Here is a 144179-nt window from a genome sequence, read left to right on the forward strand (position 1 = left end):
ACTTTCAGGCCCTACTCCTGTCTGGACAAACCTATATATTCGATCTAGGTGATCTATCATTCCAGGTAGTGTTAATAGGAAGTTCGTGACGCGCCGTAAACGTACTGATGCGAGTAACATTCTCTCGTCATTCTTTTTTCCGGGTACTGGATCATATCTACAGTCTGCAAGGCGATCTCCATAAATTGCAATATCTACTCTAGGTGTTCGCTGTTGTGCTTGTTCTCTAAAGGTCATGCGATGAGTAGGTGGCGGGGTCTGGAAACCTGTCGCTCCTCCGGACGCGCCACCTGAGGCGCCGGCTCCGAAGGGGTTTGTTGGGTTCGTATCAAGGGGAACAGGTCCAGTAAGAGGTGGAAGGAGGGCTGGAAGACCAGGAGGAATCCGAGGAGGAGTAGCTTGTCGGGGAGGTAGGGAATGATCATCCTGGCCGTTAGGCGCAGGCACTCGTGGCAGTGCGGTATTAACATATGCGGGAGCTACATCGTCTAGATAGGAAGAAAGGAAAATGTCCTTTGCTGTTTTCTGGTGCTTTTTAGTCGGGAGCAATGGGGGTGGTAGGTCGTTCGGTACTTCCGGAGAGGCCTTAGGCAAGCCCTCAGTCAAGAGGGGGTACATGCCATTCATGAGTGTGTTTCGCTGTCTGTCTACTTGTTCTAATTTTACTCGGACACCTTCCTCAACTAATACGTTTTCTAGGGTCTTTTCGGACTCCTCCTTACTCTTCTCTTCTAGTCTGTGTGCTTTTTCTGTGCGCCTATGCGATTCTTTACGCCATAACTCAATGGCATCTTTCTGTGACTGTCTGGCTTTCTTTTTCCATAATGCTTCTTCTACTCTCATGATGCAATCTGCATCCCATGTCCCAGCAGCGGGCCATCTCTGATTCTCTGATAGTTCTTTAGTGTAGTCCACCCATAAGTCGAGAAATAAAACGGCATCTAGGCCATGTTTATGGTACATAAAGTACCCTGGAGTGTCCCTAGGTGGAATGGGAACAGCTTCTTCTAGAACCCCTTTTCGGGTTTTTATTTGTCTTAATTTGGAGAACAACGGCATTCTGAAATCTGGCTACGTGGTTCTTACTCAGATATGAACACACTGAACATGAACACGATTGAACACAATAAAGAAAATCGAACATAAATCGAAAATAAATAAAGAAAATCGAAAATCGAACATTCACTCATACCACGACATTTGAATGACACATTAAAACATTTCAAAAACGAACCACATTGATTATAATGAAAACCTACTAACCACGTGAAAACAGGATGTACTGCTAAACAGTACAGATACACCGTATACAGATGCAAACTAGATATACTGCTAAACAGTACAGATACACTGCTAAACAGTGCAGACCAGGCATGTGTACCCAAACCCGTCTTGACCTGCACAAACTAATGCGCACGTCTGGATGCGTCCCTAGCAACGGTACTCACCAGGAAGCACGGAAACAGAAGGCCTCGGAAACCCTGGACTGGACTGGACTCAGACTGGATTCGGACTCGACTCGTGACGCAGATACTTCGGAACTTCGGAACCTGGTGGGCCTCCGTATACCTCGGATCTTGCTCTCTCAGCTAGGCTCTGGTCGGGATCCTCCGCACTCCTCACCGCCTCGTCTGGGTGTCGATCGCAGCCTCAGTCACCTCCGTTGGCCTGAGGGAGATACAGGAAATCCTGCGGGTACGCCTAATTGTCCGTCCGGCTGTGGCAGGGGGCCAGGCCTGCAACGCACCGCCGGCGCGTGAGATGGGGGAGGGGTCCCTATTCGGGCGCCAGTTCTGTGGTAAAATTAATTACCTATGCTTAATTTATACGGTAAAATCAATAAGAATAACTCAGATAAATAAGAGGCAAAATCCGGGATATTGAGGTTTACTCAAAAGGGTTTTATTCCTTAAAAAGGAATTGGGTAATTGGCTCGAGCCAAGGTGGCATACCATTCCGTCACCACATAGGTTCGGGAAGGGACTGACAGACAACATTTTATTGACAGTTATTCATATATATAGTCAATACATTACAGTAAAGGAATATGCAGTAGGCGTAACAGCTGAAAAGAGAGATAAAATATTCACACGTAGCAGGAAAAGGCGTTGCAATAGGCGTGCAGAAAGGCGTGTACTAGAAACGTCATTTATCATGAGGTCACAAATAGGTGGATCCATAAGAGAATCCTGCAATGTCAGCAGAAATACATGGCAGAGATGCGTGCGCAGCAGCTTGACGTGTGTCTGACGTGTAACTGGAGGGTGAAGGGGACTTGACATTTAGCCCTACAAGTGTAGACATAAGTCTGGGATGTCAGATCAACCTAATCCCAAATCGTATCTGATATCTTATGTTTAAGGAACTGTAGTATCTGGAAGGGAAAAGGTCTCTCGGACGGAGGCTACTCTATACTGGTTGTAAGTGCGTGTATATGTGTCTACGTGTCTACGTGTCTGCATGCGAGGTGAGGGGGCATGGGCCTACCATGGCAACGGAGTCTATGAATTACTTGCACGGAGACAGAAAGGCCGGGCCCATTGCTCCTGCAGCTGGGAGGATGTTTACTTGAGCTACGAGACAGGAATGTATTTTCGAGGAGTGGAGCAGATAATTCGAAGGTTGAATACAGTCTTGGCAGGCAGAAGGCTGGGCTATGCGCCGTGAGCCGCGCAAGGAGTAAGGCAGGGGTCACTGATACAGAGGCAGCCTGGGCTGAGGCCCTCAGAGTCAGAAGGCAGGAAAAAGAGGCTCGATGGCAGAATCAGGGCCTGCTTCGCCAGAGCTGAAAAACGTGTAAAGTATACCACAAAAAGACGGTGGCATGGCATATATAGGAACTGAATATTCAATCCGTTCATGGCGGATCTGAAAGAGAACATGTTAAAGATGGACGCAAATGTATTTGCGTCTTCATAGCTGGCACAGGAGGGAAATTACATGCACTTCAAGCTAGTACATGGAGACGGTGGGGTACGCGTTGGGGAACACTACTTGATCAAAAATTATATTTCCTCACAGGGAGGGAAATAGACTCTGTCAAGCACCAGAAGAAAAATAAGAGAGTGCACGAGGAAGGTCAAGTGTCCTCAACTACTAAGAGTTGCAGAAACAAAAGTACACCCAGGTACGTCAAAAGGCTAAGACTCCGAATAAAAACAGTCGAAGAGAAACTGAAAGACCGTGAAAGGGCTGAAAGTGAACGAAAACCAGCCCGAGGCAAGTTTCTGAGAAAAAGTGACAGATTGAAGAAACAGAACAAACTGTATCGGAGCCCCGAATGGACATACCTGGTGCTGGAAGAAATTGATGAGCCCCATCACAGTGGGAAAAGTGACGAGGAGTCCGTCACTGATCAGAGTTCGGACGAAGACCCTCCTTGAGACAAAACAGAGCGAAGCCTAGCATAAAGAGAAGAAGAGGGGTTGCAAAAGCCACCTGTAAGCTAAAATGTCTGATTCAAGCGTAGCTGGGAGATCCAGATGTGGGTGTTTTAAAACTTGCTGTAAGATATGCTTGTGTAGTATAGCAATGCTAATAGTAATGTGGATAGGATTAACCGTTTTTTTACCTTTTATGATAAGTAAAAATCCTAACCTGTCCCCTACTGAACCTGAAATACTAGACACAGACGTTGCACGGACTGCAGAAACTCCACGGAGCTTAGGACGACATGACACTCTAGATAGGCAAAGACAAGCACGACAGAATTTAGAAACATCAGATGAGGGTGAACTGCACTTTCACAAGATGAGAAACAGGACGCATTTAAATGTTTTTGCTAACTTGTTAGTGCATTATGTAGAAGCTATGGAAATAGAAGACTGTTATGTCTGCATGAAGCTACCTACCTCTGTAGCTGAAGGTGTGACATATCACCACTTACCCCTAACCTATGGAATTTCTTGTAGTATATTAGCTAGCTTGTTTTATAGAAGCACTTTACAGTACTACTATTCAAATGCTGACATAGTCTTTTCTGAGCTTCCTATTAGAGGACACCTGAACCTTGTACATATTAAAAGTGACGTAACTCGTTATATGGGAGAATACTTCCTGACTATAGGTAACATAGATTTAGACGAAGCAAGACAAGCTAATCTGACCTGTTCTCTGCAAGAACAGGAAAAGATGTTCATAAAAATGGCAGATAGAAGAAGAGAAAAGTTTCAGAAGAAAGCAAGCGATGAAAAGGATAGAGTCCCTAGGTGGGCTGAGCACATGGATAACACCTCACAAGGCGAAGCTAATCCTGCTTTGTTGCTGGATTTTGAACGGAAAGGAAAACTTTGTCTGCATAGGGAAAAGACAGAATATTATAACAATGTATTCATTGGTTCCAGCGAGTGTGAACATAATTATAAGGTAATTGGAGGTTGGGGTTTTAAAAACGGGTCAGAACCTGTGTTTCCCGGAATATATTATATATGTGGGAACAAGGCTTATTTCAAATTGCCGGATCACTGGTATGGAAGCTGCTACTTTGGCATTGTTTTCCCGAAGATATACCATGTGAATAATGCTGCTGGAAGCAATGATGAAGAAACTAATGGCTTAGTGCGTAGTAAACGTGAAAGTGTAGGTGAAATTATAGGTGATATCTTTAGTGCACTGATACCTGGAATGGGGGTAGTTCTGAACACTCATAGAATCTGCAAATTGTCTACAGTGGTGGATCGGTTATCTACTGACACTGCTGCTGGATTCCTGCTGGTCAATACTGAGATGGTTGCGATCAGATCAATGGTTTTGCAAAATCGCCTTGCTCTTGACACCTTATTGGCAAAAGAGGGCGGAGTCTGTAGAATGCTGAAGGCGCAACATTGTTGCACCTACATTCCGGACAAAAGTATCGAATTAAAACAATATGTGAAGAACATTACTAATTTGGAAAAAGAGCTCAAACCATTAGAGGTTGACAGTGCCTGGACGAGACTGACTGGAGGTCTCTCCTCCATAGGTAGTTGGTTTTCTAACCTAGGTAGAAACATCCTGTGGAAAATACTGATGCCAATATTTGGAATAGGTGTGATTGTGTTGATAATTTTCATCTGCTGTAAATGTCAAAAGTGCAAAAGAAAAACTGTAAATAAGAGAGGAGTGAAGAGAAACATTGATGAATTAGAATTAGAAGAATTAAGGAATGAAATTTACAAAAAGGTGAAGAATCACCACTCTCATAGAGAAGCTGAAAGAAAAATAAATAATAAGTTCGTCGAAATTGAAATGAATTATATGGAAGAATGAGAGTTGGCATCTGTTTCCTTTGTAGTGATGATAGTAAATATCATCAAAGAGGGGATTGATGGAGCAAGGATTCGCACGTAAAGCGACTTGCTCACACTCATGAACCTCGTTTAATGTATAATCATATTAATCCAACTGTTCGTCATTTATTTTTGCATTTCTCCCAACACGTGGGTGTCCCCAAGAGGCTTGCCTGTGTGTCTTTTCATACTAACAAAGCTTGCACTAGAAGAAATGGCTGCTTCGCTGAAATTCAGTCTGCGCATGCGTCGGTCATACCCATTTGATGTGACGCCCTCGCATTCTGGAGGGAATCTGTGCTCATGCGCACTGTTGCAAACATGGCCGCTTGTCTCTCATCACGCTCTACGCTTGCCACTGCTGCTTTAGCCTATCTGTCTTTTCGCACTAAACTTTAATACTATAGAAGTTATAAAGTAAGGGGTGTGTTTAATTTTAGCATGGTATACAGTGTGATCATTTTATATGTGATTCTAATTTGTTCTCGCTTACTTTTCATGTATCGCGTCTCTGGGGGTTGGAAAATACATAACCGGCGCCATGATGAGGCACCTCTGAGTATTGCCATGTGACCTGGGAGAAACTCTACTGCGCAGAAGCTGAAATAAGCCAGCTGGCTCCTGAAGCCCAATGCGCCTGAGAACCCAGCACAAGACGATGAAAATCACCTTGAAACGCAGAGACATTGTTGCTATACCTTGTACTCCCGCAATTTCTACTGTATTCCTATGGATGGGAACGTGAACCCAAGGGGCGGATAAGCAAAATTAAATATGTATGATGTGAACTCTGAATTCTAGGAGGCGACAATGTCCAAGTCACCTCTTCTGACCAATCATAACGTGTGAAATTGTCACTTGCAACATTGGTGGGTGGTCTAAGGGTCCCCAAACAGTATAACTGCCCTAGTTTAGCTTAGGAAAATTGTCCGACTTGTCCGAGTAGCAGACCTGTCACTGACCCTACGAACTCTATAGGTGATCCAATCTTGAGTGCTGCGGAGCACTCTGTCCATACTTTCCACAAACTCCTAGGGGTGGAAATAGTCTTTAGTGCTGGCGGAGCACTTTGCTGGGAAATTCGAAAACCCAATCGGGGTTACTGGTAGATTACTTGCAGAAAGGAGTAACGCAGGCGTTGCTTCCGAAGCTGTGGGTGTTGGTCGTGCCTTGGTGAGCCCAGTCCTGAACCTAATCCTGAGGGGTATCCTGTCCTGACTGTCCGTGAGCTGTACCTGCTCGCATTCTGGCATTCCTTTTCTGAGGGTCCTTGTCCCCGTCCTTCCCAACTGACCCGTGGCCAGGGTTAGTCTTCACTCTAAATTAGGTAATTATCAACCTGTGGGTTTGCGTCTTCCAATCTTTCTCTCACTTTCTTAAATAAAGCACTTTTACCTATGATATTGCCCTATCTCCTTGAAATACAAATTATATGCAATTGTTTATTAGAATTGTTCCACTTGTCTCCCCACCTTTAGGAAAGTAACAAACTGTCGTATTTTATTAGTGTGTCCCCGATTTTTCCCCCCTTTAGCATGTTTGCAGTGGATGTAGAAAGAATAGTATAAGTAGTTTAGTTCAAGTATACACTTCAGGTCCCTTGTTCTGTTCAGGCACATGTTGAATTGCACGTTTCCTAAATGCTCATATCTTTCAATGTCCCCTTAGTCTCAATGGTCCTTGCTTTAATTCATAGTTATATTTTGGTTGTGATCCTAATGCTTGATGTACTATTTTGTATCTTGCTTATCCTGACATATATTTTTTGAATCATTAGATAAACTTTCTTAACCCCATCAGGTGTCTGTGGTCATTTGCGGATTATAATGTGGACAATGTACTTTGGGTTATAAAGTGTATTTTTCTTTCAGGACCCCTGTCGCCTATTCCCTGCTAGGATATGATTAATTCTGTGCCTGGATCACCCGGGGAACTTGACACTCTTACACCGGCAACCTGGATTAAGGGTCGCACACAGGATTCTAACCCCTGGTATATTGACACCTTGACTTCCCTGAAGACATGCAAAAGGTATGAGCGCAAGTGGAGGAAAGACTATGCTCCCGAAAAAAAAGCTTACTTTCTAGCCGAACCTAAAACATATCATAGAGCTGTATGCAGGGCTCGAGCGGAGAACTAGGCTTCTGAGATTAAATTGAGCTCCAACCCCGCTAAAGTCATCTTCAAAATTCTCAAAGATCTCAGTGCCAAAAAATCTCCAGCGCCTATTCCCACGTCAGAATCCCAATGTGAAGAATTGGCCTCCTTCTTCGTGGAGAAAATACGGGCTATTTATCAATCTTTTTCTTCCATGACTATGCCCGGTCCATCTCCTTTCATTAAACCAGACTTAGCCTCTAATCTGACGGCTATTCCTGAGATTTCCTGGGAAGAATTTAGCACATTGACTGTGAAAATTAAGTCCGGCTCTCCGGCTGATCCACTCAAAGCTGCCTAGTTCAGAGAATCCTCTCTGTCCTGTATGGCCCGCTACACCAGCTGATTAATGCCTCTTTCTCATCCGCCATTGTTCCGGTGAAATGGAAACAGGCGTGGGTCTCTCCCATCCTTAAAAAAACTAATTTAGACCCTATGAAGCCTGAAAATTTCAGGCCTATCTCTCTTCTTCCCTGGATAGCGAAGGTGGCAGAATCACATGTTAATACTATACTTACCAACGTTCTGAGCTCCAATAACATTCATAGATGAAACACAACATGGTTTCCGCGCTGGTCATAGTACCAAGATCGCTCTCTTGGCCAGGATGGAACCCCTGTGATCTATCCTTGACCATGGTCAAACGGCGGCACTGATCCTGTTAGATCTTAGTGCCGCCTTTGACACTGTTTCCAAGATTCTGCTCCACCGGCTTGAGGAGGCAGGGATCACTAATATGGCCCTTGCCTGGTTCAGATCTTTTCTGACCGAGAGGTCATTTCATGTTTCCACCCCTCCTTTCCTATCTCAGGCACATCCTATTGAGCAGTGGGTGTCCCCCAAGGCTCGGCATTGAGCCCCATATTATTTAATCTTTATGTTCAGCCGCTAGCTGCTGTCGCCAAACAATGGGACCTTGCCATCGTCTTATACGCTGATGACACGCAGCTAGTGGTTGCCCTAACGGAAGGCTCAGCCCCAAATGTCTCCAGGTTTAAAAGCGGCCTGACTGCCGTGGCAGACTGGATGACATCTAACTGCCTGCAACTAAATGCAAATAAGACAGAGGATTCTACTGGTTGGAAAAAACTTAGACCTATGGGGTGATCACTGGTGGCCCAATGCTCTGGGTAAAGCCCCAGTACACAAAACAGAAGTCAAAAACTTGGGGGTCTGGCTGGATTCCTTCCTTAATGTTTGCTTGCAGACCAAAAAAGAGTCGCTGCTACATGCTTTGGCATTCTACGAGGTCTAAGACCCATTTTAAAGGTCTTTGACTCATCTACAAGGCAGCTGATAGTCCAGTCCACGGTTCTTTCCCGATTGGACTACGCCTATTCCCTGCTGCTGGGAGCCAATTGAGCAGAGATCTCTCGGATGCAGCGCACCCAAAATGTGGCTGCTAGAGCCTTAGTAGGCCTTCCCCGATTCTGCTCCATCTCTGATACCATCTGGAGGCTTCAATGGCTCCCTATGGCTCAGCGAATTCAGTTTAAGACTCTATGCCTGTCTTTCAAAATCTTAAAACTTGCTACTCCTAAAATGCTCTGCAACCTTTTGACCCCGTATGTTCCAACTCGCGTATTACGCTCTGCAGGTCAACATCTGGTCAGGGTACCCCGGATTAAGCGCTGCCGAGCAGGAGGACGCTCCTTCCGCTACTTAGCAACAAAATTGTGGAACTCATTACCAGCCCACATACGAGAACTGGAAGGCCTGTTGGACTTCTGAAAGGCAATCAAAACCCATCTCTTCCCCCTAAACTAAGCTTTTCTGGAATTATGCCCTGCTGAATCTCATCGGAGTCAGTTATCTATCTGCTACAAAGCACCGGGACGCCCCTTTACTGGGGCAGCTGAGCGCTATATAAGCTATTTTAACATAACATACCAAAACCCTCAGTCTGGAAACGGGTAAAACATGGCACCAACGCAAGCACACGAACTGCAATTCTACCAACCTAGAGTACTTGATTGAGTGCCCATGCCTGCTCCGATACGTGGGGATGACCACGAGAAAAGTACGCACCAGAATCACTGAAAACAGAAGTACGGTTCGGTGCAAGAAGACTATCAGCAAACTCACAGAGCACTTCTTAAGGCATGGACATACCACCAATGACCTTAGATGGACAGTCATCGAGCAGACCCCTGTCCACCCTACAGACAACGAGAAGCACCTACTGTCCAAAGAACAACGCGAGATCTACAGATTGTCAACCCACATGGAGGGTTTGAATGATAATATTCCGTGGAACAGCTTCAGTAGATAAGGCCTCCCCCTGTCAATACCTGACAAATCACACTCTCCCAGTGCCATCTCACTAACAGCGCCCTTGCTGGGCCTGGAATGTCCCTGCCCTGCCACATGTTCCAATGCCAAACGTCCACAGTGAGAAGTACTGGATCTAACACCTAGGTTGTGACCAACTCACTCACAGTTCCTTCTTAGAATGCGCTAACCCAACACTCTGTGAGATGACACTAGATCTCGCCCACTGATGCCCCTCGAACCTTACTCCACCGACAAGGCACTGAGCCTCCACGGCCGGACTTACTACACCGTGCCAGGGTATACACCCACACGGGACCATCACGACCCCGCAATGTCCCTTCCAAGGAGAGCGCGTGAAATACCACAGGTGTAATCCCCCCGCACATCCCCATGAGCCCCCACACAGTGGGTTCATCACCTCCCTTCATGGGAGAACCAATATGCATCAATATCACTGCATACTAGCGCCAGTTACCATCTTTGTCCCGCCTAGCTGCTGCAATATGCATAAATAGAGAGGGCGTCCCTCCATTACAGTGCACAGATGGAGCGCGACTGCCCCAATATGGATTAGCACTCTCCTACATGACCGCACACTTGCACGCGCATATAAACGATCTAGGCTTTTGTAACCCTGCCTAGTAGCGCCAATGAGAAAAATTAGAAAAAGCGCTACATACACCAGCATGCACGCCTTTCTTCTATTTTTCTTCTATTTCCTCTATTGCGGGTCTCTCTTCTGGAGAAGTGGAGAAGTGAAGCTCACTGGTTAGAAGCGGCATACCCTGAAGCAGAGGTCGGCCCGGGGCCAGGGTTCAATTCCCGACGCGGCAGGGTCTTGGGTCAATGTCCGCGGACTCGATAATTCTCGCCTAGGTGCCTACGCTAACCATGGGTCCCACTCTGCAACTCCTAGCAATAGCTTGCTTATTCTCAACAACGGCCCTAGCAGCGCCGGCGATGCCTGGCTACACCTTGTGGGTGCCCTCTCACAGGGAAAGCTAGGACGGGTTCCCCAGCGGCATACAGCGCCAGGACGCCCAGAGGGATGGGGTAACAGTGCGGTTTACAAGTATACATACATACATACATTTCCCCTACAACAGGCACCTCCTCAAGACAACAGGAAGCTGAACACGCCCCGTTACAAGTGCCCAGGCCAGAACACCTGACACTGCTAACAAGCAACACCTGGCACTTTCTCCTGGTATTTAAGCGCTCTCCACACTGAAGCTCATTTCTCACGGAGCCTCTCCCCGGACATCAGGTTCACTGCGGGCCCAGCGACATCGCGCAGTAAGTACCTGAGCTCGACTTTGTTAACGGTACAGCCACCATTCATGCTGCCCCCGGCCGTGTTTGTGTGCGCATCCTTTTACCGTTACCTTGTTGGGTCCAGAGTACCCCCCTCCCCCAACAGCCTTTTTCCTTTTCTTCCCCCAATTTAGAGTGCACATGGCCTGGCCCCCGGCTGAGCTCCATGCTGAGTTGTTCGCTAAAATCTGCTGTAAACAACTCCCCTTTTAATGTTTTATTCCTTCACCACTGTTTACTTCGGTTACGGTACTTAGGATTAATTTCACATATGTTAACGCATATTGTGAGATCGGCCACACTTTCACTACCCGCCACTGACGCCAACACAACCGCCTTGTCCGTGATCACCTCTAGGCCCCCAGCGAGGCCTCACTGAATGCTTTTAGCCTGCTACAAAGAGCCTTTACTTAAACGTTATGTCTGTTTTCTTTACCGCCACAGGTACAACTCAAGAGGAAACACCTCTTGCACATATAAGCACCGTAGCGTGTGCTTTACACACAGGGCACTGACAAACTCATACAAACCCCTGTAACACCCAATATATATAAGGTCCAGAAGAAAGCCAGTAGAAGAAAATGCCTGGCTGAAACTAGTTGACAGCACAGGACGTCAGAGGCCAGAAGCCCACCATGCACGTCCAAAAGCCTTTGTTTTTATTGACTGCCTGGGGCCCACCATTAAAACAGTCATTGGGACCCCTAGGACAGTATTTTAAACCTCACTCTTGAGCACACTCACAGCACCCTCAAAGAGCTGCAGTTCACCTCGTTGTCCCAAGATGTCGCTGATGAGGCAAATGCAATAGCATTTAAAATATTATACATCAAGCTGCAGTTCACCTCGTTGTCCCTAGATGTCCCTGATGAGGCAAATGCAATAGCATTTAAAATATTATGCATCAAGCTGCAGTTCACCTCGTCGTCCCAAGATGTCCCTGAAAACTAAAATTCAAAAACATTGAAACCCTTTCATGAATGCTAATAGTGATGCTAATCTTATCCCATAATGCTTTGCAGGGGCTTTTCATTGTATCTTTGCCCATAACTGTGCTTGGGGTGGTTTTAAAAGAATGGGACCACCACAGAATTGTTCAGAATGATATGCTCTTTGTGCTCAAGGCATCTGCTTGGCCCTCCCCCTAGGTTAGAGGGGACCCCAAAATCATCACGTCTCTCATTGTCTGAAGTTATTAGTCCATCATTGTGAATTAAATGTATGTTTATAAGCATGTAAAGTTGGATTATTCAAGCATTTGTGGGTGCAGGTTAATAACTGTTTCTGCTTCATGGAATGAAATTACTGCTCATGCCTACAGAAGACTTGATAGATGATTTGATGGAATATTGGCCTGCAACCTGTGACATCATATATACTAATTGATGCAATAAACAAACTCTACAAGAAATGCTACTTTAAAAAACAAATATAATAAAGAAATACTTGTAATATCTAAGAAAAGTAACATGTTTATTTACTTTAAATCAAATCTGCCTTAGAAAAAAAAATGTACCATTCATTTACCTGTATAATAAAACGTACATATATATATTGATGTCTACGTGCAAAAAAGAGGTGTTGCCATGGTGGCCTGCTTTTCTCCCAGCTACGCGTGTTTACATGTGGGCTGGTGGGAAAAGCGGGTCCTCATGGGGAAACACCACACAGTGTTCGCAAAACATGTGGAAATGTGCGTTTGTTTTATTGACAATGTGTTTTTAATTTGGAGGGGTGTTGAAAAAAGTGTGAAAGAATTCATTATGACGCTAAATAGCAATGAGGAAAATCTCATGTTCACATATCACATGAGTAAAACAGCAGTGGACTTCTTAGACGTCAAGGTTTTTCACAAAGCAGGTAAACTGGCCACCACCCTTCAAAGAAAAGACACATCGGGGAACACAACCCTGCATGCCACAAGTGCCCATCCCTGTCATGTCATAGACAATATCCCCTATGCGGAGTTACTCCGCCTGAAAAGAATATGCAGTAGCGATGAGAAATTGGCGGTCTGCACTACTGAAGCACTAGACAGATTCAGAGAGCGAGGATAAAAGGAAAATATATTGAAAAGAGCGGTCCTTAAAATGAAACTGAGACCCAGAGAAACACTGTTCAAACCAGTGATCCCAAATATGGGGACCATGGAAGATTCGGCTGAATCTACCATCAGGTTCATCACTGCATATAGTTGCCAGGACAGGAAGATCCGGTCCATCTTAATCAAAAGTTGGCCTATATTAAAAACAGATGCAGTGTTATCATATCATCTGCCAGATTCACCTAATATTACGTTTCGGAGGAGACCCTCCCTATGTACTCATATTTCCAATCCTTTCCCAGAACTGTCTAAAAAGAAGTCTTGGTTCCCACCCCGGCTGGGGTTTTATAAATGTACCAGTTGCAGGGCATGCAAATTTGGGGTTAACACCCAATATTATACCACTCCATTTAGCCCTACACCATTGCCAATTAAAGGAAACTATGGTTGCAAAACAGAGTATGCTGTTTATGTTCTGGCATGCACCTGTGGCCTGAGGTACGTGGGAAGCACCAGGCTTCTGGTGCATGCCAGGATATTGCAGCACATTCGGGCAATCGTTAATAACAACAGCTCCAACCCGTGGCTAGACACATTAATAGTGTACATGGGAATGATCTACAGTGTCTTAGCTACTTTGTCCTTTCCTCAGTTCCAAGACCTAGAAGGGGAGGGGACAGGGATAGGATGCTCGGCAATTGGAATCGAAAATGATTTTAGAATTAGATTCCAAGGTACCAAATGGGCTGAACACTACGGAAGACCTGTACCACTTCCTGTAAAGAAAGAATCCTACTTGGTATAGGTACTCGGTTATATTACAGCCCAGTCACCCCATTATATTGGCAGAATTTTGGAAAGTGCTCCTGTTTAAGCCCTCCTGTGACACAATCTATCCATGTTCAGTTTCTGCCCAACACCCAATACTTACTCAATTCATTTCCTTTTCTTAACTTTTTGCAGTGATGGATCCATGATTCTCCTGCACCACACAGGTTGCACTTTAAACCCATGGGGGAGTGGAATTGTTTTCCTCCCACAAGTAGGATACACAAAGTCATTGCACAAGGGGTTGCCATCAGAGTTCGAAGGCCCCAATGTTGGCTAATTTGTAAATATATTAGATGTGAATTGTGTTTTTATTGACATAGACTGAGTTCCTAGCAGCACTTTAATCTTGTGCGTAGAGTTGCACATTGGTCAGTGAAGTTTACGTTGCTATTGTATTGCAAATCCCAATGGGACCATTATAATGATGACATTTATAAAAATCTTTTTTTAGGATGGTTTTAAGGATGTACATTATTACTTTTTAAACCATGAAATGATTCATATTTTATATACATATATATTTTTTTTATATTGATATGTATATTTATAGTGTCATATTTACAACTGCGATGTATATATATATTTTGCACACGTGTAACTGCACGACTGAAACGCACTGTAAAGACTTTGCTTATATAGAACCGTATAACAAGCATCGATGCAGGTATTGAAATTCTATGATATGTTCAAAATGACCATTATATTTACTAATGTGTAATGGCTGCAAACCCCCGATGTTCACATTCTGACTTTGCCTACTAGTATTTTGTTTATTTTTATTTGTCACATGGTGTGTACACGTTCAGTTAAAAAGAGGGCATTGTGGGAAAATTTCTGATGTGATCAAGGCAACTGTCTGAAACGCGTCGTCTGCCACGCTGCTGTACTCTCAGGAATAAAAATATCCTTTGCATCATCTGGGATTCGTTGGTCTTTTGTGTTTGATTACCGAGGTACTGGTGATCCCAAGCCGACCTTTTGGAGCTGATATATATATCATCGACAGCTAGATGATGGGACCAAGTATAAAAAATGTACATCCAATCCAATCAAAAATATGCAAAAGGAATTGAAAAACATGCTGGATGAATGGCAGGAACAAAATCTTTTGGGCACTGAGGAATTAAAATACCTTTGGAAAGAAAATCCCACTATGCCAACAATATATTTTCTGCCAAAGGTGCACAAGACTCTGATTGATCCGCCAGGTAGGCCAATCGTGTCCTCATGTGATTCCATATACGAAAACATCTCCTATTATGTGGACCAATATTTAGCTCCTATGGTAAAAAATCTAACCTCATATGTTCAAGATACTGGGGATTTCTTACGCATACTATCTGGAATTTCCTGGAATCCTGCCTTCCTACTGGTTACAATCGAGGTTGTATCTCTATATACATCAATCGACACACAACAGGATTGGATGCTTGCGCTTACTTTTTGAAACAAAGGAACATGTCACAACTGGAACACTCAGCCATGTTGTTAACCCTAATCAAAACCTGCTTGAACAGTAACATTTTCCTCTTCAATCACAATATTTACCAACAATTGTGCGGATGCGCAATGGGAGTTTCCTTCTCCCCCAATTATGCAAACCTCACAATGGGTTGGTGGGAGAAGGAGATGGTATGGGGACCTGGCAATAAAGATGAATTGGAAAAAATAATGCTTTGGTCGAGATATATCGAAGATCTATTCCTCATATGGAACGGAACGAAAACAGAATTCATGCAATATTTTTCCAAATTGAACAACAATGATGTAGGATTATCATTTACATGTAACACAAGCAAAAGCAGGATTGATTATTTGGACATAACAGTCTACATTGAGTATGATGAAATCAATACAACACTTTACAGAAAAAGTATTGCCATCAACAGCATCCTACACGCTAAGAGTTTTCATCCGAGGTCTGTAATAAATAACATTCCATTTGGAGAATTTGTGAGGATGAAAAGAAACTGCTCCAAAGAAGAAGAAGCAAATGAACAGATTGCCAAATGTGCCTCCAGACTAGAAGGAAGAGGATACAGAAAGAGAGAGCTAAACAAAAATGTAGACAAGATCAAGTTTAAAAAAAGATCAGAGATCTTAATACAAAAACCACAATCTAAGAAAAATACAGATGATACACCAAGACTGATCTTAAACTACAGCAAAGAGGCGCAGAAAATACGAGGATGTGTACAAAAATATTGGCCAATACTACAACAAGATGCTGATTTAAAGAAAATCTTAGGGAATGAGCCAAAATTATCGTTCAGGAAAGTACCATGAAAGCGCGAATATCTCCATAAGTTGGTAATAGGAGATAGCGATGTTAGCGACTGTTTCCAGTCGCTAACATCTTGGCACGCCCACTTTGCATGCCATTAGTGATAAATATCACTGACATGCAAAGTGGGGCCCAAGATGGTCGTTATCTCCTACTAGCTGTCGCTAACTGGTGTTAGCGACAGCTAGGTATTAGGGAGATAATTTTATCTCCGCTTTCTTGGCTTTTAAAGCCAAAAAAGCGGAGAAAAACCCCCTTGATAATATGCCCCCGGGTTCTTTAGATATATATTGGCGACCCAGTTAGCTTGTGTCGTAGGTGACTGCCTAGTACGCTCAAACGGCTGCACCACTCCCGTGTAAACCTTCATATGGGTGATTGCACCATAAAGGCAGAAACAAGCACGGTCCTTCATAACATCAAACATAGACGGGCATATTACCAAGCAACCACGATTGCATGAACCTGTGACACGAATGTCTCGTCCTGCACCTCTGGCGAGCACCGGCAGCAGACTGAGCCTCAACTTCAAGAGTATCTGTTTGGACCAGCCACGCCTAGAAGTGTCTCCCTCGCCTTATATTGTACTAGTCTCACTATTCACCATCTGGTGAAGTGAGACCACGAGAGCTGTCTCGTCTGCTACAATAATAACCTTTATGAAGTGCTGCGCCGGTGTCTAGGCGCTGTTCGTCGGGTGAGGTGCATGCTAGGGGGAGGCCACGATCATGAAAGGCTTCTGCTGTGTCTTAAGAGGTTGGCGAGATGCTGCTTGCTTGTGCTGCCGCAGTTCACAGGTGACCGGCCACTTCGACATGTACAGTGGGGTTGTAGGCCGTGTGTGCTGTGCGGTGCATCCTGCTTTTTCCTTCCACACCGGCTGCTTTTGAGTGGAGTGGGAGTTGTAGTCAGTGTGCGCTGTGCGGTGCATCCTGCTTTTTCCTTCCACACTAGCTGCTTTTGAGTGGAGTGGGAGTTGTAGTCCGTGTGTGCTGTGCGGTGCATCCTGCTTTTTCCTTCCACACCGGCTGCTTTTGAGTGGAGTGGGAGTTGTAGTCCGTGTGTGCTGTGCGGTGCATCCTGCTTTTTCCTTCCACACCGGCTGTTTTTGAGTGGAGTGGCTACCTGCTGGTGTCCCTTCTAACCACCTGGCCCACCCCCTCCCATGCATACTGTTTGCACTACGCGCCTGCACCACTGAAATCCTTGCACTGCCCCTACCTGCCCTCCACTGCCAGGGCGTCGAGCTCTAGTGTCCGTTGCAGGGCAGAAAGGCAAATTCCCCTTCTTGCCACTACATCTTCACTGGATGGGGCTTGGAATAAACCAGATCCTTCTCTGCACCCCTCTTCTCAGTCAGTCATCTATTAAAGTTAGTGTATGACATGGGTTACTGGAGTTGTTTTTTTTCTTTACTCCTGGGTGGAGTAAACCGGAGCAATGAAATTCTGACATTTCCATTTCACTTATAATTGATGATCATAACTAACTCAGTCTCAATAACTCACTCACTAACTCTCTCACTCTCACTAACTAAATCTCACTCACTCTCACTAACTTAATAACTCTCTCTCACTAACTTACTCACTCGCTAACTCTCTCACTCTCACTAACTCACTCTCTCACTAATTTTATCACTCTTAGTAACTCTGTTAATTTCTCACTATCTCTCACTTAGTCACTCACTAAATCTATCACTCTCACTAACTAACTAACCTTCACTCTCCTGTTATTTATACCACTCCTTTCACAATAAACACCATAAAAAGCAACGATTGGAACAGGCAGATACAAGTTGCCAGCATTCAAACATAAAAAAACCTCAAATCATTACTTCTAATTAATAGTTTTTTATCATCGTCATTTTGTATCATAACTAAACTAACAAAAATGCTTCTCACACTTCTTTATTATAACATTTCAGCAAACTGCAGACTTCTGCACAACACAGCTTAAAAGCAAACACAAACTCAATATCTCTACCTTAACACTTATTAGTTCCCAAAGGCAAGACCTATTGGTTATGCCAATGCTTGTTTTGTTTATTTCAGCAGCATTACTTCTGGTGGGACTTCTAGTGTCACTTTTTGTCACTATTAAATTAGCTTCACACATTCCCTTTATTGCTGGATTTTGAGACTCTTCACAGCCTGGATCCAGAGCTCAAGAAACCATGGGGCTGCTGCAGGAGCCTTGCTGTCACTGGAGGGGGCGTGGCCAGGCACAAACATTTGCATACCCAGAAGCCTCTGCGGCAAACTCCCGATTCATTACTACAGGCGACACAGGCGTCTGTTTAATAGGAGAAGGAGCGCGGGTAGCTGTGCACACAGAGGCATTCATGAAAGTGACCAACACGTCACGGCTGTAAAGTCGCCCTACTAGTAGAAGGTGATATTTTAATTGTGATTGCGCGAACGATTAGAGCGTTACTCTCATTTATTTAAGCTTCCGCTGATCACGCGCACTCCGAGGGGCCGTGAGACGCGGAAACAATCTCAATTTTTGAAGGGTTTCTTTTCAAGAAGCTCCGTGATTGGTTGAAATGAGAGCTTCATGGGTGACGTGCCTCCTCGGCCGCTGAGGAGAGAAGGCTCTCGTAGGCGCCACCAGAAGGTGCCACAGGGTCACGTGACGCTTTACGAGGCGCCTGCGCGAAGGAGCGGGAGGTGCAACGCTCCCTCCTGTCGCTAGAGGTCGGGAGGCTCCAGAGGAAGAAGTAGCGCGTCACCATCACTCTGCATACCCACAATCCTGTGCGCGCCTCATAAAGCTGCTTTACTTTCATATAAATGCAGGGCTCTTTGTGGCATTTGAAACGATAAAGAGCGGACATTTAAGAACGAAGAGGCCAGAGTATCAGCCCGCTAGAAGGAAGGCAGGAACCGTAGTTAGGCACACTACTTTTCTAAGGGAAGTTAATGGGTAATTTGCTTCTTGTGTGAGATTATCGTCGTGTTATGACAGTGATGTGCTAGAAGGTAATAGTCATGAAGCATTGGCAAATCCAATAGAACCCACTTTAGAGATGTCGGTGCAACTGATGTAGAAATGACCCCTGACAAGGAAGGACAGTGTAATTGCTTTGTATTGTGAACATACTGTATTGTTACGAACTTTGTAGATATTAAACTATAATTATCATTTGGTTCCATGTCTATGTGTGCACTCCACCATCCTTTTGAATGTGCATGGGAGTTGAGAGATGTGATAACAATGAAAGGGGCAGAGAGAGAGGTGGGCACAGAGAGGGAGAGGTGGGCACAGAGAGGGAGGTGGGCACAGAGAGGGAGGTGGGCACAGAGAGGGAGGTGGGCACAGAGGGAGGTGGGCACAGAGAGGGAGGTGGCACAAAGAGAGGTGGGCACAAGAGAGAGAGGTTGACACAGAGAGGGAGGTGGGCACAGAGAGGGAGGTGGCACAAAGAGAGGTGGGCACAGAGAGAGAGGTGGGAGGGAGGTGGGCACAGAGAGGGAGGTGGGCACAGAGAGAGAGGTGGGCACAGAGAGGGAGGCGGGCACAAGAAAGAGAGGTGGGCACAGAGAGAGAGGTGGGCACAGAGAGGGAGGCGGGCACAAGAAAGAGAGGTGGGCACAAGAGAGAGAGGTGGGCACAGAGAGGGAGGAGGGCACAAAGAAGGAGGTGGCACAGAGAGAGAGGTGGGCACAGAGAGGGAGGTGGGCACAAAAAAGAGAGGTGGGCACAAGAGAGAGAGGTGGACACAGAGAGGGAGGTGGGCACAGAGAGGGAGGTGGCACAGAGAGAGAGGTGGGCACAGAGAGGGAGGTGGGCACAGAGAGAGAGGTGGGAGGGAGGTGGGCACAGAGAGAGGTGGGCACAGAGAGTGAGGTGGGCACAGAGAGGGAGGTGGGCACAGAGAGGGAGATGGGAGGGAGGTGGGCACGGAGAGGGAGGTGGGAGGGAGGTGACAGAGTGGGAGGTGGGAGGGAGGTGGGCACAGATAGAGAGAGGTGGGCACAGAGAGGGAGGCAGGCACAAGAAAGAGAGGTGGGCACAAAAGAGAGAGGTGGGCATAGAGAGGGAGGTGGGCACATAGAGGGAGGTGGCACAAAGAGAGGTGGGCACAGAGAGAGAGGTGGGCACAGAGAGGGAGGTGGGCACAGAGAGGGAGGTGGGCACAGTGAGGGAGGTGGCACAAAGAGGTGGGCACAAGAGAGAGAGGTTGACACAGAGAGGGAGGTGGGCACAGAGAGGGAGGTGGCACAAAGAGAGGTGGGCACAGAGAGAGAGGTGGGAGGGAGGTGGGCACAGAGAGGGAGGTGGGCACAGAGAGAGAGGTGGGCACAGAGAGGGAGGTGGGCACAGAGAGGGAGGTGGGCACAGAGAGGGAGATGGGAGGGAGGTGGGCACGGAGAGGGAGGTGGGAGGGAGGTGAAAGAGAGGGAGGTGGGAGGGAGGTGGGCACAGAGAGAGAGGTGGGCACAGAGAGGGAGGTGGGCACAGTGAGGGAGGTGGGCACAGTGAGGGAGGTGGGCACATAGAGAGAGTCAGCAGGGGACAGGGTGGAGTGAAAGCGGGCAGAGGCAGCTGTTTCTATGCACAGGGTGGAGTGAAAGCGGGCAGAGGCAGCTGTTTCTATGTACAGGGTGGAGTGAAAGCGGGCAGAGGCAGCCGTTTCTATGCACAGGGTGGAGTGAAAGCGGGCAGAGGCAGCTGTTTCTATGCACAGGGTGGAGTGAAAGCGGGCAGAGGCAGCTGTTTCTATGCACAGGGTGGAGTGAAAGCGGGCAGAGGCAGCTGTTTCTATGCACAGGGTGGAGTGAAAGCGGGCAGAGGCAGCTGTTGAGGCAGCTGTTTCTATTCACAGGGTGGAGTGAAAGCGGGCAGAGGCAGCTGTTTCTATGTACAGGGTGGAGTGAAAGCGGGCAGAGGCAGCCGTTTCTATGCACAGGGTGGAGTGAAAGCGGGCAGAGGCAGCTGTTTCTATGCACAGGGTGGAGTGAAAGCGGGCAGAGGCAGCTGTTTCTATGCACAGGGTGGAGTGAAAGCGGGCAGAGGCAGCTGTTTCTATGCACAGGGTGGAGTGAAAGCGGGCAGAGGCAGCTGTTTCTATGCACAGGGTGGAGTGAAAGCGGGCAGAGGCAGCTGTTGAGGCAGCTGTTTCTATTCACAGGGTGGAGTGAAAGCGGGCAGAGGCAGCTGTTTCTATGTACAGGGTGGAGTGAAAGCGGGCAGAGGCAGCTGTTTCTATGCACAGGGTGGAGTGAAAGCGGGCAGAGGCAGCTGGAGTGAAAGCGGGCAGAGGCAGCTGTTTCTATGCACAGGGTGGAGTGAAAGCGGGCAGAGGCAGCTGTTTCTATGCACAGGGTGGAGTGAAAGCGGGCAGAGGCAGCTGTTTCTATGCACAGGGTGGAGTGAAAGCGGGCAGAGGCAGCTGTTTCTATGCACAGGGTGGAGTGAAAGCGGGCAGAGGCAGCTGTTTCTATGCACAGGGTGGAGTGAAAGCGGGCAGAGGCAGCTGTTTCTATGCACAGGGTGGAGTGAAAGCGGGCAGAGGCAGCTGTTTCTATGCACAGGGTGGAGTGAAAGCGGGCAGAGGCAGCTGTTTCTATGCACAGGGTGGAGTGAAAGCGGGCAGAGGCAGCCGTTTCTATGCACAGGGTGGAGTGAAAGCGGGCAGAGGCAGCTGTTTCTATGCACAGGGTGGAGTGAAAGCGGGCAGAGGCAGCTGTTTCTATGCACAGGGTGGAGTGAAAGCGGGCAGAGGCAGCTGTTTCTATGCACAAGGTGGAGTGAAAGCGGGCAGAGGCAGCTGTTTCTATGCACAGGGTGGAGTGAAAGCGGGCAGAGGCAGCTGTTTCTATGCACAGGGTGGAGTGAAAGCGGGCAGAGGCAGCTGTTTCTATGCACAGGGCATCTGGCTGTTCCTCTTCAGATACAGCAACGGAGTGAGTCAGCCGGTCCCACCACACCCGGAGTAGTTTATAATATAATACGGATAAGCTTCGCCTCACAAAATTAAGCCCCGGGGCTCTCTCTGTAGAATGGGCTGGCTTCATACTGTAGCCAGATGTTTGTTATAACTTGCTGTAATAGGGGAAAATACAAAATGTTAGTATTTAATGAATATTTAATTAACTAATCAAGAGGCGGGCGGCCAGAGGCTCTTTGAACATGCAGGCTGCAGGGAGAGATGGGGGCCGTGTTCTGCAGCTAACACTGCACCAAAGTTCACTTTTTCCCAGTGCATCGCGTGCAAAGCACAATGGCAGTGAGAGCCGGGACGGTCTCAGCTTGTGCAATTGCATGGGGGGCAAAAAAGAATTAAAAACAAACAGAGAGGGCAGGGAGGCCTGGCAGGGCAATGGAACTGAAGAATGTGTGAGGGAGAGAAACCGGCGTGAGGCCTCCCCTTTCATCTCCACTTCATCAATTAACCCAGCTGTGCATTCATGGTAGGTAGATCAAATAAACATATTTAATAACTGCAGCAATCGACTACGCGCCCAGAGACCCACCCCGTTGTTATTATTTAGGGGATCGCATCAAAAAGATGAAGTCACATAAATTAATGTGTTTCTTCGAATAACAATTGTTTTATCCAGATTTAAGTTTATGGGACGCGGATGTCCTTTGATTGGAGATGAAAGGGGAAGCAGCTCGCTGATAATGCACCATCTGAATCTCGTATTCGAACTCAGCCTTTGAACCGCCACCGGACTGATGAATTTAGAAACACTTAAATGAAGAATCCTACTAAAGCTTCACATACAGTTTTTATTCACGCTAATGCTATAAAGAGAGTCGGCTTCGTAAATGAACGAACAAGTGAATTGGGATTATTAGATCTTTGAGATCATCAACGCCCCTTTACCTATACTTTATATGTTGTGTTAACCCACTCACACACTTGTTGCTCGTATCAATATCTCTGCCTCAGAACCCCCTTCTCAGAGAAGGTCTGTCTGTGGCTGCCGGCTGCAATACTGTGACCCCCTCACACCTGTGACGGAGGCTGCATTACTGTGACCACCCTCACACCTCTGATGGAGGCTGAATTTCTGTGACCCCCCTCACACCTGTGACGGAGGCTGCATTACTGTGACCCCCTCACACCTGTGATGGAGGCTGCATTACTGTGACCCCCCTCACACCTGTGACGGAGGCTGCATTACTGTGACCCCCCTCACACCTGTGACGGAGGCTGCATTACTGTGACCCCCCTCACACCTGTGACGGAGGCTGCATTACTGTGACCCCCCTCACACCAGTGACGGAGGCTGCATTACTGTGCCCCCCCTCACACCTGTGACGGAGGCTGCATTACTGTGACCCCCCTCACACCTGTGACAGAGGCTGCATTACTGTGACCCCCTCACACCTGTGACTGAGGCTGCATTACTGTGACCCCCCTCACACCTGTGATGGAGGCTGAATTACTGTGACCCCCCTCACACCTGTGACGGAGGCTGCATTACTGTGACCCCCTCACACCTGTGATGGAGGCTATATTACTGTGACCCCCTCACACCTGTGATGGAGGCTGCATTACTGTGACCCCCCTCACACCTGTGATGGAGGCTGCATTACTGTGACCCCCTCACACCTGTGACGGAGGCTGCATTACTGTGCCCCCTCACACCTGTGAGGAAGGCTGCATTACTGTGACCCCCTCACACCTGTGACGGAGGCTGCATTACTGTGACCCCCTCACACCGGTGACGGAGGCTGCATTACTGTGACCCCCTCACACCTGTGACGGAGGCTGTATTACTGTGACCCCCCCTCAAACCAGTGACGGAGGCTGCATTACTGTGACCCCCTCACACCTGTGACGGAGGCTGCATTACTGTGACCCCTCACACCTGTGACGGAGGCTGCATTACTATGACACCCCCTCACACCTGTGATGGAGGCTGCATTACTGTGACCCCCTCACACCTGTGACGGAGGCTGCATTACTGTGACCCCCTCACACCTGTGACGGAGGCTGAATTACTGTGACCCCCCTCACACCTGTGATGGAGGCGGCATTACTGTGACCCCCTCACACCTGTGACGGAGGCTGCATTACTGTGACCCCTTCACACCTGTGACAAAGGCTGCATTACTATGACACCCCCTCACACCTGTGATGGAGGCTGCATTACTGTGACCCCCTCAAACCTGTGACGGAGGCTGCATTACTGTGACCCCCTCACACCTGTGACGGAGGCTGCATTACTGTGACCCCCCTCACACCTGTGACGGAGGCTGTATTACTGTGACCCCCTCACACCTGTGACGGAGGCTGCATTACTGTGACCCCCCTCACACCTGTGATGGAGGCTGCATTACTGTGACCCCCTCACACCTGTGACGGAGGCTGCATTACTGTGACCCCCTCACACCTGTGATGGAGGCTGAATTACTGTGACCCCCTCACACCTGTGACGGAGGCTGCATTACGGTGACCCCCTCACACCTGTGACGGAGGCTGCATTACTGTGACCCCACCTCACACCTGTGATGGAGGCTGCATTACTGTGACCCCCCTCACACCTGTGACGGAGGCTGCATTACTGTGACCCCCTCACACCTGTGACGGAGGCTGCATTACTGTGACCCCCTCACACCTGTGACGGAGGCTGCATTACTGTGACCCCCTCACACCTGTGATGGAGGCTGCATTACTGTGACCCCCTCACACCTGTGACGGAGGCTGCATTACTGTGACCCCCCTCACACCTTTGATGAAGGCTGCATTACTGTGACCCCCCTCACACCTGTGACGAGGCTGCATTACTGTGACCCCACTCACACCTGTGATGGAGGCTGCATTACTGTGACCCCTCACACGTGTGACGGAGGCTGCATTACTGTGACCCCCCTCACACCTGTGATGGAGGCTGCAGTACTGTGACCCCCCTCACACCTGTGATTGAGGCTGCATTACTGTGACCCCCTCACACCTGTGACGGAGGCTGCATTACTGTGATCCCCCTCACACCTGTGACAGAGGCTGCATTACTATGACACCCCCTCACACCTGTGATGGAGGCTGCATTACTGTGACCCCCTCACACCTGTGATGGAGGCTGCATTACTGTGACCCCCTCACACCTGTGACGGAGGCTGCATTACTATGACACCCCCTCACACCTGTGATGGAGGCTGCATTACTGTGACCCCCTCACACCTGTGATGGAGGCTGCATTACTGTGACCCCCTCACACCTGTGACGGAGGCTGCATTACTGTGACCCCCTCACACCTGTGACGGAGGCTGAATTACTGTGACCCCCCTCACACCTGCAGTAATGCAGCCTCCGTCACAGGTGTGACGGAGGCGGCATTACTGTGACCCCCTCACACCTGTGACGGAGGCTGCATTACTGTGACCCCTTCACACCTGTGACAGAGGCTGCATTACTATGACACCCCCTCACACCTGTGATGGAGGCTGCATTACTGTGACTCCCTCACACCTGTGACGGAGGCTGCATTACTGTGACCCCCTCACACCAGTGACGGAGGCTGCATTACTGTGACCCCCTCACACCTGTGACGGAGGCTGCATTACTGTGACCACCTCACACCTGTGACGGAGGCTGCATTACTGTGACCCCCTCACACCTGTGACGGAGGCTGTATTACTGTGACCCCCCCTCAAACCAGTGACGGAGGCTGCATTACTGTGACCCCCTCATACCTGTGACGGAGGCTGCATTACTGTGACCCCCTCACACCTGTGACGGAGGCTGTATTACTATGACACCCCCTCACACCTGTGATGGAGGCTGCATTACTGTGACCCCCTCACACCTGTGACGGAGGCTGCATTACTGTGACCCCCTCACACCTGTGACGGAGGCTGAATTACTGTGACCCCCCTCACACCTGTGATGGAGGCGGCATTACTGTGACCCCCTCACACCTGTGACGGAGGCTGCATTACTGTGACCCCTTCACACCTGTGACAGAGGCTGCATTACTATGACACCCCCTCACACCTGTGATGGAGGCTGCATTACTGTGACCCCCTCACACCTGTGACGGAGGCTGCATTACTGTGACCTCCTCACACCTGTGACGGAGGCTGCATTACTGTGACCCCCTCACACCTGTGATGGAGGCTGCATTACTGTGACCCCCTCACACCTGTGACGGAGGCTGCATTACTGTGACCCCCTCACACCTGTGACGGAGGCTGCATTACTGTGACCCCCCTCACACCTCTGACAGAGGCTGCATTACTGTGACCCCCTCACACCTGACAGAGGCTGCATTACTGTGACCCCCCTCACACCTGTGATGGAGGCTGCATTACTGTGACCCCCTCACACCTGTGACTAAGGCTGCATTACTGTGACCCCCCTCACACCTGTGATGGAGGCTGCATTACTGTGACCCCCCTCACACCTGTGATGGAGGCTGCATTACTGTGAACCCCTCACACCTGTGACGGAGGCTGCATTACTGTGACGCCCCTCACACCTGTGATGGAGGCTGCAGTACTGTGACCCACCTCACACCTGTGATGGAGGCTGCATTACTGTGACCCCCCTCACACCTGTGACGGAGGCTGCATTACTGTGACCTCCTCACCCCTGAGATGGAGGCTGCATTACTGTGACCCCCTCACACCTGTGATGGAGGCTGCATTACTGTGACCCCCTCACACCTGTGACGGAGGCTGCATTACTGTAACCCCCCCTCACACCTGTGATGGAGGCTGCATTACTGTGACCCCCCTCACACCTGTGACGGAGGCTGCATTACTGTGACCCCCTCACACCTGTGATGGAGGCTGCATTTTTATGACACCCCCTCATACCTGTGACGGAGGCTGCATTACTGTGACCCCCTCACACCTGTGACGGAGGCTGCATTACTGTGACCCCCTCACACCTGTGATGGAGGCTGCATTACTGTGACCCCCTCACACCTGTGACGGAGGCTGCATTACTGTGACCCCCTCACACCTGTGACAGAGGCTGAATTACTGTGACCCCCCTCACACCTGTGATGGAGGCTGCATTACTGTGACCCCCTCACACCTGTGACGGAGGCTGAATTACTGTGACCCCCCTCACACCTGTGATGGAGGCTGCATTACTGTGACCCCCCTCACACCTGTGACGGAGGCTGTATTACTGTGACCCCCTCACACCTGTGACGGAGGCTGCATTACTGTGACCCCCCTCACACCTGTGATGGAGGCTGCATTACTGTGACCCCCTCACACCTGTGATGGAGGCTGCATTACTGTGACCCCCTCACACCTGTGATGGGGGCTGAATTACTGTGACCCCCCTCACACCTGTGACGGAGGCTACATTTTTGTGACCCCCTCACACCTGTGACGGAGGCTGCATTACTGTGACCCCCCTCACACCTGTGACGGAGGCTGCATTACTGTGACCCCCCTCACACCTGTGACGGAGGCTGAAATACTGTGACCCCCCTCACACCTGTGACGGAGGCTGAATTACTGTGACCCCCTCACACCTGTGACGGAGGCTGCATTACTGTGACCCCCTCACACCTGTGACGGAGGCTGCATTACTGTGACCCCCTCACACCTGTGATGGAGGCTGCATTACTGTGACCCCCTCACACCTGTGATGGAGGCTGCATTACTGTGATACCCCCTCACACCTGTGATGGAGGCTGCATTACTGTGACACCGCCTCACCACTGAGATGGAGGCTGCATTACTGTGACCCCCTCACACCTGTGACGGAGGCTGCATTACTGTGACACCCCCTCACACCTGTGACGGAGGCTGCATTACTGTGACCCCCTCACCCCTGAGATGGAGGCTGGGAGTCCCAGAGAGCCGTAGTGCCACAGGGTGTGGATGCTATAGAGGTCTGCCATGTCAGCTGCCTCCAGCCCAACCGAACATCTCTCTGGGGTCCAGTGTCGCCAGTACAGCTAATTAGCAGAGAGCAGATACATGCGAAAGAGAGAAAGGACTACAGCTGTTCTTGTTCACTAAAGGACACAAACATACGCTCAGACTCCGCTTTCTCTGTCGCACTAAGGGGCATATTATCAACAACTAGCGATATTTATCGCTAACTGAGCTTAGTGGTTGTTTTTTTATCGCGTTGCATCGTTGGATTTTATCGCAGAGATAACGTGCTATTAGCAACGTTTATCTCAAATGCGATAAAATATCCGGCGATAGCTGCTTAATGCGTGAATATCGCTGGAAATCCAGCGATATTCAGGCATTAACGGCAATAGGGACTTAACCTGAAAATCCAACTCCCATTGAATAAACAGGTTAAGAAGTGGTCTGAGCAGGTGTTAGTTTTCAACGATATTCGCGCTTAGCGCACATTTTTTCATCGCTACGCCTGCGTTGATAATAGGCGATAGTGATGTTAGCGACTGGTTTCAGTCTCTAACAGGTTGGGTACGCCCACTTTGCATGTCATTAGCGATAAATATCGCTGACATGCAAAGCGAGCCCCAAACCACTAGCTATCGCCTCAAAACTGTCGCTAACTGATGCTAGCGACAGCTTGCTAATAGGGTGATGAAATTATCGCTGCTTTGCGGCTGAATTGGCTGCAAAAGCGGCAATAATTTCATATCGCCCACCTTGATAATATGCCCCTAACTTTTAGTCATGCTGAACAGTAAGCACACTGGTGTATAACATGGCTAAAATATATTGGCAAAGCCAAAAGCTCTTGCGTCAGTAAGACATATTGCCTTTGCTAGTGCTTGTTTAATTTTAAATAGAATGTATTATATTTTACGTGGTTTGTATTTTGCATAGCAAATAATTTCAGGGCTTGGCTCGTTCACAGGTTCTACGGTCCTTAATTTGTTGGCTCGTCCACCTCTGCTCATATTATCGACTCCAGAAACATTAACGCTTTAGTACGTTTGTAGTGTTGGGAGGAAAACACTGTAACAATACAAAGATGCACGCTTTCGTCTTGCTAGTTATATTAAGATGATTGCAGCAAGCCTATTAAAAATGAACCATTTAGGAGGATGGTAACTTTTGGCTTCTGGGTTTCACAAAGATCTCTGCAAAAGACAATAAGATTCTCTGGACTATCTTATATTTTTTTTCAGAGTTTAATATAGCGCGAACTTGACCCGAACCGGGTATCCAGTGGCGGTTTCTCGTCTAGGGCGTTGGGGCTCCGCCCCCTTTACTTTCGCCCCCATCACTATCTCCAAATTAATTTGAAACCAAACTCATTGTTAATTTATTTTTGGGCTTTCCACGCTGCATTCATTTACAAAAAGCATTCATTTTTTTTCTTTCTGGGGCCAGGAGCCGGGACTGCTGCACACTTCTAATTTTCAATTCACCGTTAATCACGCTGAATGACACTTCGTGCCTGGGCGGTCGCAATTTCCACTAGTTGCCGGGCGGATGGTTTCGCAGCCCTGAGGCCTGTGAGGTCATCAGCTCGGTAAACACATAGCATTGAGGGCCGGGCTCCACCCCCCGAGGACGTCCAAGTCAAATTTCCCCCGGGCGTTTTAGATTGAAGCCCCGCAGTGCTAGGGCTTCATGTCACTCAGGGAAGTGAGAGCACAGTCACCGCCACCCTTTCCCAACTCGTCACAGGGTCGGTCCCACCCTGTGACGAGTTGGGAGAGGGCAGGGAAAAGGCAGCAGTCTGCAGAAATGAATGCTGGCTGGAGCAATCTTCATTTTAATTCACAGTTGTATAAAGTCCCAAATTGAAAGAGCTGTGAATATCCAAAGTATACCTTTAAAAATTGTATTACAAACGATAATAAAGAATATGCGCAAAGAGATTTAGGGCCCGATGTAGGTAAATCCCATTTACCGATTTAGAAATACCGAATCTTACCGATTCGGTATTTCAAAATCGGTAAATGGGATGTAGGTCCCAACATCTGGATTCGTTACCGAATCCTTAACAATTCTTTAATTACCGATTCGGTAAATACCGAATCGGTAATGCCCATTCATTCCTATGGGCTTTGAAGCCCATAGGAATGATTAGGCATTACCGATTCGGTATTTACCGAATCGGTAATTAAAGAATTCACAAGGGTGCAGGGGGTGTCACTTTGACACCCTCTAGCACCCCCAAAACGGGCATGTGTGCAATGTGGCACACAGACATGCCCTAAGGGCACGTCTGTCTGTCACATGGCACATGTGTACATGCACAGATGTGCATGTACACAGGAATCGGTATTTTACCATGGATTTGTATTCCATGGTAAAATACCGATTCTGTAAGCCATGTGCCAAAGGTAAATTTTCTACCTACATTGCTTTTTCGGTAATTTTAACGAATCGGTAAATATTACCGATTCGGTAATTATTTTACCGATTCGGTACATATTACCGAATCGGTAAATATACCGATTCGGTAATGATACCGATTCGGTAAAATTACCGAAAATGTGCCCCTACATCTCGGTAGCCCTTTACCGATCGGAAACGGCCGAAAATCGGTATTTTCGGCCGATTCGGATCGGTAAAGGGCTACCTACATCGGGCCCTTAGTGTCAAATAAAACAAGTATTTCCAAATTTTGTGTTTTGTGATATAAAATCAGACCTAGTGCAAACCTTTTTTAAAATATAAGTTTCTATCAGAAGGACGGCACTTTTACATTTACATTTCTTTCAGGGCGCAGACACCCTGGCTTGTTTCTCCCTGCCTCCCACATCATGGCGTCGAAATACTGGCGGCACCTTATCGGCACCTCAAGGTCGGCACTAACTGTTCAGGAGTCGTGCTGGTTGTTTTATTAAAGCAAAAAGTGGGGGGAACTGTTTATGTAAAATTAGAAAAAGGCTCTTCAAGTCGTTCCCCAAATAGATTCACCTCTCCAACCACTGCCACTTTCAGCTTTTAGCTCGGCGTCTTGCAAGGCTTACCAAAGCCACCAAGTTCCAAAAGCCGTCCCTGGTTTCTCTTTCTAACCTCTCACAGCCTTCCTCTAAACCGCACCATGAATATTGGAAGAACAAACACCACACGTTTTCAAAATAACTAACAGGATCAAGGCATTGATTATCATGTTTTGAAGAAGTGCGTCGAAGTACTTCACGAGTCGGCAGAGTGATGACAAACGGAGGAAGGACAAGAGAAACGGAAGTGAGGGGCAGGCCGGGAGGAAGTCAGGCAAAATAGTGTGCTAATTGAGTCAGCCAATCCCAGGAAAAATAAGCATTTATAAATGCAATAGGACTCATATTTACACAAGCCCTATTTCATTTTTTAAAAAAAGTTTGGGAGTCGAAAAAGGCACAAACAGGAGGGGCGAGGGGAGGGGTACAGGAGGTTGAAAAGTGACGGACTGCAGGAGAGGGGGGAAAACAAGGAAAAATTGCATTACGGTAAAGGGACTGATAGCCTCGGAAGGCTACAAATGGCAACATGACCGTTAAGAGGAGGGACTAAGAATGGGAAAAAAAAGAGAACACTGCATTTATGATGTAACCCAATCAAAACATGGGTGTAGAGTGGGTGGAGCTTAAACTAAGCTTACCCAATATAGTGTATACAGCATGCCTCACAGAGCGATGGCAGTGCGTTGCACAGTAGCGCTATACGCGAGACCTAAAAAGCATTGGTATAATCTATAGGTGTCATTGTTGGGGCATTGATGATCCAAAAGCTTCGTTCCATATATGTTGGATAATTAATAAGCGTTATTAAAGAAAAATGCGACATTTCGTTGTTGGCAAGAACACAAGGAGAAGTTTGTAGCAATCAAGAATAAGGTTGTAAATGCGCCATGTTTGAAGTTGTTTGTAATAGGGGTGGATTTAGGTAGGTTCACCTAGTCTGGGGTCTAGCTGGGAGGACTGACTCCGATCCCCAACACTTGAAGATGCTGGGACTGCACTCCTTGGCTTGTCTGAGACCAGGCTGCGCACCGACGAGTGGAGGGAGGAGGGGTCCAGGGAGAACTCGGGGAAGGCCAACTAAGGGGCTGGGACTCGTATCTGGTGAGGCTGCGCTACCGGGGAAAGCCAAACTTGAGGGGCACCTGCATCATCCGGACGACTGGTCACTGCACATAGCTGTAGCGACGAAAGGACCGAGGGCGGCTCCAATTTTACCGCAATCAGGAGCCCGACGGCCGGCTGGGCTCCCCCACCTCTGAGGGAATCTCGCACCTGAGCCTGGAACCCGTGTGACGCACGTCCACCCGCCCGCCACCCCTGCCTGCTGCGACGACTCCACCTCGGGCCCCTACTGCCCTACACCCGCAGGACTAGACTGCCCAGTGTCGGAAGAATAGCGCTCCATCGCCGGATTCCCCCCCCCACTGTAAAATCGAGTGCCCGTCCGTTGCCTCCCACCCGAGCTCCACACGACCAGGAGCTCAACAGTGAGTGTCGGGACAACAGACCGAGTGCTACCGAATTGAACGGGGGTTTCTTATTTCACCATTCCTAGCCGGGCACCTTCTCTCTCTCCCTCACTCTTAACAATGATGGCTGTGCAGTGGCTGGCCAAACAAGCACATACACAGGAAACTATTTCTCCCTGGGAGATGGCACCAGCATGGAGCGTGTTAGACCTGTCAGCGCTAAGGTGGTGTTACCCAGTTTTATTTTGTCCCTTTTGCTTTATTTTTGCCACAGTCTTTTGTTGGACCTAGGTCTCTGGGCACCTTACCACTGCCAAACAGTGTTGAGGTACAGGTGCTCTCTCCCAACAACATGGCTGCCACAGGCCCCTGCTACTGCGGAGTGGCCTCTGTAGACACGCACTAGTAGTTAGGAGCAGGCTGGGACATCATGTTACAGTATCACTGCCATCCTGCCTTTTTGTTCCATAGCTTAATATGTGGAAGCTCCTGGACCTTCCAGCCATGGGAGGGGTTACGCTTTGAGGCCTTTAGAGGGTCACCTGACCTAGGGGTATAAGAGTAAAGGAGGTAAACCTAACTGTCCGTTGGGGCACCACTGGACCTGGGGGAACCTCTGCAGGAGTACAGGCGGTTGGGCCTAGAGGTGGAACCTACAAAACTGGGACTTGACTGGGCCTAGGCTGTATTCCCAGCGCTATTTTGTCTAGAACTGTTGCTGGCTGACAATGCCTGGAAGAACTGTCCGGCCCCCCTGTAGTGTAGTTCCTATATTTTCAATAGGCTCTGCGCATTGGAATAATATAAACAGCAGTGTAGACGTAGGACTGAGGTCGACTAGGTCTCTACTGACTATATTAGACTTAATTAGTTTTGCCAGCTAGCTCGGAGGTCACTAGCCACTTTCTCGAATGTTCAGGAAAAAGTTAACTCTCTTGATTTAGACAAGAAGGGATTAGTTTCTGACAACCGCATAAACATGACAACTTTGCCCCCTCAGAATAAAGAATGTATCTCTAGAGTCGTGTGAAAACAATAGACGCTTATTTCACTCAGTCAATCATGCGTACTTAGTTTCACCAGAGTGCAGAGAAATAGAGAGACGGGCGTTTTCAATAAAAGTTGTTATTTATTTAGCAGTCTTCTTTCTCATGCAAGAGAAATGAATTGCCACAATTGCAATACTCATCATGAAGTAAAGTGCGTACAGTAAAAGGAGTATTATAAAATAATACTGTAAAAGCATTGATATGGTTTCTTAGCCATATGATACTTTAAAACAGATAAAATATATATATACATAAAAACACTGACTAACGTACTCAACTGGTGCTTCTAAGATACGCCTACCCGGTGTACCTGACCTAAGCCTAATACGTGGGAAGGAGTAAGTAAGTTGTAGTTTAAGTTAAGTTGTTTTTTTGCCAAGGAATCTGAATCAAGAATTCTCTTAAGGGTTTAGTCAGCTCCGTACCTTGGTAATAGAATGTAGGAGGTCTTGTATCTCTCTCTCAGGACTCGATTTCCCAGCAACCCGCAAGGGTGACTGGAAACACCGGAGCTGGATTTTCTCTGCTGGAGAAAAAGACAGCGTCTTTCTCAGTGCGTCAAAAGCGAGGGGCGGCTTCCTTCGGCTCTCGCATTAGCTGGGCTTCGGGCAAGTAGATAAATGCTCTGCTCCAAACCACTGTGTGTTTGCTTAAGGCAACATTGGTATATTTATACCTGAAAGGTGCCGGGTTTGACGTAAGGTTGGACATAAGACGTCACTAAGAAGTAACAGTTCTTTCTGGACTCCAGGAGTTCTTGTGCAAATCAAAACAAGAGCAGGGGGATTTCCCGGGCTGCTGGAGGCTTGGTTTGTTTAAAGAACGCGTTGTACTTTCTAGGAGTCTAAGGGAGTAGCCTTGCCGTATTTGGACTGCATGGGCTATTACTAAATATGGATATGATTCTTATGCCTTTATAAGGATATTATTTATTATAACCATACAAGGGCATAAATCGGGAATATCGAATTAGGGTCCTAGATAGAAACACAACACCCACTCCACGTATTAATGTCCATCATTACTAAAAACTAAGCAATATTAAACATATAACGATGCATGTGTGTTTTCCAACCAACCCCAAAATACATAATTTGCATTTGAAATGGTATATGGTAAATGCACGAAAATGAGTATTGGTACTGTACGTCTTTCAAGCAGTGGTATCATTCAGTTAAATGCATATATATATCAGCTGAATGAATTGCGAAAATTACACATGAAACGGCTCTGTATACAGAAAAGAAGGTCGAGACCATTTCATCACATATATATACAATACTGTACATGTGCTAGAGGCTGAGGTAAAGTATTGTCTCTAGTATCTCTAAAAATAGAAGCTCTGTTCTCTAAGAATAGTTCTACTTTAAGCAGAGTACCATGTTCCAGAAAAAGGGTAAATATTTTGGAAGTGAAAAAAAATAATTTCGCTTTCAGGGGAAAAAATAGTTCAAATTTTTTTCAGGGGCTGTGTTTATCAAAAACTGAAGGCCGAATTCAGAGTTCAGGGAACGCTGTGTGCTTGTTGTTTTAAAAAGGTATTCTCGTTGTTCAGGGGGGGAAATCATATCAGACAGGCTTGCAAAAAATTGGTCTACAACATCAGGTGAAAGATCGACCAAGTTTGAAAATGCTGAAACAGTGCATATGAGAGTGTGATTGCTATAATCGATGTTTGGATCAGCAATGCTCACAGAAGGTTGTACCCGTTTGGTGCTGCTTTCCTCTCGTACTTCACCGCCACCTACTCGTAGTGGTGAAGTCTCAACGAATGTCGTCATCAGAATAGGTAGCCGCTGGGGACAACACGTTGCATGAGTCGGTACCGGACCTAGCAAAGTATCGATATCCATTGGTACTGCTGATGGTAGTGTAAGACAGACGTCCAACACGCATTCTTCTCCGCATAGCAGACATCGAAGCACAGGTAAGATGCAATCTGGCCAGATTGCTCTGCATGAAAGAAACCAAGTTGTACTTAGATTTCTTAGCCGGGCTAATCCGAGGACTTTAGTGATGCGGTCTCGATAGCGTATAGGTAGGATCGTTTCTCCCATCGTTGCTGGAGTCTTGTCTGTGGCTTGGCTTGCCATATCGGAGCAGAGTAAAACACTATGAAGAGGGAGAAAAATGCACCTCCTTTTTGCTTAGGAGAAAAACACAAGTTCACAAAGAAATTCAGGAGCTGATAGACGAGGAAGCGGAAAGTCAGGAAGGGACAGAAAAATGTAGACAAGTGGCAAGAATGTTTTATGAAAAACTGTACCAAAACGGAAATGAAAGCCAGGATTTAATTTCACAACATGTTGACCTCATTGAAAACTGTTTGTCATCTAATGAACGTGATTTTATGAAGAAAGAGCTCACAGGGGAAGAGTTCTTGCAAGCTCTACAGAAATGTAACTAGCTATCTAGCCCCTGGGTGGATGGGCTTCCATGGGATTTCTACAAAGTTTGCTGGCCTACCATAGCCACCGATGTAATAGAAATGTTTAATAAATGTGTATGGAACAACTCCACCCCAGACAGTTTTTGTCATGGAATAATATCTCTGATACACAAAAAAGGACCAGAAAGAAACATTGGTAACTGGAGACCAATCTCCCTTTTAAAGGTGGACTACAAGCTTTTCACAAAGGTTCTAGCCAACAGGATGAAGAAAGTATTACAAACCGTAATACACGAAGATCAAACCTGCGCAGTCCCAGGCAGACAAATCTGGGACAACCTTATAACACTGAGGGACACAATCTGGTCAGCCAAAGACAGGAAAGAAGCAGTCGGCATCCTTGCAATAGACTTCAATAAAGCCTTTGACAGAGCAGCACACACTTTCCCCCTACGTCTTCATACACTCAATTGAAATGCTATATACAAATGCAACTAGCTGTGTAAATATAAATGGATCACTGTGTAACCACTTTTGCATCCAGACAGGAGTACGTCAAGACTGCCCCTATCCCCAGCCCTCTTTATATGTGCCATGGAACCTTTACTGATACAAATCAGAAAAGACAAACTCATCAGAGGGACACTATTACCAGGAGCCAAAGGGCTGGAGGCCAAATGCATTGCTTACATGGACAACCTCACAGTAATCTGCAAAACACCACAAGCAGTGAGGAGAACTATTTTGCATGTACAAATCTTCGGCCAAGCATCCGGACTAACCCTAAATGAGGAGAAAACAACAGTTCTCACCAAGGGCCAATGGGACAACCTAACCAAGCTACCAGTCAAGACCACCACAGAGCCCACGAAAATCTTAGGTATCCACTTCTCCCAAGACACAAAGGGGGACAAAAACTGGCAACAAGCAACAAAAAAAGTCACAACAAAACTAGACCTCTGGCGCACAAGAAAGCTAACCCTGGAAGAGAAGATCTTGGTCACAAAAGCAGTTATACTACCAATCCCTTTATACATAGCTGTGGTTTCCCTCCAACCAAAGCCATGCCACAAAAACTGAACAGGCTACTTTTCACCTTTCTTTGGAACTCTACCGCAGAAAAACTGAAAAGAGAACTCATCGGCAAATCCCACGACAAAGGAGGGAGGAAAATGCCAGGTGTCGCAGACTTTTTGCTCACTAAATATTTCATGCTATGCTACCGAAGCCTGCACAGCAAGAACCCAAAAAATGTGTTGCGTGCTTATCTAGGTTCCTGATCGATACTGTGACCTTATGCCCCTATTCGGCTATAAATCCATTTATTCCCTATATTGGCATAACAAACCCTCGAAAAATGGTTTAAACTGGTCAATACAGAGCCCGCCCCTTCCGTAGAAGGTCACCCTGTACCCGTATTCCCTAGCCACGTGAATCATGTCACCTGCTCTGAATACGTCCGCGGCACGCCTCACGTATGAGTGGCCCACGACCCACACCTCCTTTTCACAGCCGGTGATGTCTGACCGCTGGCCCCCGGGTGTTGGGTCGACTGCACAGTCCGCCCCGCCTCGTAGGCTCGCGCAACTGAAAACACAAACAAAAACAGGAAGCGTGAGTACATCATTACAGCTTCACAACATGTGCAACCGCACATACCTTTTATAACAATTCGAGGACCAACGCCCCAATTGCTTCACTTTTTCCACACTCAGACCCCTGGCTGTAGCCTCTGTAGCAGCCCCTATCCTAAAGGAATGGGTCCCAAACTCGCCGGGGTTCAAGCCCGCGGCCGCAATCGACATCGCAAGCACCCGCTGAAACTGAAACCTCGTCAGTGGGGTGGCGTCAGCGTGTCTCAACAATGTCCCTCCCCATGATGCCACCCTTTGCGCTAAATATTCCTCTACGCAAACCACAGGACACATGGAAGACCCGGTGACCCTTTGTATGATTATGCAGTCCCCAATGGCCCCCTGATCGGTTTTGGACCTGACAAACGAGACAGTCATTGTCTCCCCTTTGACCTGTATGTGCTCTCGGCACAGCCCCCCCATCGTATCCTGCTTGTTCTTTGCCACCAGCTCGCTCACCCGCATAGCCCCATGAAATGCTAGCACAAAAGCGGCTCGGAATAGCACTGATTCATACTGTGATGAACACGTCGCAGGGAGTACGGATACTAACAGGGCTAACCTATCCAGACCTATCGGGTGCCTCAAATCTGTTCTGCGACCCTCAAGGCGTTGCCACCCACGCAGCGCTCTCTGAACTATGAAAGACGCTGTTGGGTCCTGGATCCCATGGGCCCTCGCCATAAAGGAAATGGCGGCCCGATGCCTCTGGGCCGTGGCCACTGACTTGCCTGCCTGATGTAAAGACAGCAAAAATTTTACGACAAGCTCCTCCTGACCCCAAAGCTCCCCCCTAGCAGAACCCAAAAAGGACCAATAGGAACGGAACGCCCCTTCGTATGCCTTCCTCGTCCTGGGCGCTAAACTCTCTCCCACAAGGTTTTGTAGTTCGGGGCACCGAGAGACCAGAGAGCTTCGGGAAAGGGTGCCGCCACCGTGTCCGCTGTGGGCAGAAAACCCCAAAAGGCCTGCATACGGAAACGAGAAAGCGCATCAGCCGCTTGATTCTGTACCCGCGGGACATGTCTTGCCCTAAAGAGCACATTCAACTGCATGCATAGTAACACAATTTCTTTAAGCAGTCTCAGCATCCATTTGCAGCGTGCTGCCTGGCTATTGATACACTCAACCACGGTCATGTTGTCAGACCAAAAAACCACAGAGTGATCCCGGAACCCCTCAGGCCAAGCTTTCAGGGCCACCAAAATAGGAAAAAGTTCAAGAAATGCAATGTTCTTTGTCAAGCCGCCCTCGTGCCACCATGACGGCCATTTTTGAGCCGACCATTGTGTGCCGAATATGGCCCCAAAACCTATACTCCCCGCCGAATCCGTCCACAGCCCCAGCTCCTCTGAGGACACCGCTGGTTTATTCCAGACTATTCGACCATTGAAATCTGCCAGAAATGCCAACCAAATGCGCATGTCCTGACGAACCTCTGCCGAGAGCCTCGTGTGGTGATGACCCTCCTTTAGGCCGACCATGGCTTGTGCAATCGAGCGGGAAAAGGGGCGGGCCATCGGCATTACTCTTAGGGCGAAATTCAACTGGCCCACCACCTGCTGTAATTGACGCAGTTTTACTAATACAGGTTTCAAGGGATGCCCTGAATTTCAAAATCTTTTCTCTTGGTAATCGAAAACAACCCTCTACCGAGTCGAGTTCGATTCCCAGAAATTCGAGGGAAGTCGAGGCACCCACGGTCTTACCCGGTGCCAATGGCACACCAAATTGGTTCATCAAGACACAAAATTCCTTTAAAGCCTGTCCACATTCTGGATCCCCGGCTGCCCCCAGGAACAGAAAGTCATTGAGATAATGCATCACATGTTGAAAACCAGTCTTCCTTGTGAAGACCCATTGCAAAAACAACTAAACATTTCAAAATAGGCACATGATATAGAACATCCCATTGGCATACATCTGTCCATGTAATAGCTACCCTGAAACCTGAAACCAAGGAGACGCTGATCTTCTGGGTGTACCGGGAGCAACCGGAACGCTGACTCGATGTCTGACTTTGCCATCAGCGCCCCGGGCCCCAGGCGATTCAACATGGTGACGGCCTCATCGAAAGATGCGTACCGTACCGAACACACTTCCGGGTCAATCGCATCATTTACGGAAAGACCACGTGGGGCTGACAAATTATGTATTAGCCTAAACTCACCCGGGTCCTTCTTGGGGACCACCCCTAATGGGGAACAAACAAAGTTAGCAACCAGTGGAACATTGAATGGGCCGGCAACCCGCCCTCGAGTCACCTCCTTCCTAATTTATCGTGTACCACAGCCGTATGCTGTAAGACCGATAGTTGGTTCTTACAGATTGCTACACCCTGAAAATCCCCCACTGGGATGCGGAAACCATACGAAAACCCGTTTCGCAACACCCCAGCGGAAGCATGATCCGGGTATTCACTGAGCCAAGGGATCATCACCATGGTATCAATCGGAGTAGGTAAAGGCGCCCCTCGGACTATTTCAGACCTGTTTGGCGCCTCCCCTACCGCCGTTATCACCCGTTTTGGCTCGGCACATGGACTCAGGATGGGACGGCTGCCCACAACCGCCACATTCATGTCTGAACTTACATGACCCCTGGGGCCTCGTACATTTTCCTTTGTTAAAGTTCCAGCAAATTCCCTTTTTACCTGAGTTGCCACTCGGCTTCGCGTGGTATTCGTTACCCGCCCCCGTCCGAAAGGGCGCCCCAGAGTATTGGCGGGAAGACTCGCCCCCGCTATTCCCTAGCAATGGTACGTTTAACATTCCTGTACTCTCCATTTTCTGCCACGACACGGAGTCGTAACAATCCCAAGTCAGAACTGGGTCGTGCTCCTTAGCCTTTCTGAACAGATTATCATAGCAGAACCACTGATTGCCCCCATACGCCACGGAATATTCCATAATACGTGCTTGATAAATGGGTAACTCAGTCAGCAACTCGGGCCTGCACTCGCCCATGATGGAGGTAAAAATGCCCCATGCCCTGCCCCAAGTACCAATGTTTTCGTTAACCTTAAAGGCGGCCATTTTTGCGCGCCAAACACTCGGATGCATGAGCTCCTTCTGGGTCTTAACATGCTCCATCTCGTAATGATCAGTAAGCAAAGAAAAAATATTAACATACTTGTTAGCCCAAATTTTTTCTTTAACATCCAGTGGAACATGCTGCGCCACCTTCTCCCTTCGTGAAGGTACAGACCCCTCCCCTGCGATCGGCAATGGCTGCTTACCTGAACCAGAAGCTGTATTTGCCGCTAAACCTGGGCCTGTTGTATTTACTGCCGCTGGAATCGGCGAGGTAACAGGAGCTGATGCCTTCACAGCCTCCCTAGATTCCCGCAGTTGTCTCATTACAGCCGTGGTGCCCTCGCTATCCTTTCCCAACCACGCTGTCAATTGTGCCGCTAACTCGGGAGGCATATCCTCCCCGGTCACGGGAGTGACCACTACAGGGATCGGGTTCCCCCCCATCGGCACAGGAACTGGCTCCTCAAGTGGAGCATCGGGAGCCGGGGTCTCTCCCCCAAGCGCCCCCTTTCTGGCCCTCTTGGCTCTCCCTTCGGGGACTACTCCCGGTAAAGGCCGCTTCGGCCCCTCTTCCCCGTTCTTAGCCGCCATCTGCTTCTTTAAATCGGCTACTTCTTTCATGAGCATCCGCAGCATCTGATCGGTACCGACCCGCTTTCCGACTTTCTTGGGCATTCTCCGACCGGATATCTGTAATACAAAAGAAAGGATTACAACGCTCAAAATTGGCTCTTCTTTCCGTCTCGAGCTCACGTGCAGCGGGGAGGTGCAGCTTCCGAGCAAAAGAACAAGAGGATGTCTTCTTAGCTTGTTGCTCCTTTTATCCGTCTTCAGGGCGGGCGAACACCCGCCCCCGCCTGCCTCCATGGGCGTGGCCGGTCGCGTCACTGTCTAGGACAACCCACTCCAGGGCGGGAAAAGGCGCGCCCCGGCTACGCCGCTTCGGGCATACCAGCCGAGACTCGCCTCCCGCCCAAGATGGCTTCCCGGGGGGATCGTGGTACTCCGCCATACGTTCGGGGGGACCGAATGGTCGCCCCTTTCCATTTATTCCCTATATTGGCATAACCGTTCAAGTGCGATATTCAGAAAGTCATCTCTGGCCTCACACGAACAGAGCCACATTCCAGAATAGTTTTCTCTGCCACTTCCTTTGCAACCAATTAGTGCAATGACAGCAGAAGTCACTATCTGAGATTCCTAGATTAACACTCCGAGTTCTTCAACAAGATAAAAACTCAGCAAACCAGGAAATCCCCGCTTGCTGTGTTTTGATTAGTAATAGAACTCTAATGAGCAACTGATAGCGATCACTTCCTAAGTGACATCTTTATTGACGTCTTATGTCCAGCAAACTTACGTCAAACATGGCACCTTTCAGGTATAAATATTACCAGCGTTGCCTTAAGCAAATGCTGTGTTGCTGCTGACGTTGTTAGCTGTGGCTCCCTGTTGCTGCAGCTTGCTGCCCGTCGCCTGAAGCTGCTGATACCATTATCGCTGCCAAAGCGTGAACGATGGTGTGGTGAAACTAGGAGCTGAACAGCCGTCCCTCTGCGAAGAGCCCAGCAGATGCCAGCTGCCCGCGGACGCTGTCCCCCCTCCTTCTTCTCCTCGACGTGCTGAAGAAGAGACGCTGCCTTTCTCCTGCCGAGAAATCCAGCTCCAGCGTTTCTGGTCTACCCTTGTGGGTAAGTCAGAGGGAAATCCCTGGAGTGTGCTCGTTTACTTAAAGTATCTACAGCATTTCAGTTACACTTGAACAGTTAAATAGCAGACTACTATGTCTCACTATGCTATGGGGTGAAATTTAATAATGATTTCCACAGAAAAATGAAATTTGTTAACAATCTATTTTTAATAAAAGATTTTTCTTACAATAAAAAAAGACACAGCATTTAAAATTTCAAAGAAATATTCCTTGAAAAGTAAAAATACATTAAATCAATCTATCTCATATGCACAGTTAGACAATACAGTAATAAAAATGCAAAGCAAAGAAATACATATATAACACATTTGCAATTCATAAACATTAAAAAAGGTTTTACATATACAACCTATAAAACAATAAACCCCTATTATGACTGTGGCTCCTGGATATTCTCACCACTGTTGATTACTAGATCCAACAGCCTGGAATTGTATAGACTACCGCACACAACTGTGACAAAAATGTATGTACATCCAGTGTGTACTAGGCTTCACTTAGATTCTTTCATTAGGAAAAGCGTCGACGCGTTTCGGTGCAATACAATTAATTCTGTGGCACCTTCCTCAGGACTTCTTGATAGGGGTTTCCTGTGTCAAGAAGATTTCAGATTTTCAATTTTCTTTTTAGGGAGCAAAATAGTAATGTATCAGTATCCATCCTCTCAAATTTTATGCTATTCACTGTTCAGAAGTTGTCTACGTTGCCTAGGTTTCTCCTTTGCTAAGGAGATTTATATATCGACACGATATCAACACCGTACATTACTATATGAGGTTTCTACCCTCTGTCTGTGACCCTATAATTATGGAGACAGTCTATATTACTGCAGTATAGCTGGTTTTTCTGTTGTGGTGCAATGTCATTCAGTACCAGTGTCCTACTTTGTCTCTTAATGCAATGCTCACAATTAAAACATTTGTATATATTGGACCATATTCCCTCCAAATTCATTTCGCTGTGGAGACCATTGCTATTAAGGTTTCTACTTAAAGAAGGGGAAATGAGGTGACTGAGTGTGCGTATTCTCACCTTTGTATCGAGTATGATCCTTGCGGGTGACTGGGATACCGAGTTCCCCCTGAAGGAGATACCAGACCTCCATCATTCTATTCAGAGGTATGGTGTTGACTAAACCCTTAGTGAGAATTCTTGAAGCAAACCTTGGCAAAACCAACTTAACTTAAAGCTACTTACTTACTCCCCTCCCACGTATTAGGCTTAGGTCAGGTACACTGGGGTAGGCGTAGTTAGAAGCACCAGTTGCGTATTTTAGCCTAAAGTATATATGACTGTATATATGTTTTATTACTTTTAAACCATTGTATGGCTAAGAAACCATATCAATGCTTTTACAGTATTATCTCGCAATACTTATCTTACTGTACGTACTTTTTATAATAACAAGTCTTGCAATTGTGGCAATACATTTCTCTTGTACGAGAAGAAAGACTGTTCAATAAATGTTAACCCTTTATTGACAAACGCCCGTCTCTCTATTCTCTACATATTGTGAAAGTAAACTGCACCAACCTGACTGAGTAAAATAACTGTCTATTGTTTCACACAACCCTAGAGATTGACTCTTGATCTGAGGAGCAAAGTTGTCATGTTGCACGGTTGTTGGAAAACTGAATCCCTTCTTGTCTGTGCCAGGGAAGCTGATCACTTCCTATGCAGTCAAGAAAGTTTCCAGTGACCTCTGAGCTAGTTGGTAACAAACCCAATTAAGTTTACCATAGTCAGTAGAGGCCTGGAAGATCCGCACTTCTACGTCGATACTACTGTTTATGTTATTCCAATGCGCAGGGCCTAGTGGGAAACTAGGAACTACACTACATGGCGCCCAACGTTTGGTAAGGCGATAAACTAACGCAAGACGTTAGAGTAACTCAGTCGTGCATATTTCACACAGACCCCTTTCTCCCGTAAATACTCCAATAGACGTCTGGAGTGGGTGAAAGGTTAAAATCCGCCCGACCTTAGTAGGAAGAGATTCCTATGTAAAGCTCTGGTTTATTCAACGTTGAAGGATACAGTGTTCCAAAATATTGTGCACCTAATCTTTGTCTCCTTGGAGACCTACTCTGCAAAACCTGCATTTATACAATGCCAGGAGAAAACGGAACCACTCGGGCCGCAGCAGATGCGACTCAGCAGGGTCCCGAACACACTGACCCGGATGCTATTATCATCCCGGTCCACTTAAGAAAATCTATAACTTTAAAACTTATAGAAAACGGACTGACACCACAAGGTGGTACAGTAATTTTCATGATAGAGGCACACGAATATCGGCAGACAGAGGTATTCTATTCATGGATAAACTTTCCAGCGGCAAACGCTACAACAAAAGAGTTTCACTATTACAAAATAGAGGAACCTCCGGAAGAGTACGCTCCTTTCGAGGAGACTGAAATCCCACTAAAATTCCAAGAGCACCTGCTCTGGTTTAATGGCGCCCTAAAACATAATGATCACATAACTAGGCTTGGTCCACTAGGTAGACCAGGAGCAACGTGGCCGGTTCTAGCCAGCTACACACCACATCCGGACATTGTAAAAATGTCAAAAGAAGAACTCTCAGTTAACATAAGAGAATTAACAAAAGCATATAGAGAGTTAGTAAAATTATTTATTAAAAATAATTTAAACACTCCTAAAAAGAGCTGGGATGGAAATAAACAATCCACTCCCAAGGAAAAAGTTTTCCAGTCCAGAGGAAGGTCTCCTCGACGGAGGGAAAGAACTCCGACTCGAGAACACCAGTCTCCCCAGAGGGAGCCCTCTGAGAAAAGTTATAACCTTAGAAATAGGGATAATCTGAAAAAGCCTGATAGATATCAAAGTATTGATACACGTCCCTCTCGATCTTTTCCACAGAATTCGGAAAGAAGAGGACTGTCAGACCCAGGAGAGCACACCAAGTCCAAAGACAAGAAACCTGCTCAGAGTAAAAAATCTCAATTTCAGAAAAAGAAGGTAGCCAGTATTAGAGTAATCAACCATGCCGAGAATACTGAGGACACAGTTGAAAAACGGGGAGTGGGCATTGACAATGTTGGACAGTGCAGCAGAAATCAGTATAGCGCGCAAGATTTTGATGAGTCATCTGGAGACAGTGGACACGAATGAATACATTCAGGTTGAAACTGCCGACACCAGACTTAGCGAGCCCCATAAAATATACGAAATTACATTGCGTATAGAGGGTGATAAGACTAGGAAAATAAGAGGTCTATTTTGGGATAAACTCTCAAAAGGCTATGATATTCTGTTAGCTGAAAAAGATTGGCCACCAGAGTTTGTCAGGGAGTGCCCTCGTGGCAAAGAAGTGATTATGCCTGCCTTCTCGAATCACATTCCGATTCACAAAAAATATACATATGCAAGGAAATGGGCAGTAGCCCAGGCACCAGCATTATATAAAAATCATGTAGGATGGGATGAGGACTCTCCTCCCCACAAAATCCAGTTAAAAAGTGAACCAACTGCCCAACGGCAGTATCCCATTAAGCAAGAAGCTAAAAAACAAGTCAGGGAGATCTTAGATCAACTTGAATACCAGGGGGTGATTGAAACATGCACCTCTCAAATGAACAATCCTTTGTTTCCTGTCTCTAAGCCAGACAATTCATATCGTCTAGTTTTGGACTACAGACACCTTAATACATGTTGCAAAACTTTTGCAGTACAAAACTCGCATAGTGCAGCCCTAATGAATAACATAGTTAGGGAAAAATATAAAACGACATTAGACATATCTAATGGTTTCTTTTGTCAAAACATTGCACCAGAAAGCAGATATTTGACCGCTTTCTCTGCATTTGGGTCGCAGGAAAATTCTGTCGACTCCCACAGGGGTTCAAGAACAACCCAGGACTATTCTCAGCTAGAGTAACAGTGTTACTACAAATATATGATGATGAGGCATTATCTTACGTAGATGATATCTATCTCACAGACGACGACTTGGATACTCACCTGAAAAGAGTGAACACCATTATACTTGGGTTCGCAGCAGAGGGTTACAAATTCAACTTTAAAAAGTCTCGAATTGCCCATCTGACAGTACTATTCTTAGGGTAAGAATTATCAAGTGAAGGAAAAAGCCTGGCAGACAACTTCTTAGAGAAGTGCGCTGTACTCCAAGCTCCAAAAAACGCTGAAGAATTTACAATCCATTCTAGGTTTTCTGAATTTCGGAAGAACTTATATTCTAAATTACGCAGAGAGGGTTAAACCTCTCTACGAACTAATTAAACCTGATTTTAAACAAATCAATTGGACTCAAAAACACACAGAAATTTTGAGATCATTGCAAACAGACATGTTAGCTAAAACTAAATTAGATACACGTGACAACACACGCGATCTTGTAATCCGAGTCATCCCAGGAAGATGCGGATTCACGTACCTAACCTCTAATGAGGGAGAAAAGGTACCAATAGCATACAAATCACATTTGTACACAAAGGCTGAAATAAAATTCAGTTCAACTGAGAAAATTCAACTGCGGTTCAGACTGCTGTAGCAAAAGAAAGGCCCCTAGCACAAGGTAAACGAATAATAATCGTAACACCTATACCGGCTTTTGAAGCGGTAACTAAAGCAAGCATTCCAAATGCTAAGGCTTTGCATCCGAGATGGATCCAGTGGGTTAATTCTCTTGCTGCAACAGACGTAGTTTACGAATTTGATCCTAACTTAAAAACACAGGAATTTTTACAATATGAATATGAATGTCCTCTGCCAATTGAAATCCTGCCTCTTGAAGAATACGGAAGTATTATATATACTGACGGATCAGCACAACCCGCAGTTGGGGGTAAGCAAGCTTACAGTGCTGCGTGCTCGATTGTAAAAGGTCGCTGGCACAAAGGAAAATTTAGACCACTGGTCACTAAAACACAATCTCTAGGAGATTGCTCGGCTCAACGAGCTGAATTGGTAGCTTTTAAGATGGCGCTAGAAAATACCGATCGCGAATTCCCCACACTAATAGTGTGCAATTCTTTTTATTGCGTACAATCTTATAATGAATACTTGCAGAATTGGGTGGAAAATGGTTTCAAAGATGCAAAAGGTGGCACAATAAAGCATAAAATGCTTTGGGAACAGGTAGTTCTTTTACAGAAAGAACTACAAAAGACTCACGTGATACATACACTGAGTCATCAACGTGATGGCGTTCACGTTGCAGGGAATTCATTGGCTGATGAAGCCGCGAAGGCAGCTGTGCAAACGGCTTCCGTAGCTGCGATAACTCGGTCACAAACAAAAATAGACAGCGATATTCTACAAGCTGTCAGTGCGTCAGTAAAAAATGATAAGAAAACACTCCCAAAAGGCTTTCCAGAAAAGTACTTATATTCAACAGATACGAATAATGTTCCTTTTGCTCGAATCCCTAGAGTGGGGGATAGGGTAATTCCAAACAGGGAACACAGGTTAGGACTAATCAAAGCGGCACATGAAGGGCTTGCCTCTGCACACGCTGGCGTTTCAGCAACAATATCACTATTAAAACAGAGATATTGGTGGCCTCGCTTGAGAATACAAACTAAAAAGTATGTATTGGAATGCGATATATGCCAAAGGATAAAAGTATCAACAGTAAAACGACCAGCGCAGACACCCCTTCTCATCTTGGATAAACCATTTGCATGTGTTTACCTGGACCACTGTGGTCCCCTACAAAGGGATGGCAACTATAGATATATCATGGTAGCAGTGCATTCCTGTACGAGGTTCATATGGATGTGGCCCCAGCGCTCGGCTGACGCTAGAACGGTTATAAAAGATCTGCGAGTCTTTATCGGCACATACGCAATTACCACGTTCCATTCTGACCAGGGTCCTGCTTTTAGCTCTCGAGCTTATAAGGAGGCCATGGCCAGCTTGGGAATTGGGTTGCAGTATTCTTGTCCGTCGCACCCCGAAGGGAATAGTGTGGTTGAAAGAAAAAACCGGGACATAAAGCGATCTATAACAGCGAAGGCATTAGGTTCAGGCGCTGGGTGGGTCAAACATCTAATAAGTGTCCAGACTAGTCTTAATAACTTGCCAAGAAATTCTCTAAAAGGTTTCAGCCCATACGAACTATTGTTCGGAATTAGAATGAACATTCAGGACCTCGATAGTCAGATATCAGTGGTACAAGAAAAAACAACAGACTTTGACATCAAAGATCGTTTGGCTGTTTTACAGGAACTGAATGAAACAAGAAAATCCTTAAGCAACATAAAATTAAAGCAACAGCCATCTACCACTGACGAGGCACCACAAGCAACAGCCCCAGCAAGGCCTGTCTGGATTCCAAAGATTGGGGATCTAGTCAGAGAAAAAATCGCGGTGAAGAAGGAATTTGGGCCTTCTTACAGAAAAGCAGTACCTGTCTTGGCAGTCACCGGAACAAGATCAGTTGTACTACCGCCCCTTGCTGGTAAAAAGGAGAACAGAGTCATGTCTATCGACCTGGTAAAACCACAACCATGTGGCCTATAATCAACAGTAGGCCCAGTGGACTCCCAAGAAACAACAGAATACCCAAACTTGCAACAATCCAAGAGGTTCAAACTGAAAGACTAATCACATTCGATCAGCCTGCAGTGCACAGAGAAGGACTATGCAATAATGCCATGGAACTCGTGCCTCTTGAGACGCAGATTGAAACAGTTCGTCAAGAAACACCAGTCTACAATAATGTGGCTTCAGAAAGTGCTACCGAGAGACAGATTGAAAGAACAATCCCAACAATTGACAGAACTGCCTCTGGTTATTTCATCAACTTCGACAACTTCTCTGAAGATCAAAACGACCACGAAGTGATGCCAGAAACTAAAAAGTATTCTAAAGAAAATACAACAGGACTCCTTCAACAAATCAAAGAATTATATCTGGATTCACCGTTGATTGAGCATTGGATTATTTCAGGGGTATTCATACTCCTACTATGCCTAATTTTAGTTTTAATTTTAGGAAAGTTTATTACAATTGAATGGACACAGCAAGTCAGAACATCAACCTAGTCCTCAAACCACACAGATCATCCCAGGTGAAGAAAAGAGAACTGTCAACAGTAAATGTCACAGCAATTCCAATACCCGGTGGGGTAGTATGGGAGAAAACTGACTATGAGATCTATGGTCCGGTCGAAATCCTGAAGTATCCTCATCAACTAAAGGTTTCCTTAAGTGACTTTGTGACACCTAGTACATTCTCTGATGATTGGGACTTTAACAGTATTAATGACATGATGTCTGATTTAGTAATGTCAGCTAGATTCACAGAACATGATTATTTACAAGGTTCATCTAGTTATGAGCAATTATTCTGCTACACCCATTATGGGGATCATTACTTGCATAAATCTGCACAGCCTAGAAATGTTTTTAAGTATAATCAATGGGAACATTGTGCTACACCACCTAAAAGCAGTTCTAAAACATTTTTTGAGAAATTCAAATACTTCTCAGGGTTTAACACCAGTGATGCAGAAACGTTTTATTACAAACTGTTAGATAAAACAGGAATGAAAACAATGCTGACAAATTCTAAATTGATATATTCAGAAGCATTTTATGAAAAAATGATGACATTTGGTTTTGATTATTGGAAAAATAACATTGAAACGAAAACCATTTGGGGTACAAAAGATTGGCAGGTACAAGGTCTTGAAGCACTATTCAGGACCTGCATGATACCAGAACAAATGATGTTTTTAAATGACACAATACACCAAACATCTTGTCTTGGCCTAGCTAAGATCAAAGACCTTAAAACACCGTCTATTCCAAAGCCAATACCTGAAAATACAACTACAGATATTGAGTTAGACGTCTCACAAATTTTACATTTTAACAGAACACATCCTGATTGGAAAAAGTGGTTAATCTGGCCTACTGACACAAACAACTGTCAAGATAGATTCCTGAACAAAACACAGGGGTTAAAAAGGACCAGACTAGACCCTAGATACTCCCAGAGACAACATCCAGGGATAGTAACAACATACAGTGTAGGGAAACTCTGCCTCGAATGGCTAACATCATCCACACTGGCTGAAATTAAGCAACACTTGTCTTTACTAAAAGATGGTGCTGATTTGCGCGATTTCATTCTTGGACCACGCAAACAGCGTCAAAAGCGTTTCATAGCGACCAGTATCTATGCTGCGTACAACGAGGCTTGGAAAGTCACACAAATTGAAACAGCTGAAAAAATACGAGAAATTGATCGTATTAATTTGGAAAAATCACTTTCTGTAGTGGACAATGGGTTAATGACTCTGTCCTCCAGAATATATTCGTTGGACAATATTGTATCTTCTGCATTTGACATAATAGACAGAGACTTGCTAATGTTACAACATGGCCAATCTCAATTACGTTCTATTGTACAATTGGGCTGGACGCTGCAAAATCTTCGTTCAGGCTATGTGCCTTGGTGTTTAATAAACACGACATCATTATTTTCCATTTTTAACCTTACTGATAAACAAATCAGTTTGGCACAGAAAGGAGCAGACTATACAATCCTGAGCATCGAAAAACTGGAGAGATTACCATTGACAATGTCAGAGAGTCCTGTCATTGAATGGATAATACACGGAATTATCACTATTCCGATAACAACTTTCCGATTTAAAAAGTGCCTTGAATACATACCTACTGGCCAGTATGAACGATTGGGTAAAGGATATGTAAAATCTGAATGGAAATTACCATACATTCATGCTACAGTGACAGCGACAAAAATGTATTTCTTAGTGGTGAAAATTGTACATTCACTTAGCGGTATACTTTTGTGCCAGGGTATTAATTTACACGGAGCTTGTGATGGAAATTCTAACAACCTTTCATGCCACCAGCTTGTCACACCTGCAACTCAGATAGAGCCCTTCTTTATGCAACTTGCAAACGGGAGTTACATTCTTAGAACGGATCACAGATGTTGTGGCCTTGTGCCAGGGAAAAGTTATCTAGTAAGAGTAACATCCATGGTCAAATGCTGTATGCAGGCATTGTTCCCGAATGGGCCTGCAGACACAGTGACTCCCATCTGGCCTCGTCTGAATCTCTATTCTATACGAATTGATACTTTAAGCAAAATTAAGTCTGTGCTTTTGCAGACAACAGTGCCCATAACGTCATCAAAAGAGACGTATGATCTTCTAGTTGCAAGGACAGCTACTGAAGTTCATGAACTTTTATCAACAAATTGCCCCGTGCATTTCGTAGAAATGCTTAGCCAACTCCTTAACATGTCTAGTGCCACAGGCATCCCAGGCATATTTAAGACGATTTTTACGGGACTGCTAACACCATTTCAAGCAATTTTGGGAATCGTTCCTAAATTTGTACACTCTGTTTTTGGCGGCATACCCTTATTTTTGGGACTTGTAGCAGGGATTTTATTTTTGACCGTCCTGCTTCGTTATGGCAAGCCAAAGCTCAGACATAGCTCCCATGGGAATGGAAGAGACAATCCTAGCACTGCGCTACCGGGACAGGATAACTAACGTCCTTGGATTGGCCAGGCTGAGAGATCTAAACATGACCTGGTTCCTTTTATTCAGACCTATATGGCAGAACTGTATCTTACCGGTACTTCGATGTATGCTATGTGGAGATGAGTGCGTGTTGGACATCTGTCTTTCACTTCCATCAGCAGTACCAATGGACGTCGATACTTTGCTCAGTCCAATAACGGCTCACACATTGTGTTGTCCCCAGCGGCTACCAATCCTGATGACGGCATTCATTGAGACTCCTGTGCTACGACTAGGTGGTAACAGTGGAGCAAGTGACAAAAGCGACATCACCCAGGTACGACCTTCTGTAAGCATTGCTGATCCCGACTATGATGACAGCAATCATTCTCACACCTGCCAAGTTACAGCACTATCGAATATGGTTGAACTGTCACCTGATTTTGTAGACCAATTCTTTGAGAGCCTGTCTGATATGATGTTCTCACCCGAACAGAAATAATAACTTTGGAGAAGCTTTCCGACACACAGCGTTCCCATGAACTCTGAATTCGGCCTTCACTTTTGATCAACAGAAACTGCTAAAAGCGTTGGAACTCTATTTTCCCGTTCAAGCATTAATTCTTTTGAATTGAACACTTTTTAATATTGATCCTTTTTTGGCACGAACAATTCTTTGCTTAAAGTAAAAACTATTCTTAGAGAACAGAAGATTCAACTTCTATTTCTAAACACATCTAGAGACATAACAACCTTACACCAGCCTCTAGCACATTTATTGCAATGCATTTTTATGTGATGATTTATCTCGCCCTTCTTCTGTTTCAGAGATATTTCATGTGTAATTCTTTTTGCATAATCGTTCATTGATTTCATATGCAATAATTTTTGAATGATTTCTATGCTTCAAAAACGTACAGTACCTATATTTTTCACGTATTACATTATACGCCTATTTCGAATGCATTTATGTATTTTGGGGTGGGCAATGTTACACATGCATCTTATTGCTCTAGTTTTAGTAATTTGATGGACATGAACCCGTGGAGTGGGTGTTGCGTACTTATCTAGGATCCTGATCGATACTGTGACCTTATGCCCCTATTCGGCTATAAATCCATTTATTCCCTATATTGGCATAACCGTTCAAGTGCGATATTCGGAAAGTCATCTCTGGCCTCACACGAACAGAGCCACATTCCAGAACAGTTTTCTCTGCCACTTCCTTTGCAAACAATTAGTGCAATGACAGAGCAGAAGTCACTATTTGAGATTCCTAGATTAACACTCCGAGTTCTTCAACAAGATAAAAACTCAGCAAACCTGGAAATCCCCGCTTGCTGTGTTTTGATTAGTAATAGAACTCTAATGAGCAACTGATAGCGATCACTTCCTAAGTGACATCTTTATTGACCTCTTATGTCCAGCAAACTTACATCAAACATGGCACCTTTCAGGTATAAATATTACCAACGTTGCCTTAAGCAAATGCTGTGTTGCTGCTGACGTTGTTAGCTGTGGCCCCCTGTTGCTGCAGCCTGCTGCCCGTCGCCTGAAGCTGCTGATACCATTATCGCTGCCAAAGCGCGAACGATGGTGTGGTGAAACTAGGAGCTGAACAGCCGTCCCTCTGCGAAGAGCCCAACAGATGCCAGCTGCCCGCGGACGCTGTCCCCCCTCCTTCTCCTCCTCGACGCGCTGAAGAAGAGACGCTGCCTTTCTCCTGCCGAGAAATCCAGCTCCAGCGTTTCTGGTCTACCCTTGCGGGTGACTGGGATACCGAGTTCCCCCTGAAGGAGATACCAGACCTCCATCATTCTATTCAGAGGTATGGTGTTGACTAAACCCTTAGTGAGAATTCTTGAAGCAAACCTTGGCAAAACCAACTTAACTTAAAGCTACTTACTTACTCCCCTCCCACGTATTAGGCTTAGGTCAGGTACACTGGGGTAGGCGTAGTTAGAAGCACCAGTTGAGTATTTTAGCCTAATGTATATATGACTGTATATATGTTTTATTACTTTTAAACCATTGTATGGCTAAGAAACCATATCAATGCTTTTACAGTATTATCTCGCAATACTTATCTTACTGTACGTACTTTTTATAATAACAAGTCTTGCAATTGTGGCAATACATTTCTCTTGTACGAGAAGAAAGACTGTTCAATAAATGTTAACCCTTTATTGACAAACGCCCGTCTCTCTATTCTCTACATATTGTGAAAGTAAACTGCACCAACCTGACTGAGTAAAATAACTGTCTATTGTTTCACACAACCCTAGAGATTGACTCTTGATCTGAGGAGCAAAGTTGTCATGTTGCACGGTTGTTGGAAAACTGAATCCCTTCTTGTCTGTGCCAGGGAAGCTGATCACTTCCTATGCAGTCAAGAAAGTTTCCAGTGACCTCTGAGCTAGTTGGTAACAAACCCAATTAAGTTTACCATAGTCAGTAGAGGCCTGGAAGATCCGCACTTCTACGTCGATACTACTGTTTATGTTATTCCAATGCGCAGGGCCTAGTGGGAAACTAGGAACTACACTACAAGTGCAGCGTACATCAAATTTCACGCAGGCTTTTTGTTCCACCATTTCAAACTCCACTCAGTAGCAAACAAAGTCTTTGACCTCATCCCACCCCAATGTATATATGACTAGAACCCCTCATGGTGAAAAACAAAGCTCTACTACAAGACATTGGGGAGAAAACTACGGCAAGACAACTGACCACAGACATTGAAAATCAAACAACAATGAACACTATCGTCAACTGCCCGGAAAAAAAGACAGCTGAAACGTGGAAACGAGTAAGCTGGAAACGGCTGACCAATGAGCAAAGAGACTTAGCCTGGATGGTTGTCCACGAATGCCTCCCCACCAGACAGTTCCAACACCGCAGAGGGATGGCGAGAACACAAAAATGCCCCAGACAAAGCTGCCTACACGAAGAAACCACAACTCATCTGATGTGGAACTGCCCCTATGCACATAAACTATAGAAGAAACTGGGCAAGCTCCTAAAACACTTTACCTCCATGACAAACCGACAACATGAGAACATTCTCTACGGCCTGGATCTACCCTCCGCAGACAAAGAGACCGCATGGAAAATAATCAACGCGGGGAAAGAAACCTGGGTATATCCACGAACCTATTACTTTTCTCACACAAACAACTGACCACAATTGAATGATTAAAGTTGTGTTTCAATAAAGCAATGATATATGTAATGTATGACATTAAAAATTTAGGCCAGGCGGAAGCTAGCCAAACATGGAAATATAAAGAGTGGGCCAAATGGCTAATAAAAGCGTCATAAAAGACCCCCCAACATGGGGTAAGTCTTAATATATTAATGAATCTTGATGGAAACCACCAAAGTACATGTCTGCGAGCTCCACACTCGACTGGTAAAAAGTTCACCACCCTACAAGGGATTGGTTAAAATGTATCGTGCACCAAAATCTTTATAAATAAAGATATATTTTTACAACTAAATTAATCTGGGGGTGCCAGTGGTTACCGAGTAGGAGCTGCTCTATCACTAAAGAAGGATGGCAATGAGTGGGTGGTTGCATATGCATCACGCACCCCGACACAAGTGGGCAGAGGATTTTCAATGATAGGGAAAGAATTACTGGCTCCAACTTGGGCTGTAGAGAGTTTCAGGGTGTATGTTCGGGGTAGGAAATTCAAAATCTGTGCAAACCATAACTCTTTAGTGAATATTTCAAAAACAGGAGGTTGGAAAAATATAAGAGCACAGTTAGCACGATTGGCTTCAAAGTTGCAAATGTATTATTATGATATTGTAGGTGTTCCAGACAAAAATACTTGTGGTGCTGATAGGTTGTCACAGTTATCAGTGGAATCATGCAACGCACAGGAAATGGATGAGAGTGGACGTGATGTGAGGTACATGTATGAAGATGTGATGTGTTGTAGGAACAGAGATGTGGCGAATAAGTCGGAGTTGCCTGAGGTGAAATGGATAGAAGAAACGAAAAAAGATGTGGTGCTGTTGGATGTAAAAAAAAATAAATGTAAATAGGTGGCCATTGGACTGGGAATTGCAAGCTGAATTTAGCAATTTTTGGAAGGTAAAGGAGGAATTATCCTTTTGTAATGGTATTGTCCTAAGAGGAGATCGGTTTGTACCGCCTATTGGGAAGCGCGAGAACATTATCAAGTTAGGACATGAAGGCCATTGGTGGATGTCAAGCATGAGGAGGAAGGTTTAAGAAGAAATTTGGAGGTCAGGTTTGTATTTGATGGAGCAGGGTGAAGAGCAAAATTTTGTTCTAACCTGTGAAGTTAATCTCCCATAATGATTAATTATACTAATAAGTATGTGGTGAAATTATTAATCAACTTAGTTTAAAATTGCAAACATTACACACAGGATTAATTAATGTGCTTTATGTTGCCGCCGCAAAGAAGAAAATAATAAATTAACCTTGTCTGTTGTCTTTGTCAGTATTAAATGCGGCTGTTTAACTAATGGCATGTGCTTATTTTGTGTGCTTATGTTATGTCTTATTGTGACAAAAGCCTTTGGAGTTCGTGTGGTTCCTGGAAAATTAGTAAATATAAAAAGCTGCATTTATGTGCTTCTGCTAGGTAACATAATTAACCCCGTTAATTAGTAAAGGGGGAGGGTAACAGAATGGGTCTCAATTCTTTAATTAATTGATGTTTTGTGTTTGTTTAATAATAGTTTCCAAAGTGAGGCCTGAAAGTAGTTTGGAAAAATATGGCTGACCGAGATACAGACGTGAAATCTTGTCCAGAGTAGAGCCTTGCATTTACGCAATGGAGATTTTTGCTGCATAAACATTAGCAATTAAAAAGACTTTTGCTTGAATAAAATGTGCTCACGGAAAGAAGGCCCAAAGACAGGAAGAGGAATTCTCTGCCAAGATTAGGAAGCAATGTTTGAGCTCGTAGAAAGTAACATTTCTGAGGAAACGTAGGAAAATTGAGTACTAAGTTGGGGCTTAATATAACCCCTAATAAGATTGCTTCCTCTGTAACATCAACAATCTTGTTCAATCTTCAAGCTTAAGACTCCAGCAATTTAAAATCACTTGTATGTTATACTACACACCTGAAAGGATATCTAAGTGGTCTACGAATATTTCGTTCAGTGATCGAACCAAATCCCAAATGCGGTCTAATTGCGGCGGATTTGGAACATATGCTGTTTTCTTGCCCAGTACTATCCAAGTTCTGGTCAGATATGGACAAGATATTGAAATTAAAACTGGTCTGCTCGCCCTCTCTTACGGCATCTTCAGTATTACTAGATATACGTACCACCAGCTTTAGTACTTATCGTATTGTCATGCTCTAAATTAGTTGTTACACGTGCCTGGATTTCCCCAAAACCCCTACATATCATGGAATGATGGTCATTGGTCAATGAAATTGATTCTATGGAGCACGCTGAGAGGTATTTGCTCATTATTGAACTGTGATAAAATTTGGGGCACCTTTATTATTTAAACATCCTTTTCAATTTTGGTACATATTTTGGGAAAATTAACCGCAACGTCATATTTTCTTTAATGTCTTGAATTGTAATGTAACTGTTTTAATTTTCATGCTGCTATTTTGTCTTTTCTCTCCCCATTTGGTTTTGTTTTATCAAATTGTATTCCTCCTTTTCATGTTGTCAATAAAAACTATTAAAAAAAAGAAAAATGCTATTTACAACATTGTGTTTTAAAATGATTCAAGGTCATGAGGGCAAGACTCTGTAGAATAGAGCTGGCTCTTTCAACCAAACTTCCATCCCCCCCAGCTACCACCCCCTTTGAAAGGCTGGGGCCCTGGGCCAGATTCCACTTTACCCATGCCTTAAACTTCTCTTTAAACTTTGTCTCAGTTCTGGGAAGAGCTAACTCTCCCAGGAGGGGGTTAATTGATAGAGCTGACATGCTTCAGGTGCAGTGGGAGGCAAGGGGTCTCCTCTGCTAAAACCAAAAGTGTGTCTTTTTGTTTGCTTTCGGGTTTAGCAGAGGAGACTCCTTGCCTCCCACTGCAGCTGAAGCTGTCAGCTTTGTGAATTAACCCCCCCTGGGAGAGTTAACATGACAAAAGAACAGGTACCTTCTGCCCCATCGATCTCCCCTCCCACCCCCTTCCACATACAAGAAGGCTTGCACAAACGGACGGAGGGAGGGCCAGGGCGCAGGGAACAAAGGTCAGATTGAAGTGGGAGTGCGCGACCCCCTTGGAAGGTGTCGTGCCCCCCAGGGGGGCGACCCCCCAAAAGATTGAAGAACACTGGTTTAGACTGAGCATGCTTAAGTCAGGCTCTATCGTAGGCTGGGGCCTGACCCTGCATTGCTCTATAAGCCAAAACCAGTGACTTAAACTGAATATGCCTGGTCACTGAAAGCCAGTGAAGCTTCTTCAGGTAGGAGAAATCGAGTGGCGATATGGGATGTTATCGATCAACCTGGCCGCTGCGTTCTGAACAATCTGTGCATTTCCCTTGGTGCCATCCTGGGAATCCTGTTTGCTGATGGACTGTCGGAGGATGGAGGAATCATGCACACTTGCTGGGTATTTGAAGGCGACATTGGTGGAGGTTCCACGGTGTTCTGTTGTTGCCTGCACATTGATGTGAGACGTGTGCTTTCTGTTGCGGTGATTGTGTGCTGTGTCGACAGGGGGCACAGGTATGACATGTGTGCTGTGGATTGCCCCCAAGACGTGCTTGCATCCAGCTATGGCGTATGGTCCCTGCTTGGTGGCCATCAGATCCTGCGTATAGGGACTGGGGTACCAGGCTGTGGTGATGTCCAGGACAGGTGTGATGGACTTGGATGTGGCTGGCTGTATGACTTCTCGTACTCTGGCGAGTGTTGGTTGGGTGTACCAGGGGCCAACATGTGCAGCTCAGCCCGCAGCTTTGTGTGGGGTGTGATGTTGGTTGTCTGCTGTGTTGGTTCAGTCGGCCTGTTTGGCCTTGTTGGTCAAGATGAATAGGATGGTTGTCCTTTTGGGCCTGTTGTGGGCAACTACATTGTCAGGTGTTAGTTCTGTGAGGCTGGTGTGGTTCCTGGGGGTCTGCTGTCTTTGTCTGGGCTGCCTCTGTGGTTTTCCGGGTAGCGGGGGGTGTTTTGGGTGGGGGGTTGGGGTCCTGGGGTGGTGGCGGTGGGTGTTGTGGCTCTCTTGGGAATCTGTGCCGCATGACCAGTGGCTCCATGGCATCTATTGCCCTTCAGATGTGGCTGTGGGCTGTGCTCCTTTTTGTGGTGCAGGCTGTGGTCCGAATTTGAACCAGGTCAGAGAAGGTGTTATTTTCCTGGTGCTAATGTGCCTTATCACCTGTTTTGTGTTCTTATTGCAGTTCTGTCTGGTCATTGTGAATGTTGTGGAGTGGTGTTATCGCAGCTTTTGGCACGGGAACGCCTACTCTGCATCTCATTAGCGATAGTTGCGGGAGTCATTTGTGGCAATGTTTTTTGCAGCTGCTATCGTGGTTGAACTGGTGCTGTGGGCTGGTAACACCTGCTTGTGAATGGGTAGATACATCTATCACTACTTTGGCTGCGATAAAGTGCAGTTAACTCCACGATAGCTCCTTGAGAATGTTCCCCTCAGTGTTGCAGATAGATGCTGCTGCTGCCCACCCCATTCTATTGAGAACCCAATGAATACCCCCTGACACTGATGCCGGGAAGACGATCTGCTATACAAATAAACAAGCTGGCCCACCACAAAAAGTGCACAAGAGGGGGCTTTGAAGCTGAGTGTTGGACAGGCCACATGAAGGGCCGCTCTCCCCCGGCTCGACCAGGCCCGAGCCCGGTCACGCAAGTACCACACACCACCATTGCACGTCCTCCGTCCCCTCAGGGACCCCTGCCCTCGAGCATGTTAACCTCGTGGGTCCGATCCACTGCCGGCCCACGCGCCCAGCCCGGGCCGCCATCTTGGACACTTCACCACGAGGCCGCCTGGCCCCCGATCGACCTCAACCCGGGGCCTAGCCCGGCCTCAGACATTCCGGCACCACCCTCCACCCAGGAGGTGAGCGGGCTACTTGGCAAGTCAATGAGAGAAAGAGGTGCCGATGGCTCTCCCCCGCCAAGTGCCGCTCGCCCATCGCCTCCCCGGGCGCTGGCTCCACCCCCCTGCTGGGTGTCTGGACTCCCTCATCCCGGACCTCCCGACCTCCAAGTGCGAGGGTCCGGACATCAAAGCACACCAGCCCTATAACTGGGGCAGCTCCAGAGCAGGAAGCCAGTTGTATCTTGGAGTCGAGAGACGTAAAGAGGAACTCATCCTGGACGGACTACTGGCGCTGCCGTAGCTCTGTCCTGTGCACCATCGTCCTGCCTGTTGGCGCTGCCACAGCCGTCGTAACCTTCATCCTTCATCGTCGTCGGGATCTGCTGGCGTGGCCGCGGACCGTTGTAACCGTCATCTTTCACCGGGACCTGCAGGCTCCGCCGCGGACCGTCGTCCTTCCTTCATCCATCTCGGGACCAGCTTGGCTCCTCCACGGCCCGATCATCCAGAACGCCGAGCTCGAGGATTGAGAGCTATTTTTTACTCATTGGTAACTAAGACTGTCCCGCTACCCCTTTCCTCAACCAAAGACTAGAATCGAGGGGACCCCTGAGTCCAGACCTCCTTGTATCATACCAACGTAACCTAAGAATTGCATATAAAGTCTCGTTAACCTTCAATCTTGTGTGGTGTCCGTCTGTGGGGGGGAAGTTACTTGTCTGTACAGTCGTTGGAGACGGCTCTCCCTGGAGACCTCTCCCCGTAATCTCGGCCGACCCTCCCGGTCCGTCTAACACTGAGGATGAGCAACAGACCTGAAGAGGTTGGGTCTCGGAAAGACCAGAGACCGGCTGAAGCGGAAGCCAAGCTAGGACAGGCAAGGCCCCTTATACCCTCCTTCTACGACACAACATCTGTTGGAAGGGACGGCGGTTCGGCAGCTCACCGTGATGGGGCTGCACTTGAGGAAAAGCTGACCCTCCATTGCACCCAGAACCCGGGGCAGAGAGTATACGCTTTCCTCTGACTCCCTCCCTGGGAGCGCAGGCCCAGTGGGACTCTGGGACGGCCCCTGGATGAGACAGAGGTCGCTCAGAACAATGGCGCTAGCACACAAAACTCAACCTGCGAAACTTGCACTGTGAGTGTCCGTGGGAGCCCCCTGCTGATCTTCTTTCAGAAGAGGTGATACCTGCTGCGTCTGGAAAGTGAAAGCAATAACTAGAATCTTAAATTACATTGGGCAAACCTGACACTAGACAGACCAAACTCCCTTTCAAAAGGGAAAAAATTAAAAGCCAAGTGGACACACCACAACCCGTTACCAGCCTAGACAACCCCCAGGAGGAAGACGCCTAAGATGTTGACATCAAAGAAATCTTGGTGGAAGTTAAGTTCAGTCTCTGCAACATAGATGCCAAACTAGACCTCATGGCCAGTCACCTCAACAGAATAAAGGAACAGGTGGATAAATACAATAATAGACTAGACCACATTGAACCTAGAGTCTCTGACGAAGAGAATGACCAAACAAAGGGGAATGAACAACTACTCAAGATGGAGAAAATACTTGAAATAATAAGAGCCAAAAACGAAGACGTAGAGGCACAAGCTAAACAAAATAACCTGAGAATGATTGGAGTCCAGAAGTCCACGGCCATTGACAATATGGAAAAATACGTAACAAACATGATCATTATTCTACTGTTTTGAGAGTGTTAGATTTTGTCTACTTTTTAGAGGAGGCCCCTGTCAAAAACACATAGGTAAGACACTGAAGCAGACAATCTATAGGACAGATCCCATACTACTGCCCTACTGTAACACGGTAGACACCAGACTGAGCTCACAACGACCCCAACCAAGTAGATGGCGCACCTAGAAGATGAACCTGCATACCAGCACCCAGATACAAAGCAGCACCGTAACTGGCGGGAAAGACCTGTGCAGAGCCCACTTCAGGGTTCCTTATCACATTTTGTATGATCTACCGTGGAGGGAGCCATCCACAAGGCATGAGCCACTGTTTCACCCACGAACGTGGAGGAAGGCTGGTGTGTACGCGAAGACCCTACATACCATCACCCTAATACTCATAACATACCAATGGCACCCAGAGGACATAGGCTCCTAACGCGGAATGTTAGACGGCTCAACAACCCCAGGAAATCTCGCCTTGTTCACACATACCCCAATAGACACCACACAGATATCTGCTTCCTTCAGGAAATAAACTTGACCCCACCCACCTCCACTCGCCTAGATGTGCGCTGGTGTTCAGAGGTACACCACTGCCTGAATTCCAACTATGCCAGGGGCACTGCAATACTTATAAGGAAAGGTATCTCATGGATGCTCAGTCAGATTAACCGCATCGATGCTGCGGCGATTTTCACGCTGTGCGGCTTTTTTTTAAAAGCCGCCTTACATGACGAGCTCAGCTCGTCATCAGCACACACCACCTGTGGGTGATGACGAGCTGAGCTTGTCATCAGCATCGAAAGGGTTAAAAAGGATACTGAGGGGCGGTATGATATAGCAGCAGGACAACTCCAACAGCAATCCCTCATACTTGTTTGCATATATGGTCCTAACATAGATGACCTAGAGTTTTACACTGAGCTGTGGCAGCAAATAGTGAAAATGGGCCATGGAACTATAACCTTGGGGGGAGATTTTAATGTAATCCTAGATCTGAACTAGACAGATCAGGAGCTGCTCGGCGGCCCCATCCTAAAGCAGTGGCACAACTCCATGCTTTAATACAAGATTTCAACATAAATTATGTATTTAGATATAAGAACGGGACACGTAGGTAGGGATCATGAGTGACATTAGCAAATGAAGCGTGGTCGCGCATAGACTACTGGCTGACCACCAGAGACATGACTACATGGTCAACAGCAACAGCCATGACACACCACCATCGGACAATGTCTGACCATGCTCCAGTACTTTTAGGGCTCACCTTTCCCTCGACCACCACATGTGCTTTTACATGGCACCATCCTCAACGGCGCACTGCGTGATCAGGTATTCTAGGCTGAAATACACCAGGCCATCACAGAACATTTTGCAGGGCTCAGTCAGCTCCCCCCAGATACTATGGGAGGCCTTCAAGGCAGTGGTAAGAGGGGCTTGTATCGCAAAGCAGACTGGGGTGCTAAAAGCAATCCATTCCTGACTTGCTGGAAAAAGATCTGCGGGAACTCGAGATGCTACTCTGTGACATGAGATCCCCTGGTACACTAGCGTCAATACGAGAGAAAATCACCGAATATGAGGAAGTTAGCAAACTGCTAACTTTACTATTTAACCCGTGAATTCCAAGAAAGACAGTTTAGGAAAGGCAAACATGCAGCAAAATCCTGGGGGATAAGCTGCGCAGGGCAAAAACTCAACACTATATTACAGAACTCCAGGATGAGCAATCAACAAACCAGACTTCCCCACAGGCCATACTCGACACGATGACCTCCTTCTACTCTAATCTCTACCATACTACGGAAGAGATACCTGAGGAAATGTGTGGTGACAGTACTTGGACTAACCCTTCACTGATTCTGTTCGCCACGGCAATGGAACCACTAGCAGCCCTACTACGACAACACAACGCGCACAGAGGGCTTAACTTCAGACTCCGCTGGTCTCGATGTATGCAGATGAAATAGCACTTTACATTCTAGAACCCCATATTAAACTTGATGCGGTTATCTGGGAGGTCATACACTTCTGGGAATTGTCGGGCGTCAAAATGAACTGGACTAAGTCCATTATCTTCCCCCTCACGGAAAACACCCCACAAATTGAATCGGAATACTCATTAATATGGGTGAGAGAACCAGTCAAATATCTGAGGGTATGGCTTAGCCACGACAGCGGAGACCTCTGGACAGCAAACTACGGTAGGGCAATCACCTGTCTAGAGGACAGACTCCCAATATGAAACCGTCTACCGATCCCCCTCTCGGGACTGTTTGCAATGACCAGGATGGTGGTTCTGCCAAAATTCAAGTCAACTTGTCAACCTGACTCTATCCTCCAAATTCCCAAAGCGCCTAAGATCACTATTAATAACACTTGCGTGGTCTGGGAAACAGCCCATGATAGCATGAGAAGTCCTCACCCTGCCCCTCCGGCAGGGTGGATTAAACGCCCCAGATATGACATTATATGTTTTGTCACCCTTCAAATGCTAAGGGAAACTTTGGACATCCTTCCCGCCTCGGCAAGGAAAACTGTAGTCCACACTCTGGTGACCTCGCAGCTGGAATATGGGACTGTCCTATATTTGGGAGCATCCAAATGAAGCCTGCACTCCTGCAACGCATTCAGAATGCAGCGGTACACCTAGTTCTCAATCTACCCAGACGGGCTTCAGCGACGAAAGCCCCGGACTCCCTTCACTGTATGCCAATCAGTAAAATAATTCTCTTTAAAGCTTTATGTTCTGGCACCAGAATCTACAGGGAAAAGGTCCTAGCTACCTGTTGATCTCCTGACCCCCTAAAAAACCTACTCAGGAGCACATCTACTCAAAGTTCCGAAAATCAAAAGGGCAAGGATGTGTGCAGGCTCATTTGACTATCTGGCAGCCAAAAATTGGAACACTCTGCTAGGAAGATCTGCACAGGTCATCTAAGGCCAGTGTCAGGTCCTCGCAGGACCTCAGGGTTACCAGGGACCTGGCATTAAAAGGGGAGTTAGACAGGGTTGTATAATGGCCCCATTCTTATTCAGCTTATATATAAATGATTTGGACAAAGTCCTAAGTTAAACCTTGAGGTAGATTTCCCATATGTAGGGTGTCGTGGACTTCCTGTTCTACTGAGGCTTTTTCTAGCTTTATGTCCGACTGGGATCTGGCTATCAACCACTCGAAATCATATGTTATGCTAGTGCGACTGCGTCCAAAAGAAATCTTTTAATTTAGGGTTGGTTCTTCCCCCATCCCCCATATGAATGTTTTCTCATATCTACGCGTTCTTCTGGATGGTCCGTTACAATGGGGGCCCCAAATCATTAAGAACAGGGGGGCTCTGATCAGGGCTAATGCGGCAATTTAATTTTTCCACAAAGATAGCGAGGAAACCAATAGGTGCCTTGTTAAAGGTATATCAGGCAAAAAGCCTGGCTATGTTGTAGCCAGCCTCAGCCAGGCCCACTAATGCAAGGGATTTGCCCTTCTCTGCATAAAGTCCTTTAGACCAATAGTAAGAAGTTGGCACAGAAACTGGAATAGAAAAGACAGGGTGAATTAAACCTCAAGAGGTGGAACTACATTCACACAGCACCCTTTGGTAAAGTATGAGGTAGCACACTGACTGAAGGAACTTGGTACTTTTCTACCAACATAGGGTCTCATCTGAAGGCGGTACAAGGCACAGAGTGTTGGTTACAGAACATATAAGGTCATTCAGCGAGTGTGCTAGCAACAAGTGGGAAGGGCTATCTGTTAGCCTATTCTCGTGGACACATCTTGACAGTTACATATCAGTAACAGTTGCAGACTGAACAGGGCATGCGCAAAGTAGTGGAGGATAAAAATATCTTGTCAGGAAAGTAGGACTAAACACATGGCAGCCAAAATGACCGACAGAAATAAAAAATGGATTCCGTAAACGGACAAGATAACGTCTAAACTCGAGATGTCTTCTGCTAATGCTTAATCTAATTATTACTAAATTACCACAGCTATAGCCAGTTACGGGAGTGAAATCTGGGGTCACACTATGGTGAGCCCCTTACAGGTGGCAGAGAACACATTTTTAAAGCGCCTGATGTGCGCCCCACAAAGCCTTTCTAATTTGTCGGCCCGCGAAGAACTTGGGGTTCTGTTTTGTGTGATACTCTAGCCTCGCGCCCTATTGTATTTTGGTTTAAATGCTGGCTGAATCCTGAGCTAAATCTCACTCACATTATATTGAGGGAGTGTTTGACTCTGGATAAAGCCCTCCAGATTCCATGGCTTAATTTCATCAAAGGAAGCCTGGAAGAGATAGGACGTGTAGAGCTGTGTCATAAGCCTGAAACAATCACCAGGAGGGATGTGGAGTCAGTAAAGTTATGCTATTTGTCTTTAAAGAAACTAGATAGGGACGAGCAGGAACTCAAGAAAGTAAGTGTCCGCAGGTTTATAATGCTCAAAACAACCCACTTACGGAGCCCGACCTCCTGGGGTCCCTGTCCACTCACGAGAAGTTTCTTCCAACCAGGTTCAGGATGAATTTGTTTCATTTTTTGCTGGCTAGACCCAAGGGTTGTCACAGAGGTCAAGTGGTAGCGTCCTGTGGCTGCGACGGCTTGTCTCCACAGGATTTGCTGCACTTTATGTTCTTCTGCAAATTTGACTCTGTTCCACGGAAACATTTCCTGGTACCTCTCTTGAAAAAGTTGAATTTCAGAAAAGTTCACCCAGCCTTCTTGTACCTACAACTGTTGAATGATGACGGTTTGTTCTTTGTTGTGGGTTTTCTAAAACTACAATGAAATCAAGGGCTTGTATGGATGTATAATGTGTGGGCCGTTGGTCCACGGGCATTTCACAGTATGTTACCCTAGCTTTCTTTAAGGTGTAAAGGGAAAGCAGGCCCATTTTTAACTTTTTAAAAAACTTTTATGATGTTTTATGGGGCGTCTGCTCTTTATGATTAGTAGCTTTGTATATTCTGATATTTTTGGCATCTCGCACTTTATATCGAGTAGTATTTTGGAGTGGGCTCGTTTTTTATGCTGTTTTTTAATATGTCTGAATCTTTCTATGTATTGTAAAATTTTAACTTTTATGGCTGCCTTTGTGTAACCGAATAAAGTTTATTTGTATTGGAACACTCTGCTACCATTGCTGCGTGCATAAAAATCCACCCAGCCCTCTTGTACCTGCAACTGTTGAATGATGACCGTTTGTTCTTTGTTGAGGGGTTTCTGAAATCTGCAATGAAATCAAGGGCTTGTATGGATGTATAATGTGTGGGCCGTTGGTCCACGGGCATTTCACAGTATGTTACCCTGGCTTTCTTTAAGGTGTAAAAGAAAAGCAGGCCCATTTTTACCTTTTTTTTTTAACTTTTATGAATTAGTAGCTTTGTATATTTAGATATTTTTGGCATCTCGCACTTTATATCGAGTAGTATTTTGGAGTTTGTTCATTTTTTATACAGTTTTTTAATATGTCTGAATCTTTCTATGTATTGTAAATTTTTAACTTTCATGGCTGCCTTTGTGTAGCCGAATAAAGTTTATTTGGATTGCAACACTCTGCTACCTTTGCTGCGTGCATAAAACAAGGAGAACATCTTCCGCAGAGGCCTAAAAACCTGGCTTTACCAGTTATAAGAATAATGAACTTAGAGCAGAGTACCACTCTAACCGGACGCACAGCTGATTCACGATGACGCTCTCCAATATACCACAAAAATGCTTCATGTTCAAGAGTGTTTTAATCGTTCATATTCCATAATTTCATTCGATTACAAAATCCTTCTCCTGTCACAAGGGAGACGATTGTTTATGCAAGGAAAGTTTCTGATGCGTCAGATATGCTATTCCGAGCCTTTTTCTGAGGCACGAAGTTTGCATGAAACATCCTCAGTACTAGTAAATCATGTTCCCAATGCATTTCGAGCTTTTTTTAGCTCTTCGTCGGGGGTTTACTGCAGATATTAAAAACAACAACATTTAGACTGTGTGATCTATCCTTAAAGACTAACACAGAACTATTCAACATTTTATTCACAAATTTGTGCTAAGTTCTAATCATTAACTCGTAATCAATATTTTCCCTCCAGCCGTGCTCCCATGCGCTGTCGACAATGCCCAAACTACCCTCTCTCGAGCAGCATACCCCACCCTCTTCTCTAACTATACCTTGATTCATATGCAAAAAAAATTAATTTTGTTTGCTCGTCAACACTTTGCATATTCAACACTCTTACAGCCTTATTCATGAAGGCTAAATCGGTTCGCAAAGGACCGGATTCTGAGAATCCGGCCCTTTGCGAGTGCGATTTTTGCATTTGGGATTCAGCATCCCAAATGCAAAAATCGCTAATTGCGATCTCGCAAATGTGCGAGGAATTACATTTAAGGAATCTCTATTAGAGATTCCTTAAATGCAATTCAACATCCAATTTAAATTTGCGAATTCGCAATTTCTTGCCGCAATTTACCGCGAGGTCAGACCTCGCGGTAAATTGCGAAAACTCAGAAAAATGCATTTAAATGCATTTTTCTGAGTTGCATGTTACACACACACATGTCCTTTGGACATGTGTGTGTGCAACACCTGTGTGAAATTTCATTTGATGGGTGCCGCAGGGTGTCCTGTGGACACCCTTGGCACCCTTCAAATCGCAATCTTATTTGCGATTAGCTAATTGCTAATCGCAAATAAGGAATACTCCCTATTCATTCCTATGGGCCTTTTGGCCCATAGGAATGAATGGCGAGTTATTCCTTATTTGCGATTAGCAATTTGCTAATCGCAAATAAGGAATCAGTAGGAATCGCATTTTATTATGCGATTCCTACATGATTACCGTTTTGCGAGTCCTTAATAGCGAATCGCTATGATTCGCTATTAGGGGCTCGCAAAACGGCCCGTTCATGAATCAGGCTGTTAGTGATTGTGAAACGCGCATCGAAGTCCACAGTGATGTTTATACATATAGACAGTTCATTCACTCATGCAAAACTGACCCCAGTAACAAAACTGGCCCCCACTGCTCCAAAACGGAGCCCACCCTTCTAGCCGACCAGGCAAACGCTTGATGCCTGCTAAGGTCAGTCCAGCTGGGGAGGGGGGGGGGGGGGGGGTTGTGTCATGTTCAAAATAAGAAAGTGCAGTGCAGGCATCTGCAACCACAGCAAAGCTGCGCTGATATATGTTAGGAAACTGGGGCCACCGGCCTCCTTCCACAGTGCCAGTAATTTGGGTGGTGGATATGTTATTCAGTTATTTGGCTACAGAAGGGTAGGTGGTGGGATAGAAGAGGGAAAGAGGTTTGCATTTATATAGCGCCTGAAACCCCTAATGGGGTGTTGAAGCGCTTTTTTTGGCAAGTAGCATGCTACTTGGAAACGCATAAGGATTAGCGTTGAAATAGTATAGTGAAAAATGAAAGTAGTTTGAGTGGTGGATATGTTAGTCAGTTATTTGGATTGAGAAGGTTGGGGAGGGGTTGAAAGGGAAAAAGGTTTGCATTTATATAGCGCTTGTAACCCTGTTGGGGTGTTGATGCACTTTATTGGTGAGTGGCACGCTTCTCTGGAACCCATAAAGGATTAGTGGTGAATTAATATAGTGGAATATGGAATTTGAATGGATGAAGAGGGCCGGATTAATGAGGCCCCTACAACTAAATACATTATTTATCTTGTTGTGCATTATATACAGATTATTAAAAACAAATGGTCTTGGCAAACAGCAGACTCAAAAGAAATATTTCATGGTAAATCTTGTAGGGCTTTAACTGAGAAACCCATGGCTTCCTAAAACCAGTGTTTGCCAGATGTGACATTAACAGTTAAAATAGTGGAACACTCACAATGAGGCCCTGAACGTGTGAATGCTATAACGAGCCTCTCTCCTATCCTTTTGCCAACAGCCCCCATGTTGAAGCTCCACAGCAGGAGACTGGAAGGAAGCACCAGACCCAGAGATCAATAACATAACTTAGACTAAGGTCTCTCTAGTAATCGATGCTTGCTCCCTTGATAGTACGTACTGGGAGGAACATCCTGCCATCCTTCGTCTATGGGGGCAGCATTATGCACCCTCGTCAAGTGACACGTCAGAAAACCCCCTCCCCCTTAACTTTGAGTTTGGCTTTATAAGGAAGGGTTCTTACAATATCGTAAATGCTCATTTTTGTGGAAGCCTAGTTACTCTCGCTGTGGTTATCTACCATCCTCTTCACTTCTTCTGTCCACCAGACCTCCTCCATACACCCTCACCTCACTTCTTACCTATTCCGCTTCGGAACTCTCTCTCCATTCTCCAAACCGTATATTGACTTATAGCCACCCTTTTGGCTCCCTCCCCACAGTAGAGTTTTCTTCCTCTCCGAGCTACCTTACGTCTTTCCCCTCATACCACTGAGCTCATTTCCCTCCAATGCCCATCGTCCAGCTCCCCAGCCATAACATGTTAACGTGTCCCTTTACGGTCATGCCTCTTACGAGTTTCTCTACTGTCCCCTCAATTCTATGTTTCTACATCCAAAGCATCACCAACTAAGTCATCAGAAGCGAGTTCCAATGAGCTGACCTAGAACTACAGCTCCCAGAAACCACTGGGCGGTGAAAAGAAATGCCCACCGCGGGGGCACAGCTGCCCTAGAGAACAAGCATTGGCATAGCCAATAGGTCTCGCCTTTGGGACCTTACAAGTGTTTAGCCATGCAACAGTTGATGTTGTTGCACCAAGGATATTGTTCTGCATAACTAAATACTTATAAGGTTCCAAAGGCGAGACCTTTTGGCTATGCCAATGCTTCTTTTATTTTATGTATTTTACTTAATCTTGCATTCCGTAAGAGTGCTATCTAATTTCAGGGTGTTGTTTTTTTTTATTTTTTCAGTGTAGCCGATTACTCTTCTATAGTTCCTACTTTAAACAGAGTTCTCCATGTGCTCATGAGTCTGGATTGGAGGCTGAATGCAGTGCTTGTTTTGATGGTGCTCATCAGTGGGTTAAACAGGTGTTCATAATGCGTGGTCATCCAATCCTTGGCCCCTCTGCAGGGCACACAGACAATGGTCACATATTTTAGTTGTAATTGTGATTCAGTCCAAATGTGTGTGATGGAGGCATACAGTTGTTAAAATATTGCATATGGTGAAAGTAAAAGAAATTGCAGTGTTTCCAGGTGAGTTGGGTGCGTTGTGTTTGGGGTGGTGAAGTGAAGAAGATGCGAGGAAGTGCCTTTAGTTAAGAGTGAAAAGAGGGTGATGAAGAGGAAATAGATGGGGAGTAAGATATGCAGATGAAGGAGCTGTGGTGGAAAAAGGGAATACACCTCCAACACACAGTGAACAGAACAGAAGAGACTCACTCTGACGACCACTACCCCTTCCACAGTCCTCAGTAATGTTTAATTCAATCTCACAATTTCAGGATTGAAATATTTCCAATATTAATTATAGAGAACAAAATAATTGCTATTACTAATTTATCTTAAATCAACCAGAAGTCTTGGCTGGTTTTAGGTGTGTGTCAGTCATGTGACGTCCCATACACTTCCCTTGGGTCTCTTTTGTCCTCCTTCCACGTCCCATTCCATTGCTCTCTAGCATTCATCCTCACAATGTCCCTATATGGTCCCAATCCTGTTTGTCATTATTCCAATACACCAGATAAGTTTCCGCTCTCAGACCTATCATATGTAAGAACAGAAGTGAAGGTTGGCAACTCTATTGTTTTTTGTAAACTTATACAAGACTCAGCACTGTGCATGCTGTGCGCACTTCTCTAAAGTGGAAAAGACACAGGCTTTATTTTTCCAGTGCAGGCGGGGGTGGGGTGTAAAGGTTCACTGATTTTGTAAGGCATCTCCTATCTTAAACTATCATGAGTGCACAGCAGCAGCAGCCTAAAGGAGGGGGCAGAAGGTGGGGCGTATGCTTTCTGGGTGTGAACTAAAACACTGCCTCAATATGCCAGACCGGCCCTGTGTAGCGCTGAATAAGGACATTTCTGGTATATGGAGTGAAAACCACCATGAGTCACCGCATTTACCTCAGCTGCTTGTCATATCAGCTTCCTCCCAGCGAATACAAGAGTTTAAATAAAATTCTTTATTGGTTTTACATCTTGAAAGCATGAAAACAATCAAGGTGCAGCCATACAGTGGGACCGCCTCTGTTGAGGTGATTCGTAGTGGAGTCACAATGCCAAATCCGACGAATAGTCATAAGTAAAAGCGAATACAAGAGTTAAAGGCTTGTGAAACAATCTGAGCATAGACCGTTCATTGTGGCCCTATAAAGTGTTCCACTCTCCAGAAACCCAAGACATTGCTTTATCTCTCTCAAACGAAAACGTGGCATGCACCTGGTCAAATTTCAATGCCTGTACTTCACTGCGCAGAATCAATCGATGATAAAAAGTGCCTCTACAGCACTGAGATTGATTCTTATAAGGACTATATACAGCCTCAGGTGAATACGATGATAACCTAATAGGATATGGAACAAGGCATATTTTTGGGCTGCCTATCGGTGTGACGCTGAAAGCTCGCAACCAAAACTGTGCATGTTTAAATTGTGCAAAGAATGTTGGTTCACCCTAAGAATCGAACCATCTTGATTTGGACACCTTTTATGGGGCTAAATGAAAACAATGTGTAAAGATGGCAAAAAGCAGTATTTGTTACAGTAACAAAACTCTTCCTTAAGACATTAGTCTAAAATATTCACCCCAGTTTGCTTACTCTCAAAAAACCAATAGTATTCTTTCTATTGCGCTCGTATGTTTCCTCTTTTCTTTGGAAAAACTACAAACTCAATATTCTCCTGGAAGCCAAGCAGTCACAGGTGATCCATTAGAATACCGATGAGAAGCAACGTAGTAGACGTACACATCAGTACAACAAAGTAGGGGTGGGCGCAAATTCCGTTCCGCGCTCGGAACACAAAAATGTCAAAACTTCTGCAATCCGTGGTGGAACGGAAGCATCTTCTTTGATAATATGAATGACAAGATTCTTTCTGGCACAGTGCTCCTGTCACAAAAATTAAAGCTCAACAGGAAGCACTTACACATATAAATAAAGCAGGTGCCCGAATTTAAGCTCAAATTCTGTAACTCATTAATCAGCCCAAAAACATCGTGAGCTTTGTCGAGGCTGGGCAGGTGTGCTTTCTCCCCATATCTACCCTCGAAAATTAGCTGAGATGCTTGATGGAGGCCTTTGCATCCTTGACTTTCACGAGCGCATTCCCCGTGCAGTTCCTGTGACTGGGAGTTTCTTTATCCTCATCTGCTGCTCTGATCAGTCTCTGACATTTATAAACACAAGAGAGGCATGTGAACTCGCAAAGAAACCCGCCCGTTTGGCCCCGCCACACACACTAGTAGTGTGCACCATTTTCCTGCCCTTTACCCACTTTACTCAAGGGAGCCCGGCGCCCTTCGACGCGTTGGCAAAGTTACACACACACATGGTCACTGGAGACAACTCTTCTGGCCCTTTACGCAGCTATAGTTTAGGAAAAGCACTATACATTTACCGAGGTAGCACTTACTGATTAGCCAGTAGAAAGTACTCCAGTTGAGTAGAGGTATCGCACAAAACTGTGGCGTCTTCTTGGATAAATATGAAGGGCAGGATTCATTATGGCACGATGCTGCTGTCACAAAAATTAATGGTCAACAGGAATCACTTACAGTTAAGATATAAGAAAGCAGGTGCCCGAGTTTAAGCTCCAATTCAGTAACTCTGGCACAGTGCTCCTGTCACAAAAATTAAAGCTCAAAAGGAAGCACTTACAGATATAAATAAAGCAGGTGCCCGAATTTAAGCTCAAATTCAGTAACTCATTAATCAGGCCAAAAAAATGATGAGCTTTGTCGAGGCTGGGCATGTATTTTTTCTCTTCATATCTATCCTCAAAAATTAGCAGGGGTGCTTGATGGAGGCCTTTGCAACCTTGAATTTCACGAGCACAATCCCGTGCAGTTCCTGTGACCAGGATCTTCTTTCTCCTCATCTGCAGCTCTGATCGGTCTCTGACCTTTTATAAACACAAGAGAGGCATGTTAACTCGAAAAAAAGCCCTGCCCCCGAAATCTCTGCGAGCACGCGAAATTCCACGTGTTCGCGGAGATTTTTTGCCGTTTCGCCACATTTTGCGAAAGGCAAATACCGCCCACCAAAGCTTGTATCACGTAGTGATGTGTGACAGTGCAACTTTCCATTCAAGGTTAAAAGCTTTCCAAGTACCTTTTTAGTGGGCTGATTGCGGGCAATTGTGAAAATATTTATTAATTGCAGCACTGTAATGCACCGCAATTAACATCAATTTTTTCACTATGGCCCGCAATCATCCCACAGCCGTGCTCCTTTCAGAGAAGAAAGGCATCACAAGTCGTGCTTTTGGCTGCATTTCTTCTCTTAAAGGAGCACAGCTGCGGGCTGATTGTGGGCCATTGTGAAAATATTCATGTTAATTGCAGCTCATTACGGCGCTACAATTTACAAATATTTTCACAATCGCCCACCAACAGCCCCCAGCCGCACTTCATGAAGGAGGAAATACAACAAGTGCAGGAGCCACCACAACCAGGAAATTATCATTTTTCGCACCGCTTACGTTATAAAAACGGTGGCACGAATGATCTACTGGGATGTGCTGTGGGTGCGCGCTCCACATGAAGCACTGCGCGCTCGGAGGAACAGACACTGCTTATAACCATTTCTATAGTGCTGTTACACACCAGTCGGTGTAGCCAGGCACTTTACAAATGATTTTATTATTATTATTATATGCACTATGTGCACAGGCTCTATATGCCCACTACTGGACATATCCCATCAAATTTCAACCGCATGTGTTGGTGGAGGGAGACCTGGTACATCGCACCCCCCTGTCCACGGCACTATATCACCCTTACAGAAGGACAGATGTTACCACGACTGATTGTGTGCGATGGGTATAGGACGGCCTAAGACGTCAGGCATTGCTCCCATTCCTTTACGCTCGCTCCATTTTGATAATCAATAACCCACTGATACCGGCACTGGTGGACTCCAACACTAAAAACAAGCATTTGCAATGCAATAGGTCTTGCATTTGCGAGAGTTTAAGGTACTGGCATTATAAACGACAATGCCTTTAATTTATGTTTTAAAAACCAACACATAAATAAAAAAGTATTGTCATTTACAATTCCTATAGCTCAAACTCTTGCAAACGATTGACCTATTGCATGCTAAATGCTTGTCTCCCTAGGCGGCGGTGCTTCTTGTGAAGATTACTATTTTGTCTCGGCTGTGAGTTATTGCCATACCGCCTTCTTTTCTTAGGTCAAGCCTAGGCAGCGCAGCTGCCAGGTGATCTGCTGTATGTACCTTTTGGGGGCTGACTCATCCCACTGGTTCGGATTGGTTTATGTCTGTGTCATTCCAAAATCATAGCCTACAATTGGTTAATGGTTGGCACATGTCCAACCTTTTCTTGCAAGTTCAATCAATCAATCAATCAATCAGTAATATGTTAAGCGCACTACATACCCGCGAGGGTCTCAAGGCACTGGGAGGGCCACTACTGATCGAACAGGCAGTGCCCTCCCGAAGGTCAGCAGGTCTTGGGTCTGACGTAGGCTCAGTGGGAGGGTATTCCATGTCTTGGCGGCGAGGTGGGAGAAGGATCTCCAGCCGGTGGTTGCTCTTCGGACGCGCGGGACAGTGGCGAGTGAGAGGTCGGCAGAGCGTAGCTGGCGGTTGGGGGTATAGAAGAAAAGTCGTCTGTTGAGGTAGGCTGGACCGGTTTTGTGGAGTGCCCTGTGTGCGTGGATGAGGAGCTTGAAGGATATCCTCCTCGTGATGGGGAGCCAGTGCAGGTCTCTCAGGTGGGGGGTGATGTGGCCGTGGCATGGTACGTCGAGGATCAGTCGTGCCAAGGCATTTTGAATGCGTTGTAGTTGTTTGATGAGCTTGGTGGGGGCTCCTGCGAAGAGGGTGTGTCCGTAGTCGAGTCTGCTGCTGAAGAGAGCCTGGGTGATTGTCTTTCTTGTATCTGTCGGGATCCATCTGTAGATATTGTGGAGCTCGCAGAGGGTGTTGAAGCAGGAGAAGGAGATGGCATTGACTTGCTTGATCATTGAGAGCGTTAAGTCGAGGATGATTCCCAAGTTGCGTGCATTGTTGGTGGGTGTCGGGCTGCCCCCAGTGCCGTCGGCCACCAGGAGTCATCCCAGGCTGGAGGTTGAAGCCGAGGATGAGGACCTCCGTTTTGCCTGAGTTCAGCTTCAGGCGGCTGATCTTCATCCAGTCGGCGACGGCCTTCATTCCTTCGTGGAGGTTGGCTTTGGTGGTGATGGGGTCCTTGGTGAGGGAGAGGATCAGCTGAGTGTCGATGGTGTAGGAGATCATGTTGAGGTCGTGCTGTCGGGTGACGTCTGCGAGCTGGGCCATGTTAACGTTGAACAGTGTCGGGCTGAGGGAGAATCCATGGGGTACGCCGCAGATAATCTCAGAGGCTGCGGATCAGAATTGAGGAGGCAGACGCTCTGGGTTCTGCTGGAGAGGAAGGAGGTGGTCTATTCCAGAGTCTTGTCTTGGATCCCTGCGGCGTGGAGGCGTGCGGTGGCAGACGGTGTCGAAGACAGGGGAGAGGTCTAAGAGGATGAGTGCTGCAGTCTCACGTTTGTCCAGCATGGTCCTGATGTCGTCGGTGGTGGCGATGAGGGTGGTCTCAGTGCTGTGGTTGCTGTGGAACCCTGACTGGGAAGGGTCCAGGATTCTGTTTTCTTCGAGGTATCGAGTTAGCTGTCTGTTGACGATCTTCTCGATGACCTTGGCCAGGAATGGGAGCAGAGAGATTTGCCGGAAGTTCTTGAGGTCTGTTGGGTCTGCCTTGGGTTTTTTGAGTAGGGCGTTGATCTTGGCATGTTTCCAGCTCTCTGGGAAGGTCACGGTCTTGAGGGAGAGGTTTATGACATTGCGCAGGTGGGGTGTGATGAAGCTGCATGCTTTGTTGAAGACGTGGTGCGGGAATGGGTCTAACGGAGAGCCGAGTGGATAGTGCTCATGGTCTTGATGGTGTCATCAGTGCTCACGCTGGCCCAGGCTAGCATGGGGTCATGGTCGATGATGTGCTGAGAGTCTGTTGTGTTGCTGTCTGTTGGGGCTGTCTGGGTGATGAAGCTGTCGTGGATGTCTAATATCTTGCGGCGGAAGAAAGTGGCAAGGGAGTCACACAGGGCTTGCAACGGTGGTATGTCGGTGTTGGAGCTGGGGTTAAAGCGTTCCTTCACGATGTTGAAGAGCTCTTTGCTATCGTGTGCAGTGTTGTCGACTCGGTCTTTGAAGGTGGTCCACTTGGCATCCCTGATGAGATGATGGTGGTTGCGGATGGTGTCCTTGTGTGCTGCGTGGCTGTTCGTGTCTGTTGACTGTGCCATTTCTTCTCTAGTTTCTGGCAAGCTCGCTTGGAGGCTATTTATTTATGTATGCGTTTTTATATAGCGCAGACTTTACCCGAAGGTGTCAGAGCGCTTCACAATAGGAATAGAACTGATACAATAGAACATTACAAGTGAACAAATTACAAAAGCAAACGTTACATTACATGAGTCAAAATTGACAATCGTGGGCAAACATAATACAAGAGGTAGCAAACGGTGCATTACAGGAGGAAAAAGTGACATGTGTGCAGGTTACAAAAGAGTACAAAGTACAAGTAGAGGTATAATACTGCAATAAATGGAGGACACTCAAACACAAGAACAAACCTTACGAAGGCAATGGCGGCACTTGTGAAAGTATCGAAAGCAAACAAAATGTAAGAGGTAGCAAACAGTGTGTTACAAGAGAAAAGAGACATGTGTATGTTACAAAAGAGTACCAAACACAGGTAAAAGGGTAATACTGCAATTAATGGCAGTCTCTCAAACCACAACAACACACTGGGAAGGCACTTCCATAGTCATGGAGAATAGAGATTTTCTATACTAAAAGGTCTTCCTTCAGATAATAGAGAGGCCATGAATTAACTTTGGAAGTGTCTTTGAAGGAGGAGAACTTTGAGGTCATTTTTGAAGGCCTGAGAGGAGGTGGTGGTCTGGAGCTGAGGCGGAAGTGAATTCCAGATTCTCACTGCGTTGCCTGAAAAGGATTGGGCCATCGATCTTTCCTTCTTGAACGTGGGAGGTTCAAGCAGTAGATTTTCCGCTTTACGTGATGGTCTAGAGCCTCCAGAGAGTTTCAGTTTATTAGCCAGATAGCGAAGAGAGGAGGAGTGCAAGGCTTTGTGGGTGATGCAGGCAGTCTTGTAGATAGATCTTGCCTCGATGGGAAGCCAGCGGAGGGTGGATAACAGGGGGGTGATGTGGTCGCTTCTTTTGGCCCCATAAATGAAACGAGCTGCTGAATGGAGAACAGACTTAAGGGGGGACAGGTGGGAAGAGACTTGCAGTAGTCCAGTCTGGAGAGGACCAGCGATTGGACCAGGGTTTTAAGGTCTTGCTCCGGGAAGAAGGGACGAATCCCCCAAAGAAGGCGCAGTTGGTATCGAGCAGACTTTGCAATTGAATCAATGTGGGAGATTAGATTGAGTTTTGTGTCGAGTATGACACCAAGGGATTTTGCGCTGTCGACAATTGTTGTATTTCTATCTAGGTCCCTAATTCGATATTCCTGATTCATGCCCTTATGTGGTTATAAGTAATAATATCCTTATAAAGGCATAAGAATCATATCCATATTCAGTAGTAGCCCATGCAGTCCAAAGCACAGCACGGCTACTCCCATCGACTCCTAGAAAGCACAACGCGTTCTTTAAACAAACCAAGCCTCCAGCAGCCCGGGAATTCCCCCCCTGCTTTTGATTTGATTTGAACAAGAACTGGAGTCCAGAAAGAACTGTTAGTTCTTAGTGACGTCTTATGTCCAACCTTACGTCAAACCCGGCACCTTTCAGGTATAAATATACCAACAGTTGCTTTAAGCAAACACACGGTGGTTTGGAGCAGAGCGGCTATCTACTTGCCCGAGAGCCCAGCTGATGCGAGAGCCCACGGAAGCCGCCCCTCCCCTTTGACGCGCTGGAGAAGCTGCTTTTTATCACGCCGAGAAAATCCAGCTCCGGTGTTCCCGAGTCACCCTCGCGGGTTGCTGGGAGATCGAGTCCTGAAGAAAGAGATACCAGACCTCCCACATTCTATTACCAAGGTACGGGGCTGACTAAACCCTTAAGAGAATTCTTGATTCAGATTCTTGGCAAAACAATCTTAACCAACTTAACTTAAACTGCTACTTACTTACTCCTTCCCAAGTATTAGGCTTAGGTCAGGTACACCGGGGTAGGCGTAGTTAGAAGCACCAGTTGAGTACGCTAGTCAATAATTTTATGTATGTATGTATTTTATCCATTTTAAAGTATCATATGGCTAAGAAACCATATCAATGCTTTTACAGTATTATTTCATAATACTACTTTTACTGTACGCACTTAACTTTATGATAAGTATTGCAATTGTGGCAATTCATTTCTCTTGCATGAGAAAGAAGACTGCTCAATAAATACCACCTTTTATTGAAAACGCCCGTCTCTCTATTTCTCTGCACTCTGGTGAAACTAAGTATGCATGGTTGACTGAGTGAAATAGCTGCCTATTGTTTTCACACGACTCAAGGTATACACTCTTTTCTGAGGGAGCAAAGGTGTCATGTTTGTATGGTTGTCAGAAGCTAATCCCTTCTTGTCTAAATCCAGAGAGTTAACTCTTTCCTGAACATTCGAGAAAGTTTCTAGTGACCTCTGAACTACCTGGCAAAACTAATTAAGTCTAATATAGTCAGTAGATACCTAGTCGACCTCAGTCCTAAGTCTACACTGCTGTTTATATTATTCCAATGCGCAGAGCCTATTGGGAATATAGGAACTACACTACACAATGATGGGTTTATTGTTCAGTAAATTCATCTGGTCCATCCATGATTGAACCGGGGGAGGAGAAAGTGAGGAGGAGAGTGTGAGAAGTTGGCCTGGTATATAATGCTCACTAATTCTTAGTGATCACTTTGTACCATGCCAAGCAACCCTTATGATGATTGGTTGTAATTCAACCTTGTAGACCAGTTATCCTAGTGGTAACGTGGACAAAGCAGTCTTAGGCTAAACTCTGAAAGGCATGTGAAGCCAGCTGTATTACCATACACAACCCCCTTGAATACCAAATGAAAGGACACCACACAGATATATATTGAAAATATATATTGATTTATTAACTATAAAATCCCCTGGACTCTTTATGAGCACAGAAGCACAAGCGTTAAATCACAAGACAGTTTAAAATACACAAAAGTTGCACAATATGGATGAGCCCTAGGGGCCACCTAAACCATATACTAAGAAAGTGGTATAAGAGATACCAATCGGAATGGGAACAGGCCTAGGGCCTTGGGAATCGCTGGAGCTATTCGAGACTAGCAGTGACTAGTGAAGTAGTGTGGCTCACTGGTTAGAGGCGGCAGACCCGAGAGCAGAGGACGGCCCGGGACCAGGGTTCGATTCCCGGCGCGGCAGGTTTCTGGACCAGGGTCAGCGGACTCGATAATTCTCTCGCCTCGGTGCCCACTCTGATCAGCGATCACACTCGGCAACTCTGGGCATTAGCTTGCCTCATCTTCACTAACGGCCCCACCAGACCGCCGGGGATGCCTGGTCTCACCCTGGAGATACCCATTAAGGGACCATCTCTCAGGGAAGCCAGGAAGGGTTTCGCAGCGGTCGAAGCGCCTTGGGACCCTCCGGGTAAGTAGTGCGCTATATAAATGCCTATACATACATACATACATACTAAGTCGGGAAAGGCCCGCGGGACTCGGGTGCAGTGTTCAAAGTGCACGCACTTTCCAATGTAAAGTCTATGGTGCGTAAAAAGTACAAAGTTAGTTAGTTCGGAACCTTCCGAGTGACCTAGAAAGCTGAAACTTGAGACACAGGCCCTAGAGATGTGTACCAGTGTAGGAACACCGGCGGAGCTGAGTTACCTCACCCACAGGAAGCGGGTGCACAGGGTCGAAGTAGTGTCGGGTTTCGTCACGCTGGTCGATGGTGCTTGGAGCTGAAGATGCTGCAGGCGGCTTGATGTGAAGAGTTCCGGTGGATCCAAGGGTGGATCTGAAGATGTGAAGACCTGAAAGCAGAGGGGACAATGTTCAAAGTCACTAGCCAGTGACTACCGTGGAACCAGATTGGAACCAGGCGATGTCGGGTGCAAACAGGCGTTGTTGTGTAGCTTCTCTCTGCAGCCACGTGGACACCGGGGGTCGAGGACGTTCAGGAGTCGGTCACAAGCTGTTCCATGCAGGCTTCTCACTGTTGGCGGTGTCGGCAACTTGATCGGAGCAAACAGGCCTTGGCTAATGCAAGCCACGCAGGAATTGAAAGATGCTTAACACTCGGACCAGCAAGGTCAGAGCGAGTGCTCCTTTTCACAGGAGCTTGGGTGAGTCTGGAGCAACCAGACCCGCTGTGTAGTTCGTCGGTTTTGTTGCCAAGATGGCCGCTGACCACGTGGCTAGTGGCCGGGATGGCGCGTCAAGTGGCACAATGCAAAAGGGCCCCACGCAGAACGTGGAGAAGCTGGGGGGCTGATCTTCGGTGCAAGGGCTGCTCGGTGGTGGGGGTTCTCAGTCCCCAAAGCACAACATCGAGGATGCCTCAGATGCTGCGCAGTCAGCTTTTCGAGTGTCTTCCAAGAGGTCCGGTCCCACGTCACTCGGTGCCTCCACGGGTCCCTTCTTTGCACGGACTGTGGATCGGGCTTTGAGAGGTCTGGGAGTCTGGTTCTTATTGGGCTCTGGGCTCGGGCTCCGGTGGGAGGCGGCGGCAAAGCAGACTTCGAGTTGCTGGTTGGTGCCTGTATTCACAGGGTGGCAACTCCTAGGCCACAAGGGAGATTCTCTTCAGTCTTCTGTGCAGCAGAATGTCGAAGTCCAGTCTTCTTCTTGTTTAAAGTTGATTCAGGATGATCTGCTGTGCAATGGCACTGCTCCCACTCTTATTCCAAATCTGAGGGGTGGATCACCTACTAGGTCCCTCCTCTGGGAGGAACCAGGAAGGGGGGCGGTTACACCCCCTTTCCTTTGTCCAGCTCCTCGCCAGGCCTGGGTCTGGAAAGTCCCAGGACCGGTTTGGACTGGCTTATGCACGGGGACACCTTGTGTGCCCCGGGCATGTCTCAATCTATTCAGCCCTGTCCTACCCAATACACAAAACCCTGTCTGGGGTGGTGCTCGCACCTCCCAAGGCAGGAAACCCTTTGTCCAAGCCTCCCTCGCTGGAAGGACTCCTAGCAGCAGGAGGTCAGACTCGTGTCTGTGGTGGCAGCATCCATTTTGTGATGCTGAGGCTCTGGTTAACTTTAACCGGGGTTAAGGCTACACACATGTCGTGTCCCTCTAGAAGGGTGAAATGCTATCCCCGTCTACAGAACTGTCGAGGGGATAGTATTCCAATTCGTATGACACCTTACTCGACATGTTTTGATAAAGCCAAACCAAAGATAGCATATAACCGCGAGGATTATACTGCACTTAAGAGTATATGGCATGGCAATATCCCGGAACAGCTTAGGGAGTGGTTCCCGACAGCTGCAGACCGGCTCAGCTCATGCTAGAGCACCATCTCACATATTTCCAAGCACTCTGCCTCCAGGGTTGAAGAGGCCTTCCATAGGAGTGGCTGATAGGAACATATGTGTCCAGTTTAAGGGTAGATATAGGGATACTATACCTAAGTAAGAGGTGATTACACCAACTTACCCCAGCTGAGTGATCAGCCAGTTGTGTCAAATATGGAGGCCAGGCCAGGGGTGGCATAATACATGCTGCAGCCCCTGGTAGGCCTTGGAAACACCTATGCCCTGGGTACCTATGGTACACTGTTACAGGGGCCTATAAGGTGAACCAATTCCAATTGTGTTATGCACCTAAGGCACATGGAGTCCATTTTAAGGAGAGAGCAATTAGCCTGGGGCCCTGAATGGCAGGATCCCAGGCCAACTAAGTCAAAAACCAGCTAAACACCAGGCAAAACGTTTGGGGGTAACCATAGTCAGATATCCACCTTCCTACAGAGAGGAGGAGGAATTCCGTTTTGGAGGGCTTCAGAATCATTTGCTGTGTTGACATCCAGTTTTGAATCGAGTCCAGAGTAGAGCTTAGGACGGAGAGATCGTGAGTGGAGGTAACCTTGAGGTAAATTTGAGTGTCGTCTGCGTAGAGATGATAGTGGACCCCAGATTTACTTAGGAGATTTCCCAGTTGTTCCAAATAGAGATTGAACAGTGTGGGTGCAAGTATAGAGCCTTGAGGAACACCTTGACCACCCGCCAAAGGCGATGAAAGACTGTCCGCTATTTTGATCATTTGGGATCTATCAGAGAGGAAGGAAGCAAACCATTTAAGTACAGTGCCCTCCAAGCCCATTCTCTGTTGAAGAGTGTTAAGGAGGGTGTTGTGATTGACAGTGTCAAAGGCTGCAGAAAGGTCAAGGAGAATTAGAAGATAGGACCACCGCAAATCGAGTATCCGCATTGCGTCATCAATCACTTGCAGCAGGGCTGTTTCAGTGCTGCAGTTTTGGATGAAGCCGGACTGAAAATTGTCAAGAAGATCATTGTCCTTGATATGACGAGAGAGCTGTTTCGCAACACATCTTTCTGTGATCTTCGCAAGAAAGGGTAGGTTAGTGATGGGCGGAAGTTGTTGAGGTAATTCGCATAAGCAGTGGGTTTTTTAAGCAAAGGGGTGACCTGCCCAGTTTTGAAGGGAAGAGGAAGGGATCCTTGACAGAGGGACAGGTTGACCAGAGCGGTCCAATAGGGAAGAGAAAGGGTATAGAAGTCAATGGCAATGGCACTGGGGATGGGGTCAAGAGAATGGTTGGAGGGCTTTGTTTCTAGGATCCACTTGAGGAGGACAACTTCAGAGATGGGGTCGAAGTTTTGCCAAATGGTTAGTGATTTGCGCTCCTCTGGAGGGGTAGGATGAGCGACCTGATCCACAAGTGATTTCACTTTTTCATCAAAGAATACAGTGAAATCCGCAGCTTTCTTTGTAGATTCCTCCAACTTGGAGTTTGGGAAGAGCAGTTAGTATTCTTGATGAGATCAAAACGTTTTTGGGTCTATTTTTGGCTGAGTCAAGGAGGGATCTGAAGTCCGACGCTTTCCCAAGGAAGTTGTGGTTGTGGTACTTGGATCTTGCTGAGCGAAGCGTGGCCAAATTATCGGTGGAGGGCGCTTGTCTCCATTGTTTCTCCAGGAGTCTTAGGTGCTTCCTTTCTTCATAGAGGGATTTGTTGAACCAAGGTGCTGAGGGAATGGGCCTTTTCTTTTTGCTTTGGAGAGGAGCGACGTTATTGATTTCGACTGCAAGGACTGAGAGGCATTGGGAGGTGAGGATGTCAACATCTAGGTTTGGGTCTAGCCTTGGAAGTGACAGCAAAGCTGATTCACAGAGGGAACCAACGTCAATATTTTTAGTGTCACGGAACCAGGAGGTAGCCCTCTTAGGTTGGCCAAGAGTTATAGAGTGTGATAGGTGAAGAGAGAATGGGATGAGGAGGTGGTCAGACCAGTCTACATGAATAGGGGTAGCGATAGAAAGCATGCTTGCTTTAGAAATACCAAGGGCCATTATTGAGCCCTTAGAGTGTGTTGATTCTGTGCTGTGTTGGATAAGATCGTCTGTAGAGAGGAAGGTGGCCAGCAAATTCGCGGAAGAGACTTGCGGAGAGCCCTAGTGGTGATTGAAGTCACCCACGAAGGTCTGATTGTCACTTTGCGAGTATTGGTGGCTGATGAAGTCTGTGAGTTCCTCCATAATCAAAGGGCCGCTGACAGGTGGGCGGTAAATGACATGGAATCTGAGGGGTGAGCGGTGTTGTAGTTGAAGCTCAAGAGATAGACATTCAAAAGTGTGGAAGGCGCTGATGGGAGAAGACTTAAGTTGAAGGAAGTTTCTAAAGATGACTGCAACACCTCCCCCAATGTTGTCAGTTCTGTCATTCCTAAAAATAGAATAGCCTGTGGGTAATAGGAGATCAAACATAGAGTGAGAGGTATCATTGAACCAGGTCTCTGTTAGGAAGAACATGTCAATATTGTGATGGGTGATGACATCAGAGATTTTGAGTTTGTGTTTTATTGCAGATCTGCAGTTGTGGAGCAAACATCGCAGCTCTGTCGAGACTGTTTTGGTGACGGGGCACATGGGCTAAGAAGGGGGATAGGGATGTTGTTCTTATACGGGGTGCACGGGAGGGTTTAGGTGGATGCTTGGTTCTGACAGAGGAGATGGTCGGAATAGTGTAGATAGTTGGGTTACTCAGGGATGCAAGTTGAGGAAGGGTGGCGTTCAAGGGCTTGTGTGAGTGAACGATGTTTGCAGACGACAGGTTATGCTTGGCTATTGTGGGGTGAGGGGGTGAGGTGCATCTCAAGGACCGATGAGAGTTTTCCAAAGGAGTTGAGGTGAATTGGAAAGTATGTATGTATGTATAGGCATTTATATAGCGCACTACTTACCCGTAGGGTCCCTTGGCGTCCCAAGTGGAAATCTTGGAGCTTAAAACTGAAATGGAAGCTACAAGCTGGGAGATGGAGGAGATAAGAGAGCCAAGCTTATTTTCAAGAGAGAGTAGGGCCGAGCACGGAAGTTTGGGTGTCTCGATGGCAAAAGGAGGGGGTGAAATTGGTTGCGGAAGGCAGGAAGAGATGGGGGACAGGAGGAGAGTTGGGGTATAGGGTTCAAAGGTGGGGAAAGGTGGAGGTTGAGAGCGGGGGTTGGGGTATCAGAGGTCAAGGGAGAGTTGTCTTTGTTGGCGTTGCACGAAGGAAATTAATTAAGGACATATTTAGGGGGAGATGGGTGTGGATCAAGGCGGTGGGATAGAAGGAGAGGGAGACGGGAGGACTGTGAGGTGTCATAGGAGTGTAGGAGGTTTGGGGGGAAAAGAGGGGAGGTGGTTGGAGAGGTCCTGTTGGCTAGGAGAGCTGGCTGGGAGGGAATGGGCATCTGGCTGAGTGAGGGGGTTGGGAGAGGGGGAAGTTGAAGAAAGGAAATGGTTCTGCTGGGCCCGATGGGTGGAGAGGGAAAGGGTTACCAAGGGGGGAGAGGGGGTAGCACAGCATTGCTGGCAGAGTGGGGGGAAGGAGAGAGATGCAGTAGGAATGTGGAGAAATCAGTGTAAGAAGCGAGGGGAGGAGGGGGTAGAGAAGAGGGGGAGAGGGAGGAATAAGGGGAGCATAAGGAAAGTTAGCTTGGGAGGAGGTTGGAGGAGGGGTAGACTAAAAAAGGGAGTAGCAGGTAGGAATAGGGGGGAGAAGATGAGATTGGAGTACCGGGACGGTGCATATTGGACGAGGAGCGTATTAGCTAGTGGTACGGATGACGTGATGAAGGGGGGCATACTGTGAAGTGTGAGGAAAGGGAGAGGAGGGCACAAGGGAGGGGGATGGAAGAGGGCCGACATGAGCCCCCTGAGGGTGTAGCCTATTGGAGTGTGGAGGGTCAGGGGAGGAGAAAGGGAGTAATGGGTGGAGCTAGATGGAGAGTCAGGGGAAAACACAGTCGCAGAGGAGGGGAGTAGGGAGGGGAAGAGGTGGTCAAAGAGAGAGAGACAGGTGTCTTTGCCGAGTTCTGGGGTGAACCAGCTGGCCCTCTTGTTGGTGTCTCTGTGGGGGGGGTTTCTTCAGCAGGGCGAGGGTGTTGGCGCAGTCCTCAATCCAGCGCCTGAGGCTGTGGGCAGCATCGTCGGTGTTGGATTGTACAGTGAGTGGGCTGAGAGTAAGGTTTGCATGTAGTTGGTCTTCGGTAATATTGCTCCAGCAGCGGTGGGGGATCTGTTGGATGCGGTGGTGAGTGGTGGGTTTCTGTAAGGTGAAATGGATACAGTGGTGATCGGTCCAGAGGAGTTTGGTGTTGTGGTTGAAGGAGACGTGCAGGCTAGAGGAGAAGACGGGGTCGAACGTGTGGCCGGCGTAGTGGGTGGGCATTGTGACGAGTTGTCTCAGCCCGAGGTTGGTGAGGTTATCGATCAGGGTTGTGGAGTTGCTGTCTTTGTTGTTCTCAAGCATAAGTTCAGGTCTCCGAGGAGGATGTAGTCTGAGGAGGTCAGGGTGTGCGTGCTAATAAAGTCGGCGATGGAGTCGCTGAACTGGGGGCGGAGTCGTGGGGGTCGATAGATGAGGGGGCCTCTGAAGGTGGAGTAGGGGTCTGTGTGGTTCTGGAAATGCATGTGTTTGGTGGTGCTGAGAGTGTCATCGGTGCTGGTCGAGACGTTGATGGTAGGGTCAAGGGTCGTTCTCCTCACCGGGCAGCGGCTGCATATAGGGCGAGGTGGGAGGAAGGAGAAGCTGGGAGGCAGGAGGCGGGAGCAGTCAGGGGGCGGGCTGCAGGGGGCGCAGCAGCAGGAGCGGTGAGGGGCGACTAAAGGAACGGAAGGCAAAGGGCACAAAATAGAGGGGCAACGAGTGGAACAGGAGGCAAAAGGGCATGGAAATGCAGGGGCAACAAATGGAACAGAAGGCAAAAATGGGCAGAGGGTTACAGGGGCAGCTTAAGGAACAAAAGGCAAAGACGGGCAGAGAGACACAGAGACAGCGAGGGGTACAGAAGGTATAACCGGGCAGAGAGACACTGGGATATCGAGGCGAACAGAAGGAAAAAATGGCACAGATCAAGTACCGGCAGCAGGGGAAGAAAGAGAACAGCAGTCACAGGCACACAAAAAAATGATAATAAAGGCAATACAGTAAATACAATACAATAAATAGCGGAAAAATAGCAGAGATGAACAAACCTATGACCTACCACTGGCCACCAGGAATGAGGCACAGGTGGTTGCCTGCGGGTTGAGGAAGGCCTCAAACGTACTCAGCAGCGGCAGCTGGGGCAGGGACACACAGGCGGTGCTGTGCGGAGGGGGAGCGGCCTACCTGGCAGGGCCAAGTTAACTCTCATGGAGTATTGCCTCTGGATCGAGCAGCCCTGTGCATGCTGCTTGAATGCTTTTATCCTCTTTCCTTTCTTTCTTCCTTACGAAGAGCTTATATTTTAAAGTGTTTTATTGTTAACCTAGCCATAAATCCCCAAAGCTTTCTTTGCTATTTGGGGATTTGGAACCCCTTTTTGTCTCTTGTTATTTTCTGTGCGCACGTTTTGGGAATTTCACTTCAAGCACATATGAAAACATTCAGTTTACTGCTTTTCTGAACATCATGTTGTGGATATTTACCTTTGATGCTACTTAAAACACTCTCAATGGACATGTCGGAAATCACACAGGTCACCTCCAGACTTATAGCTTTAGGAGACCAAGAGCCACATGCATCAAGCATCTTTGCCCTCGCGAGGGCAAAAAGGACTTTTCTGAAGCATGAAAGGCTTTGTATTTGCAAATTAGGTAATTGCTTTTTTTTAAATTACCTATATGGCGAATGCATTCAGGAAATTGCAATTGGTCATTCCCTAATGCCGATGCGCGTAGCCTAAATGCGAACTGTGCATTTAGAATTCGCTGATTACCTTCAACTTCAAGTTGATGGTAATTTGCACATGCATTGAAAATGCACAAAAATGCATTTTTCAAAGTGATATGTGGCACAGTTGGGGCCCGAGGCACCATCCAGTTCTGTGCCATTGGCGTCCCAGTTCAGTCCATCCCTAATTGGCATACTAATCCCTGAACAGTATTTTTTTAATGGCTTCGGAAACGCTTCTGTTATCTAAAGGTGTAATATCTGACATTAGTTTTTGCGCATTTTAATCCAGAAAATCCTAGCCACTGGCAGTCGGTGGATCACTCCTGAATCTCCAAAGCTCAGTGTGTGTGAATCTACTAATGAAAAAGTTACACGGACGGATTACAGCTCCCTGAGTCAGCAGCAAGGATTGCTGAGCCATAGTGGTGGCCACATCTCCCCTACTGTCAAGATCATTTGCCCTACCAATCCACCCGCCTACCACAATAAGATACATTTTGTGCAAACTGTTCCTTCAAATGTACAGTGGGCCTCATTTATGAAAAGTGACGCATCACTGCGTGAAAACAGCGATGCGTCCCTTTTCATTGCGTCCTACTTGCGACATGCTGGATGCGTCATATTTATAATATGACGCATCATGTCGCAAGGAGTTACAGATACGTCCGAATTTCTGACATATCTGTAGGGTGCAAAAGTGACGCATTGATGGAGTGTGTCACAAAAGTGACGCAACTCCAGCAATGTGGAGTGGTGTGGCTCACTGGTTAGAGGCGGCAGACCCGACAGCAGAGGACGGCCCGGGACCAGGGTTCAATTCCCGACGCAGCAGGATCGTGGACCAGGGTCAGCGGACTCGATAATTCTCATCTCGGTGCCTACTCTAACCAGGGATCACACTCGGCAACTCTGGGCATTAGCTTGCCTCATCTCCACAACGGCCCCCCACATACGCCAGGGATGCCTGATTTCACCTTGGAGATACCCAGTAGGGACCATCTCACAGGGAAAGCCAGGACGGGTTCCCCAGCGGTCTACTGCGCAGAGATACTCCTTCGGGAGTCGATTCTAGCGCATTACAAACCCACAATTAATGTGTCCTTTTACATGGGACAAGCCCCATGTGAAAGGGCCTGCGTCAGTCTTACGCCTGCTGTGAGGCAGGCTCAAGAAATTGACGCATTTGTGTCCTAGAAGTGGCGCAGTGAAATCTCATAGATTTCACTGCATCACTTCTACGACCCTTTCTTGCGTCAATACGACCCCATGCATACATTATACCTGGTGCAGGTATAATGTGGCGCAGGGGTTTACAAAGTGACGCATCTACTTAGATGCGTCACTTTGTAAATATGGCGCAACAAGGTGCATTTTTTACATCACTGGTGCGTCACAATAAGTGACGCACCAGTGGCGTAAAAGTGACGCACAGACTCATAAATGAAGCCCAGTCTTTTTAGCTATTTGTGCGTGCACTCAGGGATGTCTGTGGGGCAGCAACACACATTTCAGGACTTTCTGTGCTGCACATTGTTCCTTTCCATGCCCTGTCCAGCTGGTGTTAGTCTGCTAAGGACATCCACTGACTTCTGCCAACATGTTTTGCACACTTTAACCTCTAACACTTTAAAGGCCGGGCTTAGATCAAATGTTAAGGTAAAATGTTTTTTCCTTACGTGACTGGCAATAAATCTTGAAACTCTGACAGTTGTAAGAGTGTGAAGAGTGCATACTTTATGTTGTCTAACCGAGGTGCAGCAGGGGAGCCCAGTTCGAGCTGTGCATTTGTTTACTGTATTCATTCATTATCTTCATTAGAGCCAGAGGTAGGTCCCTCCTGCCTCTGTCCTCTGCATCCACGTTGGCTGCGTTCATGATAGTCACTCGCTTTGGTACTCTATCAGTTGGGTTAGGTAGGTCTTTGATTTGCCCACCCCACTTCATGTACTCGTCCATTTTCTTTGTATAGGGCTTATCTCTTCGCATCTCAGGGGGATCGTCTCAAAAACATGTGATAATCATTGGCAAAATCGGTTATCGCAATGTTTCCTATCGCGGTCCTTCATGGGAAAATAACTCTGTGTTAACGTTCTATTTCCAACACGGCGATTACATGCAATATGTTCCCGATAACGTGTCAAATGTCCGCGATAAAGTCTCCAGGACGGCGATAAAAATGTAAACCCCAATGCAAATGAAGTTGCAATGGGTTCAACCGCGATAAATAAATCAGCAATAATCTTCACCGGGCCCGCAAGTCACACACGGCAGGTGGGAAAAATCACTATAAAAGTAGAAAAAAACATACAAACAAAAGCAAAACATCAGCGAAGCACAATCGAGGTAGCCGGAGCAAATACAGAGGAAAACCCGAGCCCCACAAGCCCCCCGGAGGACCAGCCTGGGACCTTGAAGTCAGGGAAGGCCAAGGACAAGAAGAAGAGGAAGACGCAGTTCAGTCCGCAGGCAAACAGGATCCTGATAACGGAGGTGGTAGAACACCATCAACAACTGTTAGTCACCTCCACTGCGTCATTGTCAACAAGGTGAATGCAGTTGAAGTGCTTTAGAGTACAATGGAAGAGGTTAAGAGGCGCTGGAAGAATGTGAAGCGCAAAACCCAGCAGAAACTCGCTAACAACCAGAAGGCAGCAATGCAGACTGGAGTTGGGAGTCCAACGCCACAGGAGGAGCTGGACGAGATAGAGGAAATGGTGTCCACCGTCATCAGTGGGGAGACGGTGGCAGGAGTTGGGGGACCGGACACCGCTCAACATGATCTGACACAACAGCACCAGGATGAGTAACAACCAGAGACTGGGGGGACGTTAGAGATGGGCACAATGGCACAAATGCACAACAAAGTATAGCACATCTGCAGACAAACCATGTCCCAGACCCCCAACTCCCAGCAAGAGACCAATGTACCCAAGTCTGCAACATCTCAGCACTGTATAAGCACAGAAGTGAAAGGCAGACCGCATGAAAAGGATAAGGGGCAGCAAAATCAGAACTTCAGGGGTGACTATCCCAAAATGCAGCACAAACACATAACATGCAGAGCACATCACCATGCATCAACATACATGTGAACACAATGTTAAACTACATCTCCCCTTCACATTGCAGAGAGCAAACCAACACCTCTGCAGAGCAGGCAGAACCTCTCTTCTCTGATGATGAAGAGGACCACCAACCCTTCGACACAGACGCCATCCAAGAGTTCATTGACAGCCTCCGCACCCCACCTCCAGGAGCAGGGCAGCCCAGCTGCATCTATGAGACCCCACCACCTGCACAGACCACACAGCAGGCACCACCACGGCTGCCTCCCAGGACCCCCACGAAGAACACCTGGCCTTCCAACACCGTGTATTGGGATGCCAGGAGAAACTGGCTGACCAGGTGTGGGCGGGGTTCGACCGCATGACAGCCAAACTAGATGCCATACGTGGGTATCTAAGTCCCATCAGGGACCACTCTCTGGGGCATATTATCAAGGGGGTTTATCTCCGCTTTTTCGGCTTTAAAAACCAACAAAGCGGAGATAAAATTATCTCCCTATTGTCTAGCTGTCGCTAACACCAGTTAGCGACAGCTAGTAGGAGATAGCGACCATCTTAGGCCCCACTTTGCATGTCAGTGATATTAAGCACTAATGACATGCAAAGTGGGCGTGCCAAGATGTTAGCAACTGGAAACAGTCGCTAACATCGCTATCTCCTATTACCAACTTTTGGAGATATTCGCGCTCCTCATGACATTGCTGCCTCAAGGCCTTGCGATGATATATGCTGCTGCTATGACTACATCCACATCTCCGCCCCCTGAAGTGTCCGTGCCACGCAGCGTGGCAGACATTCCACCTCCAGCCCCTGAGGTATCACTGCCACCCAGTGCTGGAGACAGAGCACCACCCACATGTGAGGCACATGAAACAGCAGAGGATGAAGATGCGGATGAATCTGCCTTCGTGGTAAGCAGGACGCAGTAGCATTCATCTCCGCCATATGGCTGGTTTGTGCTTGGTTCTGCCCTCGTCATCATCACCTTCCACTGTCCCCCGATACACTCTGCAACACTCAACGTGGACCTTTGACATTTTCTGTTTGGTCACCAATGACACTGCATTCAGACTTCGGACTGTGCTCTTTCTCTTCTGATGAACTTGACATTCCCTATATGACTCTGGCTGGCCCTACATGGGCCGTCAATGTAAAGTGGGGTTTGCATCGCCCTGTACTGCTTCAGCAGCAACACTCCACTGAATGAGCATTAAACATTCATATTCACACAGATGTGTCATGTCTATGATCTTTCACGCGTGGAAGTACGGATGATGTAGGGTCAGTGGTTCCCCCTTACGTCCATGTTGCTCATGTTGTGGGACTTGGGTCACAGGGAGATACATTGCCAATTGCGGTCCGGGTGGCGCGACACTAAAACAGAGATACATGCATTAATTACTTCCTTGTTCAGCCCAGGATGGAACCACGCCCAGAGCCCCGGAGTCATTGTTCACACCCTTGCTTTGGACTGGCATACGCCAGGCCTGCCCACTCCTCTTACGCTCACAGGCGTGGCAACAACGCTACATGTCCCAGGTCTTCCCTGTAGTGATCTGCTGATCACAGGTCTAGTTGTCAGCATGTCACAGCCACTCCCTCATGGCTGGTTTACACCCACCCCACACCCATCCGGGACATGCTTCACAGGACATGTGGCCCTGCCAATTAAAAGGGCAGGGCGCATGTGCTGGACACCATTTCCACTCTCTATCTGGGCGTATCCGTGTGGTTATTATTTATGTATGAGGGACTAGAGCCCTACCACATCACATTCCCTAGTGCCGGAGGTGACATGATGGTGTCCGCACCACGAGACTCAATCATAAAGGGTCCACGACTTGTGGGGCACAGACTTGGTGGCACTGGATACACTGCGGCTGGCACAGGCACACCGCTTCAGGATGGTGACTTTCAGTGCACTGAGGTAGGGGCACCTAAAGAGCTAAGAGGGTGTGCAGCCTGCGATGATACCCCATACTGGCGGTCCGGACTGGTAAGGATTTGGTGAGCCTGCTGGACTGCAGTGTAGGCCTGAGCCAGCGGGCAGTGCGGGTCTACTGCCACGTGGCAAGGCCTCTCGGGCAAACAGAGGTAATGGCACCTAAAGGGCTGAGCAGGTGTGCAGCCTGCGATGATGCCTTGTGCACTGATATGATCTCTGCCATTGCGAAATCAACACCCAGACTCAAGTGTGTGACCTGGTGGCCTGTGGTGCGGTGTGCATGATGCTGAGGCTGCCATGGGCACAGGCCCCAGGCTTGAAGCTTGCACCGGCGCGTGATGGGCCCTCTTGGACACCCGCCGGTGTCGGAAGGTGAGCAGTGAGGCCTAGATGCACAAGGGCCTGCAATTATCGCTGGCGGCGGGAGGGGCTGGGGTGCAGCAGCCTGTGTGCGCAGGGGCGGGCAAGCGATGATGGCGTGTACAACTGTATGGACTCTGCCATTCATGACTGTGGACTCTGTTTCAGATAAGGGACCTGGTGGACTGCAGTGTATACCGGCACGTGGTGGGACACACACCGGTGGTAGCAGGTGAGCAGTGAGGCCTGGGTCCTCAGTGTTGGCTCTCTCTCCCTCTCTTTCTCTCTCTCCCTCTTTCACTCTCTGCCTCTCTTTCTCCCTCCCTCTTTCTCTCTCTCTCTCTCTCCCTCTTCCTCTCTTTCTCTCTTTCTCTCTGCCTCTCTCTCTCTATCCCTCTCTGTCTCTCTCTCCCTCTCTTTCTCTCTCCCTCTTTCTCTCTCTCTCTCCCTCTCCCTCTCTTTCTCTCTCTCCCTCTCTTTCTCTCTTCCTCTCTCCCTCTTTCTCTCTCTCCCTCTTTCTCTCTCCCTCTGTCCCTCTCTCTCTCTCTCTCTCTCTCTCTCTCCCTCTCTCTCTCTCTCTCTCTCTCTCTCTCTCTCTCCCTCTCTGTCTCTCTCTCCATTTCTTTCTCTCTCCCTCTCTCCCTCTTTCTCTCTCTCTCTCGCTCCCTGTCTTGTTCAGGTTGTCGTCTGACATTACACCAGGTAAGAGCAGGTGTTAAATTCCTGCTGCTAATGCGCCTTATCAAATGTTTTGTGTTCTTATGGCCGATTTGGCTGGTCGTTCGGGAATGTTAAGAAGTGGTGTTGTTGCGTCTTTTTGCACGGGAACGCCTACTCTGCATGTCATTAGCGATATTTGCTTGTTTTCATCGATGGCGATGCTTTTTACGGTTGCTATTGCAGGAAAATTGGTGCTATCGGATGTTATCACGCTACTTTGGCTGCTAACTTGGCGATAAGCCCTTGATTATATGCCTCCTCATTTATACAAAAAAAGTTACATTTCCACCTTGTAGAGTAAGGGGCAGATTTACAAGCCCCTCGTGCCTCTTTTACGCCGCAGTTGCGTCACTTTTGTGACACAGCAGCGGCGCAAAAGATGCACCATGGTGCGGTTTATTTACAATGTGACACATCTGAGAGATGCGTCACATTGTAAAGCCCTGCGCCAGAAGGAGGCTTTCCGGCGCAGGGGGGCGTTCTGGTGCAGGAACGCCTCCTAAAAGTGGCTGAGTGAAATATTGAGTCACTTTTACGTCCATGCTGCGTCCAAACCCTGCACCTGCTTGAAGCAGGCGTAAGGATTGACGCAGCATTGGACAGATAGGGCCCCCAGAGCATTGCTCGAGCTGCGTCACGCTTGCGACGCAACTCCAGCAATGAGCCGCGTTTACGGCACCGCATCCAGTGCATCCCTGCTGATATAACGAGATGGTCCAATTATTGTAAATCTGCCCCCTCAGAGTTCTTCCCCACTTTTCTGTTGTTGCTTTAATTGTCCAATCAACAGAGAAGGCACTACCAAGTATTCTTCTAAGGATGCAATTTTTTTTTTTTTTTGTAAAAATATACTTTATTTAAAAATATTTGTCAGGTTTACATTTTAAGCAATCCCTTATATTTGGGTGCTGTACATTTAACCATTCTCAAAGAAGCGCATCAGGCTATCTTTGGTGGTTTTCCATCAAGATTTCTAATTTTACCCATCCAGACCAACTCCTGATTTTCCAGGTTTCCTTTGCCCACTCTTGTCCAAATCTATGGGTGTCTATGCACATGTAAGAGAACATTTTAGTGAAAACAAGTTTTTGGCATTCTTTTTCCGTGATTGCTTGGTGTTTGTACAGGGAAAGGTTCCTGTTTTCCCACATCGCCTCTTTCACGCAGTTTATTATTCTCCATAGTGTCCTTTCTTTATTTGCATTGCAATTCATGCCCAACCCATATAGAACCAGTTCATAGGACAGGGATGCCTGTCCTGTTAATTCTTTAATGAGCTGTCCCATTGCCTTCCACATGCTTTGTGCTCCGCCGCAGTTCCAAATGAAGTGCATCAGGGATTCATCTGCTGCACAGCCTGGTGTTGGGCATCTTGCTGTTTTTGCCAGTTTCCTTGCATGTTGGAATTGTTTCACAGGGATACCATCATCCATGCCAAGTCTTTCTGGGAGTTTGTCAAGTCTTTGTGGTTCACCATCTCCCAAACCTTTCCCGATTGCTTCTCTGATAAGTTGTTTACCATTGTCACTGAGTCTGTTTCTTTCAGTTCTTTGCTTAAGGCCATCTGGGGTGTGATGTCCTTCGCTTGAATTTGTCTCTCTTCCAGCTTCTTGAAGAAAGGCTTGATGCCTTTGTACGCAGGGGGTGGTTCTAGTAAAAAAGGCTTTGTATTGTCCAGATTACATATGCCCTCTCTTGATAAGATGAAGCTTGTAGCAAACAGAGTGTAGGCAGCCACATGTGAGTCTTTCTTTGCATTCCCCAGTATGTTTTTAACAAAATGTGACATCAGGAAGTCATGGAGGTGTGGCAGGTCTTTCCCTCCTTTTGTGGGTAGTTTGAAAACTGTGTCTCTTTTTAGTTTTTCAATTTTTGACCCCCAAAAGAAGTTTGCAAAAAGTCTTTGTGTCACTTTTGTCCACCTGTATGACGGAGGGAAAATCATGGCAATAAACATCAGGATTGGTAGACATATTGCTTTCAGCACCAAGACTTTCCCTTCCAGGGAAAGTTTTCTTGTCGCCCAGAGCGCCATTTTCTGCTTGAGCTTTGTCTGGATCTTCTCCCAGTTTATTTCTCCCTTCATGTCCTGTGAAAAAAGAATCCCCAGTATTTTTACTGGGTCTTTGGAAGGTTTCACTGGCAGCTGAGGCAGTTTGTCCCACTGTCCCACCGTCATGCAGTGTGTTTTCTCCACATTCACCTGTAGCCCAGCTGCTAGGGAAAAGAGTTGGGTTATAAGGAAAGTTCTTTTTATGGATCTAGCGTCAGTGCAAGCAATGGTGACATCGTCCATGTATGCTACACATTTGACCTGTTTGCCTTGGCTGCCCGGTACCAGAGGGCCAGTTATGCACTTGTCCTTCCTGATAGCACATAGGAGAGGTTCAATTGCACATACAAAGAGTGCCGGTGATAAGGGGCATCCCTGCCTGACCCCTGATTCAATGTGGAACCCCTCAGATAGTGTACCATTTATAAGGACCTGGCTTTCACATCCAGTGTATATTAAGCCAATAGTTTGGATGAAACCTTCTGGGAATCCCATTTTCCTGAGCACTTTGAAAAGGTATTCATGACTTAGGGAGTCAAAGGCTTTCTGGAAATCAAGGGCCAAGATAGCTAGTGGATTCCCCCTGTCTTTCGCTAACCACAAGGTGTCTCTAATGATGGTCAAGCTGTCCCAGATTTTCCTTCCTGGGACCGCACATGTTTGGTCTGGGTGCACGATGGAGGCCAGTACCTTTCTGCATCTTCCTGCCAGGACTTTACTTAGGATCTTACTGTCCACATTCAAGAGGGTGATTGGCCTCCAATTGTTGATGTCCAGCTTGTCCCACTTTTTCTCCAGCAGTTTGATGATGCCCTGTGGAAAGGAGGAAAGGAGGGGGGTAAAACATTTTTTTCCAAGCATTCTTTCAACAGACTCCAAAAATCCTTTGCAATAAGCCCCCAGAAAGCTTGGTAAAACTCCCATGGAAGGCCGTCTTGCCCAGGGGCTGATCCTTTTGGGGCTTCCTGAATGACTTGGAATAGATTTCTTCTCCTGAAATGGGGGTGGTTAGAAAATGTTGTTCCTCTTGGGATAAAGAGCTCTGCAAAGACCCTAGAAAATCTTCACATGCACTTATATCTGATGGCTCTTTTTTGTACAATTGGGAAAAAAAGGCTGTTGTTATTTTCCCTACTTTCTCTGTGCCCTTTTGTGTTTGTCCATTTGTGTCTTTCAGTTCGATCATTACCTTTTGCACTTGCTGTGCCTTTTTGAAAAAGAACCTTGAGCACTTTTCATCTTCCTCAAAGATCTTGACCCTGGAGTTAAAAATGTGTTCTTTCCCTCGTTGTTTCAGCCATTCTTTCAGTTCTGTTTTTGTTTTTTCTCTTTCCTCCCCTACTTCCATTCCACCCCTTTCCAGGTTTTCTAGCGTGATTATTCTTTGTTGTATTTCATCAAATTTTTGAAACTTTTCCTTGCTTTTGATCATGCTCTGTTTTCTGAAAAAAAGTTTTGTTTGTTTTTTTACCTCTTCCCACCATTCTGCTAAGGATGGGAAACTTTCCTTTCTGGTTTTTAAGTTGTTGTACATATCACTGTAATTTTTACATATATTTTCCTCTTGTAATAACAAGGTGTTCATTTTCCACACACCCCTCCCCATTTGACACATGTTTGAGATTTCAACAGTTGCTTTCAAGATTTGGTGGTCTGACATACCACTCTCGTTTGTTTCATAATTCCTTGCTTTTATATTTTTGGAGGTGAAAATGAAATCAATTCTTGATTTGACTTTGCCACTTTCTGCTTCCCATGTGAACCTTTGTTTTGACCCTGATTTTGCCCCTGTATCTGACAGTTGCAAATCTTTACACATGTTTTTGAGACATTCTGCAGACTTATCAATTTCTTAACAATTTTTCTTGCCACATCTGTCTGTGGGGTTTATGATGCAGTTGAAATCCCCTGTTAACACCATTGGGGTTGCACCTGCAATAAAAAGTGGGAGCATTTCAAACAGGGACATTCTTTCATTCTTGTCGGTTGGTGCATAAATATTACAGACCTTAAAGGTGGTGTTTCTGTATTGTATGGTGACCATCATAGCCCTGCCTGGCTGTATGATTTTAGTATCAAGGATTGACATTTCTTTGTTTTTTATGAGAATGCCTATTCCAGCATTCTTGTTTCCACCCCCAGACCATTTGGAGGGGCCTTCTTCCCAATATTTGGATATGTGACTGTAGTCCGTGGAGTGGGGAATTGCACATTCCTGTAAACATATAATGTCCCCTTTTTGTACTTTGCAGAGCTCAAACACTGACGCTCTTTTCACTTGTGAGCCCGTTCCTCGGGCATTCCATGATATGATGTTAAACATTATATTTGCAATGGTGATTACTTTGCACGATATACAATACATGTTAAACCTGAACATTTTCAAAGCTCAATGGCGGCCAGATGCTGTCACATATTTGCTGACTGCTTTCACTATTTTGCGTCTCTTGCCCGCCAATTTCTTGTGCTCCCCCAAAGTATGGGGACTGTAGAAAAAGGTCTTTGTGGGGGGTTACTCCTACCTCTTGTGAGAATAAGCTATATCCTAGGGGGCAGATTTATGAAGGACTTGCGCCGCCAGTGCGTCACTTTTTCCCATGTTAAAAGTGACGCATCGGCGGCGCAAGTCCTTCATAAATCTGCCCCTAGGTCTTCTGAGTCTGAGAGGTCCCCTAATACACTATACCTGGACCCTGAGCAGTTCTCTCTTGGTAGAGTTTTCTTCCTATTTTCTTTCTGTTCTGTTGCGGCCGGACCACTTGGGTCTGCCGTTTGTTTTTTAATTTTGATTTTATTTCTTTTTTTAACCATCTGCATTTGGCCCTCGGTGGTTTTTGTTTCCTCTTCTGAGGAGGTCTGTTCTTCTCTTTCCCTTTTTTCCTGTGCCCTGTCCTTGGCTTCTTTGATGATGTTATATATATCTGTAGGGATAAGAGTACAATCTGAATCTATTTCCCTGTCTTCTACTTGTGAGTTTATGTCTGACATCCCTTTAACTTTCTTTTCACTTTCCACTGTTTCTGTCACTAGAGTCTCCTCTACTACCTGTGTACTTTCCTTGGTTTGTTCCTGTTCTGCCTGTGGGGTAGGGGTAGGTTCAACCTGTATTACTTGTTTTTTTATGTTGGGTGTTTCCCCGGTGCCTCCATCACTAGCTGTCTTAAAGATTAATGGTGCCAGTACTGCGGCATAAGGTTTATTATCCCCTGGCTGGTGATGTTTGGCAGCTGCAGATGCCGCATATGAGAATCTTTGCTTTGGGCATGCTCTATAAAGGTGCTCTTTGGATCCACATAGGTTACATGATTTGGGGGCATTACATTCGGTGTGTTTGTGGCCTATGTCCCCACAGAACTTGCAACTCTCATTTTTGCATTCTTCTTTAAGGTGGCCAAAACTTAAACAGTTCCTACAATATTGTGGTTGGCTTGGGTAGTTTAAATAGCCTCTGTTTGGGCCCAATGCAAAGGTTTGTGGGAGGTGGGTCACTCCCCCAGCGGGGTTTGGTTTAAGGATCACAAAAAACTTCCTCTTGCCATTCCAGATTCCAAACTTATTTCTCTGTAATATACCTCCCCTCACCTTTGCGCAAAACCGGTTTTAAAAACATTCAATCTCCCATGTAGACACATGGGCATTATACATATGGACAACTACTGGCACCTCCTTTGCTGCTGTCTTAGCAGTAATTTTTACCCCCTTGAGGTTCTCATGTGAACACATGAGTGACACTCCCTGTAAAAAAAATTCATATTTCAGCTCTGTAAAAAACGTGATTTCAAAAAAACCTCTATCTTTGTTTTGCTGTACACATTTTAAATCCTTAGCAGTACATTTGAATACTTTTTCAAGTATTTCCTTCACTACATACTCTAGATCCTTAGTACCTCTGTACTCTTCCTCTATTTCGATTTTAAATGCAAGCTCCCCATACTGGAGCATTTGTTTTGCCATCTTATCTGTGCACTTTCTCCCTGTGCTTAGGGCAACATTTTGGCTCTGTGATCTTAAGCCCTCTGTGGCCGAGCCCCGTGATTGCCCACACAAGTTTACACCAAGTTCAAAGTCAGAGTCCAAAAGTCTCTCGTTTTCCCAGGGATGCAGTGCCCTTCTGTCTGCCACTCGCTTTAAGTCAGAAGTGAGCCGAGGTGCCGTCGAGGAGCGCTCTGGGTGGAATGTGGGGAGTGGGCCTGAGCCGAGGCGCCGTCGAGGAGCGCTCTGGGTGGAATGTGGGGCGTGGGCCTGAGCCGAGGCGCCGTCGAGGAGCGCTCTGGGTGGAATGTGGGCCTGAGCCGAGGCGCCGTCGAGAAGCGCTCTGGGTGGAATGTGGGCCTGAGCCGAGGCGCCATCGAGGAGCGCTCTGGGTGGAATGTGGGGCGTGGGCCTGAGCCGAGGCGCCATCGAGAAGCGCTCTGGGTGGAATGTGGGGCGTGGCCCTGAGCCGAGGTGCCGTCGAGGGGCGCTCTGGGTGGAATGTGGGGCATGGGCCTGAGCCGAGGCGCCGTCGAGGAGCGCTCTGGGTGGAATGTGGGGCGTGGGCCTGAGCCGAGGTGCCGTCGAGGAGCGCTCTGGGTGGAATGTGGGGCGTGGGCCTGAGCCGAGGCGCCGTCGAGGAGCGCTCTGGGTGGAATGTGGGCCTGAGCCGAGGCGCCGTCGAGGAGCGCTCAGGGTGGAATGTGGGCCTGAGTCGAGGCGCCGTCGAGGAGCGCTCTGGGTGGAATGTGGGGCGTGGGCCTGAGCTGAGGCGCCGTCGAGGAGTGCTCTGGGTGGAATGTGGGGCGTGGGCCTGAGCCGAGGCGCCGTCGAGGAGCGCTCTGGGTGGAATGTGGGCCTGAGCCGAGGCGCCGTCGAGGAGCGCTCTGAGTGGAATGTGGGCCTGAGTCGAGGCGCCGTCGAGGAGCGCTCTGGGTGGAATGTGGGGTGTGGGCCTGAGCTGAGGCGCCGTCGAGGAGCGCTCTGGGTGGAATGTGGGCCTGAGCCGAGGTGCCGTCGAGGAGCGCTCTGGGTGGAATGTGGGGCGTGGGCCGAGGTGCCGTCGAGGAGCGCTCTGGGTGGAATGTGGGGCGTGGGCCTGAGCCGAGGCGCCGTCGAGGAGCGCTCTGGGTGGAATGTGTGGGGCGTGGGCCTGAGCCGAGGCGCCGTCGAGGAGCGCTCTGGGTGGAATGTGGGCCTGAGCCGAGGTGCCGTCGAGGAGCGCTCTGGGTGGAATGTGGGGCGTGGGCCTGAGACGAGGCGCCGTCGAGGAGCGCTCTGGGTGGAATGTGGGGTGTGGGCTTGAGCCGAGGCGCCGTCGAGGAGCGCTCTGGGTGGAATGTGGGGCGTGGGCCGAGGTGCCGTCGAGGAGCGCTCTGGGTGGAATGTGGGGCGTGGGCCTGAGCCGAGGCGCCGTCGAGGGGCGCTCTGGGTGGAATGTGGGGCGTGGGTCTGAGCCGAGGTGCCGTCGAGAGGCGCTCTGGGTGGAATGTGGGGCGTGGGCCTGAGCCGAGGTGCCGTCGAGGAACGCTCTGGGTGGAATGTGGGGCGTGGGCCTGAGCCGAGGTGCCGTCGAGGAGCGCTCTGGGAGGAATGTGGGCCTGAGCCGAGGTGCCGTCGAGGAGCGCTCTGGGTGGAATGTGGGGCGTGGGTCTGAGCCGAGGCGCCGTCGAGGAGCGCTCTGGGTGGAATGTGGGGCGTGGGTCTGAGCCGAGGCACCGTCGAGGGGCGCTCTGGGTGGAATGTGGGGCGTGGGCCTGAGCCGAGGTGCCGTCGAGGAGCGCTCTGGGTGGAATGTGGGGCGTGGGCCGAGGTGCCGTCGAGGGGCGCTCTGGGTGGAATGTGGGGCGTGGGCCTGAGCCGAGGCGCCGTCGAGGAGCGCTCTGGGTGGAATGTGGGCCTGAGCCGAGGTGCCGTCGAGGAGCGCTCTGGGTGGAATGTGGGCCTGGGCCGAGGTGCCGTCAAGGGGCGCTCTGGGTGGAATGTGGGCCTGAGCCGAGGTGCCGTCGAGGGGCGCTCTGGGTGGAATGTGGGGCGTGGGCCTGAGCCGAGGCGCCGTCGAGAGGCGCTCTGGGTGTAATGTGGGGCGTGGGCCTGAGCTGAGGTGCCGTCGAGGGGTGCTCTGGGTGGAATGTGGGGCGTGGGCCTGAGCCGAGGCGCAGTCGAGGAGCGCTCTGGGTGGAATGTGGGGTGTGGGCCTGAGCCGAGGTGCCGTCGAGGGGCGCTCTGGGTGGAATGTGGGGCGTGGGTCTGAGCCGAGGCGCCGTCGAGGGGCGCTCTGGGTGGAATGCGGGGCGTGGGCCTGAGCCGAGGCGCAGTCGAGGAGCGCTCTGGGTGGAATGTGGGGTGTGGGCCTGAGCCGAGGTGCCGTCGAGGGGCGCTCTGGGTGGAATGTGGGGCGTGGGTCTGAGCCGAGGCGCCGTCGAGGGGCGCTCTGGGTGGAATGTGGGCCTGAGCCGAGGTGCCGTCGAGGAGCGCTCTGGGTGGAATGTGGGCCTGGGCCGAGGTGCCGTCAAGGGGCGCTCTGGGTGGAATGTGGGCCTGAGCCGAGGTGCCGTCGAGGGGCGCTCTGGGTGTAATGTGGGGCGTGGGCCTGAGCTGAGGTGCCGTCGAGGGGCGCTCTGGGTGGAATGTGGGGCGTGGGCCTGAGCCGAGGTGCCGTCGAGGAGCGCTCTGGGTGGAATGTGGGGCGTGGGCCGAGGTGCCGTCGAGGGGCGCTCTGGGTGGAATGTGGGGCGTGGGCCTGAGCCGAGGCGCCGTCGAGGAGCGCTCTGGGTGGAATGTGGGCCTGAGCTGAGGCGCCGTCGAGGGGCGCTCTGGGTGGAATGTGGGGCGTGGGCCTGGGCCGAGGTGCCGTCAAGGGGCGCTCTGGGTGGAATGTGGGCCTGAGCCGAGGTGCCGTCGAGGGGCGCTCTGGGTGGAATGTGGGGCGTGGGCCTGAGCCGAGGCGCCGTCGAGGAGCGCTCTGGGTGGAATGTGGGGCGTGGGCCTGAGCCGAGGCGCCGTCGAGGGGCGCTCTGGGTGGAATGTGGGGCATGGGCCTGAGCCGAGGCGCCGTCGAGGGGCGCTCTGGGTGGAATGTGGGGCGTGGGCCTGAGCCGAGGCGCCGTCGAGGAGCGCTCTGGGTGGAATGTGGGGCGTGGGCCTGAGCCGAGGCGCCGTCGAGGAGCGCTCTGGGTGGAATGTGGGGCGTGGGCCTGAGCCGAGGCGCCGTCGAGGGGCGCTCTGGGTGGAATGTGGGGCGTGGGTCTGATTAGGGGAAGAATCCCGAGTGGGAACCCAGGGAAGGCAGGACCAAGACTCAGGGCAAGGGTCTCTCTGCACCTCAAAACGGGGATGCACTCGAGTGGAAGTGCGAGCCCCCACTGATGTTTGCGGTGGTATTTGTTGGGGGATGGAAAGGGGCTTCCTGCCCAGTGCTACCAAAGGGAGAGAGTCCTTTCTCTCTCGCGTGGCCACCGGCCACCCTCCGAGTGAAAAACGGGTCCCCGACTCACCTCACTTGATGGTTCACAGCTCCGGCCCTCCAGGGACCAAAAGGGGCACTTGTTGAACATGTAATCGTCATCATTATTGCTTCTGTTGTTTATTTCCATGCCAGTACGTCACCGTGTTCCATCCAATGCCTGTGGAGCTATATATGTGACGTCATAGCTGTCATCTAGCACATGACAGCTATGACGGCAGCTTGTTGTTTGATTTTCCTCTGGCTCCCCGCGGGCCTTTATCCCCAATATACACGACTATAATTCATCTCCGCGAGGTGTTGTTATTGGCCCCCACTACAGTACTGCCGGGGGTGGGGGCACCTCACAGGGGTCAAGGGCCCGACGCGCTCACGCAGCAGTGGCCCTACCTGGCTCACAGCCCAGGTTTCCTCGACGGCGTGACGGTGAAGCACCCTCTACAGGGACAGGCTACAGACGGTACATTCTCTACTCTGTCCACCCGACGGCAAGGACAGGATACAGCATCCATGGCAGAGTCTACTCAGGACAGAGGTGAGGGACCCGAAGGCATGCACTAAATACAGCAATTTGTTAACATGCTTTGTAAGGTCCACCCCGGAGCATCAGGAGCTCCCCTAGCAGGGGGTAGATAGCAGACCCTGCTCTGGGAGGAGTAACGTTTAATAGATGACTGACTGAGAAGAGGGGTGCAGAGAGGGATCTGGTTTATTCCAAGCCCCATCCAGTGAAGATGTAGTGGCAAGAAGAGGTATTTGCATTTCTGCCCTGCAACGGACACCAGAGCTCGACGCCCTGGCAGTGGAGGGCAGGTAGGGGCAGTGACAGGCAGGTAGGGGCAGTGGGGGGCAGGTAGGGGCAGTGGAGGGCAGGTAGGGGCAGTGGCGGGCAGGTAGGGGCAGTGGAGGGCAGGTAGGGGCAGTGGCGGGCAGGTAGGGGCAGTGGAGGGCAGGTAGGGGCAGTGACAGGCAGGTAGGGGCAGTGGCGGGCAGGTAGGGGCAGTGGAGGGCAGGTAGGGGCAGTGGCGGGCAGGTAGGGGCAGTGCAAGGATTTCAGTAGCGCAGGCGGGTAGTGCAAACAGTATGCATGGGAGGGGGTGGGCCAGGTGGATAGCAGGGACACCAGCAGGTATCTACAAGGCCTTCAACACCCACTCCACTCAAAAGCAGCCGGTGTGGAAGGACAAAGCAGGATGCACCGCACAGCACACACGGACTACAACTCCCACTCCACTCAAAAGCAGCCGGTGTGGAAGGAAAAAGCAGGATACACCGCACAGCACACACGGACTACAACTCCCACTCCACTCAAAAGCAGCCGGTGTGGAAGGAAAAAGCAGAATGCACCGCACAGCACACTCGAACTACAACTCCCACTCCACTCAAAAACAGCCGGTGTGGAAGGAAAAAGCAGGATGCACCGCACAGCACACACAGCCTACAACTCCCACTCCACTCAAAAGCAGCCGGTGTGGAAGGAAAAAGCAGGATGCACCGCACAGCACACACGGCCTACAACTCCCACTCCACTCAAAAACAGCCGGAGTGGAAGGAAAAATCAGGATGCACCGCACAGCACACACGGACTACAACTCCCACTCCACTCAAAAGCAGCCGGTGTGGAAGGAAAAAGCAGGATGCACCGCACAGCACACACGGCCTACAACTCCCACTCCACTCAAAAGCAGCCGGTGTGGAAGGAAAAAGCAGAATGCACAGCACACACAGCCTACAACTCCCTTTCCACTCAAAAGCAGCCGGTGCGGAAGGAAAAAGCAGGATGCACCGCACAGCACACACGGACTACAACCCCACTCCACTCAAAAGCAGCCGATGTGGAAGGAAAAAGCAGGATGCACCGCACAGCACACACGGCCTACAACTCCCACTCCACTCAAAAGCAGCCGATGTGGAAGGAAAAAGCGGGATGCACCGCACAGCACACACGGCCTACAACTCCCACTCCACTCAAAAGCAGTCGGTGTGGAAGGAAAAAGCAGGATGCAACGCACAGCACACACGGGCTACAACTCCCACTGTACACGTCGAAGTGGCCGGTCACCTGTGGACTGCGGCAGCGAAAGCAAGCAGCATCTCGCCAACCTCTTAAGACACAGCAGAAGCCTTTCATGATCGTGGCCTCCCCCTAGCATGCACCTCACCCGATGAACAGTGCCTAGACGCCGGCGCAGCGCTTCATAAAGGTTATTATTGTAGCACACGAGACAGCTCTCATGGTCTCACTTCACCAGATGGTGAATAGTGAGACTAGTAAAATATAGGGCAAGGGAGACACTTCTAGGCGTGGCTGGTCCAAACAGATACTCTTGATGTTGAGGTTCAGTCTGCTGCCGGTGCTCGCCAGGTAGAGAGCGAGAGGTGCAGGACGAAACATTCGTGTCCAAGGTTCATGCAATTGTGGTCAAGTGGAGAAGCCAAGGTTTGGATCACACCCTTTAGACATAAGCTCATCAACATCGCCTTTTACTGATCACCTTAAATGATGTACATTTAGGGGTCACCTGGGGTGGGGACAGTGCCCCCTGAGAGCCCCCCTCCATGCAGGCCGAAGCAACAAACTCTGAGTTCCAGAAACAAAGTGGGGACTGTAGGAAAAGCACCCCCTTGAGTCTGCATGAACATGCCACAGACTGGCCAGCACAGACTTCATTGCATGTCTACAAATAACAAATCCCTCGATTCATGCAGCCCTTCGAGGCTCTAGCTTGCTGCATGAGTTCTTACCAACAGGAGCTAATAACAAGATCAAGCAAGCATTTGCAAACCCAATGGTGCTAGCCTTGCAAGAGGGTGGAACTCTTAGTTTTATTGGAAGCATGTGTCACAAACTGAAAACAAATGATAAACACTGCCCCCATGTGCTTGCAATAAAAATGTGCAGTGTAAAAACAGCAACTCGTGGTTGTTTTACTAGTGATGTTTTACAAATGCCAATGCTTTCAGTTCTCAGAGGCATTTTATCATTTCTTAAGGAAACCACACTTAACCCAGCACTTAAACTGCAGGCAGCTGAAATGGCACTTCACAGAAGCTAGTTGGAACACGAGACAGAAAAAAAATGCAATCAAAAACAGAATTCTATGTTTGATGTTATGAAGGACCGTGCTTGTTTTTGCCTTTATGGTGCAATCATCCATATGAAGGTTTACACAGGAGTGGTGCAGCCATATGAGAGTACTAGGCAGTCACCTACGACACAAGCTAACTGAGTCGCCAGAATATATCTAAAGAACCCAGTTCCAGAAATTAAAAGAGACACAAAAACTGGGGCACATACTGCATGGTCTGCCTATGGAGATAGGGTTCATTACCATGCACCCATGTGTGGGCTACACAGAAAGACAGTGAGTGGAGCGGCCACACTGAAGACTGCCGAAGGGCATCTAGACTCCAATCCACTCATCTCCATATGACCAAAGTGTGGGCTTCGGAGCAAAGAGCTTATCTCCCAGCCCGTACTTCTCCCAGATGCAAAAAAAAAAACCACACTGGAGCACCTAGACAATATTTACCACCTGCCAAGCCACCCTCTTCATGTACCATTTGCAATGGCAAAAGTTGGCTCTTTCTTTTGAACTTTACGCTTGCCAAGTTGTGCTACACTGAAGAACACGGGTGCAAAGTCAGGGCATCCCAAATGTGCCATTTACACATCAGAAAATAAAAAACAAACTATGCGTAATCAGAACAGAGTCTGGTAAAAGAGGTTTCATGTTGTCAGGGGACTTCGTTTTCTGCTCACAGAGCGCCCAGCTCCCGGGACAGAACTGTATTCTTTGCTGCAGTCTCCCACAAATAGGACACGCATATCCCAACACCCATAACAAGAGCTCCAGCACACACACCACTCACACTGGACAAAAGTAACTCCCTGGTCAGGACAGGTCATCTTTGAGAGAGTCAATGGACGGCAAAGCACGCAGTCTTCCAGCATCTGTGGACACTTGGTGGTTCAACAAGTACCGACTGGTATATATCGGTCAGTGTTGCCGAAGTGTGAAGATTAGCCAGCCCTAAATACTGACCCGGTGATCTCCATTGTGACAGCTGGTGTAAGCAAGCAAGAGTGAGAAGGGACACGCCTGCCCTCCCTAGCTTGAGGAATGCACGCACTTACACATGTAGACAAGAAGGGCACAGCAAAGTGGGAACAATTCACGCATTTGATTTAAAACAAGCCCGGCCACGAATAAAGCTACAGCGTCCGCGAGTGGTACACGTATGCTTGCGAGACGCTGCTCATTACAGCAAACCATAGGCCGGAAGTCCCGCGAGTGGTGCACGAGCACTTGTGAGCCGTTGCACATAACAGCAAGCAATATGGCGGAAGTCCAGAGCGATTCCAAGAGGTAATTTTTCCTAGAGCAGCGCGTGTGCGCTGCCTAGGCAAGACCTAAAAAGGGAGTGACAGAAGGTCACACGGATGGCAGGGGTTCAAAGGTCAGTTATGGCTCCAAAGTGAGCAGAATAGACGATCTGGTACCTCTCAACTGTCAACAGTGTCTCTATGGTTACACATTATTCAGCTTCTTGAGACCCTCATGGGTATGTAGTGTGTTATTATGAACACAACTTTGTTAACATTGATGATAGAGTGCCTCATAGTTCCACTATGATGCCCCTCTCACAGGAGTGGTGACATTGATGATAGAGTGCCTCATAGTTCCACAATAATGCTCCTCTCACAGGAGTGGTGACATTGATGATAGAGTGCCTCATAGTTCCACTATGATGCCCCTTTCACAGGAGTGGTAACATTGATGATAGAGTGCCTCATAGTTCCACAATGATGCCCCTCTCACAGGAGTGGTAACATTGATGATAGAGTACCTCATAGTTCCACAATGATGCCCCTCTCACAGAAGTGGTAACATTGATGCTAGAGTACCTCATAGCTCCACAATGATGCCCCTCTCACAGGAGTGGTAACATTGATGATAGAGTACCTCATAGTTCCACAATGATGCCCCTCTCACAGGAGTGGTAACATTGATGATAGAGTGCCTCATAGTTCCACAATGATGCCCCTTTCACAGGAGTGGTAACATTGATGATAGAGTGCCTCATAGTTCCACAATGATGCCCCTCTCACAGGAGTGGTAACATTGATGATAGAGTGCCTCATAGTTCCACAATGATGCCCCTTTCACAGGAGTGGTGACATTGACGATAGAGTGCCTCATAGTTCCACAATGATGCCCCTCTCACAGGAGCGGTAACATTGATGATAGAGTGCTCATAGTTCCACTATGATGCCCCTCTCACTGGAGTGGTAACATTGATGATAGAGTGCCTCATAATTCCACAATGATGCCCCTCTCACAGGAGTGGTAACATTGATGCTAGAGTACCTCATAGTTCCACTATGAAGCCCCTCTCACAGGAGTAGTAACATTGATGATAGAGTGCCTCATAGTTCCACAATGATGCCCCTCTCACAGGAGTGGTAACATTGATGATAGAGTGCCTCATAGTTCCACAATGATGCCCCTCTCACAGGAGTGGTAACATTGATGCTAGAGTACCTCATAGTTCTACTATGAAGCCCCTCTCACAGGAGTGGTAACATTGATGATAGAGTGCCTCATAGTTCCACAATGATGACCTTTCACAGGAGTGGTAACATTGATGATAGAGTGCCTCATAGTTCCACAATGATGCCCCTTTCACAGGAGTGGTAACATTGATGATGGAGTGCCTCATAGTTCCACAATGATGACCTTTCACAGGAGTGGTAACATTGATGATAGAGTACCTCATAGTTCCACAATGATGCCCCTCTCACAGGAGTGGTAACATTGATGATAGAGTGCCTCATAGTTCCACAATGATGCCCCTTTCACAGGAGTGGTAACATTGATGATAGAGTGCCTCATAGTTCCACAATGATGCCCCTCTCACAGGAGTGGTAACATTGATGATAGAGTACCTCATAGTTCCACAATGATGCCCCTCTCACAGGAGTGGTAACATTGATGCTAGAGTACCTCATAGCTCCACAATGATGCCCCTCTCACAGGAGTGGTAACATTGATGATAGAGTACCTCATAGTTCCACAATGATGCCCCTCTCACAGGAGTGGTAACATTGATGATAGAGTGCCTCATAGTTCCACAATGATGCCCCTTTCACAGGAGTGGTAACATTGATGATAGAGTGCCTCATAGTTCCACAATGATGCCCCTCTCACAGGAGTGGTAACATTGATGATAGAGTGCCTCATAGTTCCACAATGATGCCCCTTTCACAGGAGTGGTGACATTGACGATAGAGTGCCTCATAGTTCCACAATGATGCCCCTCTCACAGGAGCGGTAACATTGATGATAGAGTGCTCATAGTTCCACTATGATGCCCCTCTCACTGGAGTGGTAACATTGATGATAGAGTGCCTCATAGTTCCACAATGATGCCCCTCTCACAGGAGTGGTAACATTGATGCTAGAGTACCTCATAGTTCCACTATGAAGCCCCTCTCACAGGAGTGGTAACATTGATGATAGAGTGCCTCATAGTTCCACAATGATGCCCCTCTCACAGGAGTGGTAACATTGATGATAGAGTGCCTCATAGTTCCACAATGATGCCCCTCTCACAGGAGTGGTAACATTGATGCTAGAGTACCTCATAGTTCCACTATGAAGCCCCTCTCACAGGAGTGGTAACATTGATGATAGAGTGCCTCATAGTTCCACAATGATGACCTTTCACAGGAGTGGTAACATTGATGATAGAGTGCCTCATAGTTCCACAATGATGCCCCTTTCACAGGAGTGGTAACATTGATGATGGAGTGCCTCATAGTTCCACAATGATGCCCCTTTCACAGGAGTGGTAACATTGATGATAGAGTGCCTCGTAGTTCCACAATGATGCCCCTTTCACAGGAGTGGTAACATTGATGATAGAGTGCCTCATAGTTCCACAATGATGCCCCTTTCACAGGAGTGGTAATATTGATGATAGAGTGCCGCATAGTTCCACAATGATGACCTTTCACAGGAGTGGTAACATTGATGATAGAGTACCTCATAGTTCCACAATGATGCCCCTTTCACAGGAGTGGTAACATTGATGATAGAGTGCCTCATAGTTCCACAATGATGACCTTTCACAGGAGTGGTAACATTGATGATAGAGTACCTCATAGTTCCACAATGATGCCCCTCTCACAGGAGTGGTAACTTTGATGATAGAGTGCCTCATAGTTCCACTATGATGCCCCTTTCACAGGAGTGGTAACATTGATGATAGAGTGCCTCATAGTTCCACAATGATGCCCCTTTCACAGGAGTGGTAACATTGATGATAGAGTGCCTCATAGTTCCACAATGATGCCCCTTTCACAGGAGTGGTAACATTGACGATAGAGTGCCTCATAGTTCCACAATGATGCCCCTTTCACAGGAGTGGTAACATTGATGATAGAGTGCCTCATAGTTCCACAATGATGACCTTTCACAGGAGTGGTAACATTGATGATAGAGTACCTCATAGTTCCACAATGATACCCCTCTCACAGGAGTGGTAACATTGATGATAGAGTGCCTCATAGTTCCACTATGATGCCCCTCTCACAGGAGTGGTAACATTGATGATAGAGTGCCTCATAGTTCCACAATGATGCCCCTTTCACAGGAGTGGTAACATTGATGATAGAGTGCCTCATAGTTCCACAATGATGCCCCTTTCACAGGAGTGGTAACATTGATGATAGAGTGCCTCATAGCTCCACGATGATGCCCCTCTCACAGGAGTGGTAACATTGATGATAGAGTGCCTCATAGTTCCACTATGATGCCCCTTTCACAGGAGTGGTAACATTGATGATAGAGTGCCTCATAGTTCCACTATGATGCCCCTTTCACAGGAGTGGTAACATTGATGATAGAGTGCCTCATAGTTCTACAATGATGCCCCGTTCACAGGAGTGGTAACATTGATGATAGAGTGCCTCATAGTTCCACTATGATGCCCCTTTCACAGGAGTGGTGACATTGACGATAGAGTGCCTCATAGTTCCACAATGATGCCCCTTTCACAGGAGTGGTGACATTGACGATAGAGTGCCTCATAGTTCCACAATGATGCCCCTCTCACAGGAGTGGTAACATTGATGATAGAGTGCCTCATAGTTCCACAATGATGCCCCTCTCACAGGAGTGGTAACATTGATGATAGAGTGCCTCATAGTTCCACAATGATGCCCCTCTCACAGGAGTGGTAACATTGATGATAGAGTGCCTCATAGTTCCACAATGATGACCTTTCACATGAGTGGTAACATTGATGATAGAGTACCTCATCGTTCCACAATGATGCCCCCTTCACAGGAGTGGTAACATTGATGATAGAGTGCCTCATAGTTCCACAATGATGCCCCTCTCACAGGAGTGGTAACATTGATGATAGAGTGCCTCATAGTTCCACAATGATGCCCCTTTCACAGGAGTGGTAACATTGATGATAGAGTGCCTCATAGTTCCACAATGATGCCCCTTTCACAGGAGTGGTAACATTGATGATAGAGTGCCTCATAGTTCCACAATGATGCCCCTCTCACAGGAGTGGTAACATTGATGCTAGAGTACCTCATAGTTCCACTATGAAGCCCCTCTCACAGGAGTGGTAACATTGATGATAGAGTACCTCATAGTTCCACAATGATGCCCCTCTCACAGGAGTGGTAACATTGATGATAGAGTGCCTCATAGTTCCACTATGATGCCCCTCTCACAGGAGTGGTAACATTGATGATAGAGTACCTCATAGTTCCACAATGATGCCCCTCTCACATGAGTGGTAACATTGATGATAGAGTGCCTCATAGTTCCACAATGATGCCCCTTTCACAGGAGTGGTAACATTGATGATAGAGTGCCTCATAGTTCCAATGATGCCCCTCTCACAGGAGTGGTAACATTGATGATAGAGTACCTCATAGTTCCACAATGATGCCCATCTCACAGGAGTGGTAACATTGATGATAGAGTGTCTCATAGTTCCACTATGATGCCCCTCTCACAGGAGTGGTAACATTGATGATAGAGTGCCTCATAGTTCCAATGATGCCCCTCTCACAGGAGTGGTAACATTGATGATAGAGTGCCTTATAGTTCCACTATGATGCCCCTCTCACAGGAGTGGTAACATTGATGATAGAGTGCCTCATAGTTCCACAATGATGCCCCTCTCACAGGAGTGGTAACATTGATGATAGAGTGCCTCATAGTTCCACAATGATGCCCCTCTCACAGGAGTGGTAACATTGACGATAGAGTGCCTCATAGTTCCACAATGTTGCCCCTCTCACAGGAGTGGTAACATTGATGATAGAGTGCCTCATAGTTCCACTATGATGCCCCTCTCACAGGAGTGGTAACATTGATGATAAAGTACCTCATAGTTCCACTATGATGCCCCTCTCACAGGAGTGGTAACATTGATGATAGAGTGCCTCATAGTTCCACAATGATGCCCCTTTCACAGGAGTGGTAACATTGATGATAGAGTGCCTCATAGTTCCACAATGATGCCCCTCTCACAGGAGTGGTAACATTGATGATAGAGTACCTCATAGTTCCACTATGATGCCCCTTTCACAGGAGTGGTGACATTGATGATAGAGTGCCTCATAGTTCCACAATGATGCCCCTTTCACAGGAGTGGTAACATTGATGATAGAGTGCCTCATAGTTCCAATGATGCCCCTCTCACAGGAGTGGTAACATTGATGATAGAGTGCCTCATAGTTCCAATGATGCCCCTTTCACAGGAGTGGTAACATTGATGATAGAGGGCCTCATAGTTCCACAATGATGCCCCTCTCACAGGAGTGGTAACATTGATGATAGAGTACCTCATATTTCCACTATAATGCCCCTTTCACAGGAGTGGTAACATTGATGATAGAGTGCCTCATAGTTCACAATGATGCCCCTCTCACAGGAGTGGTAACATTGATGATAGAGTGCCTCATAGTTCCACTATGATGACCCTCTCACAGGAGTGGTAACATTGATGATAGAGTACCTCATAGTTCCACTATGATGCCCCTTTCACAGGAGTGGTAACATTGATGCTAGAGTACCTCATAGTTCCACTATGAAGCCCCTCTCACAGGAGTGGTAACATTGATGATAGAGTACCTCATAGTTCCACAATGATGCCCCTCTCACAGGAGTGGTAACATTGATGATAGAGTGCCTCATAGTTCCACTATGATGCCCCTCTCACAGGAGTGGTAACATTGATGATAGAGTACCTCATAGTTCCACAATGATGCCCCTCTCACATGAGTGGTAACATTGATGATAGAGTGCCTCATAGTTCCACAATGATGCCCCTTTCACAGGAGTGGTAACATTGATGATAGAGTGCCTCATAGTTCCAATGATGCCCCTCTCACAGGAGTGGTAACATTGATGATAGAGTACCTCATAGTTCCACAATGATGCCCATCTCACAGGAGTGGTAACATTGATGATAGAGTGTCTCATAGTTCCACTATGATGCCCCTCTCACAGGAGTGGTAACATTGATGATAGAGTGCCTCATAGTTCCAATGATGCCCCTCTCACAGGAGTGGTAACATTGATGATAGAGTGCCTTATAGTTCCACTATGATGCCCCTCTCACAGGAGTGGTAACATTGATGATAGAGTGCCTCATAGTTCCACAATGATGCCCCTCTCACAGGAGTGGTAACATTGATGATAGAGTGCCTCATAGTTCCACAATGATGCCCCTCTCACAGGAGTGGTAACATTGACGATAGAGTGCCTCATAGTTCCACAATGTTGCCCCTCTCACAGGAGTGGTAACATTGATGATAGAGTGCCTCATAGTTCCACTATGATGCCCCTCTCACAGGAGTGGTAACATTGATGATAAAGTACCTCATAGTTCCACTATGATGCCCCTCTCACAGGAGTGGTAACATTGATGATAGAGTGCCTCATAGTTCCACAATGATGCCCCTTTCACAGGAGTGGTAACATTGATGATAGAGTGCCTCATAGTTCCACAATGATGCCCCTCTCACAGGAGTGGTAACATTGATGATAGAGTACCTCATAGTTCCACTATGATGCCCCTTTCACAGGAGTGGTGACATTGATGATAGAGTGCCTCATAGTTCCACAATGATGCCCCTTTCACAGGAGTGGTAACATTGATGATAGAGTGCCTCATAGTTCCAATGATGCCCCTCTCACAGGAGTGGTAACATTGATGATAGAGTGCCTCATAGTTCCAATGATGCCCCTTTCACAGGAGTGGTAACATTGATGATAGAGGGCCTCATAGTTCCACAATGATGCCCCTCTCACAGGAGTGGTAACATTGATGATAGAGTACCTCATAGTTCCACTATAATGCCCCTTTCACAGGAGTGGTAACATTGATGATAGAGTGCCTCATAGTTCACAATGATGCCCATCTCACAGGAGTGGTAACATTGATGATAGAGTGCCTCATAGTTCCACTATGATGACCCTCTCACAGGAGTGGTAACATTGATGATAGAGTACCTCATAGTTCCACTATGATGCCCCTTTCACAGGAGTGGTAACATTGATGATAGAGTGCCTCATAGTTCCACAATGATGCCCCTCTCACAGGAGTGGTAACATTGATGATAGAGTACCTCATAGTTCCACTATGATGCCCCTTTCACAGGAGTGGTAACATTGATGATAGAGTGCCTCATAGTTCCACTATGATGACCCTCTCACAGGAGTGGTAACATTGATGATAGAGTGCCTCATAGTTCCACAATGATGCCCCTCTCACAGGAGTGGTAACATTAATGATAGAGTGCCTCATAGTTCCACTATGATGACCCTCTCACAGGAGTGGTAACATTGATGATAGAGTACCTCATAGTTCCACTATGATGCCCCTTTCACAGGAGTGGTAACATTGATGATAGAGTGCCTCATAGTTCCACAATGATGCCCCTCTCACAGGAGTGGTAACATTGATGATAGAGTACCTCATAGTTCCACAATTATGTCCCTTTCACAGGAGTGGTAACATTGATGATATAGTGCCTCATAGTTCCACCATGATGCCCCTCTCACGGGAGTGGTAACATTGATGACAGAGTACCTCATAGTTCCACTATGATGCCCCTTTCACAGGAGTGGTAACATTGATGATAGAGTGCCTCATAGTTCCAGTGATGCCCCTCTCACAGGAGTGGTAACATTGATGACAGAGTGCCTCATAGTTCCACTATGATGCCCCTCTCACAGGAGTGGTAACATTGATGATAGAGTGCCTCATAGTTCCACTATGATGCCCCTTTCACAGGAGTGGTAACATTGATGATAGAGTGCGTCATAGTTCCACTATGATGCCCCTCTCACAGGAGTGGTAACATTGATGATAGAGTGCCTCATAGTTCCACTATGATGCCCCTTTCACAGGAGTGGTAACATTGATGATAGAGTGCCTCATAGTTCCACTATGATAACCCTCTCACAGGAGGGGTAACATTGATGATAGAGTGCGTCATAGTTCCACAATGATGTCCCTCTCACAGGAGTGGTAACATTGATGATAGAGTGCCTCATAGTTCCACTATGATGCCCCTCTCACAGGAGTGGTAACATTGATGATAGAGTACCTCATAGTTCCACTATGATGCCCCTTTCACAGGAGTGGTAACATTGATGATAGAGTGCCTCATAGTTCCACAATGATGCCCCTCTCACAGGAGTGGTAACATTGATGATAGAGTGCCTCATAGTTCCACTATGATGCCCCTCTCACATGAGTGGTAACATTGATGATAGAGTGCCTCATAGTTCCACTATGATGCCCCTTTCACAGGAGTGGTAACATTGATGATAGAGTGCCTCATAGTTCTACAATGATGCCCCTCTCACAGGAGTGGTAACATTGATGATAGAGTACCTCATAGTTCCACTATGATGCCCCTCTCACAGGAGTGGTAACATTGATGATAGAGTGCCTCATAGTTCCACTATGAAGCCCCTTTCACAGGAGTGGTAACATTGATGATAGAGTGCCTCATAGTTCCACTATGATGCCCCTCTCACAGGAGGGGTAATATTGATGATAGAGTGCGTCATAGTTCCACAATGATGCCCCTCTCACAGGAGTGGTTACATTGATGATAGAGTGCCTCATAGTTCCACTATGATGCCCCTCTCACAGGAGTGGTAACATTGATGATAGAGTACCTCATAGTTCCACTATGATGCCCCTTTCACAGGAGTGGTAACATTGATGATAGAGTGCCTCATAGTTCCACAATGATGCCCCTCTCACAGGAGTGGTAACATTGATGATAGAGTACCTCATAGTTCCACTATGATGCCCCTTTCACAGGAGTGGTAACATTGATGATAGAGTGCCTCATAGTTCTACAATGATGCCCCTCTCACAGGAGTGGTAACATTGATGATAGAGTACCTCATAGTTCCACTATGATGCCCCTCTCACAGGAGTGGTAACATTGATGATAGAGTGCCTCATAGTTCCACTATGATGCCCCTTTCACAGGAGTGGTAACATTGATGATAGAGTGCCTCATAGTTCCACTATGATGCCCCTCTCACAGGAGGGGTAACATTGATGATAGAGTGCGTCATAGTTCCACAATGATGCCCCTCTCACAGGAGTGGTAACATTGATGATAGAGTGCCTCATAGTTCCACTATGATGCCCCTCTCACAGGAGTGGTAACATTGATGATAGAGTACCTCATAGTTCCACTATGATGCCCCTTTCACAGGAGTGGTAACATTGATGATAGAGTGCCTCATAGTTCCACAATGATGCCCCTCTCACAGGAGTGGTAACATTGATGATAGAGTACCTCATAGTTCCACTATGATGCCCCTTTCACAGGAGTGGTAACATTGATGATAGAGTGCCTCATAGTTCCACTATGATGCCCCTCTCACAGGAGTGGTAACATTGATGATAGAGTGCCTCATAGTTCCACTATGATAACCCTCTCACAGGAGGGGTAACATTGATGATAGAGTGCGTCATAGTTCCACAATGATGCCCCTCTCACAGGAGTGGTAACATTGATGATAGAGTGCCTCATAGTTCCACTATGATGCCCCTCTCACAGTAGTGGTAACATTGATGATAGAGTACCTCATAGTTCCACTATGATGCCCCTTTCACAGGAGTGGTAACATTGATGATAGAGTGCCTCATAGTTCCACAATGATGCCCCTCTCACAGGAGTGGTAACATTGATGATAGAGTGCCTCATAGTTCCACTATGATGCCCCTCTCACATGAGTGGTAACATTGATGATAGAGTGCCTCATAGTTCCACTATGATGCCCCTTTCACAGGAGTGGTAACATTGATGATAGAGTGCCTCATAGTTCTACAATGATGCCCCTCTCACAGGAGTGGTAACATTGATGATAGAGTACCTCATAGTTCCACTATGATGCCCCTCTCACAGGAGTGGTAACATTGATGATAGAGTGCCTCATAGTTCCACTATGATGCCCCTTTCACAGGAGTGGTAACATTGATGATAGAGTGCCTCATAGTTCCACTATGATGCCCCTCTCACAGGAGGGGTAATATTGATGATAGAGTGCGTCATAGTTCCACAATGATGCCCCTCTCACAGGAGTGGTTACATTGATGATAGAGTGCCTCATAGTTCCACTATGATGCCCCTCTCACAGGAGTGGTAACATTGATGATAGAGTACCTCATAGTTCCACTATGATGCCCCTTTCACAGGAGTGGTAACATTGATGATAGAGTGCCTCATATTTCCACAATGATGCCCCTCTCACAGGAGTGGTAACATTGATGATAGAGTACCTCATAGTTCCACAATGATGACCTTTCACAGGAGTGGTGACATTGACGATAGAGTGCCTCATAGTTTCACAATGATGCCCCTCTCACAGGAGCGGTAACATTGATGATAGAGTGCTCATAGTTCCACTATGATGCCCCTCTCACTGGAGTGGTAACATTGATGATAGAGTGCCTCATAGTTCCACAATGATGCCCCTCTCACAGGAGTGGTAACATTGATGCTAGAGTACCTCATAGTTCCACTATGAAGCCCCTCTCACAGGAGTGGTAACATTGATGATAGAGTGCCTCATAGTTCCACAATGATGCCCCTCTCACAGGAGTGGTAACATTGATGATAGAGTGCCTCATAGTTCCACAATGATGCCCCTCTCACAGGAGTGGTAACATTGATGCTAGAGTACCTCATAGTTCCACTATGAAGCCCCTCTCACAGGAGTGGTAACATTGATGATAAAGTGCCTCATAGTTCCACAATGATGACCTTTCACAGGAGTGGTAACATTGATGATAGAGTGCCTCATAGTTCCACAATGATGACCTTTCACAGGAGTGGTAACATTGATGATAGAGTGCCTCATAGTTCCACAATGATGCCCCTTTCACAGGAGTGGTAACATTGATGATAGAGTGCCTCATAGTTCCACAATGATGCCCCTTTCACAGGAGTGGTAACATTGATGATAGAGTGCCTCGTAGTTCCACAATGATGCCCCTTTCACAGGAGTGGTAACATTGATGATAGAGTGCCTCATAGTTCCACAATGATGCCCCTTTCACAGGAGTGGTAACATTGATGATAGAATGCCTCATAGTTCCACAATGATGACCTTTCACAGGAGTGGTAACATTGATGATAGAGTACCTCATAGTTCCACAATGATGCCCCTTTCACAGGAGTGGTAACATTGATGATAGAGTGCCTCATAGTTCCACAATGATGACCTTTCACAGGAGTGGTAACATTGATGATAGAGTACCTCATAGTTCCACAATGATGCCCCTCTCACAGGAGTGGTAACATTGATGATAGAGTGCCTCATAGTTCCACTATGATGCCCCTTTCACAGGAGTGGTAACATTGATGATACAGTGCCTCATAGTTCCACAATGATGCCCCTTTCACAGGAGTGGTAACATTGATGATAGAGTGCCTCATAGTTCCACAATGATGCCCCTTTCACAGGAGTGGTAACATTGACGATAGAGTGCCTCATAGTTCCACAATGATGCCCCTTTCACAGGAGTGGTAACATTGATGATAGAGTGCCTCATAGTTCCACAATGATGACCTTTCACAGGAGTGGTAACATTGATGATAGAGTACCTCATAGTTCCACAATGATACCCCTCTCACAGGAGTGGTAACATTGATGATAGAGTGCCTCATAGTTCCACTATGATGCCCCTCTCACAGGAGTGGTAACATTGATGATAGAGTGCCTCATAGTTCCACAATGATGCCCCTTTCACAGGAGTGGTAACATTGATGATAGAGTGCCTCATAGTTCCACAATGATGCCCCTTTCACAGGAGTGGTAACATTGATGATAGAGTGCCTCATAGCTCCACGATGATGCCCCTCTCACAGGAGTGGTAACATTGATGATAGAGTGCCTCATAGTTCCACAATGATGCCCCTCTCACAGGAGTGGTAACATTGATGATAGAGTGCCTCATAGTTCCACTATGATGCCCCTTTCACAGGAGTGGTAACATTGATGATAGAGTGCCTCATAGTTCTACAATGATGCCCCGTTCACAGGAGTGGTAACATTGATGATAGAGTGCCTCATAGTTCCACTATGATGCCCCTTTCACAGGAGTGGTGACATTGACGATAGAGTGCCTCATAGTTCCACAATGATGCCCCTTTCACAGGAGTGGTAACATTGATGATAGAGTGCCTCATAGTTCCACAATGATGCCCCTTTCACAGGAGTGGTAACATTGATGATAGAGTGCCTCATAGTTCCACAATGATGCTCCTTTCACAGGAGTGGTAACATTGATGATAGAGTGCCTCATAGTTCCACAATGATGCCCCTTTCACAGGAGTGGTGACATTGACGATAGAGTGCCTCATAGTTCCACAATGATGCCCCTCTCACAGGAGTGGTAACATTGATGATAGAGTGCCTCATAGTTCCACAATGATGCCCCTCTCACAGGAGTGGTAACATTGATGATAGAGTGCCTCATAGTTCCACAATGATGACCTTTCACATGAGTGGTAACATTGATGATAGAGTACCTCATCGTTCCACAATGATGCCCCCTTCACAGGAGTGGTAACATTGATGATAGAGTGCCTCATAGTTCCACAATGATGCCCCTCTCACAGGAGTGGTAACATTGATAATAGAGTGCCTCATAGTTCCACAATGATGCCCCTTTCACAGGAGTGGTAACATTGATGATAGAGTGCCTCATAGTTCCACAATGATGCCCCTTTCACAGGAGTGGTAACATTGATGATAGAGTGCCTCATAGTTCCACAATGATGCCCCTCTCACAGGAGTGGTAACATTGATGATAGAGTGCCTCATAGTTCCACAATGATGCCACTTTCACAGGAGTGGTAACATTGATGATAGAGTGCCTCATAGTTCCAATGATGCCCCTCTCACAGGAGTGGTAACATTGATGATAGAGTACCTCATAGTTCCACAATGATGCCCATCTCACAGGAGTGGTAACATTGATGATAGAGTGTCTCATAGTCCCACTATGATGCCCCTCTCACAGGAGTGGTAACATTGATGATAGAGTGCCTCATAGTTCCAATGATGCCCCTCTCACAGGAGTGGTAACATTGATGATAGAGTGCCTTATAGTTCCACTATGATGCCCCTCTCACAGGAGTGGTAACATTGATGATAGAGTGCCTCATAGTTCCACAATGATGCCCCTCTCACAGGAGTGGTAACATTGATGATAGAGTGCCTCATAGTTCCACAATGATGCCCCTCTCACAGGAGTGGTAACATTGATGATAGAGTGCCTCATAGTTCCACAATGATGCCCCTTTCACAGGAGTGGTAACATTGATGATAGAGTGCCTCATAGTTCCACAATGATGCCCCTCTCACAGGAGTGGTAACATTGATGATAGAGTACCTCATAGTTCCACTATGATGCCCCTTTCACAGGAGTGGTGACATTGATGATAGAGTGCCTCATAGTTCCACAATGATGCCCCTTTCACAGGAGTGGTAACATTGATGATAGAGTGCCTCATAGTTCCAATGATGCCCCTCTCACAGGAGTGGTAACATTGATGATAGAGTGCCTCATAGTTCCAATGATGCCCCTTTCACAGGAGTGGTAACATTGATGATAGAGGGCCTCATAGTTCCACAATGATGCCCCTCTCACAGGAGTGGTAATATTGATGATAGAGTACCTCATAGTTCCACTATAATGCCCCTTTCACGGGAGTGGTAACATTGATGATAGAGTGCCTCATAGTTCACAATGATGCCCCTCTCACAGGAGTGGTAACATTGATGATAGAGTGCCTCATAGTTCCACTATGATGACCCTCTCACAGGAGTGGTAACATTGATGATAGAGTACCTCATAGTTCCACTATGATGCCCCTTTCACAGGAGTGGTAACATTGATGATAGAGTGCCTCATAGTTCCACAATGATGCCCCTCTCACAGGAGTGGTAACATTGATGATAGAGTACCTCATAGTTCCACTATGATGCCCCTTTCACAGGAGTGGTAACATTGATGATAGAGTGCCTCATAGTTCCACTATGATGACCCTCTCACAGGAGTGGTAACATTGATGATAGAGTGCCTCATAGTTCCACAATGATGCCCCTCTCACAGGAGTGGTAACATTAATGATAGAGTGCCTCATAGTTCCACTATGATGACCCTCTCACAGGAGTGGTAACATTGATGATAGAGTACCTCATAGTTCCACTATGATGCCCCTTTCACAGGAGTGGTAACATTGATGATAGAGTGCCTCATAGTTCCACAATGATGCCCCTCTCACAGGAGTGGTAACATTGATGATAGAGTACCTCATAGTTCCACAATTATGTCCCTTTCACAGGAGTGGTAACATTGATGATATAGTGCCTCATAGTTCCACCATGATGCCCCTCTCACGGGAGTGGTAACATTGATGACAGAGTACCTCATAGTTCCACTATGATGCCCCTTTCACAGGAGTGGTAACATTGATGATAGAGTGCCTCATAGTTCCAGTGATGCCCCTCTCACAGGAGTGGTAACATTGATGACAGAGTGCCTCATAGTTCCACTATGATGCCCCTCTCACAGGAGTGGTAACATTGATGATAGAGTGCCTCATAGTTCCACTATGATGCCCCTTTCACAGGAGTGGTAACATTGATGATAGAGTGCGTCATAGTTCCACTATGATGCCCCTCTCACAGGAGTGGTAACATTGATGATAGAGTGCCTCATAGTTCCACTATGATGCACCTTTCACAGGAGTGGTAACATTGATGATAGAGTGCCTCATAGTTCCACTATGATAACCCTCTCACAGGAGGGGTAACATTGATGATAGAGTGCGTCATAGTTCCACAATGATGCCCCTCTCACAGGAGTGGTAACATTGATGATAGAGTGCCTCATAGTTCCACTATGATGCCCCTCTCACAGGAGTGGTAACATTGATGATAGAGTACCTCATAGTTCCACTATGATGCCCCTTTCACAGGAGTGGTAACATTGATGATAGAGTGCCTCATAGTTCCACAATGATGCCCCTCTCACAGGAGTGGTAACATTGATGATAGAGTGCCTCATAGTTCCACTATGATGCCCCTCTCACATGAGTGGTAACATTGATGATAGAGTGCCTCATAGTTCCACTATGATGCCCCTTTCACAGGAGTGGTAACATTGATGATAGAGTGCCTCATAGTTCTACAATGATGCCCCTCTCACAGGAGTGGTAACATTGATGATAGAGTACCTCATAGTTCCACTATGATGCCCCTCTCACAGGAGTGGTAACATTGATGATAGAGTGCCTCATAGTTCCACTATGATGCCCCTTTCACAGGAGTGGTAACATTGATGATAGAGTGCCTCATAGTTCCACTATGATGCCCCTCTCACAGGAGGGGTAATATTGATGATAGAGTGCGTCATAGTTCCACAATGATGCCCCTCTCACAGGAGTGGTTACATTGATGATAGAGTGCCTCATAGTTCCACTATGATGCCCCTCTCACAGGAGTGGTAACATTGATGATAGAGTACCTCATAGTTCCACTATGATGCCCCTTTCACAGGAGTGGTAACATTGATGATAGAGTGCCTCATAGTTCCACAATGATGCCCCTCTCACAGGAGTGGTAACATTGATGATAGAGTACCTCATAGTTCCACTATGATGCCCCTTTCACAGGAGTGGTAACATTGATGATAGAGTGCCTCATAGTTCTACAATGATGCCCCTCCCACAGGAGTGGTAACATTGATGATAGAGTACCTCATAGTTCCACTATGATGCCCCTCTCACAGGAGTGGTAACATTGATGATAGAGTGTCTCATAGTTCCACTATGATGCCCCTTTCACAGGAGTGGTAACATTGATGATAGAGTGCCTCATAGTTCCACTATGATGCCCCTCTCACAGGAGGGGTAACATTGATGATAGAGTGCGTCATAGTTCCACAATGATGCCCCTCTCACAGGAGTGGTAACATTGATGATAGAGTGCCTCATAGTTCCACTATGATGCCCCTCTCACAGGAGTGGTAACATTGATGATAGAGTACCTCATAGTTCCACTATGATGCCCCTTTCACAGGAGTGGTAACATTGATGATAGAGTACCTCATAGTTCCACTATGATGCCCCTTTCACAGGAGTGGTAACATTGATGATAGAGTGCCTCATAGTTCCACTATGATGCCCCTCTCACAGGAGTGGTAACATTGATGATAGAGTGCCTCATAGTTCCACTATGATGCCCCTTTCACAGGAGTGGTAACATTGATGATAGAGTGCCTCATAGTTCCACAATGATGCCCCTCTCACAGGAGTGGTAACATTGATGATAGAGTGCCTCATAGTTCCACTATGATGCCCCTTTCACAGGAGTGGTAACATTGATGATAGAGTGCCTCATAGTTCTACAATGATGCCCCTCCCACAGGAGTGGTAACATTGATGATAGAGTACCTCATAGTTCCACTATGATGCCCCTCTCACAGGAGTGGTAACATTGATGATAGAGTGTCTCATAGTTCCACTATGATGCCCCTTTCACAGGAGTGGTAACATTGATGATAGAGTGCCTCATAGTTCCACTATGATGCCCCTCTCACAGGAGGGGTAACATTGATGATAGAGTGCGTCATAGTTCCACAATGATGCCCCTCTCACAGGAGTGGTAACATTGATGATAGAGTGCCTCATAGTTCCACTATGATGCCCCTCTCACAGGAGTGGTAACATTGATGATAGAGTACCTCATAGTTCCACTATGATGCCCCTTTCACAGGAGTGGTAACATTGATGATAGAGTACCTCATAGTTCCACTATGATGCCCCTTTCACAGGAGTGGTAACATTGATGATAGAGTGCCTCATAGTTCCACTATGATGCCCCTCTCACAGGAGTGGTAACATTGATGATAGAGTGCCTCATAGTTCCACTATGATGCCCCTTTCACAGGAGTGGTAACATTGATGATAGAGTGCCTCATAGTTCCACTATGATGCCCCTTTCACAGGAGTGGTAACATTGATGATAGAGTGCCTCATAGTTCCACAATGAGGCCCCTCTCACAGGAGGGGTAACATTGATGATAGAGTGCCTCATAGTTCCACAATGATGCCCCTCTCACAGGAGTGGTAACATTGATGATAGAGTGCATCATAGTTCCACAATGATACCCCTCTCACAGGAGTGGTAACATTGATGATAGAGTGCCTCATAGCTCTACAATGATGCCCCTTTCAAATGAGTGGTAACATTGATGATAGAGTGCCTCATAGTTCCACAATGATGCCCCTCTCACAGGAGTGGTAACATTGATGATAGAGTGCCTCATAGTTCCACTATGATGACCCTCTCACAGGAGTGGTAACATTGATGATAGAGTGCCTCATAGTTCCAATGATGCCCCTCTCACAAGAGTGGTGACATTGATGATAGAGTGCCTCATAGTTCCACTATGATGCCCCTTTCACAGGAGTGGTAACATTGATAATAGAGTGCCTCATAGTTCCACAATGATGCCCCTTTCACAGGAGTGGTAACATTGATGATAGAGTGCCTCATAGTTCCAATGATGCCCCTCTCACAAGAGTGGTAACATTGATGATAGAGTGCCTCATAGTTCCACAATGATGCCCCTCTCACAGGAGTGGTAACATTGATGATAGTGTGCCTCATAGTTCCACTATGATGCCCTCTCACAGGAGTGGTAACATTGATGATAGAGTGCCTCATAGTTCCACAATGATGCCCCTCTCACAGGAGTGGTAACATTAATGATAGAGTGCCTCATAGTTCCACTATGATGCCCCTCTCACAGGGGTGGTAACATTGAGTACCTCATACTTCCACAATGATGCTTATTTCACAGGAGTGGTAACATTGATGATAGAGTACCTCATAGTTCCACAATGATGCTTCTTTCACAGGAGTGGTAACACTGATGATAGAGTGCCTCATAGTTCCACTATGATGCCCCTCTCACAGGAGTGGTAACATTGATGATAGAGTGCCTCATAGTTCCACAATGATGCCCCTTTCACAGGAGTGGTAACATTGATGATAGAGTGCCTCATAGTTCCACAATGATGCCCCTTTCACAGGAGTGGTAACATTGATGATAGAGTGCCTCATAGTTCCACTATGATGCCCCTTTCACAGGAGTGGTAACATTGATGATAGAGTGCCTCATAGTTCCACAATGATGCCCCTTTCACAGGAGTAGTAACATTGATGATAGAGTGCCTCATAGTTCCACAATGATGCCCCTTTCACAGGAGTGGTAACATTGATGATAGAGTGCCTCATAGTTCCACAATGATGCCCCTTTCACAGGATTGGTAACATTGATGATAGAGTGCCTCATAGTTCCACTATGATGCCCCTCTCACAGGAGTGATAACATTGATGATAGAGTGCCTCATAGTTCCACTATGATGCCCCTCTCACATGAGTGGTAACATTGATGATAGAGTGCCTCATAGTTCCACTATGATGCCCCCTTCACAGGAGTGGTAACATTGATGATAGAGTGCCTCATAGTTCCACAATGATGCCCCTTTCACATGAGTGTTAACATTGATGATAGAGTGCCTCATAGTTCCACAATGATGCCCCTCTCACAGGAGTGGTAACATTGATGATAGAGTGCCTCATAGTTCCACAATGATGCCCTTTTCACAGGAGTGGTAACATTGATGATAGAGTGCCTCATAGTTCCACAATGATGCCCCTCTCACATGAGTGGTAACATTGATGATAGAGTGCCTCATAGTTCTACAATGATGCCCCTTTTACAGGAGGGGTAACATTGATGATAGAGTGCCTCATAGTTCCACAATGATGCCCCTCTCACAGGAGTGGTAACATTGATGATAGAGTGCCTCATAGTTCCACAATGATGCCCCTCTCACAGGAGTGGTAACATTGATGATTAAGTGCTCATAGTTCCACTATGATTCCCCTCTCACAGGAGTGGTAACATTGATGATAGAGTACCTCATAGTTCCACTATGATGCCCCTCTCACAGGAGTGGTAACATTGATGATAGAGTGCTCATAGTTCCACTATGATGCCCCTTTCACAGGAGTGGTAACATTGATGATAGAGTGCCTCATAGTTTCACAATGATGCCCCTCTCACAGGAGTGGTAACATTGATGATAGAGTGCCTCATAGTTCCACAATGATGCCCCTCTCACAGGAGCGGTAACATTGATGATAGAGTGCTCATAGTTCCACTATGACGCCCCTTTCACAGGAGTGGTGACATTGACGATAGAGTGCCTCATAGTTCCACAATGATGCCCCTCTCACAGGAGTGGTAACATTGATGATAGAGTGCCTCATAGTTCCACTATGATGCCCCTTTCACAGGAGTGGTAACATTGATGATAGAGTGCTCATAGTTCCACAATGATGCCCCTTTCACAGGAGTGGTAACATTGATGATAGAGTGCCTCATAGTTCACAATGATGCCCCTCTCACAGGAGTGGTAACATTGATGATAGAGTGGCTCATAGTTCCACAATGATGCCCCTCTCACAGGAGTGGTAACATTGATGATAGAGTGCCTCATAGTTCCACTATGATGCCCCTTTCACAGGAGTGGTAACATTGATGATAGAGTGCTCATAGTTCCACAATGATGCCCCTTTCACAGGAGTGGTAACATTGATGATAGAGTGCCTCATAGTTCCACAATGATGCCCCTCTCACAGGAGTGGTAACATTGATGATAGAGTGCCTCATAGTTCCACTATGATGCCCCTCTCACAGGAGTGGTAACATTGATGATAGAGTGCCTCATAGTTCCACAATGATGCCCCTCTCACAGGAGTGGTAACATTGATGATAGAGTGCCTCATAGTTCCACTATGATTCCCCTCTCACAGGAGTGGTGACATTGATGATAGAGTACCTCATAGTGAAGTAGTGTGGCTCACTGGTTAGAGGCGGCAGACCCGAGAGCAGAGGACGGCCCGGGACCAGGGTTCGATTCCCGGCGCGGCAGGTTTCTGGACCAGGGTCAGCGGACTCGATAATTCTCTCGCCTCGGTGCCCACTCTGATCAGCGATCACACTCGGCAACTCTGGGCATTAGCTTGCCTCATCTTCACTAACGGCCCCACCAGACCGCCGGGGATGCCTGGTCTCACCCTGGAGATACCCATTAAGGGACCATCTCTCAGGGAAGCCAGGAAGGGTTTCGCAGCAGTCGAAGCGCCTTGGGACCCTACGGGTAAGTAGTGCGCTATATAAATGCCTATACATACATTTACATACATACATAGTTCCACAATGATGCCCCTTTCACAGGAGTGGTAACATTGATGATAGAGTACCTCATAGGTCCACTATGATGACCTTTCACAGGAGTGGTGACATTGATGATAGAGTGCCTCATAGTTCCACAATGAAACCCCTCTCACAGGAGTGGGAACATTGATGATAGAGTACCTCATAGTTACACTATGATGCCCCTCACACAGGAGTGGTACCATTGATGACAGAGTGCCTCATAGTTCTACAATGATGCCCCTCTCACAGGAGTGGTAACATTGATGATAGAGTGCCTCATAGTTCCAATGATGCCCCTCTCACAGGAGTCGTAACATTGATGATAGAGTGCCTCATAGTTCCACTATGATGCCCCTTTCACAGGAGTGGTAACATTGATGATAGAGTGCCTCATAGTTCCACTATGATGACCCTCTCACAGGAGTGGTAACATTGATGATAGAGTGCCTCATAGTTCCAATGATGCCCCTCTCACAGGAGTGGTAACATTGATGATAGAGTGCCTCATAGTTCCACTATGATGCCCCTTTCACAGGAGTGGTAACATTGATGATAGAGTGCCTCATAGTTCCACTATGATGACCCTCTCACAGGAGTGGTAACATTGATGATAGAGTGCCTCATAGTTCCAATGATGCCCCTCTCACAGGAGTGGTAACATTGATGATAGAGTGCCTCATAGTTCCACAATGATGCCCCTTTCACAGGAGTGGTAACATTGATGATAGAGTGCCTCATAGTTCTACAATGATGCCCCTCTCACAGGAGTGGTAACATTGATGATAGAGTGCTCATAGTTCCACAATGATGCCCCTTTCACAGGAGTGGTAACATTGATGATAGAGTGCCTCATAGTTCTACAATGATGCCCCTCTCACAGGAGTGGTAACATTGATGATAGAGTGCCTCATAGTTCACAATGATGCCCCTTTCACAGGAGTGGTAACATTGATGATAGAGTGCCTCATAGTTCCACTATGATGACCCTCTCACAGGAGTGGTAACATTGATGATAGAGTGCCTCATAGTTCCAATGATGCCCCTCTCACAAGAGTGGTGACATTGATGATAGAGTGCCTCATAGTTCCACTATGATGCTCCTTTCACAGGAGTGGTAACATTGATAATAGAGTGCCTCATAGTTCCACAATGATGCCCCTTTCACAGGAGTGGTAACATTGATGATAGAGTGCCTCATAGTTCTACAATGATGCCCCTCTCACAGGAGTGGTAACATTGATGATAGAGTACCTCATAGTTCCACAATGATGCCCCGTTCACAGGAGTCGTAACATTGATGATAGAGTGCCTCATAGTTCTACAATGATGCCCCTCTCACAGGAGTGGTAACATTGATGATAGAGTGCCTCATAGTTCCACAATGATGCCCCGTTCACAGGAGTCGTAACATTGATGATAGAGTGCCTCATAGTTCTACAATGATGCCCCTCTCACAGGAGTGGTAACATTGATGATAGAGTGCCTCATAGTTCTACAATGATGCCCCTCTCACAGGAGTGGTAACATTGATGATAGAGTGCCTCATAGTTCTACAATGATGCCCCTCTCACAGGAGTGGTAACATTGATGATAGAGTACCTCATAGTTCCACTATGATGCCCCCTTCACAGGAGTGGTAACATTGATGATAGAGTGCCTCATAGTTCCAATGATGCCCCTCTCACAAGAGTGGTAACATTGATGATAGAGTGCCTCATAGTTCCACAATGATGCCCCTCTCACAGGAGTGGTAACATTGATGATAGTGTGCCTCATAGTTCCACTATGATGCCCTCTCACAGGAGTGGTAACATTGATGATAGAGTGCCTCATAGTTCCACAATGATGCCCCTCTCACAGGAGTGGTAACATTGATGATAGAGTACCTCATAGTTCCACTATGATGCCCCTTTCACAGGAGTGGTAACATTGATGATAGAGTGCCTCATAGTTCCACAATGATGCCCCTCTCACAGGAGTGGTAACATTGATGATAGAGTGCCTCATAGTTCCACTATGATGCCCCTTTCACAGGAGTGGTAACATTAATGATAGAGTGCTCATAGTTCCACTATGATGCCCCTTTCACAGGAGTGGTAACATTGATGATAGAGTGCCTCATAGTTCCACTATGATGCCCATCTCACAGGAGTGGTAACATTGATGATAGAGTGCCTCATAGTTCCACTATGATGCCCCTCTCACAGGAGTGGTAACATTGATGATAGAGTGCCTCATAGTTCCACTATGATGCCCCTCTCACAGGAGTGGTAACATTGATGATAGAGTGCCTCATAGTTCCACTATGATGCCCCTCTCACAGGAGAGGTAACATTGATGATAGAGTGCCTCATAGTTCCACTATGATGCCCCTTTCACAGGAATGGTAACATTGATGATAGAGTGCCTCATAGTTTCACAATGATGCCCCTCTCACAGGAGTGGTAACATTGATGATAGAGTGCCTCATAGTTCCACTATGATGCCCCTCTCACAGGAGTGGTAACATTGATGATAGAGTACCTCATAGTTCCACTATGATGCCCCTCACACAGGAGTGGTAACATTGATGATAGAGTGCTCATAGTTCCACTATGATGCCCCTCACACAGGAGTGGTAACATTGATGATAGAGTGCCTCATAGTTCCACAATGATGCCCCTCCCACATGAGTGGTAACACATGAGTGGAAGCAGACATTTATATGATACCAAATACATATGTTTTCCGGCCTATAGTCTTCTTTGAACTACTAAAGAAAGACACCAGCAGAAATCCACAGCAGAAATCCTCAGAGTAGTCGCACGCTCCATTCTGTGTGTCAGTCAGCTGCAACGTGCAGAGCGAACGCAAGGCTTCCGAGAAATGACATGCCAGCTTCCAGCTTTTAGCTTGCTATTGCCAAACCTCATATCTTTCAGTAAAAGATGTCGACATGACATGACCTGCCCTTGCTGGTCAAATACGTGCAGAACCCACGTACACTAGAAACGCCGATTTCACCTTTATGGAAAAACCCAATTCTGCTCTTGTAGATGACACGTGGGTAATGTAGGCACACTTTCGAGCCTTAAAAGGGTATCACACCATATGTGCACTTCACTGATTGGTCTAGAAGGTCATAGCCTGATCCAGATTACGTATGCTATGATGCCCATCCTGTGGGGGCATATACCTATAAAATGTCTCTGCACTGTTATACCAATTTGGCACTCAGTGAGCTTTTGCTGAGGTCTCCGTGTGCACGTATCTTGCATTGTGATTACTTTCTAATTGGGTTCCCAATAAATCTTGCATACTCAAACATGCTGAGAGCGAATTGTTTATTGAACTGTTGTCATTGATCTTTTATTCTTGCAGTTAATCATCAAGGCTTCTACATTTGGTGGAGAATGCTGCGGGCCCAATACAGCTGACTGGCTACACCGACGGAGCGGACACTGGATCGGACCCTTTTGGCACCCTTCTAAGGGCGGGATTTGAGGTGATAACGTTCTGTTTGTTTATCTCTCCCCGGCCTGGTTGGTTGCTGGAGGGGGTCGGATCCTGTGGATGATCCCTGTGTGGCCTCTCTGCTGTCTTTGGTCTTGTCCTGCTCTTTTTTCGCTCTCTGCACGCTTGTGTTGTGTTTCTGACTCTGCTGACTCTTCTTACTCTTGGCTCTCTATGTCTGACGAGGTGTGCCTGTGTCCTGGGGATATTTACAAGGCTTGTTCAGACTCCATGTTTTTCGTGGTTCCTTTTCTGATCACCTTCTTCAGTCTGCTGTTTCTGGCTCTGATGGTTCACATGTGTTTTTGTCACCACACGACCCGGGAGGTAGCTCCCGTCTAGCTCTCTTTTCCTTTCCTCCAGCCCTCGGCGCTGTTGACCTTTCTGACGTTCTGTGCCACGGGCGTGTGTTCACCTCTGTCATTGCTGCCTGAAGTCCACTGCCATTTCTCACATACATTTTTTTTATCTTATAGGGTCTGACCTTGGTCCCCTGCGTTTCCTGGCTGGCTGGTGACGGCAAGCTTCTGCAGGATTCCTGGCCAGCAGTAACTCTTTGGTGACTTCGTGTCAGTGGGCCCTTGGCCAGCCATTGAGGGAGAAGGTCTGCAACCCCTACCCCCGCCGCAGAGAGTCACCGGCAGCTGGGATGCGGGATACCATCGACAGACCATTCCCAGCGGGTGCAGTGGACGTCGGTAGGCTCTAACAGACTGGACGAAGCCCGGTGAGTACACTTGGGAGGGGACTTTAACTCTCCGGTATTGGGTTGTAGCAGTTGGCCCCTCATTGTGAGCTGTGGCAGTTTGTGCTCCCCTGTGGGTGGTAGCAGGTAGCTCACCGTTTTAGGACGTGGCAGTTTCGCTCCCCAGATTGGCACATAGTATTTGTGCCTGTTGAGTATCGCGATACGAGTGGCCAGGTTGGCTACTAGATTTAGTTTATTCTGTGTATCTGATAGATTGTGATTTTATTTGTTCTCATGAGCTCTGGCCTGGGTCCAGCACCATCGCCCACGCGCAGCTGGCCTAATATTTTGGCATTTATGAGGAACGCCCCGGGCGCTTCTGGCTCTTTGGCTAACGCCAGTCGCCCTGCCTGGGTTCCGCCTCCACCCTCCCCCTGGAGACGTCCACCTAGGGGCCAGAGTGGTTCTAGGTTCGTGCCAAGGGGATATACTCGATTTACAAAAGGGGGTGGTGATGAACAGAGTGTCTGAATTGAGCAGACCACTCTTACCCAGTCCAAAGATCAGGGCTTGATCCATCACCGTTATTTATCTCACTGCCCCATCCCAGCTCAGAATCTGGCTATATGCAAATCAGTCTGTCCCTGGCCCAGTGCATCATGGGAACAGGGCAGACTAAACTACCAAGCCAATTCTTTACCAGAAAGGAGACAAGCTACCGGGGACCGGTTTCTGGCATTTCAGCCTCTTCGGCCCGGCTTGCTTGAATCCTGATGGAGCAGTGAGAAAGGGACTCATGTCTGAGCATACCCTGCCACACCTATAGTGGCCAAAATCGATTTACAAAAGGGGGTGGTGATGAACAGAGTGTCTGAATTGAGCAGACCACTCTTACCCAGTCCAAAGATCAGGGCTTGATCCATCACCGTTATTTATCTCACTGCCCCATCCCAGCTCAGAATCTGGCTATATGCAAATCAGTCTGTCCCTGGCCCAGTGCATCATGGGAACAGGGCAGACTAAACTACCAAGCCAATTCTTTACCAGAAAGGAGACAAGCTACCGGGGACCGGTTTCTGGCATTTCAGCCTCTTCGGCCCGGCTTGCTTGAATCCTGATGGAGCAGTGAGAAAGGGACTCATGTCTGAGCATACCCTGCCACACCTATAGTGGCCAAAATCGATTTACAAAAGGGGGTGGTGATGAACAGAGTGTCTGAATTGAGCAGACCACTCTTACCCAGTCCAAAGATCAGGGCTTGATCCATCACCGTTATTTATCTCACTGCCCCATCCCAGCTCAGAATCTGGCTATATGCAAATCAGTCTGTCCCTGGCCCAGTGCATCATGGGAACAGGGCAGACTAAACTACCAAGCCAATTCTTTACCAGAAAGGAGACAAGCTACCGGGGACCGGTTTCTGGCATTTCAGCCTCTTCGGCCCGGCTTGCTTGAATCCTGATGGAGCAGTGAGAAAGGGACTCATGTCTGAGCATACCCTGCCACACCTATAGTGGCCAAAATCGATTTACAAAAGGGGGTGGTGATGAACAGAGTGTCTGAATTGAGCAGACCACTCTTACCCAGTCCAAAGATCAGGGCTTGATCCATCACCGTTATTTATCTCACTGCCCCATCCCAGCTCAGAATCTGGCTATATGCAAATCAGTCTGTCCCTGGCCCAGTGCATCATGGGAACAGGGCAGACTAAACTACCAAGCCAATTCTTTACCAGAAAGGAGACAAGCTACCGGGGACCGGTTTCTGGCATTTCAGCCTCTTCGGCCCGGCTTGCTTGAATCCTGATGGAGCAGTGAGAAAGGGACTCATGTCTGAGCATACCCTGCCACACCTATAGTGGCCAAAATCGATTTACAAAAGGGGGTGGTGATGAACAGAGTGTCTGAATTGAGCAGACCACTCTTACCCAGTCCAAAGATCAGGGCTTGATCCATCACCGTTATTTATCTCACTGCCCCATCCCAGCTCAGAATCTGGCTATATGCAAATCAGTCTGTCCCTGGCCCAGTGCATCATGGGAACAGGGCAGACTAAACTACCAAGCCAATTCTTTACCAGAAAGGAGACAAGCTACCGGGGACCGGTTTCTGGCATTTCAGCCTCTTCGGCCCGGCTTGCTTGAATCCTGATGGAGCAGTGAGAAAGGGACTCATGTCTGAGCATACCCTGCCACACCTATAGTGGCCAAAATCGATTTACAAAAGGGGGTGGTGATGAACAGAGTGTCTGAATTGAGCAGACCACTCTTACCCAGTCCAAAGATCAGGGCTTGATCCATCACCGTTATTTATCTCACTGCCCCATCCCAGCTCAGAATCTGGCTATATGCAAATCAGTCTGTCCCTGGCCCAGTGCATCATGGGAACAGGGCAGACTAAACTACCAAGCCAATTCTTTACCAGAAAGGAGACAAGCTACCGGGGACCGGTTTCTGGCATTTCAGCCTCTTCGGCCCGGCTTGCTTGAATCCTGATGGAGCAGTGAGAAAGGGACTCATGTCTGAGCATACCCTGCCACACCTATAGTGGCCAAAATCGATTTACAAAAGGGGGTGGTGATGAACAGAGTGTCTGAATTGAGCAGACCACTCTTACCCAGTCCAAAGATCAGGGCTTGATCCATCACCGTTATTTATCTCACTGCCCCATCCCAGCTCAGAATCTGGCTATATGCAAATCAGTCTGTCCCTGGCCCAGTGCATCATGGGAACAGGGCAGACTAAACTACCAAGCCAATTCTTTACCAGAAAGGAGACAAGCTACCGGGGACCGGTTTCTGGCATTTCAGCCTCTTCGGCCCGGCTTGCTTGAATCCTGATGGAGCAGTGAGAAAGGGACTCATGTCTGAGCATACCCTGCCACACCTATAGTGGCCAAAATCGATTTACAAAAGGGGGTGGTGATGAACAGAGTGTCTGAATTGAGCAGACCACTCTTACCCAGTCCAAAGATCAGGGCTTGATCCATCACCGTTATTTATCTCACTGCCCCATCCCAGCTCAGAATCTGGCTATATGCAAATCAGTCTGTCCCTGGCCCAGTGCATCATGGGAACAGGGCAGACTAAACTACCAAGCCAATTCTTTACCAGAAAGGAGACAAGCTACCGGGGACCGGTTTCTGGCATTTCAGCCTCTTCGGCCCGGCTTGCTTGAATCCTGATGGAGCAGTGAGAAAGGGACTCATGTCTGAGCATACCCTGCCACACCTATAGTGGCCAAAATCGATTTACAAAAGGGGGTGGTGATGAACAGAGTGTCTGAATTGAGCAGACCACTCTTACCCAGTCCAAAGATCAGGGCTTGATCCATCACCGTTATTTATCTCACTGCCCCATCCCAGCTCAGAATCTGGCTATATGCAAATCAGTCTGTCCCTGGCCCAGTGCATCATGGGAACAGGGCAGACTAAACTACCAAGCCAATTCTTTACCAGAAAGGAGACAAGCTACCGGGGACCGGTTTCTGGCATTTCAGCCTCTTCGGCCCGGCTTGCTTGAATCCTGATGGAGCAGTGAGAAAGGGACTCATGTCTGAGCATACCCTGCCACACCTATAGTGGCCAAAATCGATTTACAAAAAAATAAGGGGATATACTCGGCACGAGGAGGGGGGTGTGACGCCTAGTACAACAGTGTTTCTTTTCTCAATCATTATAGGTTTCATTGCATTTTTTTATTGTGTACTTGTGATGTGCTTGGCCTATGTAGTGGCCAAATATTGCTAGGAAGGAGGAGTATTTTTTTGGCTAGGTTCTAGGTTACCTTTGCCGGCTTATCCATTTAAACCGTATAATAAGAACATTACTGAAGGAGATCTGGTAGAAAACATCCATCTCACACACCCAGTTACCAACGTTGCCAAATAAGTACTCCCGCCCACAATACCCCCTGGCCTCTGGAAGGGACTGGCTGGAAAGACCGATTATAGTGCACCTCCCTAAAAATAGAAAATTTGATGGTTTTTGATAAAAGTTCTAATATTCCCCTCACTTCTTTGGGACTAAGTACAGCAGACCCACACACATTCTCTGCACAGAAGGGTTTTTCTACAGCGCTGCTGCGTAGGATCCCCGTATTTGTCCTAGATGTTTTTGTGATTGACTGAACAGAGTGAAACAATTCACCACTATCGCTATATTGTTGAATGCCAGCACCCTGTGGCACGGCCGCACACAGGGTCTGTTTTCCTACCTTACCTGCTTCTCAGGCCGTCAAGGCCCAAACAAACAAAATAGGATCTGGCTTCTTTCTCCCTTGTGAAAATGCTTCGGTGAATTGGCATACATGACCTGTTGGGATGATTGATGTATGGCTTTCTTGTTGCCCTCTTGCAAATACTGTACGGCTGAAATATAAGTGAAGTATTTGTCAACCTATTGTGTTACATGTTACTCTATTGACGTCCACCCGCAACCCATTTGTCTGGTATACTTGAACAGTTATTTGTAAAGCGTTTAGGACTAGCTGCTACACACGACTCAACCATGGGAAACCTCAATAGTAAAAAGAATTTAAATACGACTCAGCCAGCCCCACCCAAAAACTCACCTGCATATAATGTAGCTATAAAAAAAGGCTTAAGCTCAATAATGTACACACATAAGTGGCATGATCTGACATCTAAAAACAAGGATCTCCAATTCCCATGTAATGGCACATATGACATGGCCAAACTGTCATACTTGCGCCAAATGTTAAATATAAAAGGAAAGAAGATTAGAAGTTTAGAATGGGAGGCGTACCATAATTGGGACTCCGTGTTAAGCGATATGCGTTCAACAAGCGCAGTAAAATCTAAAGTCCACAGCGAACTTATGGAAATTAAAAAAAATATATTACAGGCAAAATTGGAGGGGAGATGGAGAAAAGAGCAATTAGATACAATAGGCGCATTCCCATGTGTACAAGTTAAAGAAGAAGAGGCAGAAGACCAAGTCTTAGAAGATATTCTCTTGGGATGCCTGGGTGGTGATTCACCGCAGCAGGTACCTGAGCCAGAACACACTGAGCTAACTCCCGGGGAACGAGACGCAGCCATAACCTTTGTACGCAGAGCATTGAAAGATAAGGTTGCGAAACCAGAATTGGAATCTATCCAAGACCTGGCTACGCTGAAATTGATGAGAAAGATAGCTGTCAAAGCCGCTTCAGATTACAACGAGAAGAAAAACAGCGTTCTCAAACAATGTATTAAAAAACAGATTAAAATACCTAAGCTAATAGACAGTCCGTGGCAGCAATTATTTGAGGATGGATCACAGGATGACTCATTCAGCAAACAACAATGGCACTCGCTAATATGGGATGCATTTACATATGTCCATCACACAGAACACGACATTTCCACACTAGAGCAGTGTTTGACAGAAACAGAGCCAGCTCCAGAGAACAAAAGAAGAGGCAGTTTTGGGGGAACGGTGGGAGGGGCTTCAGCATCAAATCCAAATTCACCAAAACTGATGTTAAAAAGTGATTCTTTAAAGTGTCAGGCGCTACTACAGCAGCTTGTTGAGGGCTCACTAACTGTGGACTCTTTTATAAAAACACAGCATAGGAGATATTTAGAGAAAACACTGTCCTTAGCACGCGCAGAGTTAATGAACAAAGCACCCCAGGCCCACTCAGCATATGCAAAGCAAGCTGACGCCCAGACGACCACAGGTAGTCGTGCCCAACTTCCAGAAAAATATGATTGGGAGGTAGGGAAGTTCGGATTCACAGACCCAGATTTAGTAACATGGGAGGAGTCTAAGTTGCAGGACACACTTGAATATGCTATAGATAAATTACAGCAATGGAAGCAGCTAATTCACACATGTGCAGTAATTGACGTAGCCCACTCCCTGGCCCACTCCATCGCCGCAGCCAACACAACAGGCAATTCTACGACAACAGAGGCCCAATCACTTATCATGCCCCTACGAGAGATACCGCCACCACCTGGCAGCGCGCCAAATGATGTAGCATATGTTTATGTCCCATGGTCAAGGCAAGATATTAGCGCCTTCAGCAGAGATGTTGGACAGGCCACGTGAAGAGCTCGCTCCCTCCCCGCACGACAAGGCCCGATGCCGGCCCTCCAGAGGTAACCCCCAGCAACCACCCGCTCCCCGTCTCACACGGGACCTCGGCCCACGAACATCCCTGCCTCACGGGCCTGCATCACTACCGGCCCACATGCCGGCCTGGACGCCATCTTGGACATTGCACCACGAGGCCGCGTGGCCTCCGATCGACCCTAACCCTGGGCCTGGCCAGGCCCCGACATCCCGGCACCACCATCCACCCAGGAGGTGAGCGGCCCACTTGGCAGGTCAATGGGAGAAAGAAGTGTCGATGGCTCTCCCCCGCCAGGTGCCGATCGCCCCCAGCCTCCCCGGGCGCTGGCTCCACCCCCCTGCTGGGTGTCTGGACTCCCTCATCCCGGACCTCCCGACCTCCAAGTGCGAGGGTCCGGACATCAAAGGGCGCCAGACCTATATCTGGGGCAGCGCCAGAGCAGGAAGGCAGTTGTATCCTGGAGTCGAGAGACACTGTGACGAACTCATCCTTGACGGACTACTGGCGCTGCCGTAGCCCTGCCTTGCGAACTCTCATCTTGCCTGCTGGCGCTGCCGCAACATTCTACATCCACTATCTTCATCGGAACCAGCTGGCGCTGCCGCGGACCGTTGTCCTACCATCTTCATCGGAACCAGCTGGCGCTGCCGCGGACCGTTGTCCTACCATCTTCACCGGGACCTGCTGGCGCTGCCGCGGCCCGTCCATCTAGAACGCCGAGCTCGAGGATTGTGAGCTACCCATCTGATCATCGCATCTACCAGAATTGGTAATAAGACTGTCCCGCTACCCCTATCCCATTCAAGAGACTCGAACCGAGGGGACCCCAGAGTCCAGACCTCCTTGTACCATCTTAACGTACTTAAAGAATTGCTGATAAAGAACCTTGAAACCTATCTTGGTGTGGTGTACCTCTGTGGGGGGGAAGTTACTCGTCTGTACGATCGCTGGAGACGGTTCTCCCTGGAGACCTCTCCTCTTGTCCCTGGGCCGACCCTCACGGTCCGTCTAACATTGGTGGCCAGCGGCGCGATCCGAATCAACGCATAATCGTACAGAGAGTAGCTCATCCCACGACGAAACCACAATGACGACGAAAGAGAGCGCATCCACTGAGAAATTCCAAATGGAGAAGCTGGAAGAGTACAGCCATCGTGAGTTGAAACAATTCTGCATCGAACTAGGTATCGCTACCACCGGTCTAAGTACCAAAGACGATTTCAAAAACGCCATTGAATCATGGGCAGAAACCGGGGCCGTCAGACCCCCGGTTCAAAATGTTGCAGCATCAGAAAGAAACGTCGCGACTCCAGAGGACCGAAGAACGGGTCTCTCACAAGAAGGGATCCAGGAGAGAGAAAAGACAAGATTACACAAGTTAGAGATGGCCCGGCTCAAAATGGAGGGCGAACTCAAGTTAGCCGAACAAAAACTTAACCTGGAGCATATGCGGCTCCGAGAAGAACGGGAAGAAAAACAGAGACAGCGAGAACTGGAAGAAAAGAGACTAGCGTATGAACACGAGCGCAAGCTAGCAGAACTAGACCTACGGAAGCAGAACAAAGAACTGGGGGTGCCCGAGCAACCACGCGCCCCCAGATCAACAGAAAAAAAAGTGCACATCCCCAAGGATGTAGTTCGAGAATATTTTCGAGATGACGACATCCAACAATGGTTCAAGGCTTACGAGATAGCTATGACCTCCCACCGGATCGATCGAAGTGACTGGGGGGCAGGACTATGGGGGAGGTTTGTCAATGAGGGCCGCGACGCCCTGTTACAACTCCCCGACCATCTGATGACCTCCTATGACCACATGAAGGCTACCCTCCTCACCCGCTATGGGCTCACACCCGAAATGTACCGCCAGAGGTTCCGAGACTGTACACGGATCCCGGGTACAACTTGGGTGGAGTACGTCAACTATTTCAGCCGAGCCTTCGAGGGTTGGATCAAAGGGAGCAGCGTGACGACCTACGAACAACTCTTCAACCTCATGGTGTGGGAACACCTATCTAACAACTGCTTCATCGAGCTCAGGCAGCACCTCCTCGATAGTAAATTGACTGACCCACGGCAGCTCGCCGCCGAGGCTGACCGGTGGGAAATTACCCGAGTGGGCCGGAATGGGCCACATGAACAAAACCGGAACAACCACGGTCAGCACCGTCCCCGAGGAGGAGGAGGGGGCCAGGGACGAGGAAGAGACAACGCCCCGGCCGCTTCCACGGCCAGCACCCCACCCCCGGCCAGCCGGGGCAACACCCCGGCGCGGCCGGGGTACCGAGCCAATGTCACGTGTCACCGATGCCAGCGAGTCGGCCACTACGCGAGTGACCCGAACTGTCCACAGAACCCGAATCCGAGGCCCCGCCAGGTGGCTGCCGCCGCCCTGGGTGAAGAACAAATCTCCGAAGCACAAGAGGAGTGCGAACAGGAACACCAAGAATGGGAACCAGCCGCCATGGTTCTAGCGTGCCTAGGGGGAAGAGACATGGTCCCGCGAGTCCCCCTACCCGCCAACACTCGGAAGTACAGTCAGTGGGTGAGCATTAATGGACGTCGGGCCGAAGCCCTACGTGACACCGGGGCCAGTGTGACCGCCGTCCGCTGTCACCTGGTGACCCCAGAACAGATCCTGCCAAATGTTCTATGCCCTGTCCGTTCAGCCGACAATTCGGAGAGTCTATGTCAGATGGCCTGCGTCCCCTTCGAGTGGGGAGGGGTCTCCGGCATGTTGAAGGTAACAGTACGAGATGATGCCCCCGTGGACTGTCTCCTGGGAAACGATCTTGAGAACTCCCCGTGGACCGCCGTAGAGAGGAGAGAACACCTGGGGATGCTGGGCATCCCGGACTGGGCATGCGTAACCACCCGATCCATGGCCGCCCGTGTCATCCCCCGGCCTGAAGAACCCGAATGGCCAGCACCGCCTCCCCCGGTCACTCCAGCTGAGGACCCCGACCAGGGCGACCACCAAGGACGAACCCCCGAAGGGCCCGCACCGGCCGGGGATCTCCCCGACTTGGCTCAGTGGCGTCAAGAGGGTGGGCCCACCCCGGAGCAGTTTCGCCAAGAACAAAAGACCTGTCCCTCCCTCGAGGGACTTCGCCAGCAAGCCCTCGCCCAGAGTGCAGGGGCCACCACCGGAACCCATTGGGTCTACTGGGACGACGAGCTGTTATACAGTGAACAGAGAGTCGCGGAGTTGGGGGCCAGTCGAGTGCTAGTGGTACCCCTCCGGTTTAGAGACTTTTTACTCAATCTGGCCCACGATGTCCCACTGGCTGGTCACCTGGGCCAAGACAAAACATACAGTCGCCTGGTGACCCACTTCTTCTGGCCCAAGATGAGGAACGACGTACTCACTCACTGCCGGTCCTGCCCCACGTGCCAGGCCAGCGGGAAGAGTGGCCGCAAGCTCAAAGCCCCCCTGCAGCCTTTCCCAGTTGTCTCCACCCCGTTCGAGAGGGTAGGGATAGACATTGTGGGGCCCCTGGACCCCCGCACCGCCCAAGGACATCGGTTCATCGTGGTCCTAGTGGACCACGCCACCTGCTACCCTGAGGCGGTGCCCCTGAGAACAGTGACTGCCCCGGTGGTCGGCCGGGCCTTAATGGGAATCTTCTCCCGGGTGGGCTTCCCCCGAGAAGTCGTCAGCGATCGGGGCACGAACTTTATTTCCAAATACATGAAGTCCCTCTGGCAACAGTGCGGGGTCACCTACGGATTCACGACCCCCTATCACCCTCAAGGAAACGGACTAGTCGAGCGGTTCAACCGCACGCTCAAAGGAATGATTGGGGGGTTGGAAGAACCCCTCCGTCGCCAGTGGGATGTACTACTGCCATGCCTCCTCTTTGCCTATCGGGAAGTCCCCCAGAAGTCACTCGGATTCAGCCCGTTCGAACTCTTATACGGACACCCTGTACGGGGGCCACTCAGCCTAGTCAGAGAAGGCTGGGAGATGCCCCCCCTGAAGAACCCTCCAGATGTTTTTAAGTACCTCCTGACCCTCCGCAATCAGACCAGGCGGTTCAGAGACCTAGCTAAAGCGAACTTGGAGGCCAGTCAAGAGGACATGAAAAGGTGGTACGACCAAAATGCCTCCTCCATCGAGTTCGAACCCGGCCAACAAGTGTGGGTAATGTCCCCCACCGAACCCTGCGCCTTGCAAGACAAATGGACCGGGCCCTTCAAGGTGGTCGAGCGCAAGAGCCCGGTCACCTATCTCATCGATATGGAATCCGCTCGGAACCCCCTCCGGGTCCTCCATGCCAATAGACTAAAACCCCACTTTGTACGCTCCGAACTCAGCCTCCTGATGGCGACCGACAGCGGAGCCGAGGAGGACTCCGAGCCCCTCCCGGATCTCCTCCAGACTAGGGAAAAGGACGGCTCCGTGGAGGGGGTCCGCCTCTCGGAGGCCCTCACCCCAGAACAGCGCCAAGACTGCCAAAACCTCCTACTACAGTTCGCACCCCTGTTCTCCCTCACCCCGGGGGTCACCCCCTGGTGCCTGCACGACGTGGACACAGGAGACAGTCCTCCTGTCCGCCATCGGGCCTACCGCGTACCAGATCGGGTACGGGCCTGCATCCAGGAGGAGGTGTCCAAGATGCTCACGCTCGGGGTCATCGAGCCCTCAGACAGCCCCTGGGCCAGCCCAGTGGTACTGGTCCCCAAAGCGGCCGCTCCCGGCACCACCCCGGAGCTCCGGTTCTGCGTCGACTACCGGGGCCTGAACGCTGTGACCAGAACAGACGCACATCCCATCCCCCGAGCAGATGAACTAATCGACCGGATGGGGGCTGCCCGCTACCTCAGCATCTTCGACCTGACAGCGGGCTACTGGCAGATCGGTCTCACACCCAGGGCCCAAGAACGCTCTGCCTTCTCCACTCCTGATGGTCACTATCATTTCAGGGTCATGCCCTTCGGCATGAAGAATGCCCCAGCAACATTTCAGCGGCTAGTGAACCAGGTCCTGGCGGGACTCGAGGAATTCAGCGCCGCCTACCTGGACGATATCGCTGTGTACAGCCGCCACTGGTCCGACCACCTCCACCACCTCCAAGCGGTCCTACGAGCCCTCCAACGAGCTGGCCTCACGATCAAGGCCAGCAAATGCCAAATTGGCCAAGGATCCGTGACCTACCTCGGGCACCAGGTGGGAAGCGGACTGGTGGCCCCCCTGCAACTCAAGATCGCTGCCATCCAGTCTTGGCAGCCCCCCATCACCCAGACCGAGGTCCGCACCTTCCTGGGACTCACCGGCTACTACCGGCGGTTCGTGAGGGACTATGGCAGCATTGTGGGGCCCCTCACGGAACTCACCTCTAAAAACCACCCAAAGAAGGTCAACTGGACCCCAGACTGTCAAGCGGCCTTCGAGAAGCTGAAAGCCGCCATGTGCTCCGCCCCTGTGCTCCAGGCCCC

The sequence above is a fragment of the Lissotriton vulgaris genome, unplaced genomic scaffold (genome assembly GCF_964263255.1).
Source record: "Lissotriton vulgaris unplaced genomic scaffold, aLisVul1.2 SCAFFOLD_1286, whole genome shotgun sequence".
In the NCBI taxonomy this organism is placed as follows: domain Eukaryota; kingdom Metazoa; phylum Chordata; class Amphibia; order Caudata; family Salamandridae; genus Lissotriton; species Lissotriton vulgaris.